Consider the following 144,179-nt stretch of genomic DNA (forward strand, 5'->3'; position numbering starts at 1 on the left):
TTAAAATACACCTTTGAACAATATATCCTATTTATACCCTTCACCACTACTGTGGTACAGGGTATAATAAGTTTGTGCATTTGTATGTAACGCCAAGAAAGAAAAGTATGGGACCCATCGTTTAGTATACCGATCGTCTTAGATTTAAATTCTGAGTCGATGTAATTTTGTGTGCAAAGTACAGCTCGCAGTTTAAGTCTAATCATCCTCAAATTTGGCACAGAGTTTTACATTGGCTCAAAGACAATCGCTATTGATTTTGGAACATCGGTTCAGATTTAGATAAAGCTGCCATATATATTTATCACCGATCTGGTCATAATTGACGTATTTAGAAGTATTTTAGGACTATAAAGAGGTGTGCCGAAAACGGTGAGTATCGGTTCATATTTTAGTATAGCTCCCATAAGACCGATCTTCCGGTTTAACTCCTTGGGTTTTCATCCGATTTGCCTGAAATTATAGTATTATTTTAGACTCACAAAATCGTGTATCGGATTTAGTTTTTTTCAGTACATTTGGTTAGACCGATCTCACTTCTTGAGGGTATAGAAAGCGTACTGATCATGAAAATTTTTACTACTCGTAATCATTTAAATAATCAAATCAAGGCGTTGTTTTATCATTTTCATGCACACATACAAGAGATGTTAATGATTCCTCTAAAACTCAAATACCAGAATTTGATATAGTCTTCATAGGTAAAATCTTTACATTTATCTTCGGGATGTGTACTGATTGAACTGCTTTGCTTGGGAGAATATATATCATCAAACTCCCCTGAAATTTGAAAGGAAACTATATTTGATTCATGGTGGTGGGTATTTAAGATTCTGCCCGGCCGAACTTACTGCTGTATATACTTGTTAAATATAAGTCAAGCTTTTGATAAAGTTTGGCATCAAGGTCTGTTAGCAAAACTGTGCAACAATCTTCCAATAGACCTATATGAAATTTTAAATTCATATATTACAAATCGACATTTCAGAGTAAAAATAGAGGATACATATTCTAAACTACAACCAAAATTCAGGCCGCATAGAAGTGCGGCCAAATAACCTGGAGGCAAGTATTGCTTCCTTTGCCACTTCAAAGCTTAGTAATGCTATATCCAACATATAAAGGTGGATTGATAAATTGGGGTTGACCATTCATACGACATTAATGAATAAACTGATTTCACATAGGTCATTGTATTTAACCCTTATACTACGTTGGGGTCATTTGATGACCCATGTCGAATTTTTCATCACCGCATTTCTTACTGTTCGAATATAATTAAAAATGTCTATCACTCAGTGCATGAATTGGTGACATATGCTAATTTCATGCTGAGTAGTAAGAACTTTTAATTATAATCCAACAGTAAAAAATTCGGTGAGGAAAAATACGTAGTATAAGGGTTAACGTAGTATAAGGGTTAAACAGTAATTTGATACCATTTGCAAATACCGCAAAATATTTGGACATGACCCTTGACGCTAAAATAATATGAAAAAAACAACATAGCGACCAAACTTAAATTTCTAATAAAAGAAATCTTTGGTGGAGGATATGTGAGCTTCGACCTGGTCTTGTTTTTTTCTTTTTTGATAAATTTTAAAGTTGAAATGAACCATTCATATTTTCACAAGATTTCAGGAAAACAGATGAAAATTCGCACATCATGAATAATTACATCAAAATTTGGATGTGATGAGATGATACCCATTCCTCTTTACCTTCGAATAAAACATTATTTTATGGCACGGAATGGATACTTATTTACTATTGCATTCATTAAGAACATAAATAAAAAATTGATCTTAACTTGCCAAAAAAAATGCTCCTAAAAACAACATCATTCGCACATCATAGAGTAGAATTGATTTTAAAACACAAGAAGTCCCATAGTTTTCCCAAAATACACAGATTATTAGTACTGTCATTCGAAAAGTTTATATTGAATGTGTTGTCAGATAATCCACATGTATGTTGGGGGATTTTCGAAGAAAAGGTAAACAATGGGCATCACACATAGGGATACCATGCAACTCGCAAATCCGCACAAGGTGACTGAATCACTTACCAATTAAATAATGACAAATCATTAAAAATGGGGAAGTGCACAATCAGTAGACTGAGCAGTTTAAAGGTAATGCCAAAGAGGCTACTACCCGAAGTACATATTAAAAACTAAGTTTACATGGATCCTAAAATGTTTAACATAATCTTTATACCCTTCACCACTACTGTGAGATTGTGCATGTGTATGTAACGCAAAGAAGTCGTAGATCCATCGTTTAGTACACGCACAGAAAAAACATGTTTGGACATGGTTGCCGCATCCATTTAATGCTTATTTAGAGTATGTAATTGTCGCGAAAACCATGTATTTTGTCTTTGTAAAAATAATTTTCGAGCGGAGAAAAATATATGTTGGCAATAAGCATTTAAATGGTTCTCAAATGACGCAAACATGTTCTATTATTTAAATGATAGAATTTGAGACCATTGTATGGTCAGGAAAATCATGTACCTGACCATTCAATTTTTTTTTTACTTTTTTGCAGAGAAAAAAGTATTTTTATAGTTTACGTATAGACATGTCACAACCATTACATGGTCATAAAGACCATGTACATTGTTTTCGTGACCATTTAATTTTTTAATTTTTTTGCAGCGACAAGAATTTTATAAAAACATTTAGCAGGTACACACGATTTTCATTTTGCGCGTCAGTCGTGTGTTGATTGTTTCTTGGAATGGACGCAGAATACGGAATTATTGTGTTTTGTGTTAATTTATTTATTCAGAAATTGCACGTGGTTTTATGTGAATACAAAAAAGGAAAGTGTAATTGAAACAAATGTACCTGGTTTTTGTTCTGCATTTTGACATATGGTATAATTTATTTTTATTTGCAGTTATATGATGTCTGTGTTTGTACATTTGATGGGCACGAAGTAAATATGGAATGATTACTTATTGTTGAAATTGAACCAAACTAGAGTGTGTAAAAATATGTGATGTTTGCTTGCACGACATTATAAATACAAATAAACAATGAATTAGTTTATAAATAAATAAAAACAAATAAATAAAGTTGATTTTGTGTTTTCTTTTCTCAAGTGGCGTCCTTTTTTCGACGACGAAAAAAGTTTTTTCATAAAAATCAAAACATTTTAGGTTGTGACCATGTTCTTTTAACTAGAAGAAAAACATTTTTGACGAATAACATAACATTTTAGATCGTGACCATTGTCTTTTAATGGAAACAAAATTCTTTTTATCAATATAATAACATTTTAGATGAGGACAATTGTATTTTTCTTACAACCATGTTCACTGAGCCAACATGGTTGCAGGTTAAAATGTTACATGGTCGCCGCAAAAATTGCTGCTATCATATTATTTTGCTCTTCGAATATGATTGTGACAATCATGTTTCTTCTCTGCGTGTATACCGATCGTCTTGGAATTGAATTCCGAGTCTGTATTTGTAATTTTGTGTGCAAAGTACAGCTCGCAGTTTAAGTCCGGTCGTCCTCAAATTTGGCATAGAGTTTTACTTTGGCTCAAAGGTTCAGATTTAGATATAACTCCCATATATATCTTTCGTCCGATTTACACTTATATGGCACCCAAAGCCAGAGATTTCCTCTGATGTGCTTCAAATTTTGCACAAATAGTACCTTTAATAGTACCGTTAAATGTGCCAAATTTGGTTGAAATCGGATCAGATTTAGATATAGCTCCCATATATATCTTTCGTCCGATTTAGACTCATATGACCACAGAGCCCAAAGTTATTCTCTCATTGACGTGAAATTTTGCATAGATATCAGAATATTATTCCAACTATGCATGTCAAATTTGGTCAAAATCGGTTCAGATTTAGATATAGCTACCATATATATATATGTACGCCGGAGTTGGGGAAATATGGTATAATGTTTCATATTTTAGACCCATTTCCAATGAGAGTTTCCTCCAATTAATTCGATAGTTTCCACAGAGAATATATTGAATATGCTATTTTAGTGTGTCAAGTTTGTTCTAATTTGGTTCAGATTTAGATAAAGCCTCCATATATTTGTTCTTCCGGTCTATACACATATGACCAAAATATCCACATTTTACACAAAACTCTGTGTTGATTTCCCCATATCGTAGTCTTATCCTACCCACTGTATTACTAGATTTTCCACAGAACGATCGAGTTTGAAATAAAGCTCCGACTTGTGGAAATATCGCCCGGCTTGGCCAAATAATATATCACAATTGACGAAATATCTTGGCGAGATCATTGGTTAGATCCTTGTAAAATCACCCACTGCTAAGTAGCAAACATTGTAAATATTGCTCAAATTGCTCTATATCTCGAATACATCTTTTACATTCTGTACAATTGCATTAAAATTGCTAGAGCTTTATATTTCGCATATTTTTTGACATATTTAATTTTTATTAACATTGTGTTTCATCCCAGGGCGTTTAAATTTAAATCTACACGGACGAAAAAGACTATTTTTCATACGTTTGGGTGTAAAAATTATATGTTTGGAACTCAAATTTTTAACACAATATTTTTAAGTGCAAGCATATATTGTTCATAAACTAGCATAACATGTTTGGGACATATATGTTAATATGTTAGAACATATTTTATTTGGGACATAAACTGTTTGCAAATATAATATGCTTAGATGCAAACATATATTAATTTAGAAATAACCTATAAACATATATGTCTTTAGAAAGAGAGACCTAGAAAAAATGCTCAAGTAAAATAATGGAAATAACCAATTGGCGCCTTAAAAATATATCCACACAAAGAAAATTTCATTAAAATTTTTTTCTACCAGTGTATGCCCTAAGGTGAAACATAATATATTTGAACAATACAAACAATATTTGGTTGGACCAATCCTGAAAATATATATGCTTGAAGCAAACTGTGTTTGGGGTATATGTTACAGATAGTGATGGTGTAGATATATTGTAGAAGTACAAAAAATTGTCTCCAAATCGGTTAAGATAAAATATTTGTATATGGGAATATAAACCTTCATAATAACTTCCAACTAATTTGAAGGAGTTGGGATGGTAACACAAATTTTGGTCTACATTGTGGTGAAGGGTATAATATAGTCGGCCTCGCCCGACTATATTATTTTGCACAAACTCATATAAACCGACCTCCCGATTTGGGGCATGGGGTGATAAAAACAGTAGTTTTTATCCAATTTGCCTGAAATTGGAAATCTAGGTATTGTAGAACCATAAAAACGTGCGCCGAAAATGGTGAGTATCGGTGTTGTTAGTATAGCCCCCTATAGACCGATCTCCGGATTTTAATTTTTGGGCTTGTAGAAACCGTAGTTGATGTCCAATTTGCCTGAGATTTTATTGTTGGAGATCCTAGAAACCGTAGTTTTTATGCAATTTGCCTGAAATTTGAAATCTAGAGAATTTTAGGACCATAAATAGGTTTGTCGGACCATAAATAGGAGCCACCGTGTTGCAATGGTTAGCATGCCCGCCTTGCATACACAAGATCCTGGGTTCAATTCCTGCTTCGACCGAACACCAAAAAGTTTGTCAGCGGTGGATTTTCCCACCTCAGTAATGCTGGTGACATTTCTGAGGGTTTTAAAAAGCTTCTCTAAGTGGTTTCACTGCAATGTGGAACGCCGTTCGGACTCGGCTATAAAAAGGAGGTCCCTTGTCATGGAGCATAACATGGAATCGGGCAGCACTCAGTGATAAGAGAGAAGTTCACCAATGTCACCAATTACTGAATAGTTTAAATGAGCCTGATACATGGGGCTGCCACCTAACCTAACCTAGGTGTGTCGAAAATGAGGTGTATCGGTCCATGTTTTGGTATATCCCCCATATAGACCGATCTCCTGAGTTTACTTTTTGGGCTTATAGAAACCATATTTTTAAAATAAATACTGACCACAAAACCCTGTATCGGATTTAGTTTTGGTAAGGCCACACATATACCGATTTCACTTCTTGAGTGTATAGAAGGCGCACTGATCCTGAAAATTGTTTGAAACTGAATGTACAATTTACTGATTTTACTTGTTGTAATCATTTTAATAATGGGGGTAAAAATCTTCAGATTTTAGATTTCAAATCAAGGCGTCTTTTCATCATATTTCTTGCACACTTACACGAGATGTTTATGATTCCCCAAAAACTCAACCAAAAATGGTTCTTATAAACCCAGAATCTGATCTACTCATCATAGGTAGAATATTTAAATTTCTCTTCGGGAAGCGTACTGGTTGAACTGATCTGCTTGGGAGAATATCTGTCATAAAAACCACAGAAATTATACATATTATCAAGTAACCCGCTACGCCACCGTGGTGCAATGGTTAGCATGCCCGCCTTGCATACACAAGGTCGTGGATTCGATTCCTGCTTCGACCGAACACCAAAAAGTTTTTCAACGGTGGATTATCCCACCTCAGTAATGCTGGTGACATTTCTGAGGGGTTTAAAAAGCTTCTCTAAGTGGTTTCACTGCAATGTGGAACGCCGTTTGGACTCGGCTATAAAAAGGAGGTCCCTTGTCATTGAGCATAACATGGAATCGGACAGCACTCAGTGATAGCAGAGAAGTTCACCAATGTGGTATCACAATGGACTGAATAGTCTAAGTGAGCCTGATATATCGGGCTGCCACCTAACCTAACCTAATCCGCTACGACTAAGAGGAAGGCGGAAATTATTATATTTTATTCATGGTGGTGGGTATTTAACACTTTCGACCCCGAATTTTTATATATGTCACTAAAAAAATGTTTATACTCTTAATCATGTTTAAGTCATTTAAGAAGCGTCTAGAAAAAATTTCGGGTCGCCACGCCCATTCGTTTGGGCTGTGGAAAATGTTGCCTGTTGGCAACTTTGGGCAATTGTGTCTATAAAATGGTTTGTTTGGTTTGGATTTTTTACATTTTTTGTTACTATTACAGTAAATATATCACTTATGCTCACGCGCATTCACGAAGAAATATTTGTACTCACGTACGCCATGTGGGAAGGAATTCACGTTCACACAAATTCACGAAATAAAAAGATATACTCGCGCACACTCACGCACGAACAAAGTTTATGCCTCACGTTTTTGCATGATTCACCACATTTTTCGTAATTCACAACAAATCTCGTGACTCAGGAAAATTTTCGAAACACGACAATTGGCGTGATTCACGACAAATCTCATGACTCGCTGCAGTTACTGATCAGTAAGTAACATTCATAACTCACGACGGAACCCTTAGCAAAATTCAAATATGTTTCACAATCAAACAACGAACGCTATTGAAATCTTAAGCGTGATAAAATCCGTGAAGGTGATTAAAATCGGTAAGCTTGAATCGTGAACGGGAATTTGTTCGTGAGTGGGATTTTTTTCTATCTCTGTCTTAATGTGAATGTGAATTTTATCGTGAACGTCAATTTTATCGTGAGCGTGATTTCGGAGAAATTTTACTCACGCAAATCACGAACACAATTAGATTTTTGCTCACGCACGACAAGTTTTTGTTTAGTCCCGTTCACGCACATTCACGAGATTTAGTTAAAATTTCATTCGCGGCTTTGCGTGATTCACGAAAATGTTTTGTTTTTTTTTTCTGAACCCATGCCAGTTTAACTGGCGGTCTAAAAAACCAAAGTATAGTAAAGCGTCAATATTCGTGTTAAGCCACCAGTATGTTGCCAAAAAGGCTGATCTATAGCTTCTACTTTTTACGATTCCTTTCAAATTCCTCCTCAGCACTGCAGATATGTCTTCCACATCATTGCCGCATTCCTCGTCACTGGGACATCCCAATCGAAGTTCAAAATTTGTTTAATATTATAGGTTTTCAAACCTTTTCTCTAGGTCTCATGTCCAAAAATATGTAATTTTACTACCACAATTGTCCAAAGTTACCCACAGGCAATATTTCAATTTTAAATATTTCTCACTTGTTGTTTTTTTTTGCAATTCTAAGATTTGACTTCCACAAATATTTTATTTGATATGTACTACAACAGATTTAATAAAAACTTTCAATACTTTTGTTCTAATTTTCGAAAAAATCTCATTTATAAAAACCGTTTTCCAAATTCGCAAATATTTTTTCTTGAGGCACGTGCGTACTAAAAATTGTGCTAATTGACAAAATTGTGCTAATTGACAACCAAATTTTTTACTCAATTTGAAGAAAACACTTGTAGATTTCGATACCGTTACAGTTTTATGAACAAAAACAAACATAACGTTGACAGTGAGTCTCAAAACACAAAAAGTTGCCCACAGGCAACTTTAGGGTCGAAAGGGTTAAGATTCGGCCCGGCCTAACTTACTGCTGTGTATACTTGTTTTTTTTTTTTCATAGTTGTTGTGTCTATGTTATGCTTATGCGTATTATGGAAAATTAATAATATAATCCATTTGTAAAGACAGCAGTTTTGGATTTTCCTATCCACTATTGGAGAAAATAAATCTACAAAATCCAAAAAGGTCCATATATAGGTTTAAACCAGAACTCATTCTGCCTCAATCAGATTTATTTTAAGAATTTACTCAAACAAAATATTTTATGTGGGAGGGTATATAATATGATAAACTTCACATGAAGTATATATACACGCAGAAAAAAAAACTGATTGTCACGATCATATTCGATGAGCAAAATAATATGATAGGAGCTATTTTTGCGACGACCGTGTAACATTTTTATCTGCAACCATGACGGCCTAGTGATCATAGTGCTAAGAAAAATAACATTGTCCTCATCGAAAATGTTACGGTACTCTTAACAATTAAAAGAAAATGGTCACGATCTAAAATGTTATGGTATTCGTCTAAAATAATAACATCTAAACCAGCCTAACGATTTCATTGGGCAAATTGAATTAGTAAACATAGACATTTGTGGGGTATCATTGAAATAGGGTTGGGAAATAAACCGTTTTTCCCTACATAAGAAAATTAAGTGGTACATGTTTTTGGGAGCTTTATCCCAATCATAACAGAAAAGCCTGCTATTAGAAGCTATAGTTGATTTTACAACTACAAAACTAATAACCCACTACACAGAAAAAATTATCACCAAAATATTTCCAATTAAAAAGTTGATTGACGTGAAAAAAAAAACATTTTAATTAAAAAATTAATTGATACAATTAACTTATTAATCAAGATAGAAACATTAAGTCAATGATTGAAATTTTTAAATTTGTAAAGGTAATGATAATGGTAATCATTCCATATTCACATGGGGCCCTCATAAAATGTACAAACGTAAAACCTTGAAGTTTTTATAAAATTCTTGTCGCTGCAAACAAGTCGAAAAATTAAAGGATCGCGAATAAAATGTACATGGTCTTTGTAACCATGTAATGGTTGTAGACATATCTATATGTAAACGAATAAAAATGCATTTTCGCTGCAAAAAAGTAAAACAAAAAATGAATGATAACGTAAAACTGGTACATGTTTTTCCCGACCATGTAATGATTGCAAATTCTGTCATTTAAATAATATAACATTTTTGTCCAATTATACAATTATTTTTCGAGCTTTATGGACAGATATAGATTAAGGAACATGGTTAATAGAGCCATTGAAAAGAAAACGCCAGATACAAATCTATACACGCCTGGACTGTACATGTTTCGGTTCGGGCGAATGAACCTTTCCACAGCCTTTAGTATAGATCTGGCTTGGAGAGATAACTCAATTTTGGGCCCTTTATACTAACTCCTTATTCCAGTTTCTGTAAATTGTCACATGTTGTAGTTGACTGTAGAAACAATAAGGGCCAGTTTCTCAATGTCTTGTTATTATTTATCGTGTCGATAAAACAGCTGATCCCATACAAAAAATTTACTAACCGGAGGTCTATCCACCGGTTAAAATTAATCGGAGGATGAGAAACTGGCCATAAGCATTGTTCGACTGTTCACCACTTAGGTGAATTCTAACAAATTAGCTTTCTAAAAATAAATTTCATGTTGTTGCATTACTATGTAACAAAACGAAATAAAAATAAGATTAAGGGACTTACATGAATATATGAAAAGATGATGAAAAGATGATGTACAGTGGGAGAAAAGATGATTCAATTTGTAAGAGGAAATTTCCCAAATGTTTTCTCCATAAGGAGTTAGCATAAAGGGCGCAAAATTGAGTTATCTCTCCCAGCCAGATCTATACTAAAGGCTGTGGAAAGGTTCATTCGCCCGAACCGAAACATGTACAGTCCAGGCGTGTATAGATTTGTATCTGGCGTTTTCTTTTCAATGGCTCTATTAACCATGTTCCTTAATCTATATCTGTACATAAAGCTCGAAAAATAATTGTATAATTAGACATTTTTGTCACATTTAAGGATCTTTTAAATGCAATATGCACAAATAAATTTGAGTTTTGGGTATTTGATTCTAGGAAACAAATATTAATTTATTCGTTTTTTTTTCATCTTTTTTCTTCACGTGCTCTCAAAGTTTACAAGTTCAGACTCGACTTCAAGTAGAAATTATGCTATATTTCAAGTAAAAACGTCTTTAAACTTTGTAGAGAAGATACAAAAAGTCAACAAATTTATAAAAAGATTTGGCAAACATACACACAAATTTTTATCTGATTCAATCGCGAAATTAATCGATCCAATTAATTTTTTAATTGAAATGTTTTCAATCACGAAAATGATAGTATCAATCACAGTTTCAATTGGACATAAAAATACACTTGATTAAAAAGTTAATTGATTTCATGTGCAAATTTCAATTGATTCAATCAAAAACTTAATTGACGTTGATTGCAAAACTCAATAAAGTTTTTAATCTAAAACTTAACTGTTTTCAATTACTTTCTTTAGTGACTTTGTGTTTTTACACTGAAAAAACAGTGAACCCACTAGGAAGAAAACTTTTGGTTAATTTAAAAAAAAATTGAATATTTTTTTAGAAAATTTTAACTAAACAGTATTACAAACGCTGGACTCACGCCGATATCAAAAATTTGTATATATTTTTCGACAAATTCAAGAAAATTTATTAGACATAATTAATTTCTTTCACTTGTTAAAGAAAATTTTGTAGTTTCAAGGAAAAAATTGGAGTTCAAAATTGCAACAATGTATTTAGTGACATACGAAGTTCATGATGGGAGCACTTGTGGGAAAAGTTAAAAATTTAAAGAAATAATGAACTATTTTGTGAGAAATGCGAATTTAGTAAATCTTTATGCTTAATTTGTGTATAATTTTTTCCCGTTTTTTAGTTAATTTAACTAACGTACGCAAAAAATTATTAGAGTAAAGGAAACTTTCTCCAAACATAATAATTCCATGAACTAAAGTAAAGTTAAATTGGCTTTAGTGAAATAGAGAGTTCACTTTTTTTTGAGTGTAGTTTGATTAAAAGATTGATTATTTGAAATATATTTTTAATTAAACATCAAACAAATGTCATCACCTTTTTAACTGGCTTAGTCTTCCGAGCTTGTTTAAAAAGTTAATTTATCGATTATTTTTTTTAATTACAAATTGAAAAAATTTCAATTATTGTCTTTATTAACTTAATGTTTCTATCTTGATTAAAAAGTTAATTGTATAAATTAATTTACTAATTGAAAAAAATCAACTTCAGTCAACTTTTTAATTGGAAATATTTTGGTGATATTTTTTTCTGTGTACTTTTCTTCTGTTTGTTAAGCTACTCAATGCATAATTTTAAGCTGAAACTTTCATGGCATTTGTTGGCAGAGTCCTCTGGTGCTTCAGTCTTGCTTTGACAAAATCTGTCTTCTTCTGGCCTTTGATAAGGTTTGTATGCCAATAACACCGCATTTAAAAGATAATACCGTTCATGCTTTATTCAACACAAATAGTACTAACATGTAGATTTAACAGATGGCGCTGATCGTATCCAAGCAAATTCTAGACAAACACCAAACATTTGTTCCATTGTGACTCTCCACTACTAGAGGGCTCTCCTCTAGCCATAACATCTTCGATTTTCTATTATTTGAAACAGATAACACAGGTCATTTAAATGTTTCGTCAATTACATTTATACCGCTTTCGCAACGTAAATCCAGTATATACCCCCAGCGCAAGTTTCGTTTGGTTACCGATAAAACAGTCGACTGTATATTTCGTAAAGCCCAGCATGCAATTTTAGCAGAAAATGTAATAATCGACATTGATTGCTCACAAATGAATCGGAGGCAAAAATAATCATGCATGTCCATATGGGTAGCTCCTTCGAAAATTCCTGTTCAATACCAATAAGGCAGGTTTGCTATGGTTTCTTATGGGCACTTTATACGGTCGGATAATCCTTGCGACACAACACGTTGCGGCGACAAATCCGTTAGTATACGGTCATGTTCGCGTGTTGCGGGGACGTGTTGGCATAAAATCAAAACAACTTTGATTTTTTTTGGTTGGGAGGCACAAGTCTTTACGTGTAAGGGGATGTTCGCTAAACCATTATCAAAAACAAATTTAATTTCATAATATAAACAAGAATATCTGCAATGAAATTAATGATGGATAGCAAATTCTGCATGGGAATTTAAGAAATAACAGGTTAGCTGATAAGTCCCTCGGTCTGACACATAACATATATAAATCTAAACCAGAATTGTGGCCAAAACGTAGAAAAATTCCACTTCCATTTAATGGAAAACTAGGCGACAAGTATTTTGAGTCAGATAGAATCATGAGTGTATATTTCAAAAGTTGGTATTTGAGGAGACGTGATGTTATTGAAGAGGTAATAAGTGCTGATGGGACACCAGATTCGGAATACCAATCCTCGTTATAGGGTCTCCATCAATGACCACTACTCACCGGCAGCTGGTAAACTTAGTGCTTATCGAGGCCTTTTGAACGAGGGTTTGATTTCGAAATACAAGATTTTCAATGCAGATAAGTCTTTGTGTATAATGTGGATGGATTCGTAATAGTAACTCGCCTGTTTCTTCAAATTATTGCGATTATTTACAACTGTGAAGTTGTGAATTCCTTTGTATTGTATTTTATTATATTAAATTTGTACTTTGGAAATATGAAATCCTAGTTCTATGATGTATAGCAATTACATTGTGCCAAGATAGTTGTACCGGTACATTTGGTTCCCCACCATACTGTGGTGTTTAATATCCTATGTCGATTAGCCCTAACTTGGGCCTAATTGTTAATAGCGGATGTTCTGCATCATTACATAGACAATTATTCTGTTAGGCCCTCTTATAAGAATTCTATGTTTGATGATTTTAAAGCAGTATTCGGGGTTCAAAATTTGATTCCATTGGTATCTCTGAAACTTGGCTAAATGAAAATATGTCGAATTGTGCTGTTGAGTTACCTGTCTATAGGTGTATTCGGAATGATCGGTCTAGTTCTCGCAGGCAAAAAATTTGGAAGTTCCTCTAAAGGCACATCTTTAAAAGCACTTCCAAAAATGTTCTACCAAAGATGTTCTGTATATTAACTGCACAGGAAGTTCATTTGAGTCATTTTTTTATAAATTGGCTTTTTTTATATTTTTAATGGAAAATTAAAAATTTTTTGTTTCAAATAGGTTAAAAACAGATTAAGAATTAATTAAATGATACAAATTATTTAAATTATCCCGAAAAAATGTTAAATCCATTCTAGAAAACTTGCACGTTCTTGAAAATATTTGATGCCAAACGTTCCACACGGATGAAAAAGACTGTTTTTCATATGTTTGGCTATAAACATTATATGTTTGGAACACAAATTTTTAAACACAATATTTTTGAGTGCAAGCATATAATGTTCATAAACTAGCATAACATGTTTGGGACATATATGTTAATATGTTAGAACATATTATGTTTGGGACATAAAATGTTTGTAAATATAATATGCTTGGATGCAAACATATATTAATTTAGAAATATCCTATAAACATATATGTGTTTAGTAGCTTGGAGCGCTATTTAATAGGGAGCGATATTGAATTAAGTTGGCGGTTGTTGCTTGTTATTACAAAATTAACATTTTATTTTTCCTTGGGCAATTGATCAGCTACTTCTTTGATCCTTACAAACTGTGTGGTCCGCTGTTCGAATCCCCGTCCGGCAAAAGGTAAAATTAAAATAAAAAGAAATCATAAAATTGAATAATTTCTTCTACAATGTTTGTATTACAGAAAAAGGTGCTAAGAACTAAAAAATCTCGTGGAAGTGAGAAAGATGTCGGGGAATATACAATTGGGCAGAAACAAAATTTTGAGCTTTCAGGTCTAAAACCTATGTTGTTAGCACCTATATTACCTGTTTATTTTCATAATTCATTATGATTGTAAATATATAAATAAATAAATAAAATTTTGAGCACAATATTGTTTGGGAATTTTTTTTTAAGCATATACTATTTTTGGGTGCAAAATGCTTCCAAACATATTATATGTTCACATAATAACATATTGTTTTTTGCAAGACAACATTATTGAATTTGGATGCAAAAATACAAAATGTTTGGAACTTAGACTACCCAAACATATATTGTTTAGACGGGATTGGAAGAGATCAAACATATAAATGTTTGGGCAATACCCAAAAATGTATATGCTTGAAGCAAAATATGTTTGGGAGTATATGTTACAGAAGCGATTTTTTGTGAGGGTGTAGATTTCCAATAAATCAGCAGTAGGTTAAATTTAAAGTTTGCAGATTTATATTTTTTCTTTGCCGTTGTAGGCTTTAAGCATAAAAAGGTGTATTAAGGGACTCGGCAAGTTTAATTTTAGTAGCAATTCCTTTCCAAAATTCCCACACATTGAAATCGTATATTAAAATTTGAACCAATCAGAGACAAAAATAATGTCAAAGCAATATAATATTTATATTGTTATATTGATGATTGGAAATACTTTTCACGTCACGATTTTCTTTTTGCGCGCGAGTCGTGTATTGATTGTTTCTTGGAATGAAATGGAGAATACGGAATTACTGTGTTTTGTGTTAATTTATTTCTTCAGAAGTGGCACGTGGTTTTATGTGAACAAAAAACGGAAAGTGTAATTGAAAAAAATGTACCTGTTTTTTGTTCTGCATTTTGATATATGGTATAATTTATTTTTAAGTTACATGGTGTCTGCGTTGGTACATTTGATGGGCACGATGTAAATATGGAATAATTACTTATTGTTGAAATTGAAATAAAATAGAGTGTGTAAAAATATATGATGTTTGCTTGAACGGCATTATAAATACAAATAAACAATGAATTAGTTTATAAATAAATAAAAGCAAATAAATACAGTTAATTTTTTGTTTTCTTTTCTCAAGTGGCGTCCTTTTTTCGACGACGAAAAAAGTTTTTTTTTTCAGAAAGATCAAAACATTTTAGGTTGTGACCATGTTCTTTTCACTGGAAGAAAAACATTTTTGACGAATACCATAACATTTTAGATCGTGACCATTGTCTTTTGATGGAAATAAAATTCTTTTTATCAATATAATAACATTTTAGATGAGGACAATTTTATTTTTCTTAGAACCACGTTCACTGAGCCAACATGGTTGCAGGTGAAAATGTTACATGGTCGCCGCAAAAATAGCTCCTATCATATTATTTTGCTCTTCGAATATGATTGTGACAATTATGTTTCTTCTCTGCGTGAAGGTAATATGTATGCACAGATTTCGAATGTAGCAGACAAAATGTCGGATTTGATTAAATAAATAATTGAATCAATTAACATATTAATTGAATACCTTTCGAAATTCAATTAAATGTTTAATTGAATAAAATTTCGGTGATATTTTCTTGTGTAGACAAGAAATCGGTATTACTGGTTTTATGGTATACTGGAAAATCCCCTTATTTCGTTCCTGCGAAGAAAATCAACATTCTATTTATACAAAGATGGTTGCATTAAGTACCCTTAGCATTCTACATATAAAGCACTTTCAAGTTGATTTAAAAGCCAAAAAAACAAATGTTGCATATGCCAAGAATAGCAAATTTATTTTTGGTAAGCCGTTAGATAATCTTATCTGCATCACAAACTCAAAATAACAAAGATAGCGTATACAAAAACATTTTAAAAATAGTTTTGCATTGATATTCAATACAAAAGTGTTTGGATCGTATTATGAAAAGCTCCAGCACAAGGTGGAACGAAAGTTTTGACCAATCAGCCTATTCGTTTGCCCCAGTTGTTGCTGCCAATATAAACAAAATAGATGAAGGGAAAACTCACAAAAATAAAATGTATACATAAATAAATAAAAATTAATAAATTATAATATAATAAATACATAAATAAAATACTTCCTAACAAAAAGGATTTTTTTGGTTTCGATTGTTATGCTGGTATGATAGCATTTTTTATTTATTTATTTATTTATAGTTGATACTAAATTTATAGTAAATATAATATTAGTATAAAGATATAAAAAATGCATTGGCAACTGAGGCCATCAGCTATGATAGCATTTTTATGAGCTATGTTATGTTACTATTTGAATAATTTAGTCATTAAAACATTAAATATTGTGTAGGAATGTGATTCGGGATATCCGGGTAAAAGCCCGACTATATCTAAAAGTTTGTCTGAAGGAGTAAAAGTAGTCTTGGGCAAAATCGTTCACCGTTGTAATTCGGAACTGTGTAGTTCCATCTCGTTTTAATAATTCGTACCGGTTTCAATATTTACCATCACTGTCATCTACCACCATCAGAGGAACTAGAGTCTTTATATCGTTCATTCGTTCCATTTAGCTCCTTTGAATAGCCAATCATTCAACTGTTGAGTTTCTTTCACAAGTTAACAACATTTATTCATAGGCAAATAGTAGAAGAAGCACGTTTGTCGTAAGAAGAAAAAATATTGGATTAATATTCCGCATTCGATGTAACAGGTTGGCTGATAAGTCCCCGGTCTGACACATAGATGGCGTCGCTAGTAATAAATGCATATTATTTTTATATAGTACCAACCTTCAAATGATTCGTTTCAAAATTTGACGTCTGTAAGTCAATTAGTTTGTGAGATAGAGCGTCGTTTGTGAAGCAATTTTTGTTACTGTGAAAAAAATGGAAAAAAAGGAATTTCGTGTTTTGATAAAATACTGTTTTCTGAAGGGAAAAAAATACGGTGGAAGCAAAAACTTGGCTTGATAATGAGTTTCCGGGCAGTGGACGCCCGAAAGAGGTGGTTACCGACGAAAACATCAAAAAATCCACAAAATGATTTTGAATGACCGTAAAATGAAGTTGATCGAGATAGCAGAGGCCTTTAAAGATATCAAAGGAACGTGTTTGTCATATCATTCATCAATATTTGGATATGCGGAAGCTCTGTGCAAAATGGGTGCCGCGCGAGCTCACATTTGACCAACAACAACAACGTGTTGATGATTCTGAGCGGTGTTTGCAGCTGTTAACTCGTAATACTCTTGCAATTTTCCATCGACAGTCGGCTGAGTGGACAGCGACCGGTGAACCGTCTCCGAAGCGAGGAAAGACTCAAAAGTCCGCTGGCAAAGTAATGGCCTCTGTTTTTTGGGATGCGCATGGAATAATTTTTATCGATTATCTTGAGAAGGGAAAAATCATCAATAGTGACTATTATATGGCGTTATTGGAGCGTTTGAAGGTCGAAATCGCGGCAAAACAGCCCCATATGAAGAAGAAAAAAGTGTTTTTCCACCAAGACAACGCACCGTGCCACAAGTCATTGAGAACGATGGCAAAAAATCATGAATTGGGCTTCGAATTGCTTCCCCACCCACCGTAATGAGATGAAGAGGTGATCGCCGAAACTGAGGCCTATTTTGAGGCAAAACCGAAGGAGTACTACCAAAATGAAATAAAAAAATGGAAGGTCGTTATAATCGTTGAATCGCTCTTGAACTATGTTAAATAATAAAAACGAATTTTGACAAAAAAATGTGTTTTTCTTTGTTAGACTGGGGACTTATCAGCCAAACTGTTATTTTAGCCTTTTTAATAAATGTAGTTTAAAGGCTTCGTTATTAGTATCAAAGAAATTAAATTTTTTAATTTATTTTCTCTCTAAACAACTGAATAAGATATTAAATAAGAAAAGGAACCGATCGTACCATTTGGTAAACCATTCATTCGAAATAATTCGTTCCGGAACGACACAAGACTATGGATAGTTAGCGTGAGGCGTTTGCTATATTAAAACATTCCCCCATGTTCCGGATTACTAATTCGCAAAACGCAAAATTTTTAACTGGTAATAAATTTTGAACCATTTCATATTTTGCCAAAAAATTTCTTCCATTTAATTTCATTATCCATAAGAACAGTATGTAAAAATTTCGTATTACTAGCGATTGAGGAAAATTTTGCGTTTTGCGAATTCGTAAACCATAACAGGGGGGATTACAATTAACCCCCATAAATAAATAACTCCCGAACGAGGACAAAATTTAGGTGACCATGGGTGTCCACTTTTGAGATGTTTCACTGTATTAGAGCTCAACGCTCTTTTTCACAGTACTCAGCCCCAGGAAATTTTGAAATTTGCGACTCAAAATTTTTAAATGTGTGAACAAGGAGAAATTTTCCAAAATTTGTATGAAGATGGGCACAGGCATTGTCATTTATACACTCAACAAAATGTGAACCCAGTAACAATTTACTTGTTTCAACCAAAACCAACTTAATTCAAACTTTACGTAATTTAATTACACAAATAAGCACACTTTTGTACTTAATATGAGTACAACTAAGAATTTGCATACTTAAAATTTTAAGTGCGAATTCAGGCTAAAAATAAGAAGTCTACTTTTCTTTGGGTGTTTATATACGGCTAAGTAAAAAATAGTTTCAAGAACACTTTCATCAAACAAATGTAGCAATCTGTCTCTGAGATGTCACCTTATTATTACATCATGACGTCATGTTGCTACAATTAAAGTAGTGAATGGTGTCTCAATATAGTCCTGCAACAAAATAAACCATGTTAAAATGACCAATAAATTAAAAAAAAAAAATAATTTATGATGAAAATCGATGTTAAATTTCTATATTAGGACAGCGATAAGAATAATCTAATCCTCAGCTTAACAAGCGATAAAGTATGCAAAAATATATCTGTTATGGAAGTGTTTTCGTGTTTTTTTATTTGGGTTAAAACTGCTATGGTCAATATTCAAATACAAGATCAAGTGATTTGAGTGCAAGTTAACGAAATTATCTAATCGTTGTTTAACAAATACACTCAGAGTAATATTTGCCCTTGAAATATTAGTTTATTATTCCACTACGAGGGCAGTTCGAAAACTTCTTAGCCTAGCACAAAAAGCGCGGTATAAACAGAAAAAAGTTAAGTGTTTTGGAAACTTCCACCTCTGTTATGAAGACATGTTAAATTTTGTTTCGATATGACAACTCCTTCATATAGAAACAGGTGTTCAAAAAAGACGCATCCGCAATTTTTTTACAATGGAAAAAATAGAAATGCGTGCTGTCATTAAATATTTACATAAAAAAGGTTTATCGCGACAAGAAATTCATAATAATATGGTGAATGTGTGTGTTAGGTGAAAGTGCTCCTTCATATGCAACAGTAAAAAATTGGGTTGCTGAATTTAAACGTGGTCGTACAAGCATTGAAGATGAACCACATAGTGGACGTCCAAAAACAGCAACAACAATAGAAATTGTAGCCAAAGTGCATGATATGGTATTAAATCATCGACGAATAAATGTGCGTGAAATTGCTAATATCATGGGTATCTCAAATGATCGAGTCCATTTAATTTTGCATGAAGAACTACAGATGAAAAAGCAGTCGATCAAAAACGCATAAGAATGAACATTTCTCAAGCTTGTTTGGATCGTTTTAAGCGAAATAAAATGGAATTTAAGAGTCGTTTCATAACTGTTGATGGATCCACCACTATACTCCAGAGACAAAAGAACAATCCAAACAATGGACTGAAGCTGGAGGAAGTGCCCCAAAGAAGGCAAAAACAATTCAATCGGCTGATAAGGTTATGGCCAGGGCTGTGGAGTCGGAGCCGGAGTCGGAGTCTGAAGATTTTGCTGGAGTCGGAGTCGCAGAAATTTTGCTCGACTCCGACGAAACAAACTTTGAAAAACACTTCCTATCATTGTAACTAAAGAAATATTTCGACAAATTGGATTCCATTAGGTTTTTTTATCGAACAACGAAAAACGAATGGATTTCAGACCATTATTTATATGGTGAAATTTAAAAAGTAGGTTTTACTAGAATATGGGCTGAATTAATCAATTGTATTGTCCATTTTTAACATATTAAAATATCGATTTTTGATCCTATATGTACTCTTGATAAAGGTACAATTGTAAGGTAATATAGTGGTGGATCCATGTCTTATTGGTTATGGCAACGGTTTTTTGGGACTTCAAAGGTATTTTATTGATTGACTATCTGCAAAAGGGTAAAACAATAAATTCAGAGTACTATTGCAACCTTTTGGATCAATTAAATGTACAAATTCGAGAAAAACGTCCTGGCTTACAACACAAAAAAATAATTTTTCATCAAGACAATGCACCAGCGCACAAGAGTGTTTTAACAATGGCTAAAATCAACGAATTAAAATATGAGTTGCTTGACCACCCACCTTATTCTCCTGATTTAGGTCCCGGGGACTTTTACTTGTTCCCAAATCTAACAAAAATCCTTGCTGGCAAGCGTTGTACCTCAAATGAAGATGCAATTACAGTTGTAAACCACTATTTTGAAGACCTTGAGGAAAACTATTTTAATCAAGGGATAGAATTGATAGAAAAGCGTTGGACTAAGTGTATTGAAGTTTCAGGAGATTGTATTGAAAAATAAAAATATTTTTGAAAAACTAACTATTCTCTTTCATTGATAGGCTAAGAAGTTTCCGAACCGCCTTCGTATTTCCAATTGCCATGTAATGTTATCAACTGCCAAATTTGCAACTTCTACCTTACAGTTTTAATAAGTTGCTGCTTAACAATGTTGTCCTCCTACCTACAAATAAAAAATCATAAACCAATTTTTTTCACAAAAGGTTAGCGTCACTGAATGTTACCTGACAATTGAAGATTCCAAAATGAAGACGAATGAATTTATTTATGCACAATCACGCACATTGATAGACTTATTTTTTGTTATTTATTTATGTTCAATAATTTTCAAAAAAAAAAAAAACAAGTAAGGAATGTCTAAAGTCGGGCGGGGCCGACTATATTATACCCTGCACCACTTTATAGATCTCAATTTTCGATACCATATCACATCCGTCAAATGTGTTGGGTGCTATATATAAAGGTTTGTCCCAAATACATACATTTAAATATCACTCGATTTGGACAGAATGTGATAGACTTTTACAAAATCTATACACTCAAAATTTAAGTTGGCTAATGCACTAGGGTGGAACACAATTTTAGTAAAAAATATGGGAAACATTTAAATCTGAAGCGATTTTAAGGAAACTTCGCAAAAATTTATTTATGATTTATCGCTCGATATATATGTATTAGAAGTTTAGGAAAATTAGAGTCATTTTGACAGCTTTTCGACTAAGCAGTGGCGATTTAACAAGGAAAATGTTGGTATTTTGACCATTTTTGTCGAAATCAGAAAAACATATATATGGGAGCTTTATCTAAATCTGAACCGATTTCAACCAAATTTGGCACACATGACTATATTACTAATTGTACTCCTTGTGCAAAATTTCAAGCTAATCGGAATAAAACTCTGGCTTCTGGGTCCATATAAGCGCATATAGGGGAAAGATATATATGGGAGCTATGTCTAAATCTGAATCGATTTCAACCAAATTTGGACTTAAATTGCGACCTAGACTTTGATCACAAAAATGTGTTCACAGACAGACAGACGGACGGACGGACATGGTTATATCGACTCAGGGACCCACCCTGAGCTTTAGTGCCAACGACACCATGTGTCTATCTAGTCTCCTTCTGCACCCTCACAAAAAATCGCTTCTGCAACATATACTCCCAAACATATTTTGCTTCAAGCTTATACATTTTTGGGTATTGCCCAAACATTTATATGTTTGATCTCTACCAATATATAATATGTTTGAAAGCATATTGGTCTAAACAATATATGTTTGGGTAGTCTAAGTTCCAAACATTTTGTATTTTTGCATCCAAATTCAATAATGTTGTCTTCCAAAAAACAATATGTTATTATGTGAACATATAATATGTTTGGAAGCATTTTGCACCCAAAAATATTATATGCTTAAAAAAAATTCTCCCAAACAATATTATGCTCAAAATTTTATTTATTTATTTATTTATATATTTACAATCATAATGAATTATGAAAATAAACAGGTAATATAGGTGCTAACAACATAGGTTTTCGACCTGAATGCTCAAAATTTTTCTGTAATACAAACATTGTAGAAGAAATTATTCAATTGTATGATTTTTTTATTTTAATTTTACCTTTTGCCGGACGGGGATTCGAACAGCGGACCACACAGTTTGTAAGGATCAAAGAAGTAGCTGATCAATTGCCCAAGGAAAAATAAAAAAATGTTAATTTTGTAATAACAAGCAACAACCACCAACTTAATTCAATATCGCTCCCTGTTAAATAGCGCTCCAAGCTACTAAACACATATATGTTTATAGGCTATTTCTAAATTAATATATGTTTGCATCCAAGCATATTATATTTACAAACATTGTATGTCCCAAACATAATATGTTCTAACATATTAACATATATGTCCCAAACATGTTATGCTAGTTTATGAACATTATATGCTTGCACTCAAAAATATTGTGTTTAAAAATTTGTGTTCCAAACATATAATGTTTATAGCCAAACATATGAAAAACAGTCTTTTTCAACTGTGTGGTGTTACAAACATATGCACTAACTTATAATACCCTGTTCCACAGTGTGGCGCAGGGTATAAAAAGTGATTTTCTACAGATATTGTCAAAAGCGACTTTAAAATCTACAAAGAAATCCTATGTTTTTGGCGTTGTTTGAATATCAGGTTCACGATTGATGCTAAATTGTGTATGTTATCAACCGTTGAATAACCTTTCCGAACGCCCGCTTGACATTCTGTTATAATTTTGTGGTACTCTGCCCAGTGCGATATTCTCTCATTTAAAATTCCCATCATAATTTTAGCTAAACAGTTCATGAAATCTATATCTCTATAATTTTGTGGCTGTGAAATGTCTCCTTTCTTGTGTATAGGAAATATAATAGTTTTTCGAATTTATTGTCCATTTCTCCAGTATTTAAGATTGTGTTGTACCGCCTTAGCAATTGTGCGTGAAAACTGGTGGTCCCATAGACTATATGCTCGTATGGTATGTGATTATAACCTGGTGCTTTATTCATTTTTAATTTATCAATTCCGAAAGGCTTAAATCGCTATCCAGTATGGGGTCAGTTCGAAAGTTAGGCGCATAACTGATTTCTACTATTCTACTTGTAGGGTTTAGAAGGCTTTCGAAATAATTTTCGAAGTTGGTAGTTGATATGTTGGAGCTAATTTGAAATGTTTGTTTTTTTTTTATTTCTTTGGCAACTGTCCACCACTGCACTATGGGCGAAATCATGATTTTAGCGGCAAAAAATAATTTTAGAAAAAATGGTCTGGCCACGCCCCCTTTTTAGAGTAATGGCTATAAATACCTCGTAAAATGGTGTTATTTGTTTTTGCATCCTTCAGAAAAGCTCTTGACTAGGCAAACAAAAATGTCGAAAAAATTAAAATTTTTTCACCGATTTTTTCGGTTTTCTTACTATAGCTCATGAACTATTGCAAATTTTACCAATAATCAAAGTAAGAAATGTAGTTCACACAAAGTTCATATGATTACTCCTTAACAAAAATTTTTGCAATTTTAGTTGTTTTTTTACAACGTTTTGTTTACAACATTTCGAGTAACTTGATGATTGTTTTTAATTATGGTATGTGTAGGTTCTTGTAAACAACAAATACATGAGCCAGAGCTATCCATAGCTCAGAGATACATGTGAAGTATATGGTGCACTCTGAATCCTTACGAGCGGTACCTGCTCGATCTTTTTTCAACACTTGTTTCGGGCCTCAGATTAATTTTCTGCAAGGAAATCTACAGTTACTACTGAAACCATGTTTCTTTGAGATAAATATACTAATATTTTGTATATTGTGGCAGACATCGGAACCACTCATATATTGTGAAAAATATTTCACTATTTTTAATGCAATGACAACGAGACTTTTGAGTACCATTTTCAAATTCCGAGGAGAAAGCAATTAAGATTGAATGTAAATGTTTTAAAAGCCAATACTAACACCAGTAAAAGATGCTAAAAGGTCCTTGCCGGAAAATGCTCTTCTCTCCTTCGTGCAAGAAATGGTTTTCATCACCGTTTCTACTGCCATTCGATTTCGGCTTTTCCTACATGAAGACCCAAAACTTTTTCTTTTAATTTCGATTTTTTTTTATTCCAAGACTACGCCTGCAAACGACTTATTCATATCTCAAACCCTCAGACTTCAATATGTAATTTCTATAATATAATTCGAATCTCTCTTATTTGCCAACAAAAACTCAAAGATTTCAAATTTTTTTAAACCTGAGTGTTTCTGAAAAAATCTCTCATTTATACATTATCAGTCAAAAGCAGACAGTTTTGCCATGACATAAAACTGGAGATTTCCACAAACAATCACATGTAAAAATGACACTTCAAAACATTATTAGTTTTACTTCACGAAAAACGATAAAACTCTTCAACATTTCACAAAAAAGTACACTCAAAAAACCATCAAAATAACTACGAAATACAAACATTTAGCAAATTCTATTTGTATGTAGTTAAACTACTCTCATTGAGTATTAGAACTCATACTTACATATTTTTTTATAAAAAAAAAATTTATTTAAAAAACTGTTTTTAATTTTAAGAAAATTGCGCTGCTTTGCGCAATATTAACGTCTGTTTGTGCATAAACAGGGTTGCCAACAGTAACAATTTATTTTGATTTTTTCTAGAAAATATTAAAAATTCATAGTTGAAAATTTGAAGTTTTGCCGCTAAAATCGCGATTTCAGCAATAGTGCACTGCTTGGAATCGCACACGTTATTTATTTTTCCCGAGAAGCCGTTCTTGGTATTCTTTTTACTTAGACCTACAAATCGCTTTGTAATTTTTGAAAGTGCTTATATACTCTTCTTTCGAGTCTGTTGTGTTAGCCCGTTTATATTTTTCAGCAGTTCAAACATTTTGTTTCTAACGTTAAAGCATTATAAAATATACCATTTCTGTTTAGGTTCAAAGGGCGTTTTGTATAACTTTTGTTTCTTAGACGAGAGTCTGTAATAAGCTTAGCAAAATCGTCCAGGGTGGCTTCCAGTCTCTCGGATAACATGTTCGACATATTTTCGTAAAGTTTTTTTTTTATATATTTCTTTATCCGCATCTTGTAGATCATGTAACTGTAACAAATAAAAATAAATGATACAATATAGAAAAAATGTGGGAAAAGAAAACAAGCACATCTTTCCATTATGCTTCCCTTCTTTTATGTTCACATGCCATTTATGAATAAATAAATTAACACAAAACACAGTAATTCAGCATTCTCCGTCTATTCTAAGCAACAGTCAACACTAGACTGAAAAAATGTACATGGTTTTTTGACCATGTACTGGTTCTAAACATATCCAGCAAAAACTAGGTAACCACATCTCATTAGAATTTGCATTACCAGGAGTAAAGAAGTCATTACACATTTGCATTACATTGCGATAAGTTATAATGACTAACTTGTAATGACAATAATAAATACTTCTCGGTAATTTTCGAATTGTTATTCTCAAAATGTTATGCATTTGGCTGTTAATGATTTAATAAAATAGAATAAATGATGGTTACCATTTGGTATAATTATTCACATAATTGAGCATTTACTTTAAAAAACTCAAAAATAATATGTAATGTAACGGTAGTTCTGAGGATTTTTCCGTTAAGGAATATTCTTCACGAATATTTCATAATAATTATGTTTTAAATTAATGACATTAGCATATTATGTTTTAAATAAATGCTTTATTACACCTCATTCACATTACACTTTCAAGATCGACTTTAACTAGATTTCAACTGTCATTTGCCTTATAAAAAAGGGATTTAAAATCCACCTTTTGTAGATTTCGAACCTAATATGGTCTATTAGGTTTGTTATAACGTATAACACGAATCAGACTCCCTTAAACAACCCACTTTTATTTATATTTTGTGTGAACTTAATTTAATGTAATCTTATTTAGATGATTTGTTACATTTTTGATTATTTCTACAATATTCGTTTCTGTTCAAGTTGTGTTCATGGTTAGGTTAGTTAACGTTTTCCAGGTCAGCCAGTAATCTAAAGCTATATGCTCCTAAAATTCGCTTACGCCTTACACAAAAAGCAGGACACTCACACAAGAGGTGTTTAACTGATTCCTTTTCCTCCATGTCATGACAGCTTATACAATAGTCATTATACTTCACACCTATAGTTTTTGCAAATTCGCCTATCAGGCAGCGACCCGTTATAGCAGATATCAGGAGTGCTATCTGACGCCTTGAGAACACTAGCATATCTAATGTGCGGTTTAAGTTTAAATGGGGCCATATTTGCTTGGTGTCGTTACAACTCTTGCAATTTTCCCATCGAATATTGGCCATCATAACAGCCTTCTCACGCAGTAAGAGCTTGCAGGTGGCCAGAGGCATACCAACAGATTCTAGTTCCCCTGGAATATGTAAGGTAGTTCCTAGCCTTGCTAACACATCTGCTTCGCAGTTCCCCGGTATGTTCCTATGGCCAGGCACCCATATTAGGTGAATATTGTACTGCTCAGCCATCTCGTTGAGAGATTTGCGGCAGTCTATGGCCGTTTTCGAGTTAAGGAACACAGAGTCCAAGGATTTTATTGCAGGTTGACTGTCTGAGTATATATTAATGCCAATATTTGTTGGAACATTACTTCTCAGCCAATTCACCACCTCTCTTATTGCCAATATTTCAGCCTGAAAAACACTACAGTGATTAGGTAATCTTTTCGCTATTCGAATTTCCAGATCTATAGAATAAACTCCGAACCCCACTTGTCCATTCAATTTGGAGCCATCAGTATAGAAATCTATATATCTTTTATTCCCCGGGGTCTGTGTACACCACGCCTCACTGTTGGGAATTAGAGTTTCAAACTTTTTGTCGAAAAGTGGACTCGCCAAAGTGTAATCCACTACGTTAGGCACATCTGGCATTACTTTGAGGACCGAACTATGACCGTACATTTTGTCCGACCACAGTGATAGCTCGCGCAACCGCACAGCCGTTGTTGCAGCTGACTGTTTGGCCAAAATGTCTAAAGGCAATAGATGCAGCATGACATTAAGGGAATTTGTTCCTGTCTTGCTGAATGCGCCTGAAATACACAAACACGCCATACGCTGAACTTTATCTAAACCAGTCGGTTTCTGAAGTGCCGGCCACCAGACTACAACACCATATAGCATTATAGGTCTAACCACTGCCGTGTATAGCCAATGCACAATTTTTGGTCTTAGTCCCCACTTTTTCCCTATTGCCTTTTTGCACGAGTGGCTTTTCTCGCCCTCTCTTCAATATTAAGCCTAAAATTCAGCTTCCTGTCCAAAATAACGCCAAGGTATTTTGCACACTCACCAAAGGGAATTTCAGTTCAGTAAGGAAATGGGCCTAACCGTGGGAGTTTTGCGATCTTTGCAGTACATGACTAGTGCTGTCTTTGCAGGATTTACACCAAGACCATTATCTTTCGCCCATTTTTCAGTCATCCGGAGAGCTCTCTGTATAATATCTCTGATTGTGGATGGGAATTTTCCCCTCACTGCTAGCGCCACATCATCTGCGTATGCCACCACTTTTATCCTTTCTTTTTCTAGGGAAACCAGAAGGTTGTTTATAGCAACATTCCAAAGAAGAGGTGATAGAACTCCTCCTTGGGGAGTGCCTCTGTTCACATACCTTTGTATGTTTGCTTGTCCTAGTGTGGCTGAAATGCGTCTCTTCCTTAGAAGTTCGTCTAACAGCCTAAGTATACCTGGATCAACATTCAGAGTTGTCAGTCCATTTAATATCGAGCTCGGATGGACATTATTGAACGCCCCTTCGATGTCTAGAAACGCCACGATTGTGTATTCTTTGACAGATAGTGAGCTTTCAATAAAGCTGACTAGTTCATGCAATGCGGTCTCAGTCGAAAGTTGTGTTCATATTACAGTATTACTCGCTATATTTTCATCCATTGTAATCGGCTAGAGAAGTCAATATTTTCGAGATTTGGTTGCCTGAGACAATAAGTGGCTATTTTGCAAACCTTGGTATATCTACGAATAAGTGATTACATATTAGGTGATTAATTGCTTTAAAAGCACTACTTACTTCATGGCCAAAGGTATGCCCGCATGAAATGGATATCAGTTTTGACTATGCGCCTGGTAAATTAATTATATTTATTTTTTATTTCCTGGTAGATCAACGAATAAATAAATATGCAGTCTTAGAACAGTAGAGATAAAATTCAAAACGCGTACTAAATTATTCTTGTAATAAAATGTACATTTGGTGCAAGCATATAAACTAGTATAACTCTTTTGGGAAATAACCTAACCTAATATGTTAGAACATATTATGTTTGTGAAATTGTATTTTCTTAAATATAATGTCTCTGGATGCAAACATATATTAATTTGGAAAACATGTATGTTATTCTACCGAAACTTGCTAATTTGACTGATATTTATTGTTGCGTCAACTACCCTTAAATGTGTTATACCAATCAAAATAATTTTTATCACTACAGTTCCTAGAAGTTGGGGGACCATAAATTTTCTGTAGCAACATACAATCCAAAATGGCATTGTATTGTTTTGTTCTACCAACTATATATTGGTTTGCTGATATGTTTTGAGAAATCGAAAGCAGTTGCTACAAAATCTTAAAAAAAAAATTGTATTAAAATATAGATTGACACAATCTATAATTTAATGGGGGAGCCTTTCATTACTTCATTAACAGTTGTACGGACTGTAACACAATTGGTATATCCATACAAAGTGATGCAACCACAATTTTGATATTGTAATGATCGAATTGCAAACAATCTTTCCCTGTATGTATATAAATCCAAATTGTGTACCATATATAAACAAATGTGGTGTGGTATTCAAATGAATTACAAACATGTGTTTCTATTTGTGGTCAAATACAAGTATTTTTAGGGCAATTTAATAGAAGTACAGCACTGTTTACAAACTGAACGCTAAGCCTTGGATCTGTACTTGATGTAAGGATTCTTATAATCTGTGATTTTTATACACTCCACCATAGAATTAAGGGACATTAACTTTGTCATTGCGTTTGAAGCATATCGAAATACTGGTTTCACCTCATAACGTATATATAGTTTGGGTCGTGGTGAAATTCTGAGTCGATCTAAGCATGTCCGTCCGTCCGTCCGTCTGTTGAAATCACGCTAACTTCCGAACGAAACAAGCTATGAAACTTGGCACAAGTAGTTGTTATCGATGTAGGTCGGACGGTATTGAAAATGGGCCATATCGGTCCACTTTTACGTATAGCCCCCATATAAAGGGACCCTCAGATTTGGCTTGTGGAGCCTCTAACAGAAGCATATTTCATCCGATCCGGCTGAAATTTGGTATATGGTGTTGGTATATGGTCTCTAACAACCATGCAAAAATTGGTTCACATCGGTCCATGATTATATATAGCCCCCATATAAACCGATCCCCAGATTTGGCTTGTGGAGCCTCAAAGAGAAGCAAATTTCATCCGATCCGGCTGAAATTTGGTACATGATGTTGGTATATGGTCTCTAATAACCATGCAAAAATTGGTCCACATCGGTCCATAATTATATATAGCCCCCATATAAACCGATCCCCCGATTTGGCTTGCGGAGCCTCAAAGAGAAACAAATTTCATCCGATCCGGCTGAAATTTGGTACATGATGTTGGTATATGGTGTCTAACAACCATGCAAAAATTGATCCACATCGGCCCATAATTATATATAGCGCCCATATAAACCGATCCCCAGATTTGGGTTGCGGAGCCTCAAATAGAAGCAAATTTCATCCGATCCACCTGAAATTTGGTACATGATATTGGTATATGGTCTCTAACAACCATGTAAAAATTGGTCCACTTCGGTTCATAATTATATATAGCCCCATATAAACCGATCCCCAGATTTGGCTTGCGAAGTCTCCAAGAGAAGCAAATTTCATCCAATCCGGTTGTAATTTGGAACATGGTGTTAGTATATGATCTTTAACAACCGTGCCAGAATTAGTCCATATCGGTCCATAATTATATATAGCCCCCATATAAAACATTCTCCAGATTTGACCTCCGGAGCCTCTTGGAGGAGCAAAATTCATCCGATCCGGTTCAAATTAGGAACGTGGTGTTAGTATATGGTCGCTAACAACCATACCAAAATTGGTCCAATCACACAAAAATTGGTCCATATCGGTTCATAATCATGGTTGCCACTCGAGCCAAAAATAATCTACCAAGATTTTATTTCTATAGAAAATTTTGTCAAAAGTTTATTTCTATAGAAAATTTTGTTAAAATTTTATTTCTGTAGAAATTTTTGTCAAAATTTTCTTTCTATAGAAAATTTTGTCAAAATTTTTATTTCTATAGAAAATTTTGTGAAAATTTTATTTCTATAGAAAATTTTGTTAAAATTTTTTTCTGTACAAAATTTTGTCAAACTTTTATGTCTAATTTGTCAAACTGAATTATATACGTATTGGATCGATCTTTTTTGATTTAATATATACCACGTACGGACTTACATACAATTTAGAAGATGGTATTAGGAGGTTTTAAGATACCTTGCCATCGGCAAGCGTTACCGCAACTTAAGTAATTCGATTATGGATGGCAGTGTTTAGAAGAAGTTTCTACGCAATCTATGATGGGGGGTACATAAGCTTCGGCCTGGCCGAACTTACGGCCGTATATACTTGTATTTCTTTAAATTTATCTTCGGGAAGCGTACTGGTTGAACAGGACTGAATAGGAGAATATCTGTCATAACCCTCCCCCCACCCCTGAAATTTTCAAAGGACACTATTATAGTTGATTCATGGTGGTGGGCATTTAAGATTCGGCCCGGCCGAACTTACTGCTGTATATTCTTGTTTTGAGTTAATATATACCACGTATGGACTTACATACAATTTAGAAGATGGTGTTAGGAGGTTTTAAGATACCTTGCCATCGGCAAGCGTTACCGCAACTTAAGTAATTCGATTGTGGATGGCAGTGTTTAGATGAAGTTTCTACGCAATCCATGATGGAGGGTACATAAGCTTCGGCCTGGCCGAACTTACGGCCGTATATACTTGTTATACACTCCACCATAGAATGAGGGGACATTAACTTTGTCATTGCGTTTGAAGCATATCGAAATACTGGTTTCACCTCATAACGTATATATATTTTGGGTCGCGGTGAAATTTGTCCGTCCGTCTGTTAAAATCCCGCTAACTTCCGAACGAAACAAACTATCGACTTGAAACGCGGCAAAAGTAGTTTTTGGATGATATTGCGATATCGTACTATTTGTAGGTATAGCCACATCCGATCCGGTTGATATTTGGTAACAAATATGCAAAACGTGGTCTATATCGGTTCATTATTATATATAGTCCACATATCGTTCCCCTATAGACTGCAAGGTGGTTGGATGGACAGCCGTTTCGGAATTTCCACATTTCTCATCGGCATCCTCTACTTGCAGCAAAACTATCAACCAGTTATCAGAATATATTGGGGTAATTCACTAAACACAAAGTAAATTAATTTTGTCAACTTATATGGAAAACAATAAATGAAAGTTCTGTTGTTCGAGCTTGAGATCTAGATGGTTTTATTTGTTTGTTAGTTATTATTGTTAACAAGTACGTAAAGTAGAAAGTCGGGCGGGGCCGACTATATCATACCCTAAACCACCATTACAGAATTAGTTATCATAAGCATTTGTGGGGTAACATATAGGTCTGGGAGATAAACCGCAGTTGCATATTTAAGAAAATTAACCCCCATTTTCATGAAGCTCCGTTAGTGCTCCGTTAACTAACGAACTTTTAAGCCGTTTTATGGACATAGCTGCCATCTTGCCTAAAGGGTGATTTGTTAAGAGCTTGATAACTTTTTTTTTAAAAAAAACGCATAAAATTTGCAAAATCTCATCGGTTCTTTATTTGAAACGTTAGATTGGTCCATGACATTTACTTTTTGAAGATAATTTCATTTAAATGTTGACCGCGGCTGCGTCTTAGGTGGTCCATTCGGAAAGTCCAATTTTGGGCAACTTTTTCGAGCATTTCGGCCGGAATAGCCCGAATTTCTTCGGAAATGTTGTCTTCCAAAGCTGGAATAGTTGCTGGCTTATTTCTGTAGACTTTAGACTTGACGTAGCCCCACAAAAAATAGTCTAAAGGCGTCAAATCGCATGATCTTGGTGGCCAACTTACCGGTCCATTTCTTGAGATGAATTGTTCTCCGAAGTTTTCCCTCAAAATGGCCATAGAATCGCGAGCTGTGTGGCATGTAGCGCCATCTTGTTGAAACCACATGTCAACCAAGTTCAGTTCTTCCATTTTTGGCAACAAAAAGTTTGTTAGCATCGAACGATAGCGATCGCCATTCACCGTAACGTTGCGTCCAACAGCATCTTTGAAAAAATACGGTCCAATGATTCCACCAGCGTACAAACCACACCAAACAGTGCATTTTTCGGGATGCATGGGCAGTTCTTGAACGGCTTCTGGTTGCTCTTCACTCCAAATGCGGCAATTTTGCTTATTTACGTAGCCATTCAACCAGAAATGAGCCTCATCGCTGAACAAAATTTGTCGATAAACACATTTCGAACCGAACACTGATTTTGGTAATAAAATTCAATGATTTGCAAGCGTTGCTCGTTAGTAAGTCTATTCATGATGAAATGTCAAAGCATACTGAGCATCTTTCTCTTTGACACCATGTCTGAAATCCCACGTGATCTGTCAAATACTAATGCATGAAAATCCTAACCTCAAAAGAATCACCCTTTATATATTCCATATGCCAGTTAGGAACTTAACTGTCGAAAATTTTTCAGTTAAAGTTAATCGGAAAGAAGATATTTGCAATTTACTTCTGTTAACTGGGAGTTAAAGCCTAACGGAGCTATATGAAAATGGCCGTAAGGGGTACATGTCTATGGGTGCTTTGTGTCAATTTGACTATAGCTCATAGTCAATGTTGCCAGGGAAAATGTTCGGTTTACCCTACAAGGACAAAAAAAATCCCTACTTTCCTATACATTCCCAAACAATTTTCCTTATTATATTTTTCGTTAAATTTAAGAAATTTTACAAAACAAAAATAGTTCTAAGTACTTTATTATCATAAAACATGAATATGCAACGTATATAACTTAGAATATAAATTTGTATTACGACCACGGTTGCCACAGTTGGTAGAATTCTACCCAAATTAGTAATCTTGTTTGTTAAATCCTTATAAAAATAAAATTTTGGAAAAAGTTTCTATAAACAAATTTTTGTGATAAATTTTTCTGTGAAAATGTCCTACGTTGTGGCCCTACGTCCCTACAAGACGCTAAATATTAGAAAAACCCTACATATAGGGAATTTCCCCTACTTCTAGCAACACTGGCTGTGTTCATATTGCAGCTACGGAGTTAGTATGCCACTAATATTGAGCCCATTATTAAAAAAGAGAAAATCGTTAAATTAGTATGGGTAATAAATACAAATTTGTAAAAATCGAGCAATATTCTTATGTAAGAGCTACAAGTACGTATAAGTACGATCGGCTAGTATATCGAAATTTGAAATTTGAGTAACATTGGTTAATAAATAAGAGTACTATGGCCAAATTTGGGGAAATCGAGCGATGCATATATATGGAAGCTATATCAAAATCTGAACCAATTTGCATAATATTTTGCTGGTTGATTAACACCACAAAAGGTTACCTTGTGCAAGATTTGAGTAAGATCAGTTGAGAAATGAGGCATGTATGGTCAAACATAAGGTTATTAGGGGCGAATTTTTCAAAATCGGGTGATACATATATGGGAGCTATATCTACATCTGAACCGATTGCGATGAAATTTTGCACATATAGTTAGTACTATAGAGGACTGGATCTAGCCAACTTTTAGTAAGATCGGTTAATAAATAAGGGTAATAAGTACAAATTTGTAAAAATCGAGCAATATTCTTATGTAAGAGCTACAAGTACGTATAAGTACGATCGGCTAGTATATCGAAATTTGAAATTTGAGTAACATTGGTTAATAAATAAGAGTACTATGGCCAAATTTGCGAAAATCGAGCGATGCATATATATGGAAGATATATCAAAATCTGAACCAATTTGCATAATATTTTGCTGGTTGATTAACACCACAAAAGGTTACCTTGTGCAAGATTTGAGTAAGATCAGTTGAGAAATGAGGCCTGTATGGTCAAACATAAGGTTATTAGGGGCGAATTTTTCAAAATCGGGCTATACATATATATGGGAGCTATATCTAAATCTGAACCGATTTCGATGATTTTTTACACATATAGTAGACTACATTTAGCCAAATTTGGGTAAGATCGGTTGATAAATAAGGGGTTTTATGGCCAAATTTAGAAAAATCGGGCGGTACATATATATGGGAGCTATAGCTAAATCTGAACCGATTTCGATGATTTTTTGCACACATAGTTAGTGCTATAGAAGATTAGATTTAGCCAACTTTGAGTAAGATCGGTTGATAAATAAAGGTTTTGTGGCCAAATTTGGGAAAATCGGGCGATACATATATATGAGAGCTATATCTAAATCTGAACCGATTTGGATGAAATTTTGCAGACTTGAAGGGAGATGGAAAAGATTACCTTTTGCCAAATTTGGTGACGATCCGTTTGAAAAAACGCGCAACGTGACCCCATTTGTCGAAATCGGGCGATACATATATATGGGAGCTATATCTAAATTTGATCCGATTTCTTCCAAATTCAATAGCGTTCGTCCTTGTGCCCAAAAAACTCCCTGTACCAAATTTCATCAAAATCGGTTAATAATTACGACCGGAATCCTGTGAACAACAAATACATGGACAGACGGACGGACACCAAGCGCTAGATCGACTCAGGAGGTGATTCTGAGTCGATCGGTATATATTTTATGGGGTCTAAAATCAATATTTCTGGTAGGCACATTTTTTGGCCGATCAAACTTATTATACCCTGACCACTATGTGGTTTAGGGTATAAAAATGTACTTAAGGTTAGGATAGGTGGCAGCCCGATGTATGAGGTTCACTTAGTCCATTGTGATACCACATTTATGAGCTTCTCTCTTATCACTGCAGCACGATTCTATGTTAAGCTCAATGACAAGAGACTCCTTTTTATAGCCGAGTCCGAACGGCGTTCCACATTGCAGTGAAACCACTTAGAGAAGCTTTTTAAACCCCTCAGAAATGTCACCAGCATTACTGAGGTGGGATAATCCACCGCTGAAAAACTTTTTGGTGTTCGGTCGAAGCAGGAATCGAACCCACGATCTTGTGTATGCGAGGCGGGCATGCTAACCATTGCACCATGGTGGCTCCCTACTCAGTGTTAGAATAAGATTGGAACACTATAGTATACACTACTAATGTAATTTATTATAATAAATTTATTACAGATCAATACTTCCTGGAGAAGCAATTAAAATCGCGGAATTACTGTATTCGTTTGGACGATGCAATACAAATGAAATGTTTATTCGGCCCGATTACGGTCATATCACAAATAACCAACCGAATGTACGAACAGCTGACTATATTTTGTTGCTCTATTATTTATTTGTTGTTTACTACAGCAAATTAATTCATATCTTCAACCCACCCCACCCATATCGTAGCTTGTTCTACAAGTCAACAGCTGTTGCGTGAGACCCAGTATCTCGATAAAAAAAACACCACCAACAAAACATAGCAAATGAGAGCTTGAGAAGAGGGAGAGAAATGTCTAGAAATCCAAATACGAACAGTGTTGCCGCACACCATTCAATAAACGTTATTAAAATTGCAAAAATAGTCAAAGGCGATGGAATTCCATTTCATATTAGTTTTACGTTACTGTGGGCACATTACAAATTTAATTAGAATGTTCATATGGCTAAGAAGACAATTATAGCCATATAAATGGGACACCCAGGGGTTAATTTAAACGTATCTTTTGTGTGTTTATAAATTAAAACTTTCCTCTTTGTAATTATGCATGTAAATATTAATGCCCATATTCATAATAATTTACTGACAGTTTATCGAAGGGATTTGTATGGTAATAGTAGGTTTAAAGTTTACGTTAACTTTTATGAATATGTGGGTAAGAATACAAAGTGAAGTCTACATCAGCTTTTCAGTCACTCAGTAAACACAGCATGAGCATTTTTCAAATTCAACACCTTTTAAGTTTGAGTGTAATCATAATTTTCAACATAAATCCAACATGATTTTAAACGTCTTACCCTCAATACATTTTTGTTTGTTCAAATGTTTGCGAATTACTTCCAAAACGCCAAAATGTTGATGAAATCTTTGAAAATGATTGCAGAAAGCTTTGAAACTGAAAAAAAAATCAATGCTACATTTTACAACTTCGTTGTCAATTGGAAGAAATAAAAATATGGACAATTTTGGACAATTAACTGAAATTGCACAAAATTAAAATTTTTGGTGGCCACATTCTTGGAGGCAATACGAAGCTGACCGATGAAAAATTTATGTTGACTTATCGACAAGAGAAAGTTTTCAGAAAACTTTCAAGGTGCAACCAATAGAATTGGTAGAAACTTGATCTTTTTCATATCAATAACTTCTATATGAAAACGTGCATTACATGTCAGTTTAACTTAGAACCCATCATCACCCAGCAAAGAAGCGTCGCCAAAAAGTAGTGAAAAAGCTCTTTATGGGTCCGGAAGTTGTGCAAAATTGGCGCAGAAGCGATGAATTCTATATGGGCTTGTCATAGGAAGGAAGTTCACCATTTCAACATGCTTCATTTCATAAGATGTGATCCGAATTCAATGTTTTTAATGTAGTGATATTTTACCAAATAAATAATTTTTATAATATTTAATACATTCTAATTTTTAATGCATTCTGTAGCGTTCGACATCAAATATTTTTAAAAATTCACAATGTTCCTAGAATGGATTTAGCATTATTTCAAGAAAATTTAAATAATTTGTAATTCTTACTCTGTTTTTAACAGATTTGAAGCAAAGAAAGTTAAAATTACCCATTAAAAATATGAAAAAGCCAGCCATAAAAACAATGTAATTTAAAGAACTTCCTGTGTAGTTAAAATAAAGAACATTTTTTTGCTGGTATAAATTTTGTTCGTATAAAAGTAAGAAAAAATATTTTTTACAATTGGCACTAATTTAATTAAAAAATTAATTAAATAAATTATCAACACTTTCATGTATTCTTTTTTGACATATTATATAATAAAAATAGTCGTTGGTATAATTTATACATTAATTAAAATGTTATATTTTTAGCTTTTGAAATTTGATTAAAAGGTAATTGTATCAGCTTTTTTTTGGATTCACGTTTTCAGAGTCAATCAACTTTTTAACTGGAAATCTTATGGTAACATGGTAACAAAAACCGAACATGATGACCATTTATAGATCATCTTGGAGTTTCACCCTTATCAAAAAAAAAAAATTGACGTTGCTATATTAACACATTAAAACTAATCTTTCACATGTGGACAAATTTTAAGCGACAGTATGTGTACACTTGGGGGCCACCGTGGTGCAATGGTTAGCATGCCTGCCTTGTATATAAAGGTTGTGGGTTCGATTCCTGCTTCGACCGAACAGCAAAAAGTTTTTCAGCGGTGGATTATCCCACCTCAGTAATGCTGGTGACATTTGTGAATGTTTCAAAGCTTCTCGAAGTGGCTTCACTGCAATGTGCACAGAAAAAATTTCACAAAAATTTTCCAATTAACATTTTAATTGAGTTTTAAAAAAATATTCAATTAAAAATTTAATTGAATCAACAAATTTTTTAATTGAAACAAAAATCAATCACAAAAATTAATAGTATCAATTTAATTAATTTTTTAATTGACCTTCAATTATTTTTTTAATTGATACTATCATTTCTGTGATTGAAGACATTTCAATTAAAAAATTAATTGGATCAATTAATTTCGTGATTGAATCAGAAAAATTTTTGTTTGTGTGTGTAACGCCGTTCGCACTCGGCTTTAGCTACAAAATTAATTAATTGAATTCACAGTGGCTTTAGTGAATTGACCGAAATTATACTGATAACTAGTTGATAGATATTGATGAGGAATGTGGCAAAAAAAAAATCCAATTTAATTTAAAAATTTCCGAATTGAAGTAATGTTTAACTACAAAACCAAACGTAGTACCAGCCTTATGGTGGAAATCATCCAAACTGAAATAAGCAAGTATGTGAATGCTCTCCTATTGTCAGCAACGTTTTTGCTTTCGTAGCTGCATTTTCTGTTATGCCCACTAATAAAAATCCTTGAGTACGAATGTGGTTAAGAACTTTACCAAATTTGATCAAAAGAAGAAAATAATTGGTTGGGTTCAAAGTCAAAAATTAGAAGTTTATAAAAAATAAGAGGTCTGCACATGAGTACTATTTTACTCACGGTAGGAATATCCGTACTCATGCTCGAAAAACTTTTAATGAATCACATTCACGCACACTCATTGGTAAAACATTATTTTTCACGCATACTCACTTGATTATCTTAACACAGAATTGAGTCGTAGGTTACGTTTAAAATTTACTTTAGCAGAGTTCGTAGATGCGAATAATGGTATGGTCACGCTAGGCAAATATTTGACCAAAATGAGTATCAAACTGTCCGGATTCATTTACGAAATATCTAACAGTTTTTGAAAAATACTCTTATCAATGTTATATGAAAATGAATTCTTTTTTGATTTCTGTCAAAATTTGCCCAGTGTGACAGTACCGAAAGAGTTTAAACATGTGTGACGACGAGAATAATGTGGAAATCGTTATTATACCCCATTCACATTACACTTCCACAATTAACTTTACCCAGATTTCAAATGTCATTTGCCTTATAAAAAAGGGATTTCAAATCTACGATTACACTGAAAAAGCAGTGAACCCACCAGGAAGAAACATTTTGGATAATTTTAGAAAATTTAGATTATTTTTAGAAAATTTTAACTTAGTATTGTACTGGCAACGCTGACATCACGCCTATATCACAAAAATAAGTAAATATTTTTCGACTAATTCAAGAAAAATTTGAGTTCAATACGAAGTTTAAGATGGGTGCATTAGTAGTACAATTTACAAACTTAAAGAAATAATGTACTATTTTGTGAGAAGTACGAATTTAGTAAATCTTTATGCTTCTTTTGTGTATAATTTTTCCCGTTTTTTAGTTCATTTAACTAACGTACGCAAAAAATTATTACAGTAAAGGAAACTTTCTCCAAACATAATAATTCCATGAACTAAAATAAAGTTAAATTGGCTTTAGTGAAATAGAGGGTTCACTTTTATTTTGAGCCTAATGTGTATGGGCTATTAAATATAAGTCAAAAAAGGTTTACTTGGATTTTGATCTTCCTTTAAGGATTTTGGTATTATTCGAGCAAAAAATGCTACTTCTTTTAAATAAAGACATTTTTTACGGAGCCTTTTAGCTTTAACTTATCGCATTTTCATTCTGTTTTTGCGATATATTAGCAAAACTATTGAAAGATTTTTCAAATTAAAACAGATACTTCAAAGTAAAAAAATTTCCTTAATTTCGAAAACAAACATTTTAAGGCAAAAATGCAAATGCTGGCTTGGCAACCCAGCATTTAGCTTAATGGCTCTTATCACTCTCTGCTACATATGCTATGGCATTGGCCGTTAAATGGCATATTTTAAAAAGAGTTTTAATAACGCAAAGAGCCAGTGTTGAGACCAGTAGTTGAAGAGACGCGCACGTTGTAATAACACGCATTACGGTTTTTTTTAGGTTTTGTTAAATCCAGTCAACCAGTCAGTCACTTGACTTTTCTGTTTGGAGTATTCTCTTTCGGCACCGAATCAATTCAGAGTGTGAGTGTTTTTTGTTTTTGTTGTGTCAATTGTAAAGACAAATTGAAGGCAAACAACCAAATTCGGCGACACAGCAAAAATTCACACATAATAATTTGATGCCACTATTTAATGTTGCTCATAATCGAAAACAAATCGCCAAACAATTAAAAACTAATCTTGGCAAATAAATGCTCTGAAATAGTGAGCAACTAACCGCCACTTTGTGACCGTTGTAAAAGAAAGCTAAAAAGTGACCCATAAACAGTTTGCAGCTGTTTGTTTATTATCGCTTGCCATCAGCGTACACAAAACTTGACACTAAACTCTTTCAATAGCTGTGTCATTCATTACACGGTGGTTTATTTTAGTCATTAAATGGTTAAAATTGTGTTTTGAAATTTGGTGTTATTGTAGGCATCGTTATCGATTATTTTCATTTTATAGTTTTTTTATCTTCGAACGAGTAAACTTGAGAAGCAAAAACAAACAAAAAATAAATCCACGAAATCCATTCGTTCAGAGTGACCAATTAATCCTTTGCTTAATTTATACATTCCAACAGGCAATATCAATCAGGTGTTGATTATCAAATTTACACAGGCCGCACCATCTCACGCAACTACGGTAAAGCATTAACAACCATTCAAAGAATATTGCGAAGCATTCACATAAAGAACGTAGCATCGACAACACAATCGTAGCAAACAATTTTGAAAATGTCAACATTACCAGAACTCACCGAAAGCCAGAAGGAAACACTTGCCACTGTAAGTATGAATCAATTCATAAAAAATTTCATGGAAATTTCCACGATTGGCATATTAACGTAGACATATAGGGAAAACTAAATTTAGTTATTTTGTCTTAAAATTTGATTGCTTATATTTGATTACATATTAGAGGTTAATTAAAAACACTTTCAATTTTTTATACCCTGCACGACTTTGACAACAGCAGCTCATCGTTGCTTTGTGCAATATACACTTAGAAAAATATTGATCATATAAATGATTGTGTAATATATTAGGACACCCAATTTACACAATAGGTTAAAGTAGCAGCCCGATTAAGTTTCAGGTTCACTTAGACTAATCAGTCCATTGTGATATAATTTACACAATATTAAAGACGAATTTCTTTAAAATAAGAAAACATGTTTGATTTACCTCCATTTTTAAGGAGCTCCATTAATGCTACGTTAGCTAACGAACTTTTAAACCGTACTACACGCAAAAAAATAATTCTTTCCTCCCAAACGAAATTTTAGACAAACAAAGTTCGTTTCTCATTTGCTTTTCGCTGTAAGGAAGTGTATTTGGAAGAAAAGTATATGCTTTTTGTGATAAACGTTTATTCTTTTCCACGATTTCATAAAGACAAACTCAAAAATAAATAAAAAAAACATTGTTTTCTTGCTAATTGCATTTTCCCTTACATCTTTCTCACATCCACGATGTTTTTAAGTTCTTAACACCTTTTCCTGCAATACCAACAATGTAGAAGAAATTATACGATTTTATAAATTTTTAATTTTTTTTTTTACCTTTCGCCTGGACGCAGAATCGAACCGCGGACCATGCACTTTGTAAGCCAACACACTAACCACTGAGCTATGTACCTGTTATGGACATCAATAGATAAATATCCATATAAGTTATATTTATATAGCATAGCTTGCGGCGCCCACGAACCAAATAAACAAAGTTTATTTAACAGAAACAAACATTTAGTTTGACACCGTGGAGCAGTGGTTGCTACGTCCGACTTGCATGCCAAGGGTCGTGGGTTCGATCACTGCTTCGACCAAAGTTTTTTTATTTTTGTTTTTTTTTTTTTTTAACATATATTCCAGATATGTTCTGAAGATTCCGAAAAAATGTTCAACATTACATTGTAGTACATTAAATTTTGAACTGTAAAATGTGTCTTATTAAAGACCTAAAGTCAGAAAAGAACAGTGTTTGATATAAACGAAATGGACTGTGTTGTTGTTTCCAAAATAACTTTTTTTATTGAAAAAATAAAAATTTTGTAACAAACGAATTTTTTTGGCGATAAAAGTTTAAAATTTTCGGAGCAATTCAAAAAACCCTAACAAAAGAAAAACGTTTTCGGTACACGTTTTCCAAACGTTTTTTTTCTTTGCGTGTATGGACATATCTGTCATATTCCATATGCCACTTAGGAACCTAACTGCTGACAATTTTTAAGTTAGTCAACCGCACTGAAAAAAATATTGAGCTAATATGGAAGATTATGCAACTTAAATTTTAGGACTCAAAATTTACACAATTCTAAGGACAAAATTCTTTAAAACAATGACATTTTAATTAAAAGAAAGTTTACAATTCTTGCTTCAAAAATTTTTTTCATTATATTTAGGACACAAATCTTGAAATTTTGCGTCCCTCTGCTGAAGTTGTAGATCTTTGACGTACGGCAAATTTACCTTAAAATAAAGAAAAATATTTTTAAGTTAAAGAAATCGTCTTTAACTCAACTGACATATTGAATTTTTAAATTTAAGATAAAAACGCTTCAAATATAGGCTAAGACTTATTTTAAGGATTTGCATCTTTGGTTTAAAGTTGTTTTAGCATTAAGAAAACTTTGAAGTACCTGGCATAATTTGGATTTTGAAATTGGAATTTGTTTGTACATAAATACCTTTATTAATATATCGCAAAAAGAAAATAAAAACTCGATGAATCAGATCAGTGTCCACTTTTAATTTATTTGATCAGGGAGGTCCGTAAAAAATGTCTTTATTTTAAAGAAGCCGCATCTTTGGCTCGGAATCAATACCAAAATCCTTAAGGGAAGGTCAAAATCTTTGGATGCAAGTAAACTTTTTTTTTGAGTGCGGAAAGAAGATATGTATATGCAATTTTCTTTCTGTTAAGAGGTAGTTAAAGTCTAATGAAAATGGCCGTTAATGAAATAATCTTTAAAGTAACTGAGATATTAAATCTCTGTATTCAAGAAAAAAAGCTTCAAATAAGACATATTTGAGGATTTTCCTCCATCTTTGGTTATTTTTTCTTATAATTAAGAAAACATTTTTGTACTTTGGAGTATAGGTTATAATTTTGATTTGTAAAGTGACATTTACACTCAAGAAACAGTGAACCCACCATGAAGAAATAATTGTTTTAATTTTAGAAAATATGGGTTAATTTAAAAAATTTCCACTAAACTGTATTACAAACGAAGATGTCATGGCGATTTTACAAAAATAAGTAATTATTTTTCGAAAAATTCAAGAATATTTATTAGAAATATTTTTTTGTTTCACTTGTTAAAGAAAATTTCATAGTTTAGGTGGGTATTAAGTTCGAGTTTATCCGCTAAAATCTAAAATAAAACTGTAAAAGCAGAATACTATCATAACTTTTTTGGAAAATTTTATTATAACTTGGTGGGGAATGATCCAAAGCAACAATTGAAAAAGTTTATTTTCTTTATAATTGATTATTAAAGAAAAGTAACCGTGAAAAATTGATGCTTTTGGGCGACAATGCGTTCTTAATAACGGGAAAATTGGAGTTCAAAATTGCAAAAATGTCTTTTGTAATACTGTTTAATTAAAATTGTATAAAAATAATCTAATAATTTTCTAAAAGTAACCAAAATTTTTCTTCCTGGTGGGTTCAGGTGTTTTTTCTGCGTACATTGAAATAAAATCATGAGGCCAACGATTTCTTGTCCTTAAAATACGAATGCGTTTTTTGCTTATCAGCTTGTGAAATTGTACGCGACCTAAAATTTCGTTAGCATAAATAGCATTGCATTTCTTATGGGAAGGGAAATTTTCGCAAGAGGTGCATACCGGCCTTTAGCATACTTTTCCTTGTCCAAAAGTCGATAAACTTTTCAATGAAGTGGTTTTGTCCTTATAGTTAAGTGATTCGATTTAAAAATTGGAATTTTAACATGAAAGAAATGTTGTTTGTCTAAGGTCAACTTAGCTTTAATATTGTGAAAAATTCTCCAAAATTAATGAAATTATCTTTAACTCTGTTGTCTACAAAGCAAAAAGGTATTCAAAAATAGGATATGTTTTGTTTTTTCTTTATTTTAATGACGTTTTTTACTTGAAATATAGCATAATTCCTATTTGAAGTCGAGTCTGAAGTATGATATTTAAGTTGGCGTAAACACGCTTTTAAAGGACTTTGATAGCATATGAAGAAAAAAGCAGAAAAAAAAATTACAAATTTAAAATTTGTTTCCTAGCATCAAGTACGCAAAACTTAAATTCAAAAGAGAACTGTATCTTGAATGTATCCATAACTCAATTGTCCGCTCGGTTGGCTCAGAATCAATGAAAAATTAGTCTAAAAACAAAATGTTTGGAACCTGGCAAGCTTTTTTTCAGTGCACCCAAAGAATAAAGACTTCCTCCGGAACGAAATTTTAGATAAAGGAAATTTCTCTATTAAAAAATAGTTTCTTTAAAATCTAATAAATACGAAATTGTGGAAAGCGTTGCAAAGATTATCTTTTAATTATCTTTAGCGTCAAAAGAAAACTTCGTTTGTCTAACATTTCGTTCCTCCGAAAAGAAAACACATAGGCCTTTTCTATCCCACAATTCCTCTCAGTATTGTCTCCGATGATATTCAACGAAAAATTTGACTAATGAACATCGTTTGGAGATGGTTGTATGAATACTACGAATTGCAATTAAAACTAATAATAGTATACTCATAGAAAAAAGTCTGCTAAAAACAGCAGTCGATGTTTGCTGTTATATTTTTGTACCGTAGGGCCTAATGAACAACAATTTATAAAATGTTTCGGTTATAAATGTTTCCTCAAAGCATATTTAAGAACCAAAAGTAGTTTTTGGTATATTTTTGCACAGTAATATACTTACAAGCTCCTAAATACGATCAGCAAACATTTTGTTTGCTGTTAGCCTCAATCCGATAAATATTCAGATTTTTGGTCAAATACTATAGATATTCATAAAATATTGTTTTAATTATGTTAGGATAGCTCCTAAGTTGAAATTTTTATTTGTTTTAGCCAAAATAAAACATGTTTCAGCAAACAGTGACTGCTGTCCCTTTTTCAGCAGACTTTCTGCTGTTTCTTTTCTGCTGTCCCTACTAACAAATTTCTTTTGGTGTATTTTTAAAATTATGGAATAGGAATCCAAAGTCAGGTATACAATTTTAGACGATAATTCTCCTCTCTAGTGGACTTTAAAAATTATATGACTTTAAAAAATTATTGTGAGAAAATAACTCGATTTGTGTAGATTTTGAAGAAATATTTGAATAGATTTTCGACTTTTTAAAAAATTGAAAAAGACGACTCCGACTTTTACGATTATTAAAAAGTCGGTATTTTACCTCACGACTTACGACTTTTCGTAAATTTTTAGCATATAAATCTGAGTACTATGTTCAGTTTTCAAGCTGAAAACTAGCTTATTTTCACGGTTATTTTTTTTTATCAATTAATTTAGAAATATTAAATGGTTCGCGATTAATGCATTGGATCTTTTCAATCCATAATTTGACAAGATATGATAAAAATATAATGGTCTTCATATATATATTTTTGAGTTTAGCCGCTAAAATCGTCATTTTTTCACGATTACTTTTCTTTAATAATCCATTTTAAGGAATACAAAATTTGTGAAAATTTGCTTTGGGCTATTCCCCATCAAGTTATAATAAAATTTGCAACAAATATGCATAATTATATGCCTTTTTACTGATTTAGTTTTCATTTTAGCGTACTTAGTACTCACCTTAAGGAGCTAAATTACATTCCTCTTTCAACTCAAATTCGACTTTTTGAGTTTTTTGTTTAAGTTCGATCATTAGCGTAGCTAGACAATTTTCCTAGGGGGGGCTATAGCCCCCCTAGCTAAAACTTTGTAGACTGAACTTATAGGTTCAACTAATGTTTTATTTCATAAAATTGAATAAAAAATAGACATCAAAATAACTCGAGAATCAATTTATAATAAAGCAACTAAAAGTACCCTATGGGAAATTGGTGCAAATTGCCACTGACGGACCTATCACAGAACTGTTACCTGTGCTCCAGTTAGTTGCAATTTTCACATTTAGTGAAATAAAATTATCAGAATAACCTTTTGTTCGACATATTTCAAAAAATTTTTTTTCATTTCGGGTTCAATTAGGAGCCCAAATTGAAAGAGATTTCTAAGAGTTTGTCCGAGACTGGTTCCTGAGGACCTGTTTATGGGTTGCTCCTGCTAAATTGTCCCAGGACGTGTCCTTTGGGGTGAGTCCAAGACGCGTCCTAAAATGTAAGTTTACTCCGTCAATGACAAATCCATGTTAAGGTGGACGGTCCCTTCCATACGTTTTGATCAGAATTGGGACTGGTCCATACACACAAGGGACTAGTCCTGTACCAGTTCTGTGGTTGATCCATTTCCCGTAGGGTAGTTCCACACATATCCCAGCAAAAAATTGGGAGTTGTTCTAAAGGCACAACTTTAAAAGCACTTTCAAAAATGTCCTCACAAAGAAGTTAACTATTTTAACTACACAGGAAGTTTTTTTACTTCATTTTTTATATTTTAATGCGTAATTTTTTGTTTTCTTTTTTTCAAATAGTTTAAAAAAAAAAGAGTAAGAATAAATAAAATGTTACAAATTATTGAAATTTTGCCTCAAAAATGCTAAATCCATTATAGAAAAATCGATAATATTTGAAATAAACGTTTCAAACAAGCGTTAGAATGCATTAAAAATCATAAAAAAGTATTAAAATTATTTATTTGGGAAAATATCACAAAATTTTTAATTCACATTCAAAACACTGAATTCAGATCACACCTTAAGAAGTGATGCAAATTCATTGCAACGGTCGTTGAAACGGTGGACATTCGTTCTATGACAAGTTCATATTACATTCATCGCTTCTCCGCCAATTTTGTACCACTTCCAGACCCAAAAAGAACATTTTCACTTCTTTTTTGGCGACGCTTTTTTGCAGCATTATTAAGATATTAATTTATGAAAGAATAGTTTTAATATCAATTACTATTTTTTATTCAACTAAATCATAAGTTCAACCACAGTTTTATTTCATAAATATCAGACTTCTACCACAACCCAAGTAATTCGATTGTGCATGAAAGTCTTTAGTGGAGCTTTGTGCGTTGTACGAGTATATACTTGTTTAATTTTTATAAAAATGTATAATCGTAAATAGGTTTTCAAATCCTGGGGGGTCTAAGCCCCCTCCCCAGAGGCCTTCCTACGCTTATGAGTTCGATTGGTCGATTTTGGTCTCCATAAAAGTTCACAGGTCGATTAGTCCATGTCCTACACTCAAAAAAGCGAACCCTCATGTCAAGGAATTATGTTTGGAAAAAGTATCTTCGAACTCTAATAATTATTCGCATACGTTAGTTTAATAAACTAACAAACGGGGAAATTATACACAAATGAAGCATAGTTCATTATATCTTTAACGCCCATTTTCATGAAGCTCCGTTAGTGCTCCGTTAACTAACGAATTTTTAAACCGTATTATGGACATAGCTGCCATCTAGCGTATATACTCCATATGCCAGTTAGGATCTTAACTGTCAAAAAAATTTTCAGTAAAAGTTAACCGGAGAGAAGATATTTGGAATTTACTTTCTGTTAACTGGCAGTTAAAGTCTAACGGAGCTACATGAAAATGACCGTAAATTTATAAATTTAAACGTCCTATGATACTAGAGACATGTTTGTAATTTTGAACACCAATTTTTTTCCTTCAAACTACAAAATTTTCTTTAACAAGTGAAAAAAATAAAATAACATCTAATAAATTTTCTTGAATTTGTCAAAAATAATTACTTATGTGTGAAATCGGCGTGATGTCTTTGTAATACCGTTTAGTTCAAAACTTTTAAAAATAATCTAAATGTTCCAAAATTAACCAAAATTTCCCTTCTTGGTGGATTCACTGTTTGTAACATATTTACAAATAAATAAGCAAAAATATTTTCAGTGGACGTATTTACGTTCCATTTAACCATAAGTTGGCTACACTAGAAGTGGATTATGATTTATGGATGAGTAATTTACAAAGTACAACAGTTGTAATATTGAGTCAGTGTAATGGATTATCCAAGGGTCATATTACAATACATGATAATTGACTTACACCACTGTTACAATTATAAATAACATACGTACAAAAGATCAAAAGTGCAAAACTAACCAACATAGAGCCATACATATGTGATATAAATGCTTTCATATAAATTAGTATTTACGTTACAATACATTGTATTAATGCTACACTCAAAGAAAATGGTTGCTTCAACTTAAAAATTTCGACTTTTATGTGACCAATTTCACATCCATTTTGGATCCAAATGATTCACAGGGAAAAGATCACCAAATTTTTTTTCCATTTCGATTGAATTTTAAAAACTGGTCAATTAAAAATTGAATTGATTACACAAATTTTTTGAGTAGAAAAAAAAATCACTAACATTAATTTTTTAGTTTGATCAATTAATTTTTTAATAAACGTTGGTGTTATATGCTATCGTTTCTGTGATTGAAGAAATTTCAATCAACCCTGCCAGCATTTCAAAGTTCCATTTCATCCTCATCGTTACCACAGACTCGTAGGTGACACTACAACAACAATCGCCAACTGTGATGGGGGAAGCGTATGAAAAAGTATGAAATGTACATGAAACACCAAGCGCAACTACACGCTCACAAAAAATCGCTTCTGTAACATATACTCCCAAACATATTTTGCTTCAAGCATATATATTTTTGGGTATTGCCCAAACATTTATATGTTTGATCTCTTTCAATATATAATATGTTTGAAAGCATATTGGTCTAAACAATATATGTTTGGGTAGTCTAAGTTCCAAACATTTTGTATTTTTGCATCCAAATTCAATAATGTTGTCTTCCAAAAAACAATATGTTATTATGTGAACATATAATATGTTTGGAAGCATTTTGCACCCAAAAATATTATATGCTTAAAAAAATTCTCCCAAACAATATTGTGCTCAAAATTTTACTTATTTATTTATATATTTACAATCATAATGAATTATGAAAATAAACAGGTAATATAGGTGCTAGCAACATAGGTTTTCGACCTGAATGCTCAAAATTTTATTTCTGCCTAATTGTATATTCCCCCACATCTTTCTCACTTCCACGAGATTTTTTAGTTATTAGCACCTTTTTCTGTAATACAAACATTTTAGAAGAAATTATTCAATTTTATGATTTTTTTATTTTAATTTTACCTTTTGCCGGACGGGGATTCGAACAGCGGACCACACAGTTTGTAAGGATCAAAGAAGTAGCTGATCAATTGCCCAAGGAAAAATAAAATGTTAATTTTGTAATAACAAGCAACAACCACCAACTTAATTCAATATCGCTTCCTGTTAAATAACGCTCCAAGCTACTAAACACATATATGTTTATAGGCTATTTCTAAATTAATATATGTTTGCATTCAAGCATATTATATTTACAAACATTTTATGTCCCAAACATAATATGTTCTAACATATTAACATATATGTCCCAAACATGTTATGCTAGTTTATGAACATTATATGCTTGCACTCAAAAATATTGTGTTTAAAAATTTTGTTCCAAACATATAATATTTATAGTCAAACATATGAAAAACAGTCTTTTTCTTTCTTATAATTTATTTAAATAAAATCGATAATGAAGTGCTGGAAACATAGTTATTTCACTTAAAATTGTAAATGAAATAAAGTGATTGTTTTTCAGATATACGCTGCCTCCATCGAGAATAAAAACAAGTATATACAGCAGTAAATTCGGCCGGGCCGAATTTTATATACCCGCCACCATGAATCAAGTATAATAGTTTACTATGAAAACTCTTCGTCGTAGTGGGTTACTTGATAATATATAGAATTGTAGGGGGTTTGATGACAAATCTTCTCCCAAACGATTCAAAAGTAAATAATAGAGAAGGTTCAGTGGTTAAGACTAGAAGTGCCCATATGTAATAGGTACTTTTAGTTAAATGTGGTATCACAATGGACTGAATAGTCTAAGTGAGCCTGAAATTTAATCGGGCTGCCACTTTAACCTAACTTATCCTAACCTTCTCCCAAACGAGCCAGCTCTCGAAGACAAACTTTAAAGATTCTACCTATGAAGTCCACATAAGATTCTGGATTTATGAGAACCAATTTTGTTTGAGTTTTAGAGAAAATATAAACATATCGTGTATATGTTGAAATCACGCCTTGATTTAAAATCTGTAGATTTTTCCGGATTTATTTAAATACGATGAGTAAAAACTGGAACTTTTACTTTCAGTTTGAAGCAATTTTCATGATCAGTGCGCCTGCTATACCCTGAAAGAAGTGTTTTCTTTTTTGAGAAACATAATTTTAGACAGGCAAAGTTTTCTTTTGACACAAATTTTAGAGACAATCTTTGAATAAACAAAAACACTTTATAAGAAAAAGAAATTTCGTTTGTCTAAAATTTTATTATAGATTACAAATTTCCAGCAAATCGGATAAAAACTACGGATTCTAGAAGCCCAAGAAATAAAGCCGGGAAATCGGTGTATATGGGGGCTATACCAAAACATGGACCGATAGGCACCATTTGCTACTCACATATTTCTGATCTTAAAATACCTCCAGATTTTCAATTTCAAACAAATCGGCCAGAAAATATAGTCTCTAGACGCCCAAGAAGTAAAAATCGAGAGATCAGTCTATATGGGGGTTATACCAAAAAATGGACCGATATACCTCAATATCGGCACTCTTATTTGTGGTCTAAAATACCTCTAGATTTCGAATTTCAGCAAATCATGTAATAAATACAGTTTATTGTAGCACAAGAATTTCAGGCAAATCGGATGGTAAATATAGTTTCTAGAAGCCCTAAAAGCAAAATCGGGAGATCGGTCTATATGGGGGCTATACTAAAACATGGACCGATACGGACCTTTTTCGACACACCTCTTTATGGTCCCAAAATACCCCTAGATTTCCAATTTCAGGCAAACCTAGACCCCAAATCGGGAGGTCGGTTTATATGGGGACTATATCAAAACTTGGACCGATATAGCCCATCTTCGAACTTGACCTGCCTGCAAACAAAAAACTAATCTGTGCCAAATTTCGGGACGATAGCGCCATTATTGAAGGCTGTAGCGTGATTACAACAGACAGACGGACATGCTTATATCGTCTTAGAATTTCTCCCTGATCAAGAATATATATACTTTATATAGTCGGAAATCGACATTTCGATGTGTTACAAACGGAATGACAAACTTATTATACCTCCGTCACCATTTTATGGTGGTGGGTATAAAAACTGGCTAATAGACGCTGCACCATGTAACTTGTCACTTGTAAATCAACATCATTCTATTATTAATGAAAAAATTATGTTAAATGTGTTGTGATAGTGGTATAAATGTTATATTTATAAGAATTTATAAATGTTTGATCAAATTAATAACCATCTAAACCATCATGTTTTACTTGACCACAATGATTCTTTTACAACTATCTTAAAATGCACTTTTTCTGATTGTTTGAAGGGGCTCTTATTGGCGTCGTTCTAAATTTATTAAAAAAGGCACCTAATAATTGCACTCATGCGATACTTTTTTGTAGTAGCTTGACGTGGTACAACTTCTCAATAGTGGCGGCGCTTTTCCGACGAGTTTTGGATGTCGTATACGATCGACGTGGTGGGGATTCTCAGAAGCGCCGTCAAATTCAAAAAAATTTGGCAGGGAATGATTGATTGGATTAGAAATTAAACGATTTTTGTATGTCATATTATTATTATTTCGACAATTTATATTAATATTTCTTTATTTATTGTTAAAGACAATATCTTCATTTTGCCGGAAATTCGATTGGATTACTTTGATAGATCGAATGCGGTTTATAGTTGAGTTACATATTAAAACCTTGTTTACCCCCGTCACTTTCCTTACTTTCATGTGGTCAAGACATAATTCTATTAAAACCTTTTAGAACATGTAATTGCCTTCTATTTCTATTCACATATCATAAATGTTGTAAGTAGCCATTACCACTAAAATGCCAAGAGTCCAACGTCTAACAGTTTTGCATGTCACTTCAGTGAAAGCAGCACTATATAGATGACAAGCTGTAGCTATCGATGGAATGAATGAATACACATTTCCAAGTATTGTAAATAGATCTTAGTATCGTGTGTCAATCTAATTTTAATGAAATTGTATTTGCAAGTCATTGATTGAATTACTCGACCAAGGCAGTAAAACAAGCAAATCATTTGTATACATATTTAGAATCCCTGTTAACAAATGGTCTTTAATTAAATGCAGATGCTTTGATGATGTTATAGCAAAATCTTTTTAACTGCTAATTACATATTGTGTATAATTAATTAACATGAAATAGAAAAACAAAAACTTGAAACCAACTCAATACCTGTTTTATAATCTAAACGAGTATTTTACCTCACTGAGGGCTAACTGGTTCTATATTTAATTTTAAAATAAGTTCCCAGCAAATGGAAGTTCTTTTGGACAAAAGTGAAATAATACATTTTCACCCTCAAAAAATCGCATCTGTAACATATGGTATATTTCCAAACACATTCTGCTTCAAGCACACATATATATTTTTCGGAATTTGTTCAAACAAATAAGTGTTTGCCCTGTGAAAACAGATTTCGTTTTGCCCTAATTTTAAAGCCCCAAATACTTAATACCTTTGCTTATTTTTTAAATAAAACTTTTTATAAGCTGGTAATTAAAATGTCGAATTGGTCATAGCCCAACTAGTCTAAAGTTTAGACTTAAACATTTAAAAATATTGGGGTTCCTCGTCCAAATGCCAGACACATACCAAAATGAATGCAAGCATATTTATCCACAACAAAATATGTCCCTCAACTAGAGCACCATTTTCTCACATTTGATTTTCTCACTGTGTTATGCTATAGTCTTTCGTTATCTATCTCCGTTCCGTCTTTATCTTTTTTATTTATTCTCTCTGGTTCTCTGATGTTTCTAAATATATACATGTTTCTACAACATTACTAAATTAATATGTGTTTGCATCCAGTGACAATATATTTAAGAAAATACAATGTCCCAAGCATTATATGTTCTAACATATGAACATATATGTCACAAACATGTTATACTAGTTGATAAATATTATATTCTTGCACTAAAAATGTATGTTCCAAACCTATAATTTTTGAAAGTTGTCCCATGTCATCCTGCGGACAAATATATTCGCAGGAAATTACTTTGGAACTTATATGAATATCTTAATTATCGACTAATTTCATACTTACTTTCATTTCAAAATATGTTGTTTTAAGGCTGAGTTACATATCATGCGTTAATACATGCGTTGATGGAAGGATTGACATTTTTCAGTTTGAAGCACTCTAACAATACTGTTGTTTTCAAAGAGAAATTTCAACTCTTCAATCAACGGACGCATTAACGCAAAGTATGTAACTCAACTATTAAGGTATAACTACATACCATGCGTTCAATGCGTACAACGCGTCCGATGATTGAAGAGTTGAAATTTCTCTTTGAAATCAAAAGCTCGAATAGTCTGCCGCAAACAGAAAAAAATCAACCCTTCAATCAATGCACGGATTAACGCATGGTGTGTAATTCAACCTTTAGACTGTGTCATTTAGTTATCTGTTAATCATCTCCAAATAATTTGAAAATAAATATGGTTTTCACACACCTCATTGAAAATGTTGCACACTCCAAAAGATTTTATCTGAATCCAAGAAAAAGTGAAGCCAACATGAAAAATGTTCATTTATTTTAGAAAATGTTAACTAAAATATTTTGCTAATGATGTAAATAAGTTAATACTTTTGAAGAAAATTTTATCAAAAGTACACTCAAAAAAGTTTACTTGGATCCAAAGATTTTGACCTTCCTTTAAGGATTTTGGTATTGATTCAGAGCCAAAGATGTGGCTTCATTAAAATAAATAAATTTTTAGCGACCTATCTGGCTTTAAATCTAGGACCAATAAAATTAAAATTAGTATATAGATCTCATTTATCAAATTTTCATTCTCTTTTCGCGGTTTATTAATAAAAATACTCACGTACAAATAAATGTCATTTTTAAAAATCCAAATTATAACGAATACTTCAAAGTAAAAACTGTTTTCTTAATTCCAAAAAAAAACTTTAAACCAAAGACGATAAATCCTCAAAATCAGTCTTATCCTATATTTGAAGCGTTTTTATCTTAAATCTAAAGTTTCAATATTTCAGTTAATTTAAGGACAATTTCTTTAAATCAAAAATGTGTTTATTTACTTTAAGGAAAATTAGCCTTAGTTCAAAGACATGCGACTTTAACGAAGGGACGCAAATTTACAAAATTTGAATGAAAATTAAATGAAAAAAATGTTTGAAGCAAATATTATAAACTTTATTTTAATTAAAATATCATTATTTTAAAGAAATTTGTCCTTAATATTTTGTAAATTTCGTATCCTAAAATTTAGGTTGCGAAATCTTTAATATCACGTAAATATTTTTTTCAGTGTAATAAATTTTTTCTCTTGGTTAAGAAAATTTCATATTGTGAAGGAAAAATGGAGTTCAAAATTGTTGAAATGTCTTTAGCGCTATACCAAGTTTAACGCCGACACAATTGAAGTAAAATTTAATAATTTTAGAAAATTACACAAGATTCGGACTGGTCGGTGATTGTTCTTTGCATTCCAATGCAGTTTGTGATCGCTTCGTAATGTCTGCAATTACTTTCCCTACCCTCCGGTCATCAGTGGATATGTACAGTTTACATTGGAAGAAGAGTTTTCCGAGGAACGAAGTTTTCCATTTGACGCTAAAAAAATTCTAAAAAAGCCCTTACCGGGCTTCACACGAAGAAATAATGCATTTATTTTACGAATAGTGTTCATAAAACTTTTACAATGATGAAATTCATAAATTGTATGAACAAATTTCCTAAATTAAAAAATAATGATTTATAATTAATAATTTATAAATGAAACTACTATATAATATACGTGTACATCATATTTATGGAAAAGATCATGCATTAAATATAACTTTTCCCATTTTTCCTTTTTTCTTTTGCATTTTGCATCATAAAACGTCAGCATTTATGAACCCACTTATTAAAAAACTAATTAAAGTCGAACATGCAAAGAGTATAATTTTGTAGAATTTTATATATTTTAATATAGTTTTATTCCATCACTCTCTAAACTTTTCCAGTAACAAGTAATCTTCCGATAACCACGGAGACTCAAACCTAGCTGAGAAAACAAAATGCAAACATTTCAAATTTCACACCGAGTTGAGATGTTTTAGTTTGACGGCCGCCATGGAAATTCGAAATTCCCATTTACTCTAAATTCAAATATACGCACCGTTTGTTCAAATAAATACCGCGATCGCAAAGGGAAAACATGTTTTATGTTATTTTTACATCCCTATGTTCTTTAAAGCCTTTGTTTATTCGTTTTTTTCTATGAAATCTATTTCAATAATTTGACATATATTTTGAAAAGAATATGTTCAGTCTGAGCATATTCCAAATTAGGGGCGTTTACATTATAAAATTGACGTATTTTGAAGGAAAACTTGTGTGTTTGCAACTTGATTTTTTTGTATGAGGAAAACGACTCGTTTTGAAATGCTTAGAAAGGAAAAACATTTCAAACCCCAAAACATGCTTGGTGAGAACGACTTATTATTGTGTATGTACGTACCCTAAGAGAAAACCAGTATTTTTGGATGTTCTGGTTTACGAATTCGCAAAACGCAAAATTTTCCATTTTCAATAACTTTTGAACCATTCCATGTTTTGTCATTAAATTCGTTCCAATTAAATTTCTTATCAATAAGAACTATTTATACAAATTTCGTATTATTTATCATTATGGTTCAGAAAATAGAGGTTGAGATAAATTTTGCATTTTGCGAATTCGTAAACCAGAACAGGGGGGATTATGTAAAGTGTGAATGCATGAATTTTATGAAGGAATCCTTGTGCATTATTAAAAAATCCATAATTTAATAACAAGTATTTACGAAAAACTATATTACAAAACGTACATACATTTTATAAAAGTGTTCATATATATTTAAAAATGTCAAAAATTTATGTACAAATTCATATTTTATTTATTTTTTTTTGTTTTTTTTTTGTGTTGTCATAAATTCTGGTTCTTGTTCTTAAAGAAAATACTTTATGACACACGGAGATATATATTAAACGGAAACAAGGTTTCAATATAATCGTCTAAGGGTATGGTCACACTAGGCAAATATTTGAAATATTTGGATAAAGGGTGATCGGTGAAATCGTTTATTTAAAAAATCAAATTAAATTTCTTTTTCAAGTTCAATTAGTATAAAATTCAGGAAAAATATTCAGTTAGGCTTTCGCTTTTCCAAATCCGAATTGCCGGGCCTCACGCTTACACCTGCCATCAGGTTTTGTAAAGCCACCTTGTCCACCTTCTTCGCCGCAGAAAGCCAGTTTGCCTTGAACTGCTGCTCGTCCTTAGCAGTTTTTTTGGTCTTCTTTAGGTTCCGCTTGACAATAGCCCAGTATTTCTCAATTGGGCGGAGCTCTGGCGTGTTGGGAGAGTTCTTGTCCTTGGGAACCACCTGCACGTTGTTGGCGGCGTACCACTCCATGGCCTTTTTACCGTAATGGCAAGATACCACATCCGGCCAAAACAGTACGGAACAACCGTGTTTCTTCAGGAAAGGCAGCAGACGTTTATTCAAACACTCTTTCACGTAAATTTCTTGGTTAACAGTCCCGGAAGCTATGAAAATGCTGCTTTTCAAGCCACAGGTTCAGATGGCTTGCCAAACCAGATATTTCTTTGCGAAATTTGTCAGTTTTATGTGCTTGAAAATATCTGCTACCTTTCCCCTTCCTTTTGCCGTATAAAACTCCTGTCCCGGAAGCTGCTTGTAGTCGGCTTTGACGTAGGTTTCGTCGTCCATTACCACGCAGTCAAACTTCGTCAGCATCGTCGTGTACAGCCTCCGGGATCGCGCTTTGGCCGTCGTATTTTGTTTATCATCGCGATTTGGAGTCACTACCTTCTTGTAAGTCGATAGTCCGGCTCGTTTTTTGGCTCGATGCACGGTTGTAGACGATACACCCAGCTTATTTGCGGCATCTCGGAGAGAGAGGTTAGGGTTTCGCTTGAAACTACCGTCAACTCTCCTTGTCGTCTCAGCGGCTTCCGGTTTTCGATTTCCCCCAGATCCAGACTTCCTGGCTGTCGACAAACGTTCCCCAAACACTTTGATTTGTAACGGTTGATTTGGCAACTTTTAGCGATTTTGCCAGCTTTGCGTGCGAGTAGCTCGGATTTTCGCGATGCGCGATCAAAATTTTGATACGCTGCTCTTCTTGCTTGGACGGCATTTTGACAACTGAAGAGTGAATTCCAAAATCAAAATAGGAGCAACATTCTACACACACACACCTTCAAAATGAGGGATGTTCAGGTTTTTTTAAATGCAAAATTGAAAGAAATACGTCAAGTTTATATTGACCAAATTTTGACCTATCATCCTTTAAAGTGTTGGGGAAAATACTCTTAGCATTAGGGTATATAATACCCAATACGAGCTAAAAATGTTTGCTGGATTGACTGTTGTGACGATTTCCTTTTTGATTTCTGTCAAATATTTGCCCAGTGTGACCATACCGTAATGGACAACACAATGGCATTCGTTCAAAACTTAGAAAATAAAATGCAAAAGATTCCGAAATGTGGATATTGATATGGCGATTTATATTATAGGCAGATTAAGCTCAATAAATATACAATGTATACATATATATATATACAGAAAATACATTACCGATGTTGTATGGGCATTGTAGATAATTTTTTGTGTCATTATTTTTATTATAACTTCTATTATTTTTGCTCATCCGTTTAATTGGGATGCTAATCACCCATATGAAAAATTTGACTATGGGTGTGATATTGAAAGTCGTAGCATTGCTTGACACTGTGTCGATTCAAGTTCTGGTCCAGAACAAAGTTTTTGCATTAGAGAAATGCTCTTTTATGCTACGCAAAAATGACTTTCATAGTTGAAGGATATGGAATCTTCTATTCTATATGATCAAAAAGCATTGTGGCCATTTTATCATTCTTACAGCTAAATTTCGCATTTATATTTTGTATTTAGCCGCAAAAATCATTTGGCATTAAACATTTTGTAATTATTAATTTAGCATTTTTAGTAATATTTATTTTTATAAAAAAACAAGATTTTTTATCCAACATCATTTTTTACAACTTTGAAGAATTTTTAAAATCGAAGGATGATAAAGTTAGTTTCCCATTATTTAGAGCTTATTTGTTATGGTATATCAGCATAGACAACGATTGCAAGCAAGTTTTCTAAATCATAAAAATACACACAAAGAAAACATTCTTTGCAACGAAACGGTATTAAATATTGCCTTTAAATGGAAATAAATCCCAAGTGATGATAGCAAAACAAAATCCTCGTTTAACTAAAATGTTTTTACTCAGTGTACAAAATTTCTTTCAGTGTACAAAATTTGTTTTTTTTTTACAATCAAACCACTTAGAGAAGCTTTGAATCACTCAGAAATTTCACCACACTCCGAGTCGAAATTTCAGAAAAAAAAACCCTTTTTTACAAGCATATAAATTAAATATTTCACTACTTTTCACTACTTTATTGGCGACGCTTTTTTTGCTGGGATATGATAAGCCGGTGGCTAAAATTCTCGAAATTGACCTTGAACTACATTTGTTCATGCGAATTTGATTTGACTTGATTTAAGGTTAACACTTCTTATCAATTATGCTGTATGAAAAACTCTCTGAATGAATATAATGAAAAAATTAAATTTTATTTTCTTTTCATAAAAAATTCGACGATAAAGTATTAAGTTTTCCGGTAAAATTATTATCGTCCCCCATTTAACTTAATGTGATTTTTTAATGTAGTTAATTTGTTTGCGGAAGTTAATATTGTAGCACAACTGAATTGTATTCCGTATTTATGTACACGTGTAAATCGACATATATAATGAATTATTTATTACTAGCCAAGTAATAGAATAATAAGCGGTTCCAACAAAATTATAAAAATATTTTCAAAATTCTGCACACATATGCCTCTCCATAATTCAATCGCTGTGTGTTTTGCTATAGCTAATTTTGTGGTATCTATTCTGTTTGACCATCGTTAAAAAATATCTAAGACAAGACCTCGATATTGAAAATAAAACCGAAATTACAAAAAAAAAAAAAAACAAAAAGATCGCATTTAAGTTTTACCCAGACACGTTATATGCCAAATATCAAAGATGTTTGGGATTGACTTGAGTCTAAACAAAAACATAAATAAAAATAAACAAAGCCCTAGACTATTTGCCATGAAAATTATACACTTCTCACCACTTGCATAAACACAAAAGAGTAACTTGTAAATCTCATCATTTACATACTCGCAAAAAGTTTACCAAACATTTTCACCGAAAAAAGACATCGAACATTTCTAAGGTAAATTTAACTCAATTTTGAGCACAAATCTTCTTAACAATGGTTTTCGAAAATTTCTAATTTTATTTTAAATAGGAAAGTTAAAAAATAACGAATATGAGAAATTATTCTATGCTTTAATTATTTTTTCTTACTTATATTATATATAAACTAAAAAAGATAAAAAAATATATACAAATGAAAACAAAATAGTTAAAAATTTGTAAATTTTAGCAATATTACCCTAATTTTATTTTCGAATTTGAAGTTTCTTATAAGTTTTCTGTAAATTTCACTTTCGTTTTAAGTGTGTTTTTTTAATAATAATCCTAAATGTGACTTTACAAAATATTATGAAACAATTTCATTAAAAAGAAGAAATTGTATTTAAAAAATAATGTTTATGTTCTTTTAATTTAATTCAAGACATTTTTTAAATATGTGTCTTTAAAATGAAAAAATAACTTTTGCTTTAAAAAAAAAAAAAAAACTTAAACTACTTTAGTTAAATTAACTATTATACACAAATGAAGTATAAAGATTTACTAAATTCTTACTTCTCACAAAATAGTTCATTATTCCTTTAAATTTGTAAATTTTACTACAAATGCGCCCATCTTGATCTTCATATGGAACTAAAAACATTCTTGCAATTTTGAACTTCAATTTTTGCTTTCAAACTACACAATTTTCTTTAACATGTGAAAACAATTAATTATGTGTAATAAGTTTTCTTGAATTTGTCGAAAAATATTTACTTATTTTTGTGATATCGGCGTGATGTTAGCTTTTCTAATACGGTTTAGTTAAAATTTTCCAAAAATTATCTAAATTTTCTAAAATTAAGCGAAATTTTTCTTCCTCGTATGTTTACTGTTTTTTGTTTTTCAGTGTATTTTTACCATTCCTTCTATAAACTGTGCGTAAATTTGTTAGAATATGAATAATACAAAAAAAAAAAAAATTAACCGATATACGGAATATATTATTATTTTTTTTTTAATTTAAACTCTTGTTTCAGTGTATCTTTGAAGTAAGGCAATTTTTTATGTGAATGTGTGTACTATGTTCGGTTTTCGAGTTGAAAATCACTTTATTTTCGCGATTACTTTTCCTGAAATAATCAAAATTATAAATGAAAACAAACATATTCCCGTAAAGTCATGTCGTAATCTGTACACTCAAAAAAAAGTGAACTCTCTATTTCACTAAAGCCAATTTAATTTTATTTTAGTTCATGGAGTTATTATGTTTGGAGAAAGTTTAATCTACTCTAATAATTTTTTGTGTACGTTAGTTTAATTAACTAAAACCGAGGAAAAAAATATACACAAATGAAGGATAAAGATTAACTAAATTCGTGTCTTCCACAAAATAGTTTAATATTTCTTTAAATTTGTAAATTTTACTACAAATGCGTTCATCATGAACTTCGTATGTCACTAAAGACATTCTTGCAATTTTTAACTCCAAGTTTTTCCTTCAAACTAAAAAATTTTCATTAACAAGTGAAAAAACTTAGTTATGTCTAATAAATTTTCTTGAATTTATCGAAAAATATTTACTTATTTTTATGACATCGGCGTGATGCCAACGTTTGTAATACTGTTTAGTTAAAATTTTCTAAAAATATTCAAAATTTTCTAAAATTAACCAAAATTTTCATCCTGGTGGGTTCACTGTTTTTTCAGTGTAGGAACAAGAAATTGCTCATCAATTAAGTTAATTTATTTTCTTTCTATTCAACTGTTTTAAAAAAGTAAATTTCAACTCGAAAAGCGAACATAGTACTTTCTAAAGAACAAAATTTAGATAAAAAGCCACAAAAGTTTTACTTTGAAGTGCCTGTTAAAATTTTTGATTCTTTTTATCTGTCATTTACCTCAAAAACTAGGTAAGTATTTGAGGTTAAAAAAACTGCTTGCCAAGAGAATTTGTGCCATACCGCCAACAGTACCGTATGCATGGAAATAATGCCTTACCATCAGATTTTCATGGTATTATCACATGGCCCACACTATTGTTGTTTATTTCTCGCGACCTAAAGCGTTTGTACAAATCGCATCCACACTTACAATTTAGCTCATGGTAATGCTGAAGAGAAGTAATTTCCTCAAGGGACATGCACTTTTACTCCGAAATTTACTTGGTAATGAGAGTTTTGCTGGATATATAATCGTGAATAGCTTTGTTAGGATGGATACCTCACAAATAAAATGGAAATTTATATATGAGACCTGTAACAGGTTGGCTGATAAGTCCCCGGTCTAACAAAGAAAAACACAATTTACTGTCAAAATAGTTCCCTTCAAGAGCGATACAACAATTATAACGACCTTCCAATTTTTTGATACCATTTTGGTAGTACTCCTTCGGTTTTGCCTCACCTCTTCATTGCAGCCAAATTTTTTCCCTGCGAGCATCCTTTTGAAGTCTGAGAACAAGAAAAAGTCGCTGGGGGTCAGATCTGGAGAATACGGTGGGTGGGGAAGCAATTCGAAGCCCAATTCATGAATTTTTGCCATCGTTCTCAATGACTTGTGGCACGGTGCGTTGTCTTGGTGGAACAACACTTTTTTCTTCTTCATATGGGACCTTTTTGCAGCGATTTCGACCTTCAAACGCTCCAATAACGCTATATAATAGTCACTATTAATGGTTTTTCCCTTCTCAAGATAATCGATAAAAATTATTCCATGCGCATCCCAAAAAACAGAGGCCATTACTTTGCCAGCGGACATTTGAGCCTTTCCACGCTTCGGAGACGGTTCACCGGTCGCTGTCCACTCAGCCGACTGTCGATTGGACTCGGGAGTGTAGTGATGGAGCCATGTTTCATTTATTGTCACATATCGACGGAAAAACTCGGGTGTATTACGAGTTAACAGCTGCAAACACCGCTGAGAATCATCAACACGTTGTTGTTTTTGGTCAAATGTGAGCTCGCGCGGCACCCATTTTGCACAGAGCTTCCGCATATCCAAATATTGATGAATTATATGACCAACACGTTCCTTTGATACCTTTAAGGTCTCTGCTATCTCGATCAACTTCATTTCACGGTCGTTCAAAATTGGATTTGTGGATTTTTTTGATGTTTTCGTAGGTAACCATCTCTTTCGGGCGTCCACTGCGTTCACCGTCCTCCGTGCTCATTTCACCACGCTTGAATTTTGAATACCAATCAATTATTGTTGATTTCCCTGGGGCAGAGTCCGGAAACTCATTATCAAGCCAAGTTTTTGCTTCCACCGTATTTTTTCCCTTCAGAAACCTTCCTTGTTTTCCATTTTTTCACAATAACAAAAGTTGCTTCACAAAAGACGCTCTATCTCACAAACTAATTGACTTAGAGACGTAAAATTTTGACACGAATCATTTGAAGGTTGGTACTATATAAAAATAATATGCATTTAATACAATACCTAAATACCTAAATCTAAAGTTGGATTCATCCTCCAAACATATTTGTTTTAAAGGAGTCATGTCTTTAGATCGGAATAATTTTTTTTTCTGTGGGTTTGTTGACCGACTTTTGGCCATAAAAGTCGATGTTGACGTTTTCTTATCTTCAAACATTTTGCTACATATTATTACAATTTTTAAGCGAGCCTATTGGACAAGAAAACCGAGGGTATTGATACTATTAAGATATTTAATCGATTTAATTTAAGTCATTTATAGCAAAACCTTGTTTTTGAATGAAATCGAAAGTTGATGTTGACTTTTGAAAAAGTCGACGTTTTGATTACATCCCTATCGCATGTGTACTTTTCCAATTTATGTAGAGTGTAGCGAATATTAATCGCTATGCTATACAAATAGACAATGGTTTTACCCGTATATTCATTCATTCATGTAGCGCTTGAAACTCAGTAAAACCCATTTCTTGTTTTGGTGGAAGTGTTCTAACCCAGACAAGGTTATGAATAATTCAATAGCCCATTATCTAAGGTGACTGCGCTAATGGGGGGGGGGGGTGTTCTCTATAAGCATTTTGTGTAAATTTGGAGTTCCATATGAGATTTCGTAATGTTCATTTCTACTTTGGACTATGGCGATAATATCTGCTCTTGTATTCACACCGATCAATGGGTCGATTGGTTGGCTCATTAAAAATAAACTGGCATTTTATTTTAGCTTTGTTTTAGTTTGTGTGTCCTCATTGCATTGGCTTCGTGTCTTTCTTTGAAGTTTACTAATTCTGAAAGTTAAGTTTTGGAAACAAAATTTTCTGGTTAATGCGATTTTTTTGTTTCCGTTTGATTAATTTCTTACGTGTAGAAAAAAATCAGTTTTAGTTCACTTAATGCACCGAAAGAAGAGTGGAGAGCAAATTTTTAGACAAACGAAGTTTTCATTTATTTACTTTTAAGGAAAACAATTTAAAACAAAAGGAGTATTTTTTCTTTGTGTGTGTACTATGCAGTTGAGGAAAATAGTTAACAACAACAAGTATATAAAGCAGTAACAAGTATATAAAGCAGTAAGTTCGGCCGGGCCGAATTTTAAATAAATACCCACCACCATGAATCAAATATTATAGTTTCCTGTGAATACTTCAGGGGGATTTGGTGACAAGCAGATCAGTTCAACCAGTACACTACCCGAAGATAAATTCAAAGATTTTACCTGTGAAGACTAGATCAGATTCTGGATTTATAAGAACCATATTTGTTCTAGTTTTAGAGGAATCATAAACATCGTGTGCAAGTGTGCAAGAAAACGATGAAATAACGTCTTGATTTAAAATCTAACATCTGTAGATTTTTACCCCCATTATTTAAATGATTACCAGAAGTAAAATCTGGAAACTATAATTCAGTTTCAAGCAATTTTCATTATCAGTGCACATGGACCGATATTCACCATTTTCGGCACACCTCTTTATGTGCTTTTAGCACCAAATTTAGTGCTTTTTGATTTCTAAAAAGCACCAAATTGCCTTTTTATTGCTTTCTGGCATTTTTATACCCTCCACCATAGGATGGGGGTATATTAACTTTGTCATTCCGTTTGTAACACATCGAAATATTGCTCTAAGACCCCATAAAGTATGGAATTCTGAGTCGATCTGAGCATGTCCGTCCGTCCGTCTGTTGAAATCACGCTAACTTCCGAACGAATCAAGCTATCGACTTGAAACTTGGCACAAGTAGTTGTTATTGATATAGGTCGGATGGTATTGCAAAGGGGCCATATCGGTCCACATTTACCTATAGCCCCCATATAAACGGACCCCCAAATTTGGCTTTCGGAGCCTCTAAGAGAAGCAAATTTCATCCGATCCAGCTGAAATTTGGTATATGGTGTTAGTATATGGTCTCTAATGACCATGCAAAAATTGGTCCACATCGGTCCATAATTATATATAGCCCCCATATATACCGATTACCAGATTTGTCCCCCGGAGCCTCTTGGAAGACCAAAATTCATCTGATTCAGTTGAAATTTGGTACATGGTGTCAATATATGGCCTGAAACACCCATGCAAAAATTGGTCGAAATCGGTCAATAATTATATATAGGCCGATCCCCAAATTTGACCTCCGGAGCCCCCTTGGAAGAGCAAAATTCATCCGATTTGGTTAAAATTTGGTACGTGATGTTAGTATATGGTCTCTAACAACCATGTAAAAATTGGTCCACATCGGTCCATAATTATATATAGCCTCCATATAAACCGATACCCAGATTTGACCTCCGGTGCCTTTTGGAGAAGCAAAATTCATCCGATCTGCTTGAAATTTGGGACGTGGTGATCGTATATGATATTTAACAACCATGCCAAAAGTGGTCCATATCAGTCCATAATCATATATAACCCCATATAAACCGATCCCGAGATTTGGTTTGGAGCCTCTTGGAGGAGCAAATTTCATCCGAGTCAGTTGAAATTTGGTACATTGTGCTAGTATATGGCCGTTAATAACCATGCCTAACTAGGTCCATATCAGTTATATATAGCCCTCAAATAAATCGATCCACAATCACACAAAAATTGGTCCATATCAAGTTCATAATTCTATATAGCCCCCATATAAGCGACCCTCATATTTCAATTCTGGGTCTCTACGTAACGGGCAAAAGTCCATATCTATTCGTAATTATTTGTAGACTTACCTATACATACCTTTTTTGTCTAGTATATACCACGTATGGACTAACTCTTAATTTAGAAAACGATGTTAAGAAGTTTTAAGATACAACAACCCAAGTAGTTCGATTGTTGATGACAGTTTTTCGTAGAAGTTTCTACGCAATCTGTGGTGGAGGGTACATAAGATTCGGCCTGGCCGAACTTACGGCCGTATATACTTGTTATTTAGTGCTTTTGGTGCTTTTTTATTTTGAACAATATTAAGTTTAATTTATACAAAAATTAGGATTAGTCTTTCAAGAGCTTAAGAAACTCAACATTATTGCCAAATATAGAATTTGATTGTTATGAAGGTGGTATTGATTATTTGTAATTAATATTGTTATTGAGGGTATTCTGTAGAAAAGTCTAGCGACGAGTGCTGAATTTTGGAACTTGATAAAGATGGCATTAAAAACGTTTGTATTAAATTCACAAAAGCACACACAACTGAAATAAGCAATAGACTCCTTCCATATATTAATATTTTGAAAGTTGAAAGACATTACTGATCAAACTGAGTTGGATGAAAGCATTAAAACTGATCAAGGTGTATACTTGAATAGCGGTTCATAACTTCATAAAATTATAAAATTCAATACACAAACGTTCTTTAATACATCTTCGTAAGATTTTTTTTAGTAGAGCATTTTCGGTTTTGGTTGGAAATGGTATGTTAGAATTTATAATATATTTTTGGTGCTTTTTGGCCTTGGGAAGTTGGCAACACTGGGGTCAAAATATTCCAAAAGTTTTTCCTTTCTGGTGCAATTGGGATCAGCAAAATAATACCGGTTCATAAGGGTTTGTCCAAGACTGGTTAATGAGGACCTGTCTAGTCCTACTAAGTTCTCCCAGGTCATGTCCTTTGGAATGAGTCCAAGCTGTGTCCTACAGTGTAAATTTACCCTATCAATGACAAACCCATGTTAAAGTAGCCTATCCCATCTATACGTTTCGACCAGGACTGGGACTGATCCAATCACATCAGGGAGTAGCCCTGTATTGGTTCTGGGGTAGATCCATTTCCCGTAGCGGAGCTGCCGCTCTATCTAACATAACTTTACCTAGTTACCCGGCCATTGAATATGTGTTTCCAAACAACATGGAATCTAAATATCTTGGGAATGCCGTACTATGTGGACATTTCCGAAGGACTTAAGCCACTCTCGCGATCGTGAAATTTTGCTGACTTTTTGTTGTTTATTTCCTTAAGATTAAAAGCGTTTTCGTTAAATCGAACGTAAATTTTGTTCACACCTTCGTTATTTAGAATACTCAATGTTAAGAATTTGGACGTTCGTTAAATTGGATTTTCGCTAAATGGGATATTCGTTAAACAGAGCTTCGACTGTATTTGCAAAAGTTTAACCGTTTCTTTGTTTTGTATGATATACAAATTTTAGCTGAAATATAAAAATTACCTAAGTTGAAATGCATTCCAAAATGCTTTCAAAAATGCAATCCAGAATATATGGTTTTCCATAGAACTATGGAAAATTTTTACTACACGACTTCAAGACGTATCATACTTACTTATAGTAAAATTAAAACTTTTTGTAACAAAAGAATTGTTTTGAGTAAAACCAAAACCAAAATATGCAAAAAATTAAATTAGATTTGCGAAAGCATTTTCTAATCGTTTTGTTTTTTGGTGTGTACTAATCCCTATTTTCATTAAGATCCGCTAGAGAAACATTAGCCAACGAACTTGCCACCTATACAAATGATATGTTAAATTTATTGTTAACGATGCGTTAAAATCTACCAAAACTACATGAAATCGCTGCCAAGTCCAGCAATTCTTCCCAGTTTCAATACAAAATTTTTGGTGCTAACCATTGATCCATGATGGCCAACTAAGGGTATACTTCTGTTAAAGCTTCTATACATCGGTGCGTGGGCTCCGAAAACTATGCTTTATAAATATAACTGCTTGACAGTATGTGTTGATTTTGCGCTGATGGCTATAACGATAATTATCTGTTGATGACGTAGCCCAGTGGATAGTGTGTTGGCTTACAAACTTCGATTCTCCGTTCACGACTAAAACACCTCGTGGATATCAGAAAGATATCGGGGAAAATGCAATTAGCCAGAAAAGATTTTTTTTAGTTTTTAGTCTTTATGAAATTATTTTTACATACTGTAAAAGAATCAACGTTTACCACTAAACGTATATGCTTTTCTTGCAAACAAACTTCCTTATAGCGAAAAGTAAATGGGAAACGATATTTATTTGTCTAAAATTTCGTTTGAATTATTTTTTTGCGTGAACACACAAAAAAGTGAAATATGTCATGGGAAAAATGAATTAGCTCGTGTGAAAAATTTCTGACACTTTTGGATTCTTAATTACCATTTACGAAATGCATTCTTCTCGAAAAGCAAAAATTAACTAAAAAAAGAAAAAATCTTAGGCGCCAGATCATTTTCATTTTAACCACGCTATAGTTCATTCTTACTATTTTTGAGAAGTGTACGAAGGATTTCTTCTGCTTTAGTTAGCATTGAACTTATTTGTATGTCGTTGAAATTGTACCGGTATAAAATGTTTGAGAAATACTTGGAATAGAAATTCGCTTATCTGGGGAAAATTTCTTACAAAATTTTAAAAATAAACTTAAACAAATTATTTTTTTGCAATCAATATTAGTTAATTTTAGAATCAGTTTTACAAATGACTTTTTTTTTTGGTGGCTCATTCGCATGGCTCATTTGCAATACTATCCGACGTATTGCAAATGACCCATATCTATATAAACCGACCTCCATATTTGGTTTGCGGAGCCGCCTGGAGTAGAAAATTTCTTCTGAGCCGGTGGAAATTTGATATGTGATGTTTATGTATTCGCTCCATCCGGTTGGAAATCGGAACGTGATGTCAATATATGCGTTCCAACAACCATGCAAAAATTGGTCCATATCGATCTATATTTATATATAGTCCCCATATGAACCGATCCCGGATTTTACTTCCGGAGCCTCCGGGAAGAGCAAATTTCATCCGATCGCGTTTGAAAGTCAGTAATCCCTCGATTTACGTCGCCACGGTTTACGTTGTTCCGATGTACGTCGTCAACCTAACCTAACCTAACTTCGATTTACGTCGCCATTCGTTTTACGTCGTCGATTTTTTACCAACTTTATCTGAAACGCCTTCCATAAGTGAACTAAGTACCAACGGTGATGACATCGAAACATTTATTTCTGAAATTCTTACTGAAAATTCGTTAAATTCTGATTGATATTGCATATATATAGCGCAACTGTCGAAGTCGCAATGTTTTTTATATGTATACAACGTAACGGGTTTTCATTTGTTTATGAACTTAATTTTTAAGATACATACATACCCAGCAAAAAAAGCGTCGCCAAAAAAGTAATGCAAATGTTCTTTTTGGATCCGGAAGTGGTGCAAAATTGACGCAGAAGCGATGAATTTGACATGGGCTTGTCATAGGATGAAAGTTCTCCATTTCACCAGCCGTTGCACTGAATTCTCATCACTTCTTTAGGTGTTATCCGAATTCAATGTTTTGGATGTAAATTAAAAAATTTTGTGATATTTTGTCAAATAAATAATTTTTATAATTTTTTATAATTTTTAATGGATTCTAACGCTTGTCGGAAACGTTTGTTTTCAAATATTTTCAAAAATTTACAAGTTTTTCAAATTGGATTTAGCATTTTTTCGACAAAATATAAATGATTTGTAAAAAAAACAAGTTTTACAAGTTATACAAGTTATTAAAAATTGAATTAAAAGAACTTCCTGGGTAGTTAAAATAAAGAACATCAATGGGAAGTGCTTTTAAAGTTGTGCCTTTGGAAGAACTTCCAATTTTTTTTGCTGGGTAATTAAATTGACTTAGGATTAATTAAGAGCAATTTTTAATTCGGTTTACGTCGTTTCGATTAACGTCGTCAAATTCCGGAACCAATCACGACGTAAATCGAGGGATTACTGTATTACATTTAGTGGCACAAAAGCTGTTGGGAAGAAATCAAATAATCCAACAGCAGTACCTATCTATTCCATTTGACCTCAGACAATTAATGACAAGTGTACACCCAGAGAAGGAATATGGTCACCTCAAACATGTTTTAAGAGCAAAATGTTATGTTTGGACGGGGAACACGTAACATGTTTGTCGCAACCATGTTATGTTCTCGAAAATTATGTACCTCGACAATCCGCAATCAAGTATATGTTTTCCGAGAAAAGAACATGATTGCGACAAAAATGTTCCTTGTTCACCGTCCAAAAATTACATTTTGCTCTTGAAACATTTTTGAGGTGATCATGTTCCTTCTCTGCGTGTAGTAACCATGAACAAACCTTCCGAAAATTCATTCATATAGCACTGACAACTCCAATGAAACTAAATCTTCTAGTTTTGGTGGAATTCTAAGCAAAACAAGGTCATAAATAATAGAGTTGCGCATTATTTGGGAGTTTTCTTAGGAGATCTCATAATCAACTTTGGACTATGGTCATAGTAGCTGCACTAACGTTCACAGCAACGGATGAACAAGCGATTCGATTTTAGTTTAGGGGGGGCAAATAAAAAAAACGAAACTAGCATAGTCTGTCTATTTCTTAACTTTGTTTTCTTTTGTATAGACTCTTGTATTAGAGTTAATGAATTTAATCGAAATTGGCGCAACAAATTCATAGCTTATTTTTTATTTTTTTTTTGTGTTTATTTTCTTTTCGTTTGGCTTGCTGTAGTTTCTTGTGCTTTCTATTACGGCAAGCTTTGGTAACAAAAATTATTTCAAAATCCAATCGCAAAAAATTGCATTTATTTTGCAAAATGTTATGTTTGACCTCTTTTGGATTGTTTTTTAAAATAAAACCTTTAGTGTCGAATGCTAAATATTCATTGGGTTTTAGTTTTTGCCAAATTTCTTTCTTTTCTTGGGAAACATGATTCAGTTAAGTTACCAAAGATTGAGCCATGACCATCCCATCAGTGAAAGTCTTTAGTCGGTTCGTCTGATTAATAAATTTACAAATTACGTTTGTCATTTGTTTTGATTGATTAGTTAGTGTTGCAAAATGAATATCTACAAGTTGTTTTTTCATATTACGTATCCAAGAGCCATCATCAAAATATATGTTAGGAATAAATAAAAACTATTAATAGTTTATGGGTCTGGCAAATATGTAATTATGTAGATAAAAGATCGGTCCATCCATCCGTTCCATCCTAAACATGGATTTTTTTTTGTAAATTTAGTGAAATCGAATCGAAATCGAATTATTGGTTTTGATAATCTCTCCTGTAATTATTTTATTTTTTATATTGAATGACCGTCACCGTAAACTTTGACATATCCCTTAATAAAATGGCAAATCAGTTTTATATTCACCTAAAATTGCTCTTTATATAGCGAATTTACAAACACAAATCAAATTTTCCTCTCAACTGAAATGTCAGGCCAAAGCAGTGCTGTCAAGTTTAGAAATTCCTCCTAAAGTTAGAGGGTTTTCCATGTTTCGAAGATTTTTACAGGTACATTTACTAGGGGGATTTTAAAGGTAATAAAAAATTTTATATTTTTTTTTCGCAATTACATAATTTCAAAGATATAATCCTAAGATCCAATAAATGTTTAACAAACTAACAAATAAAATTTGACTTTCTTCAATGACATACGATTTTAACGGATGGACGCAAATTTCAAAAATTTAGGATACGGATCTTTGAATTTGCTCTTCCAAGAGCCTCCGCAACCAAATCTGGGGTCGGTTTACATGGGGGCTATACGTAAATGTAGTCCGATATGCCCCATTTGCAATACCATCCGGCCTACATCAATAACAACTACTTATACAAAGTTTCAGATCGGCAGCTTGTTTTGTTCGGAAGTGAGTTTGATTTCAACAGAACTTCACCACGACCCAGAATATATAAACTTTATGGGGTCTGAGACCAATATTCACAAGCGTCCCAGCAAAAAAATTTGGAAGTTCTTCTCAAGGCACAACTTTCAAAGAACTTCCAAAAATGCCCTCCCAAAGATGTTCTTTATTTTAACTGCACAGGAAGTTCAATTGAGTCAATTTTCGCTTATTTCATATTTTTTATGGGAATTTTTTTTTTGTTTCAAATAGGTTAAAAACAGATTAAGAATTAATAAAATGGTACAAATTATTTAAATTTAGCCGAAAAAAATGGTAAATGCTTTCTAGGAAAATTGCGAATTTTTGAAAATATTTGATGACAAACATCCCAGACAAGCGTTATAGCGTCACCAAAAAGAAATGAAAATGTTCTTTTTGGATCCGGAAGTGGTGCAAAATTGGCGGAGAAGCGATGAATGTAATATGAACTTGTAATAGGACGAATGTCCACCGTTTCAACAATCGTTGCAATGAATTTGCATCACTTCTTAAGGTGCGATCCGAATTCAGTGTATTGAATGTGAATTGAAAAATTTTATGATATTTTCCCACACCCAGAGAAGGAATATGATCACCTCAAACCTGTTTTAAGAGCAAAATGTTATGTTTGGACGGGGAACATGTAACATGTTTGTCGCAACCATGTTATGTTCTCGAAAATTATGTACATGATTTCGGCAATCTAGTATATGTTTTCCGAGAAAAATAATATCTTGCTCTTGAAACATGTTCGAGGTGATCATGTTCCTTCTCTGCGTGCAAATAAATAATTTTTATATTTTTTATGATTTTTAATGCATTTTCCCTCGAATATTTTCAAAATATATCGATTTTTCTATAATGGATTTAGTATTTTTGTGGCAAAATTTGAATGATTTGTACCATTTTATTTATTCTTACTCTTTTCTTAAACTACACGCTCACAAAAAATCGCTTCTGTAACATATACTCCCAAACATATTTTGCTTCAAGCATATACATTCTTGGGTATTGCCCAAACATTTATATGTTTGATCTCTTCCAATATATAATATGTTTGAAAGCATATTAGTCTAAACAATATATGTTTGGGTAGTCTAAGTTCCAAACATTTTGTATTTTTGCATCCAAATTCAATAATGTTGTCTTCCAAAAAACAATATGTTATTATGTGAACATATAATATGTTTGGAAGCATTTTGCACCCAAAAATATTATATGCTTAAAAAAATTCTCCCAAACAATATAGTGCTCAAAATTTTATTTATTTATTTATATATTTACAATCATAACGAATTATGAAAATAAACAGGTAATATAGGTGCTAACAACATAGGTTTTCGACCTGAATGCTCAAAATTTTGTTTCTGCCCAATTGTATATTCCCCCACATCTTTCTCACTTCCACGAGATTTTTTAGTTCTTAGCACCTTTTTCTGTAATACAAACATTGTAGAAGAAATTATTCAATTGTATGATTTTTTTTATTTTAATTTTACCTTTTGCCGGACGGGGATTTGAACAGCGGACCACACAGTTTGTAAGGATCAAAGAAGTAGCTGATCAATTGCCCAAGGAAAAATAAAATGTTAATTTTGTAATAACAAGCAACAACCACCAACTTAATTCAATATCGCTCCCTGTTAAATAGCGCTCCAAGCTACTAAACACATATATGTTTATAGGCTATTTCTAAATTAATATATGTTTGCATCCAAGCATATTATATTTACAAACATTTTATGTCCCAAACATAATATGTTCTAACATATTAACATATATGTCCCAAACATGTTATGCTAGTTTATGAACATTGTATGCTTGCACTCAAAAATATTGTGTTTAAAAATTTGTGTTCCAAACATATAATGTTTATAGCCAAACATATGAAAAACAGTCTTTTTCATCCGTGTAGTGTCTTTCTCAATTGTAGCTATGCATAATCATATTTGGCCTGTCCTTGGCTTTTCGATTATGAAATAAAGATATATGAAATGAAATGAAATGAAATTTTGGATTGGCCGGAGTCGGAGTCGAGCAACATTTTTGCGACTCCGACTCCAGCAAAATATTCAGACTCCGACTCCACAGCCCTGATATCAATGTTCTGGGCCTTAAGTCTAAAGAATCGAAGGAAATAAAAGTTTCGGGACGATCGGAATTTACTTCATTCCAATGTGCTTATTTTAAAATAGTTTAGATTTATTATGCAAGCTCTTGTGATTTGATTTTCTGCGCTACCTCCTCATTTAGGTATTGAGCAATTTTGCGTATTTATTATTCTTTAAGTAGACGAAACAATTATTGTAGCATATATATATATATATTTTTAATAATTACCAATAATATACATTTTCAACAAAATGTATTTTTGTATTCATTTCAGTTCCGCAACAATGTCAGTGATGTACTCGGTGGAGGTGAGGAATATGACGATTACTTCCTTCTTCGCTGGCTTCGAGGTATGTATAGAGCTATATAAAATATTTAAACATTAAGGCGGGTCACATAATCTGGCTCCCTGGTGTTTTTTCATTTAAAATTAATATTGCAAATAAAATATGTCGAATATATTAAATGATGGTTAGGTTAGGTGGCAGCCCGATGTATCAGGCTCACTTAGACTATTCAGTCCATTGTGATACCACTAAAGGTATCATTAGGCAAATATTTTTCCAAAATGAGCACTTTCGAAATATCTGAATATCGCTTCTTTTTCCATTTCTGTCAAATATTTGCCCAATCGCATAAATGGGATTAACTTAATTTCAATAATTTTTTAATTCGTTTCGGTGGTTGTTGTTATTGTTTTTGGGATTGAAGAATTTCAATTACTATAAGAATTATTAGATCAATAAACAAAGAGATTGTAATCGGAACCAACTTTTTCAAAATTTGGAAAAAAATCGTCTTTTCAAATTTTCCAACATTGAAACCCTTATTATAACCTGAGAGGGTTAAGAGAAATTACCGCAATTCCATATCAACTGCCAATAGTTGGTTTTATAGGGGCTATTAATGCAGTCATCGAACGAAATATCAACAACAGAGCGTAAAAATGAAATCACTTGATTCTGAATCATCGATGCATAGAAGGATTGCCTATATTACGATGTAATTATATTAGTATATGTTAGGGTGGATCGGACTAATAGTACTGTTTGTGATATTGTCGTATTATGACTATCGTTGCCACAGTTGGTAGAATTCTACCAAAAATGGTAGATTTTTTACCGTTTGGTAGATTGGTAGAATTCTTGATATTTTGGTAGATATTTGGTAGATATTCTTCTCCAACTAAGATGTACTTCAATTTTTATGGGAATACAATTTTGACAAAATTTTCTATAGAGATATTTCTTTTTTCTATAGAAATAAGATTATGACAAAATTTTCTATAGAAATAAGATTTTGACAAAATATTCTATAGAAATAAAATTTTGACAAAATTTTCTATAGAAAGAAAATTTTGACAAAATTTTCTATAAAAATAAAATTTTGACAAAATTTTCTATAGAAATAAAATTTTGACAAAATTTCCTATAGAAATAAAACATTGACAAAATTTTCTATAGAAATAAAATTTTGACAAAATTTTCTATAGAAATAAAATTTTGACAAAATTTTCTATAGAAATAAAATTTTGACAAAATTTTCTATAGAAATAAAATGTTGACAAAATTTTCTATAGAAATAAAATTTTGACAAAAAACTTTGTACACCGTCCATATGTACCCTTATATAAGATTCGACCTGGACGAACTTACGACCGTATATATACGGGTTGTTACATTTTTATGGTTTTTATATATCGTCAACACCAATCGTTAATATTACGATTGGCGTTCTTTCTTTTAGTTCATCAATACCTGTAACTCTAAAAACTATGTTTAAAAAAAAATCGTACAACCTTAACATAAGACTCTTCTACAACGATTAAACTCAAAATCCATATCCAAGATGGCGATTTATCAATGGTATGCGTAAACACTCGCTAATCGATTTTTGTTTTCTTTTCAGCCAGAAAATGGGACTTGGAGGCCGCAGAGAAAATGCTCCGCAATGTCAGTATCATCCAAATCGATACAATACCCAGTGCATTGTCGTTTATCTATATTTGTTTTTTTATTCATTTTGTAGGCAGTGAAAAATCGCATCTCAGTCAATATTGAGAGTTTGGAGAAATGGGAGGCACCCGAAGCACTTAGAAAATATTTACCCTATGGTATTATAGGCCACGACAATGATGGAGCACCCAGTAAGTTGTGACATTTGAAAGTGATTTTCTTAAATTGGACTAATTAATTTCTTATGTTTCTTACAGTAATCGTCTGTCCCTTTTATCAGTTTGACATCTATGGCATGTTGCATTGTGTGACCCGATTCGATTTTATTCGTTATGTAATCAAAATTTTGGAGGGTGTCATGAAGGATGGCTATGAACAAAGTAAAATTCATGGAGTAAAAGCTCGTCAAGTGGTGGTCCTTTTTGATGTGGCTGATTTCAATATGACACAATATGCTTGGCGTCCTGCTGTTGAATTGATTATTGCCATGATCAAGGAGTATGAGCAAAATTACCCAGAAATTTTAAAGATGTGCTATATTATTAATGGTAAGTTGGCAATTCATGGGGCAATAATAAAAATTCGAAGTAGGTAATTTTCTTCAGAATTAAATTTTTTCTCTGTGTGTAAAATTCTTTGGAAATATTCATAGACTCTGATGGTTTGGAAATCGAGACGAATAACCCTCTCTCAATGTTGGCCAAAATCTTCCGAAGAAAAATAAAAAACTCAACCTCTCGTAAAATAGGGAATCTGAAATAGCTACTTGTCAACTTGATTTTACGACTATGTCGATTTGAGTCTGTAAAAGTGGTGCCTTATACTGTATGACCGATCGATCGCATTCTTTATACCAAGCAAACAAGCAATTGCTATTAAATGAAAATCCTGTTTACTTTCACAAAATCAATGATTTCCACACCCTCAAAAAAAATCGCTTCTTTAACATATGTTCCAAACATATTTTGCAGGAAGCACATATATTATTGCATACTGCCGAAACATTAATATGTTTGTTTTATGTGAACATATTATATGTTTGGAAGCATTTTGAGCCAAAAATATTATATGCTTGGAAGAATTTTTCCCAAACACGATTGTGCTCATTCCCTAACATACTCGTAATTTTCACTTCCACGAAATTTTTTAGTTATTGGAACCTTTCTCTGTAATACAAATAATGTTGAAGAAATTATTCACTTTTATAAATTTTTTTAAATTTTACCTTTCGCCTGCACGGAGAATCGAACCGAGGACCATACAGTTTGTAAGCCAAAACACTATCCACTGGGCTACGTAGCTGTTATAGTCACCAGTAGATAATTATCGTTTTAAGTTACATTTATATAGCATAGTTTGCAGCGCCCACGAGCCCATGCAAACATAACATTATTTAACAGAAACATACATTTGTTTGCCACGTGGAGCAGTGGTTAGCATGTCTGCCTTGCATGCAAAGGGTCGTGGGTTCAATCCCTGCTCCGACCGAACATTTTTTTTTTGTTTTTTTTTTTTTTTAATTTACACATTTATATTTATACTATATTAATTTTTTTTAAATGAAACTTCGAAATGTGTGTTATTAAAGATTTATAGTCAGTAACAGTGCTTGATATAAACGAAATTGACTGATTTTTGGATAAAATATTATTTTTTATTGCAAAAATAACAATCTTGTAATAAAAAACTGTTTTTGTACAAAACTTTAAAATTTGGAAGGAATTCAAAAACTAACAAAAGAAGAACGTGGAGTCGAGTATAAACATACATACATAATTTTATAATATAAACATAAATTTATTTAGGAGTGAACAGTTTTTTACTAGCATTTAACACCATCGCTCTAAAATTCCTTTTATTTTTCTTTAATAATTCATTTTAAAGAAAATAAACTTTTTAAATTGTTTTAGCTGTAAAACTCGAACATAATGCCCGCTTTTATATTTGATGGTGTCCGTCAACTCCTCGTGGACTACTTTTTAATAAAGAGGAACTAAAGTTTGTTTTTTTACATTTTACTGTGTAATTTTTCACTATTTCCTCCTTATTTCATTTTACTGTCCCAACTCTAAAAAGAGTATAGTGCCCTTTCGTTATTTTTATGAAGACCCCTGATTTCTTTTAACGAACCAAGAAAAAAATTGTGCCCATAATGCCAAAATGATAAACAAAACACATGTCCACACATACATAAAATGCTGCTCTCAAGGCGAAAACATAAGCTGTTTGTTTTTCAAATGTCTATTCTCTTGGTTCAGAATGTATATTCTCTTTATTCAAATTAAATAATATTTAGACTTAAACATATCAAATTTTTGGCCTTATCATAAAACAGTTTTCCGAAACAACATACAAGCGGTTTCACAGAAATTGTTCTCTTTTGACTCTTTTGCTGTGTTATATTGATATCTTTCGTCAACTCTCCCGGTTTCCATCTCTATTTCTCTCTATACTCTCTCTGTCGCTTTGAATAAAATATCACAACATATGTATGTTTAGTCGAAATTTGTAAATTTATATATGTTTGTATTCACACATATGATTTTTATGAAACATTGATGCCCCAAACATAATATATTCTAACATATTAACATAGATGTCCCAAACATTTAGTGTTAGTTTAGGAACATTACATGTTCGCACTTAAATATATTGTGGTTTAAAATCGTGCCCGAAACACATTTTGTTTATATCGGAACATATGAAAAACATATTTTTCTAACAGTGCACATTCTAGAATTGCAAATACAATTATAAGTTCATATATAATTATATATAATGTTGTTGATACACAGTAGCTGTTTTCTCCCCTGGTAGGCTTTCCTTCAATATTCACACAGATAATATTTTGTAACAGTTTGTATTTCTGGTTTCTCATAATTTGGCCCAAATATGATGTTTTTGGTCTCTTTATGGTATTCAGTAGTTCTTTTTATACCCTCCATCATAGGATGGGGGAGCCACCGTGGTGCAATGGTTAGCATGCCCGCCTTGCATACACAAGGTCGTGGGTTCGATTCCTGCTACGACCGAACACCAAAAAGTTTTTCAGCGGTGGATTATCCCACCTCAGTAATGCTGGTGACATTTCTGAGGGTTTCAAAGCTTCTCTAAGTGGTTTCACTAGAATGTGGAACGCCGTTCGGACTCGGCTATAAAAAGGAGGTCCCTTGTCATTGAGTTTAACATGGAATCGGGCAGCACTCAGTGATAAGAGAGAAGTTCACCACTGTGGTATCACAATGGACTGAATAGTCTAAGTGAGCCTGATACATCGGGCTGCCACATAACCTAACCTAACCTAACCTAACCTAGGATGGGGGTATATTAACTTTGTCATTCCGTTTGTAACACATCGAAATATTGCTCTAAGACCCCATAAAGTATATATATTCTGGGTCGTGGTGAAATTCTGAGTCGATCTAAGCATGTCCGTCCGTCCGTCCGTCCGTCTGTTGAAATCACGCCAACTTCCGAACGAAACAAGCTATCGACTTGAAACTTGGCACAAGTAGTTGTTATCGATGTAGGTCGGATGGTATTGAAAATGGGCCATATCGGTCCACTTTTACGTATAGCCCCCATATAAAGGGACCCTCAGATTTGGCTTGTGGAGCCTCTAACAGAAGCATATTTCATCCGATCCGGCTGAAATTTGGTACATGGTGTTGGTATATGGTCTCTAACAACCATGCAAAAATTGGTCCACATCGGTCCATAATTATATATAGCCCCCATATAAACCGATCTCCAGATTTGGCTTGCGGAGCCTAAAAGAGAAGCAAATTTCATCCGATCGGGCTGAAATTTGGTTCGTGGTGTTGGTATATGGTCTCTAACAACCGTGCAAAAATTAGTCCATATCGGTCCTTAATTATATATAGCCCCCATATAAACCGATCCCCAGATTTGGCTTGTGGAGCCTCAAAGAGAAGCAAATTTCATCCGATCCGGCTGAAATTTGGTACATGATGTTGGTATATGGTCTCTAACAACCATGCAAAAATTCGTCCACATCGGTCCATAATTATATATAGCCCCCATATAAACCGATCCCCCGATTTGGCTTGCGGAGCCTCAAAGAGGAGCAAATTGCATCCGATCCGCCTGAAATTTGGTACATGGTATTGGTATATGGTCTCTAACAACCGTGCAAAAACTGATCCACATCGGCCCATAATTATATATAGCGCCCATATAAACCGATCCCCAGATTTGGGTTGCGGAGCCTCAAATAGAAGCAAATTTCATCCGATCCGCCTGAAATTTGATACATGTTATTGGTATATGGTCTCTAACAACCATGCAAAAATTGGTCCAGATCGGTTCATAATTATATATAGCCCCATATAAACCGATCCCCAGATTTGGCTTGCGAAGTCTCCAAGAGATGCAAATTTCATCCAATCCGGTTGTAATTTGGAACATGGTGTTAGTATATGATCTTTAACAACCGTGCCAGAATTAGTCCATATCGGTCCATAATTATATATAGCCCCCATATAAAACATTCTCCAGATTTGACCTCCGGAGCCTCTTGGAGAAGCAAAATTCATCCGATCCGGTTCAAATTAGGAACGTGGTGTTAGTATATGGTCGCTAACAACCATACCAAAATTGGTCCAATCACACAAAAATTGGTCCATATCGGTTTATAATCATGGTTGCCACTAGAGCCAAAAATAATCTACCAACATTTTATTTCTATAGAAAATTTTGTCAAAATTTTAGTTCTAGAGAAAATTTTGTTAAAATTTTATTCGGTTCATAATAAAATTTTTATCATTGTCAAAATTTTATTTCTATAGAAAATTTTGTTCAAATTTTTTTCGGTTCATAATCATGGTTGCCACTCGAGCCAAAAATAATCTACCAAGATTTTATTTCTATAGAAAATTTTGTCAAAAGTTTATTTCTATAGACAATTTTGTTAAATTTTATTTCTGTAGAAATTTTTGTAAAAATGTTCTTTCCATAGAAAATTTTGTCAAAATTTTTATTTCTATAGAAAATTTTGTGAAAATTTTATTTCTATAGAAAATTTTGTTAAAATTTTATTTCTGTAGAAAATTTTGTCAAAATTTTATGTCTACTTTGTCAAACTGAATTATATACGTATTGGATCGATCTTTTTTGATTTAATATATACCACGTATGGACTTACATACAATTTAGAAGATGGTGTTAGGAGGTTTTAAGATACCTTGCCATCGGTAAGCGTTACCGCAACTTAAGTAATTCGATTGTGGATGGCAGTGTTTAGATGAAGTTTCTACGCAATCCATGATGGAGGGTACATAAGCTTCGGCCTGGCCGAACTTACGGCCGTATATACTTGTTCTTTTATAATTGCCTTAGGTTAGGTGGCAGCCCGATGTATCGGGCTCACTTAGACTATTCAGTCCATTGTGATACCAAAGTGGTGAACTTCTCTCTTATCACTGAGTGCTGCCCGATTCCATGTTAATGACAAGGGACCTCCTTTTTATAGCCGAGTCCGAACGGCGTTCCACATTACAGTGAAACCACTTAGAGAAGCTTTGAAACCCTTAGAAATGTCACCAGCATTACTGAGGTTATCGCCTTAGAACTTCATTATTTGATATGAAATGTGTCCATGATATTTTAAGAATGCGTCGGTAAGTCCACATCTCAAAGGCTTTGTGTATTTTCATATCTACAGACTTCACAAAATAGGACAGAGGTCCACAAAATAGGACAAACCACACATATGTCTTCATATAACGATTTTTTTACATTTACATCATGTCTGGTAAAAACTTTTTTACATTTAAGGTAGGAATCCCTTGCCATATTTCTTTGCCGCGTTATTTCTTTAGAGTTGTCCCATTCGTCGTTGACTATAGCTCCAAGATATTAAAAAGTCTTAACTCTTTCCACGTTAATTTCATTTTTTTTAATGTTACTGAATTACGTGTCCGCTGTTTAATGATTATCATGTATTTTGTTTTGTTCTGTTTTTGTTTTTTTATATATTAATGTTTGGGCCGTAGTTTTCGCTGCATGTGGTCAGTCTATTTACAAGTTCTTGAAATGGATACACTCATGGGGAAAAAAGTCTGCAAAAGCAAGAGTTTTCCGTAAACCAGGGCTTAAACAGAGAAAGTTAGCTGCTTTTGCTTTTACAGAAAATTGTTTCTGTAGTTTCTTAGAGTGTCTATGATGCTCAAAAAATTTTCTAAAACAACCCAGCAAAAAAAGCGTCGCCAAAAAAAGTAATGAAAATGTTCTTTTTGGATCCGGAAGTGGTACAAAATTGACGCAGAAGCGATGAATTTAACATGGGCTTGTCATAGGACGGAAGTCCTCCATTTCAACAGCCGCTGCACTGAATTTGCATCACTTCTTTAGGTGTGATCCGAATTCAATGTTTTGGATGTAAATTAAAAATTTGTGTGATATTTTGTCAAATAAATAATTTTTATAAATTTTTTATGATTTTTATGGATTCTAATGCTTGTCGGAAACGTTTTACCTCAAATATTTTCAAAAATGCACAATTTTTTCAGATTGGATTTAGCATTTTTTTCGACAAAATTTAAATGATTTGTACCATTTTATGTGTTCTTACTCTGTTTTTAAACAATTTCAAACAAAAAAAGTTAAAATTACCCATTAAAAATATGAAAAAAGCAAGTTATAAAAATTGAATTAAAAGAACTTCCTGGGTAGTTAAAATAAAGAACATCATTGGGAGTGTATCTTCTGGAAGTGCTTTTAAAGTTGTGCCTTTGGAAGAACTTCCAATTTTTTTTTGCTGGGAACCAAAAGTTGGCTGAAAAAGGGAAAGCAGTCACTGTTTGCTGAAATAGAAAAACAAAAAAGATGATATAATGGCCATTGTACAACAATAAATACAAAATATAAAGAACATGTCTTATATTTCCCAAGAATGTGAATATTTTTTAAATTACGCAAATAAAATGTTTGCTGATCGCATTTAGGAGCTTTTAAGGATATTTTGGCCCCTTGAACATTCTTTGAGTAACATTAAAAACAAAACAAAATATTTACGATTCGTTTTGTGCTAGACCATTAATTACAAAAAGCAGACACCTACGAGTACTTTTGTTTTTAGCAGACTTTTTTCTTTAAGTGTGCATTTATAGAATTTTATGGTGTTATTGAAAAGATTAAAATGCGGTGCGAAAATGTGGGAAAGACTGGTGTTTACATTTCCACATCCTTATTACTTTCCTTCTTTTTTTTTTACAATCTAATCATTCCAATTACTAGATTATTTTTATAAACTCGATCTTCCATGGTTGAAAATGACCTTTAATATTTTTTTCTCCATCTCTTTTAGCACCCAAAGTATTCTATTTCGCCTTCAATTTCGTTAAAAAATTCCTTGATGAATATACAATGAGTAAAATCAGCATCAACAAATTGGGCTCTGATAAATGGAAAGAAGCTGCCTTCTCTCATATTGATCCTAATATTTTACCCAAAGCGTTTGGTGGCAACCTCACGGAGAATGGAGACGGAAGATGTCCTAGCAAGGTAAAGACAAGTTTTTTTTATAAAATATACAACTGAAAATTACTTTAACCTTTTTACAGGTGGTCTGGGGCGGTAAGGTTCCTAAGGAATTATATTTGGAGCAAAAGGACGACGATGATAAAAATTTCATTGAGGCCATTGTCAATAAGGGGAATAAATTGAAACTAGAATTTGATGTTGGTGACAAGAAGGAAAACGAAGAGGACAAATTGTTGTCTTGGGATTTCCGTACCATTGATTACGATATTAAATTCGGTATCCTAAGTGTTGACAAGGCCTCGGGGGAAAGGCGCAGTGAGGTACCCTTGACCAAAGTATATTCAAATGAAATGAATGAAGTGGGTTTCATTACCACACGCCCCAATACAAAATGTAAGTGCTAAAATATTTTCTTTTCCCACAGCCACTAAGCTAATACCAATAATTTTTCTCTCATTTACAGATACTGTTGTTTTTGACAACTCCGGTAGTTATTTGCGTAGCAAGAAATTACGTTATTGGGTATCACTAATATCGGAAAACGATGACCTCACCGACCTCAAATCGACCATTGGACAAACCGAAGTTGTTGCCACCAATGGCAATTGAAGTAGATAGCACAAAGCTTGTACACTCTAATCTTAGTTACTAAGAATGAATTACATGCGTCAGTCCCATGATGATAATGATGACGATGGATAGGATCAAACAAGGATCTGTTATGCTAGTGAACCAAACATTCCAAAACGGGTTTCCAATATAAGTAGCAAATTATGTACACTATATAGCAAGTAAGGGAGCATACACGAGAGTCTGCCTATCCATCCCCCACAAATTGTATTTTTAGTCTAATGTAAAACCATGTATGTAGAATATCTTTCTTTTTTTTGGTATTTCCCAATTGTATTATATGTAAAATAATGTTAGTTGTTCGGATCTTTTACGAGTTTATATTGTCGTAATCAATTGTATCCTTCCGCGAGAACTGCAAAAATAATATAAAGAAATGTGATACTTATCAATCCTTGCTCTTTTCTTTTTTTTTTTAATAATATGTTCTTTTTTATTTTATTTCTCAGTTTTCTGTGTGTGTTTTGTGGTTTTCTTTTTTGTTATTTGTAAATACCTTATAATTATGATTACATTTAGATAAATGTGTGTTTTTTTGTTTTGTTTTGTTTTTTTTTCTTCCTCTTTTCTTTAAACTTAAACTAATTGTTTGTTTCTCTGTGTGTATGTAAATAAATTGAAATTTGTTGAAATGATAACAACGTTGTGCCATGATTTCATATGGGGAAAATAGTTAAATACAAAGTCCTTTTTTAATGACTTTACGATCCTTAGCTAAATTCTATATAAAAATAGACGAACTGTTCGTCCACACAGTTCGTCTTTTCACAACGAATACGCGTTTGGCGAAATATCCATGTGTATGTGTGTGGTGATTTTTTTATCAGCCGCCAGTGCTGCTTCATACATTTAAATTCGCTGCGGAGTTGCGGCGCTTTCGCCTTCATCACTGCGGACCTGGATTCTGGGGCATTTGTTGATATCCAGGCCCCACTTGGGGCGGACCAACTGGACCTCCCATCTGTTGCATGGGTGAGTGCATAATGGGGTTCGGACTAGAACCAACCATAGGACCAACTGGAGGACCAATCGACTGAAAATAGAAACCGTGAGAATATCATTAATATATTAGGAATTGAGTTCAGAATCATAGAATCGACTACCCAAGCATTGGTGAAATGCTTATATTCAATACGCTTTACAAAATTTTTTTCAAAGAATTAGATTAGAATTCAAGTTGAGAAATTGTTGGGAAAATCGCGTTCTCAGCAAAAAACAGACATTACCCTCAACAGTAGAGTTCAATACGTTAGCAACAATTTCTCAACATATTAGCAACAACTTTTCAAACTAAATCTCATTTTAATGCTTCAAACCTATTGGAAATTTTGTTGAAAGCAAGCAATTTGCAACGCCATTTGATTTAATGTTGAAGATGGGAATCACTATCAAATTGATATGGCGTTACCTATGAAAAATGCTCATCCTTGTGTTTGTTGGGTTTCTTAAAGTTTGGAAAAGTTGATTTTCGACTATTTAAAAATTTGGTAAAGTTGACTTTTCGACTTTTTTTAATATTTAAGATGCGGTTAATTATACACCATTATTTGTTCGAGTTCTAATGCATTAATGGTAGACCCAAACACTTTACGTGTATAGGACTTTTTTAAAATTTGCAAATGTTGACTAAACGACTTTTCAACTTATTTAAAATTTGAATTTTTCAAAATATGGACGACGACTTTTTAAAATACTTGCTATTGGGCCTGTTAATTTTAAAGCATGGTTCTTTCGAGGTGCAGTGCATTAGTGGTAGAGCTAGACACCGGGATCCTATTCCACTTAACAAACCACGGCACAGGCCTGCAATCAGTGCGGGAGATAACTGAGTACGTTAAATGATAGGTTAGGTTAGGTGGCAGCCCGATGTATCAGGCTCACTTAGACTATTCAATCCATTGTGATACCACATTGGTGAACTTCTCTCTTATCACTGAGTGCTGCCCGATTGCATGTTAAGCTCAAGGGACCTCCTTTTTATAGCCGAGTCCAAATGGCGTTCCACATTGCAGTGAAACCACTTAGAGAAGTTTTGAAACCCTCAGAAATGTCACCAGCATTACTGAGGTGGGATAATCCACCGCTGAAAAACTTTTTGGTGTTCGGTCGAAGCAAGAATCGAACCCACGACCTTGTGTATGCAAGGCGGGCATGCTAACCATTGCACCACGGTGGCTCCTACGTTAAATGATGAAATGAATGAAAATACTATGGGATAACCCAAACAAGAAAACACTTTAAAAGTGAATCGCTACGCGCTTTTAAGGAAATTGGCATTAAGCAAATGGGCATTACTTCAAATTAGAGGTGTGCACGTGAGTAATATTTTACTCACGCTCACGCACACTCACGACGGAAAAATCTTACTCACGCACACTCACGCACGATATTGTTTGGTAGGACTCACGCTCACGCACACTCACGAAAAGATAATTTGTACTCACGCACGAAAATGTCGTGACTCACGAAAAATACCGTGATTCACGAAAAATATCGTGACTCACGAAAAATGTCGTGACTCACGAAGAATTTTTTGAGTAATTTACCTTAGCGACGCGTCTGAAAACATGAGCATTATTAAAATCGAGAGCGTTATTACACTCTCAACATCCCAGGTGTCACTAAAATTGTAAATGAATTTAACTCTTAAGCGTTTTATGTTGGTGAGCAGGATTATTTTCGTGAGCGTAAATCTTTACTCACGCACACTCACGAAGATAATATTTTCGTGACTCACGCTCACGCACGACATTTTGGTTTGTTAATCACGCTCACGCACACTCACGCCGTTGCCATGAGCGTGACTCACGACAATTTCGTGTCACGTGCACACCTCTACTTCAAATCCTTCTTTTTCCAAAAACTACTAGTAAAAATACTAACAGGGAACATCGTTTTTGTACGAGCCACATTTTGTCACTAGGTATGGTGACAAAAATGCAAAAATGCAAATGAAGAAAACAATTCCAACCGATGGAAATATGATGACCGCCGCCTGGAGCAGATTAATTTTATGCTGAATTGACAAATAAGGGAGGCCTAATTTGCACTGCTCGGGAAATTGTATTTTTTCTGTTGCAGCATTACTGGGCCAGGTGTTCAAAGTTGATTATACCGGGTTGAAAATGAAATTGCCTTTTCCCCAATGTGTTTTATTAAACGCCGTATCGAAGATAAAGGATATAATTACCGGATTACTATCTTTTGAGTACATATGCCTCATTGGGGTTGTTTGTAGGACCGTTCCATGAAACACAAATCAGAACATAACGATTTTTGAATCGCTTGGAATGGAGATGTTCTCGAAATCAAAAATATGTGAAGGATTTGTGAAGGGTTTGCCTCGTAAAAGTAGGTTTATGAACATGGTTTTTGGGTATACTTCATTTCAAATGCTCTAGTTTAATTTGTAAATGTTAGTTTAACACATACCTGATTCGGTGGTGGCACATCGTTGGGCAACTGAAGATTCATCAATAAATCTCTTACAGCTGGAAACAATGAACACTGTCCATGGGGAACACCATACTCGGAGAAACGCCTTAACAGCGTGCTCGCCGCAATAGCAGCCGGCGATTGTACTTGTTCTCGTTTCTCTGCCAATTGCGTCAAATTCGAACTAAGGTCGTACACCATTGGGAGAACCAACGAAGGACTATCCTTCCATTCTTTGCCATTGTATGGTATTCGGGTAATTTGTAACTGTAATTGTCGAAAGGTGAAAAAATGAGCTGGGAACATGTTCGGTTGATGCTAACTTACGAAAAATAAAATTTTCAAACGCACTATAAGCACGCCAGGACTTCCGATGGGTACAATAGGTGCTGCGGAGGGTGGGACCCTTGTGCAAAATTGAACAGTCCATTTAAATTGATCTCCACCCAAATCTGGCTTCATTTCCAAACGCATTATCTGTACAAAATCTTTAAGAACTTGTGTCGCACAGCTTAAGACCCGACAAAAACTATGCAATGAATTGGGACGATAGGGTGGCGCAGCCACTCTTGTATCGAAAAATTGCTCAAGTACTAAGAGATCTTCAGGACTTAGTTGAAAGGGCTGTTTCCCATCAGGGGTGGGTTGTGGTGGTAACGGAGCAATTTTCAAGTGCAACGATTGCATATGGACTTGATTTAAAATCACCTGACACTGTAAGCTGTCCACTTTGAACAACACCACACCGGGTTCATTAGAGTTCAGCACTTGTATAGTATCATCGTTCTGTATATTACGATGTAATTGACGTCTCATATAAACACAACCGAGGAAACGTTCTAATGGACTAATATCTGGGGTGGCTCCTATCTCTTTACAAGGATGGGTGCTAGGGCGACATAGTAGGTCGAGTTTCTCATGTGTCAATATGGTCGGTATGGCTCCAGCCCATGAACGATTGGCCTGTGGCATGCGATTCATGGCTTGTGCATTGCCCGTACTACCACCGCCAGCATTGGGGGCTGTATTAGAAGATTGACTTGATTTATGATCGGGACTTTGTCCAGGTCTTGGTGATGGCCGCGGCATACTTGGTGAACCTGGCCAATTGCTATTGGCGGGCGACATTGCAGCAAAGGGTGAATCTTGATGGCCTTGCATGTACATATTGGGTCCTGGACTATGTACCATATGTGGACTTGGTTGTGGATTTAATGGAGAAGAAGGCATCAAGCCGCTCGGCGATGGGTGAGGCATATGAGGTCCTGGTGGTGATGTCAAGTTATAATTTGGATGATTTTGTCCACCTCCAGCTCCTGTTGAAGAGCCGCCCGGATGTGGGCTAGCTGGGGTATGGGGATTTGAGCTTGAGGGCGGTGTATGTGGTGCTGGAAATCGCAATCCACTATCTCTTGGAGATTGGGGGCCTCTCATTCCAGCACTGAGGAAAGGTGATGATCCTCCAGTTCCTCCCCCAGGAACACTACCGGGTCCGCCAAAGTTATCTTCTATTCCCATTGGTGAAGGAGGATTGTCGTCTTCACTTTGTGATCGGCCGCGATAAACAGCGTTCTCGTCAACGTATTTCGAGAGAAATCCCTTAAGGAGTATAATTAGAACATTAATATAGCCATACAGCTTACACCCAAAAAAATATGACAAACCTTTAATCCCTGGATGGGAGTAAATTCGTCTATAAGATTACGATCAAAACGACTAAAGGCACCATCTCGTATCGACACTAAACGACCCGATCTAAAACGAATCTCCAAGCAATACATAGCCTGATATGCCAATCGTATTAAGCAGGGTGATTGAGGTAAAATACAAAAGGACAAAACTGGAACAAGTGGACGCTGGAATTAAATATAGAAAAAGGTATTTAGGGAAACTCGTACACTTTTTTATTCCAGAGAAACTAATTACTGGTATTCCCAAATGTGGAATTATTGGCAGTTTTGCTATTGACGATAGGGGATTGTAGGTCTCATGCAAAATGCACACCATCTGGGCCAAATTGTGTTGACTGTTCAGATGCGTAGTTAATTGATTGCGCATTATAGAGTGCGAATTCGCCGTTGTAATTCCACCCATAAATATCAAACGAAATCCGTGAGATTGGGCGGACCAATATATGTTACAAATCACTTCTTTCTTGGGGCCATAACCCAACAACAAATTTATATAGTTATACGAATTTATACTGATCATATCCGATATATTTAACCGTTCTGAAATAGAAAAGATGTAAAGCTGAACTGGACATTCAAATGTTCAAAAGATCGTCACTCACTGTTTTTAATGTGCTCCGAAAATGTGTATGCCAAAGTATAAAGATAAACTATCTTCGACCAGTCTTTTAAAAGATCTTCCACTGTCTTTGAGAAGTCATGGTTTATTTGTTCATATGTTAGATATACGGTTCTCCGATTCCCCTGCTCCTTAGCATGGGTACTTTGCAGAGGAGTACTGAAGAATACAAATTCGACAACCCATACTCGAATTTGATTGTTTTTATTCATTTGAGAACGAATGGAAATGGAGAGAAGGCGTTTCATTAAGTCCTTCCAGACATGCTCTTCAATGGTGGGTATATTGGGAATATGAGATTGTTGCTGTAAATGAGATATATAGTAAATCTTGGTTAAATTGTATGTTCATTTGACTTACTTTTTGATCTTCACCAGCATGACCTGGTTTGGGTAGTGCCAAAATTTTCAATACCAAAGAGGTAGCATTGGATTCCACCTGTAAACCACTGTGCGGTATGTTATGTTTTGTCAATGCTTGGGCCAAATTTAAAAATGGTATCTTTTCGTCACACATTGCCACGACATGAGCTAACTCTGGTATGAAGTAAGCGGGATATATGGTTTTTGCTTGCTTGGCCGCTGGTGCCCCATGTTCATTAACGGACTTTCTTTTATGGGGAGGTGTATCTGTGAAAACAAAGAGGTAGGATTTTATGCAATAACAAAGAAAATCATCTTAACCAACCATCAACATCAGTTCCTGGTCCGTGTGTGGACACAAAAGTATCAAATTCGATTAGTTTCAATAATTTCGTGTAAACTCTTGGCACTTCGGCATTAGCTGTGTTCCCCACTGCTGGCTGATTGGGTGGTGCTTGCGCCGGCACTGGTTGCTTCGAAGACTCCTCTGTGGTCGATTCATTTTCTTTTGTTTGGAAAGCGACAAAACCTAAATGGAATGTATATTCCATTTCATTGGGCGTATGGGGTTTCTCCTTCAGCTGGACAACCTGAAAATAGACCAATTATGTAGATCTTTTTAAAGGTAGGTGCCTTAATAGGAAACTTACCAAAATAACGCTGGGATGGCGATGCAGTTTTACAAAAATTTTGTGCCTACCAGCTTGCAGCAAAGGATTGTCGGGGGCCTTCAGAAATGGTAATGTTTCAGTGGCTGTGGCAGGTAAGTGCTGTAAGGTCTTTTCACAACGTCTGTGTGTTATCCAATATCTTAGCTCGGACATTATATGTGGCAATTTGTTACGATCACCATTGAGACATGCCTGCATTTCTGGAATGATGGGACAATCCAAATGTTTGGGCACATGACAGCGCAACATGCCGGTGTGAGTGTCTATAGTTATGTGTATTTGTTCAGCACGTAGGCAAGGTGTCAGTACCGGCACTGTTAGTATTGCAGGCGTTCCCTGTAGATTAACTAGAAGAGACGGTGGAAAAATGAGTAAAAGAAACTCCATTTGATGTTAAAATTTCGAAGACATTTACACTCACAGTCAACATCTTTGAGGAATGCTTGGAACTCCAATTTCAAATCAGACAAACGGGAAACAGATCGTATATAGACTGTGTGTACAATTAGTCTTTCCATAGAAAGATGATCGGAGCGTACTGCACGATCGGCAACTTCGGCTGATTCTTTGGCTCCCAATGACGGTATATGCACAACGGCTAAGGGACGTCCAATTTCATTGGGATCTGATTGTACTGTCAAACGGTAACCTAGTTCAGATTTTGGATCTTTGCTTGTAAGCTCACGCCAATACGATACGGTAATCTTAACTCCCGGTATATACTCCTCGACTTGTATATTGTCGTCCAAACGCTCATAGCTAAGGCGCAATGTTTGTGTGTACAAGACTTCAAGTTGAAGCGATTGGCAGAAATAATGCAGACAATTGTAAACTTCGCTAAGAGCATTTGGATTTTCCACAAGACGAGCTTGTATTAGCTGATGAATATAATTAACCTGGAGAGGATGTACCAAAGCTTTGCCATCTGTAAATATGAAAATCAATTTAAATATGAAATCAATTTAAATTTAATAAAAAACAAGTATATACGGCCGTAAGTTCGGCCAGGCCGAAGCTTATGTACCCTCCATCATGGATTGCGTAGAAACTTCTTCTAAACACTGCCATCCACAATCGAATTACTTAAGTTGCGGTAACGCTTGCCGATGGCAAGGTATCTTAAAACCTCCTAACACCATCTTCTAAATTGTACGTGGTAAGATCGATCGATCCATACGTGGTAAGATCGATCGATCCAATACGTATATAATTCAGTTTGACAAAGTAGACGTAAAATTTTGACAAAATTTTCTACAGAAATAAAATTTTAACAAAATTTTCTATAGAAATAAAATTTTCACAAAATTTTCTATAGAAATAAAAATTTTGACAAAATTTTCTATAAAAAGAAAATTTTGACAAAAATTTCTACAGAAATAAAATTTTAACAAAATGTTCTATAGAAATAAACTTTTGACAAAATTTTCTATAGAAATAAAATCTTGGTAGATTATTTTTGGCTCGAGTGGCAACCATGATTATGAACAAAATAAAATTTGAACAAAATTTTTTATAGAAATAAAATTTTGACAATGATGAAAATTTTATTATGAACCGAATAAAATTTTAACAAAATTTTCTCTAGAAATAAAATTTTGACAAAATTTTCTATAGAAATAAAATGTTGACAAAATTTTCTATAGAAATAAAATGTTGACAAAATTTTCATTTGCATTGCCTGTCACCCAAGTCAGACTATGGCAAGTGTGATTAAAAGCGATCATGCTGTGTCGTCTATGAAATGGTTCGTTAATAGTGATACTGTATAAAGAGTTCGCTATTTTCGTCTAGTCCATACTAACATCGAATGGTGCATCACTGACATACCGATTGCACTATTAATGGTCTAAAACGTTTTTTCCCTTACCCTATGTGGTTCTTTCTATCTCTGAGCTCGTGACAAATAACAGGTCCATGGGCGGATGACTTAAAAATGCTTTGAGAAATATTTGGTAACTTGTAATCAAAATTAAGAGTCTTAGACGCTGACTTTCACTGCTGGTTGCTGGACTGAAGAATTGATTCTAGCGATGAAAAGTTTAACACTAACGCGCGTTTTTGCTTTAAATGTTTTCAAAAATGTTTCTCTCGATGCCCTATAAATATTTTTGGTTTTTCGAAGTAAATGCAAATATTCAACGAAATCTTAGGAGTGACGAGGTAGAACTTCGGAAAAAACGGCATTTTTAGCCGATTACGTAGTCGGTAAGTATAGGGGTTATGTTAGGGCGAGTTTTTAAGTTTTGCATGTCAGTCCATTAGTTAACACGGCGACCACATTCAGTGCTGGACTACAGCTACCCTGTTTTTACGGGAATTTCATTATGCCAATGGACTGACGCTGAGATTTGGTTCTCCATGAATTGGTACTTCGCTTTCTTTGCTGTGTCCACTTATGTCTTCTTTGGACATGCCTGATCTACCTGCCTTTTTGTATTCGTATATATTCGTTAAATTTAGAAATAGCATCCATATATTATTTTTCTTTCTTTCTTTCTTTCTTTCGTTCGTTCTTTCTTTGTTGACAGTAATATATAAAGCCTTCAAGGCCGATAACAATATTACAAACTTAATTATCAATAGTCTATGATACAAATTCAAAACATAATTTTATTTATATTTGCAATAGAATAATAACGATAGCGGCTCACCAGCCATATATATTAGCGTTAACTATTTAAGTAGTATAAAAATATTAATTTTTGCCCTAGCAGTAGCGCCAGTATAAAGCGACGAAATGACATGGGCAAATCTTAATAATTTCCATGTGAAGCAAAGTGATCAATGAGCTTATTTCTGAACACAATGTTAGAAAATGAAAAGTTGCATAACTCCAGTGGAAGATTGTTCCAAGCTCGCATGGTTCGCACCAAAAAAGATCACTCATAGAGTTGTGTTACCATATGAGGAAGTACTAATTGTGGGTTACGAGTAATTCTTGTAAAAATAAACTGTTCCCTCAACAGTGGAGGAAGATTAGACTTTATAATTTTATAAAAACATAGTAAAATACGTAATTCAGAAAATCTTCGAGAGGGAAACCCCAGAAATTGAAAAGCATGTTGCGAAATGTGGTCGAATCTACGCAGTCCATAAATATATCTCACAATCATATGAAAGCTTCGTCCCAGTCTCTACAAATTCGAACTAGGCGCTCCAGAATAAACCTCAATTGCATAATAAATTTGGGACATCATCAGAGAAGATGCGACATTTTTTCGAACATGACAGAGCAAATGGGTACTTAAAGAACGTAGTCTACGGAGAGTAACGACAATGTTAGATACTATGGATTTAATGTGGCTACCAAAGTCCAGTCTAGGATCGAGTACAACTCCCAGACACTTGATCAGGTCAACTATTTCTACCCTGGTATCGTCAAAAATTATATCACGATCAGAACGATTTACGCGGATTTGCCCAAAACACATGGCCTTGCTTTCACGTGCATTAATTTCAAGACCATTTGAATTCAACCACTGACTAATATCCCCTAAGACAGTATTAACTAATGAAACCAAAGCATTGGTAGAGAGAGGACAACTTCCTTCGAATACAACAAACGATCGATCTTATGTGACAATTTACGTCTAATCAAAAGTACAAAAGAAAAAAGTCTACTAACAAGGTCGTTCAAAATATATAATTGAGTATCTACATCAGAAGTAGTATATATACCATCAGTATCATAAGATGTCAAGCAATCCATTAGACTGTCCCAATCGATTCGATTATAATCGTGGTATTGCACAAAACTATCGGAGTTAGAAGGTATAGATGCAGAAGACCCGTAAATTAGGGCGTGGTGGGAAATAAAAGCACATTGTACCTGAGACGAATAGCTGAGTTTATGTGGTTCACTTAATAATGTAAAGTCGATGAGTGAACAAGAGTTATGTGCCACATCGTCCTAGCAAGTCCTAAACGAGTGCATATCGATCTAACTTTATTAGTTTGGGTAACATAAAACTGGTTACGATTAAAGTCGCCGACTCCTATAATATCAGAGTAATACGTGAATAAATCATCGTAAACTGAGGCAAATGTCTCCATGTCACCATGGGGTAAATATGCAACCCCAAAGAGAACTCTTGAAGGACCGCACATAACCTCTATAAAGATTGTTTCACATATACGGTACGTATCAGACCGGAAAACAATTTTATGCTTCAGATTCTTTGAAATATAAATGGCTAACCCTCCACCTATAAATGAGGGACGATCGTTCCGAACCAGGGGGCTAATCACGGCATTCGATATCGAATTCGTAATCGTATCGAAAAAATTGTCGATACGATTAAAAATTTGGATCACGGCATTCGATCGAAATTTGATGCAATTTCTCAAGCGTTGCCAACAGCAAAAAACGAAGCAGAGCAAAATGAAATGACAAAACTAATGGTGTTTTCTTTTCCGAAAAAAGTGCTTTGCCTTCATTTTGTCTGTACAGAATGCGCATTTTTAAAATGTTACCAGCAACCTAAAAAAATGCTATCATTTCAGCGGGCAGAAAAGAATTCAAAGAAGGAAACAGGGCAATGGCAGCACTCTCGTTTGTTGGCAGTGCTGAAAATGCCCGTAATTTGCCTCTATGCGTGGCGCTATTTTCACAACAGAATTCGAAGCCTTTTCGCACTTTTGCCTGTTTTTTTAGAAAAGAACCTAAAGAGTACATTTTCCGGGCAAAATGCAAAAAAAGTGTGCATTTTTTACAAGAAAAGAAAACGCCATAAGTTAGCGTCACAAAATACAATGTAGAAAAAAAAACATGTTTTTGGAGGTTTCAAAATAAAAAGTAAATTGTATTGCATTATATCTTATGGACCCATATCTCTTTTTACATTCCTCCAAATTCCTTCCTAATTGGAGGATGAGATGAATATAAAATAATCCGGCGACAAATAAGGAATAAAAGTGCACATTGTTATTGGTGTAAGTACATGGGTTTGAAATGGTGTGCACTGTTAGAAAGTCACCTTTTGTAGGCTCAATGGACGATTTCGGCTGACGAAGGAAGCGTTCAAATGGAAAATAATTTTTGGTGGCATGTCAACGTCAATTTTATCACTTTACAATTGTCTGCCGTCTTAAAACTTTTTGCGAGTGGGAGACTTCATAATTCACTATTCTTACAAGGTGGTCCAGAAGCGTTATGTTGTCACGGAATGGTACGGTATTTGGTCGATCACAATCTCTTGAATATCGATCTAGCATGTGCGCTTTATATATGGTTCTTTGCCAAGCTAGAATGCTCGCTGCGAACACTACTATGACCAATTTTTGTTTAACTTTTATTGGAATTGCATTGGTCCTAAATATTAAAAATATGTTCATTATATGTAAATTTACTACAAACTAGCAACAATTCGAACTAAAACTAATATATTTACTATTCCTATATGGCGAAAACAATGTAAAAAACATGTGAAAAATGTTTTACGATTGCAATTTACCAATCGAAAAAATTGTCGATCAAAAAAACTCGATATCGACTCCCGTGATCCGAAAAATTTAGATTTCGATCAAAAGTTCTCGATATCGAATGCCGTGATTAGCCCCCAGATTGTATCCACTAATCTGGACAGATTTATTAGAAACTGATGTCTTTAAACATGATTTTTCGTTTTCAATACTCCTTTTTTCGTCTTCAATGACCCAATAATGATTGGGTCATCGCAGAGCATCATTACCTCACCACCAAAACCAATGTAGTTGTTAACCCTCTAATGCCCAAACCCGCCTTTAGGCGGGCTTCTTTAAATCAGGAAGCTTTTAGTAAAACATACCTTAGGATAACATAAAATTTTTTTGTTTCGATTTCTTGATTTTGTATCGTTAACATTGAATATTTAATCTGCTGGCAAAAACTTGGGGCATTAGAGGGTTAAAGGTGGATAATTCTGACATGGTTTTTATAAGAGATTTTTACCACTGCTGTCGAACCGGTATGGATTAGAGCTCGACCGACGCATCGGCTTCGGCATTCGGCCAAATGTCGATAATCGGCAACGAATCGGCCTTCGGCGTTAAGATGTCAATTAACCGAATCCGAAGCTTTTTGAATAATTCATTTCATATCGAATTTTCCAGGTGTTGAACTTGACTAAGTAAAAACACCCAGTACATATAAAACGTAAAAAACTTATAAAAAATCTTTTTTTGTCATTATAATATCAAACTACTGAACTGAATTACCTTTTATTATTTATTTATGCATTTGTTGAAAAAACAATATTCTAATATTGAACTAAAACACACCAAATTAATTTAATTACAAATTTGAAGAAAATAATCGGCTACGGCCGATTATTGCTTTTTTTGCCGAACATAGGTTTCGGCCAAAAAATCCGCTTCGGTCGAGCTCTAGTATGGATTACTTTAGATTCCGTTTACAATGAAAATTTTAAAATTACTGTGCTAACGCAAGGATCACGAAAGTATTTTCCCATGGTTAATTGTGGGTACATTAAAAAAGATCTTATTCTATAAATTCATTCATTCCTATTTTGGTATTTCACAGGCACAAGCATTTTTGCTAATTTTTCCCGACTATATAACGTATTGATTTTTTTACCTCCTGTTTCTTTATCTTCCACCAAAACATCAATATCCAGTAGACGCCAAGGAACAGTTGGACTATCTCCCATCACCGTTAAAGACACCTTAAACTCGTGCTTCACCTCGAAGGTAACACGGCCGTTTCGAATCTGTGAAAAGTTAGGATTTATTCCATTAATCATGTATATCTATCCTATGAGTCGTCATAACAAACCTTAAACTCCCTCAGTTGGGGCATTAGTTTTCCCGTCACTAAACGGTGTTGTATTACTTGATTTAGCCTCAATAATGTTTGCCGTTTTTCTTGCACAGTTATGGGATCTGGTGGTACTATACGTTCTCTGATACATGTGGGTAGGCGATTGTAAGTACCCTTCGTTAAAACTTCTACCGCTGCAGGTATGTGAAAATTGGGTAGACAAGCCCTTACTAGTGTCTCACGGGACATACGGGCCAACATGTCAGCTGTTTCCACAAATAACATATTTTGTTTGTCCAAGAAGCTCATGATATTCTGAAACAAAATTGAGTATCAATATTTGCCAAATTCTTTAATTAGAGACTTTTTTCTATTTACAGCAGATTTGTCAACTTTGGATACGGAGTTAGCCCACTTCACCAAGGCGATAAGGCGTATAAACAGCTGACGTGTTCGAGCTGCAAAATTGTAAATTTCTATTTTGCGTTCCATGTCTGACTTTCGGGGTAGCCTGTAAAAAGGGAAGTTTTATACATTCCGCATCAGTCAATGTAGACACTGGTGCTTATGTTTAGCACAAAAGGAGCACATGACAACACTCTCCTGCTGCCTTCATTTGTACTTACAATTCTGCTAAAACGGTCAGGTCATGATAGGTTCTCTGTATGATGAAGTCTATGAGGACAGCCAAGGATATTGTATTCATACGAGGACTTCCTTCCGTTCCTTGCGGCAAGTAGCCCGCTAGTCCTTGCTCCAGTGGCTGTGGTGCCATCATGAAGATAGATTATCACAGCTATATGAGAATCTCTGTCTGTATTTTGATAGATTGAGTAAAATGCGTTGCAAAATGTCCCTCGTAGTCACATTTATTTTATATAATATCGACTATTTGCGAAAAAATTAAGAAGTAATGCGACATGGAAATGTTGAAACACTACGAGTTAGCCGATAATTTCCTTCTTCTTCTTCTTTATTGCGATAACACGCACAAAAATTTGCCTCCCCTTGTTGTCATCAGAATTGATAACTACTGCTTTTATCGATAATTCCGATTACCGATTTTGCAATTGTGCTACTTTACTTTATGGTCGTGTATCACTTAAAGAATGCTTATATTCAACGCGCTTCCAAATGTGTTGTCAAACGACTACGCTAAAATTCAAGTTGAGAAAATGTTTTTCTCAAAACAAAAAACAAAGCCATCAACAGAAAAGTAATCGTCAAACATAGTTATTACGCTTAAAATTGTGAAAAGTAAATTGGTGAACAATTTTTGACTTTCCAAATGGAATAAAGTGATAGTTTTTCAAATCTTTTTCCAGACACGCTGCCTCCATTGGAAATAAAAGTACTGGCTGATAGACCCCTACCAACATTTTTGGAATTTGGGGACTCTTTTGAGAATCCCCACTACGTCGAAAACAATCATATACGACATCAAAAACTCGTCGGAAAAGCGCCGTCACTATTGAGAAGTTGTACCACGCCAAGTTACTACAAAAATGTTTCGCATGAGTGCAATTATTAGGTGCCTTTATAGATCAATTTAGAACGACGCCAATAAGGGACCCTCCAAACAATCAGAAAAAGTGCATTTTAAGATAGTTGTAAAAGAATCATTGTGGTCGAGTAAAACACGTTTGTTTAGATATTTATTAATTTGATTAAACATTTACAAATTCTTAAAAATATAACATTTATACCACTATCACATTACATTTAACATAATTTTTGGCATTAATGATGATGTTGAGTTACAAGTAGCGAGTTACATGTTGCTGCGTCTATCAACCAGTGTTTTTATTCCATGGAGGCAGCGTGTCTGTAAAATATCTGAAAAACAATCACTTTATTCCATTTGGAAAATCACCAAATTGTTCACCAATATACCTTTCACAATTTTAAGCGTATAATCTATGTTTTCAGAACTTTATTTTCGTTTTTATTTAATTAAAATACAACAAGCTGGTTGCGCTTGGCGTTTCACAAAAAAATGGCTTTTTTTAACAGTAGGGATGGCAAATTACTTGCATGTACTTTTTGATGTACCTTTTCATGATGGTTGAAGTGACATTTACGAGTCTGTGGTAACGATGAGGTTGAAATGGAACTTTGAAATGCTGGCATGGAACAAGTGAAAAAATTTAATTATGTCTAATACATTTTCTTGAATTTGTCGAATAATATTTACTTAGTTTTTTGATATCGGCGTGATGCCAGCGTTTGTAATACTGTTTAGTTAAAATTTTCTAAAAATATTAAAAATTTCCTAAAATTAATCGAAAGTTTTCTTTCCTGGTGGGTTTACTGTTTTTTCAGTGTTTGTTCGATTTTCGGGTTGAAAACCACTTTATTTTCGCGATTACTTATTCCTGTAAAGTCTTGTCGAAATCTAGAGGACCAAGAAACTGCGCACCAATTGAATTAATTTATATGCTTTATATTGAACTGTTTTAATAAAGTAACCACAAAAATTTCAACGTGAAATGCGAACTTAGTACTTACCTTAACTTTTTATTGTTTAAAAATATTTTTCCAGCTCCCAAAAAATGGGGCATTAGGGAGTTAACATATAAAAACTCGCTTTTGTATGGGAAAGGCGATTTCAAATTTCAAAAAAGAGAGATTTCGATAATAGTGTGAATATAGGATTAATTTGCATTTTTATACCCTCCACCATAGGATGGGGGTATATTAACTTTGTCATTCCGTTTGTAACACATCGAAATATTGCTCTAAGACCCCATATATTCTGGGTCGTGGTGAAATTCTGAGTCGATCTGAGCATGTCCGTCCGTCTGTTGAAGTCACGCTAACTTCCGAACGAAACAAGCTATCGACTTGAAACTTGGCACAAGTAGTTGTTATTGATGTAGGTCGGATGGTATTGCAAATGGGCCATATCGGTCCACTTTTACGTATAGCCCCCATATAAACGGACCCCCAAATTTGGCTTGCCGATCCTCTAAGAGAAGCAAATTTCATCCGAACCGGCTGAAATTTTGTACATGGTATTAGTATATGGTCTCTAACAACCATGCAAAAATTGGTCCACATCGGTCCATAATTATATATAGCCCCCATATGAACCGACCCCCCCCCATTTGGCTTGCCGAGCCTCGAAGAGAAGCAAATTTCGTCCGATCCGGCATAAAATTTGGTACATTCGATCCGGCTGAAATTTGGTGTTGGTATATGGTCTCTAACAACCATGCAAAAATTGGTTCACATTTGTCCATAATTATTATAGCCCCTATATAAACCGAGACACAGATTTGGCTTGCGGAGCCTCTAAGAGAAGCAAATTGCATCCGATCCGGTTGAAATTAGGTACATGGTGCCAGCATACGATCTCCAACAACCATGCAAAAATTGGTCCACATCGGTCCATAATTATATATAGCCCCCATATAAACCGATCCCCAGATTTGACCTCCGGAGCCCCTTGGAAGAGCAAAATTCATCCGATTCGGTTGAAATTTGGTACGTGATGTTAGTATATGATATTTAACAACCATGCCAGAAGTGGTCCATATCAGTCCATAATCATATATAGCCCCCATATAAACCGATCCCGAGATTTGGTTTTGGAGCCACTTGGAGGAGCAAATTTCATCAGAGTCAGTTGAAATTTGTTACATTGTGCTAGTATATGGCCGCTAACAACCATGTCTAACTAGGTCCATATCGGTATATACACGCTCACAAAAAATCGCTTCTGTAACATATACTCCCAAACATATTTTGCTTCAAGCATATACATTTTTGGCTATTGCCCAAACATTTATATGTTTGATCTCTCCCAATATATAATATGTTTGAAAGCATATTGGTCTAAACAATATATGTTTGGGTAGTCAATTTCCAAACATTTTGTATTTTTGCATCCAAATTCAATAATGTTGTCTTCCAAAAAACAATATGTTATTATGTGAACATATAATATGTTTGGAAGCATTTTGCATCCAAAAATATTATATGCTTAAAAAAATTCTCCCAAACAGTATTGTGCTCAAAATTTTATTTATTTAATTATATATTTACAATCTTCATTATGATTATGAAAATAAACAGGTAATATAGGTGCTAACAACATAGGTTTTCGACCTGAATGCTCAAAATTTTGTTTCTGCCCAATTGTATATTCCCCCACATCTTTCTCACTTCCACGAGATTTTTTAGTTCTTAGCACCTTTTTCTGTAATACAAACATTGTAGAAGAAATTATTCAATTGTATGATTTTTTATTTTAATTTTACCTTTTGCCGGACGGGGATTCGAACAGCGGACCACACAGTTTGTAAGGATCAAAGAAGTAGCTGATCAATTGCCCAAGGAAAAATAAAATGTTAATTTTGTAATAACAAGCAACAACCACCAACTTAATTGAATATCGCTCCCTGTTAAATAGCGCTCCAAGCTACTAAACACATATATGTTTAAAGGCTATTTCTAAATTAATATATGTTTGCATCCAAGCATATTATATTTAAAAACATTTTATGTCCCAAACATAATATGTTCTAACATATTAACATATATGTCCCAAACATGTTATGCTAGTTTATGAACATTATATGCTTGCACTCAAAAATATTGTGTTTAAAAATGTGTGTTCCAAACATATAATGTTTATAGCCAAACATATGAAAAACAGTCTTTTTCATCCGTGTATCAGCCAGTGCCTTTATTCCCAATTGAGGCAGCGTGTCTGGAAAAATATTTGAAAAACTATCACTTTATTCCATTTGGAAAGTCAAAAATTGTTCACCAATATACCTTTCACAATTTCAAGCGAAATAACTATGTTTTCAGCACTTCACTATCATTATACCCTTCACCACTACTGTGGTACAGGGTATAAAAGTTTGTGCATTTGTATATAACGCCAAGAAGGAGTAATCATAGACCAACCTTTTAGTATACGGATCGGCTTAGAATTAAATTCTGAGTCGATTTAGCGATGTCCGTCTGTCCGTCTGTCTGTCTGTCTGTCTGTCTGTCTGTTGATGTATTTTTGTGTGCAAAGTACAGCTCGCAGTTTTAGTCCGATTGTCCTAAAATTTGGTATAGGGTCCTGTTTCGGCTCAAAGACGATCCCTATTGATTTTGGAAAAAATCGGTTCAGATTTAGATATAGCTGCCATATATATTTTTCACCGATCTGGTCATAACTGGCGTGTATATCAACCGATCTTCTTCAAATTCCGTACATCCGAATATTTTATGAGTCTCGAAAAACTTGCAAAATATCAGCAAAATCGGTTCAGATTTAGATATAGCTCCTATATATAGCTTTCGCCCGATTTACACTCATTTGCCCACAGAGGCCAATTTTTTGCTCCGATTTAGTTGAAATTTTGCATAGGGCGTAGAATTAGCGTTGTAACTATGCGTGCCAAATTTGCTTGAAATCGGTTCAGATTTGGATATATCTCCCATATAAAGCTTTCGCCCGATTTACAGTCATATGACCACAGAGGCCAATTTTTAACTCCGATTTAGTTGAAATTTTGCACAGGGAGTAGAATTAGCATTGTAGCTATGCGTGCCAAATTTGGTTGAAATCGGTTCAGATTTAGATATAGCTCCCATATATATGTTTTTCTGATTTCGACAAAAATGGTCAAAATACCAACATTTTCCTTGTAAAATCGCCACTGCTTAGTCGAAAAGTTGTAAAAATGACTCTAATTTTCCTAAACTTCTAATACATATATATCGAGCGATAAATCATAAATAAACTTTTGCGAAGTTTCCTTAAAATTGCTTCAGATTTAAACGTTTCCCATATTTTTTTTACTAACATTGTGTTCCACCCTAGTGCATTAGCCGACTTAAATTTTGAGTCTATAGATTTTGTTGAAGTCTATCAAATTCTTCCAGATCGAGTGATATTTAAATGTATGTATTTGGGACAAACCTTTATATATATATAGCCCCCAACACATTTGACGGATGTGATATGGTATCGAAAATTTAGATCTACAAAGTGGTGCAGGGTATAATATAGTCGGCCCGCCCGACTTTAGGCTTTCCTTACTGGTTTTTATTTAAATAAATTATAAGAAGCTAGTTGTGCTTGGTGTTTCACAAAATATAAAATGGCTCTTGTAACAATAGTGGTGGCAAAATACTTTCATGCGAATAGTGATGGAAAAATACTATCACAGTTGGCGATTGTTGCAGTGTCACTTACGAGTCTGTGGTAGCGATGAGGATGAAATGGAACTTTGAAATGCTGGCAGGGATATAGCCCACATAACTATAAGCGACCCCAATATTTCAATTCTGGCTCTCTACGTACCGTGCAAAAGTCCATATCGATTCGTAATTATTTGTAGACGATGTTAAGAAGTTTTAAGACAACACAACCCAATTAATTCGATTGTGGATCCGTCCTATGACAAGCCCATGTTAAATTCATCGCTTCCGCGCCAAATTTGCACTACTTCCGAATCCAAAAAGAACATTTTCACTACCTTTTTGGAGACGCTTTTTTTGCTGGGTAATTCATAAATGACTGATTTACGAGTGAAAAGGTTGACAGGGCACGTGTGTGTGTGGGCAAACAATCGAGCCACTAGTTGCGTATGTATATGTAATTATTTTGTAAAACATGTCGATGTTGTTAATACTATTTCTTAGAAATAAACGCAAAATGTACCAAAATGACTGTTCAATCGAAATATATTGTCAACACTAGGGCTGTTTTCTTTTAGCACTGGATGCAACATTTGTTCTATCCAGAACATCGTTGTACTGGTGTTCTATCCAGAACATCTCAACAGTGCGAGTCGCGTCGGTGTTGCCAGATTGCATTTTGATAAAGTGACAATTTTTAGATTCACAATAGAAATTTGTTGTGATAAATTTATCGAATAATATGAAATTCAAAGTGGGACACTTTCATAAATAATCGCAGCAGTAAGTATTTATTACTTTTTGAGCATTTCATACATTAAAAATATAAGATTTCACTTGTGTTCTGTAATTGCTTTTAAACAGCTGATGACAGTGTTGCATATTTTTTGGAGATGGCCTGGATAAATGAGTACTCTGTTTTCTTTTAGTCCGTGACGCTTAGGGTATCCAGCGCTAAAAGAGAACAGCCCTACTATCATTTTTCAGCGCGAAAGAATGATTGATGAAAATCTTTTTCGTGACAACAAACATAGTTAGCCCGTGACGCTTAGGGTATCCAGTGCTAAAAGACAACAGCCCTACTATCATTTTTCAGCGCGAAAGAATGATTGACGAAAATCTTTTTCGTGACAACAAACATAGTACCCACCTTTATGGGTGCTTATCGCCGTTTACTCAATATTTATTATATTTTTGTGTAGCCAATAGTACTTACGTCACACACACAAAATTCTGGAACTACAGAAGGGTAGGGGAACGACTATCCATGGAGGGCCATGGAAATCATGACTGGGCATCTGGATTGAGGGCACAAATGTACCTAATGTGTATGTAGAGCGTGTTGTGAGAAGAAGGAGACCCGGGACATCTACCTATGTCAATGTACTGTTTTCACTAGATATAGAGGCCATTATATCGCGGATGAGGAGATTTGGTATCTGTCTTAGCCAGGAACGGTTCTTGAAAGCTCGTTCAATGCCAACGCCTATAACAAATGTGTATAGGGTGACTGATATGTATTGCAACCCACTTCAGGTTGCGGTCATTTATAAACCGCTCGTCTGGTAACTGAACGATTTATTCTAGTGATATATCATTATTGTTATTGCTTACAAGCTTACAAAAGCATTTTGATCTATTCATTAGTCGTGATGGAATTCAAGCGTGATAGTGTGACTGCTTTAGAGTTTGCTCTATCGTTAGAGTTCTCCACGGTTTAATTATTTTACCACTGATCGTTACCGCAATACTGTTAGTGTTGCATCGCGTGAAAGTGATTGAAAAAAATATAACAACACCAGAAATGATCGAACCACTGAAAACCCTATTTGATCGAAATCCACGTGGCAGTGGTAGAAAACTTGGTCCTGAAAAATGAGCAGAATATTGAATAATGAGCTTGGACTAAGGACATTGAAGTTCCAAAAACTTCAAGAACTCACCAATGCACAAAATAATAAGTTAGCCACTTTCGCTTGCACGAAAGTGGCTAATTGGTTCTCTGCGATAAGAAGCCATTCCAATGTGAGCAGTTTGTGAACAAACATATTGATCGGGTTTATTTGCCAAAGTCAGCTGAAATAGTAAACTTTCGATTGGCCACCAGATTTAAATCGCCGCCTAGGGTGTGAGCCGTCGTATATTAGGTGTAGACTATTCAGTCCATTGTGATATCACAAGTGATGAACTTCTCTCTCATGATTGTGAGTGCTGTCAGATTGTGTATTTAGCGCAATGGCAAGGGTCCTTCTTTTTATAGCCGAGTCGGAACAGTGTTAGCATTTAGGTTAGGTTAGGTTAGGTTAGGTATAGTGGCAGCTCGATGTATCAGACTCACATTGAAAACATTTAGAGAAGTATTAATACATTCAGAAATATCACCAGCAATACTGAAGAAAAGTTTTTGGTGATAACTGTGTAATCGACCACATCAGTATCGATGTCGTCGAACATAAATTAAGGAGTGGTCAACATCTGGGATATGTCTCTAAAAGTTGAACATTGCGTATTCAACTTTTAGAGACATATCCCAGGTGAGAGAAAATTATGTTGATATCTTTATCCATTCAAAAGGTACAGAATTATTTCCGAAGAAAGCGATTTGTAACCATAGTGCGCCGCCGATAAAATTGGGACAGCTTTATTCTCTGCTGGTGACATTTCTCAACGCTTCTCTTAGTGGTTTCACCGCAATGTAAAATGCCGTTCGGACTCGGCTATAAAAAGGAGGTCCCTTTGAGGTCATTGAGCTTAACATAGAATCGGGCAGCATTCATTGATAATAGACAAATTTACAACTTGTGTTATCACCAGGGCTGTAGAGTCGGAGCCGGAGTCGGAGTCTGAAGATTTTGCTGGAGTCGGAGTCGTAAACATTTTGCTCGACTGCGACTCCGGCGAAACAAAATTTGAAAAACACTTCACTTTGTAACTAAAGAAATATTTCGACACATTAGATTCCATTAGGGTTTTTAATCGAATAACGAAGTACTGGATTTCAGGCCATTCAAAGTGTATTTATATTAGAGGTGTGTGCGTGACTGAAATTTCACTCACACTCACGCACATTCACGAAGAAAAATATTTATTCACGCACGCTCACGCACGATACGTGTGGTAGCCAATTCCACTCACGCACATTCACGAAATGAAAACCAGTACTCACGCACGCTCACGCACGAACTACTTTTAAAGACTCACGTTCACGCATGATTCACGACAAATTCACGAGACTCACGATACTTTCCAAAGGAAATCAGCAAAGGTAACAAAATTCAAAAATAGAATACAGTGCGAGAGATAAATTAATTTCAGTTAACATAAGAGTGTGAATTAAATCTTGATTATTTTCGTGAGCGTGATTTTGCAGGAATTTTATTCACGCACATTCACGAACCGATTTTATTTCTCACGCACGACATATTTATTTTAGTCCCATTCACGCACATTCACGAGATTTGGGATTTTGTTCACGATTCACGTGATTCACGCATGTCACGAGAATTTCGTGTAACGCGCACAACGCTAATTTATATGGGTGAAATTTCACGATGATATAAATAGTAGGTTTTACTAGAATATGGGCTAAATTGATCAATTGTATCGTCCATTTTTAACATATTAAAATACAGATTTATGACCCTATATATACTCTTGATAAAGGTAAAATTTTAAGCCAATATAGTAGTAGAACCTAACGTTATTTTTTCTGGCAGGCATGTTGAGTTCGAAGATGGGTCATACCGGATAATTTTGTGATATAGCACTTACATACAAACCCATTTTCCGATTTGTTTTACGAAAATTTTCCCAGTCTAAAATTTTCATAAGATTTGTTAGAAATTTTGAATTTAGAGTTGATTTGAGATCCATAAACAAATGCGGAAAATTCCCGTATTTATATATATTTTTTAACATCTAAATTTTCTGTCTGATTAGTCCGACATTTTGATGTTTGTGTATTTTTCTTTTTTATATATATTTATTTTTTATATAATGTCCATATATACCAATACCAGGATTTTACTTCTTAAACTTCTGGAAGCTTAATTATTTTTTAAAATTTTGTGTTTTTATAACTTCATATTCTGGAGATTGTTATCTACCCATATTTCGATGTGGTCTCTATATAGCCTTGTGTCGTATTTTATTTTATTGGCCCGAAATTAAAATGTAGGGTTCTTTACACCCCTAAAATGCTGAGATTTGTCGTCGTTTGAGTCGTATCAAAAATTATCGTTCTTTTGTCATATAAACACATATGGCAAAATAGAATACTTAAATCGGTCTATTTTTGGAACACTACACCTTAAAATTACAATTCGAATACTGTTAAAAAGAGGTTTAGGTTCACCACCTGAAGTCGACTCCGGAGTCGGAGTCGAGGCTAATAAGAAATGCTGGAGTCGGAGTCGAGCAAAATTGACTCGACTCCACAGCCCTGGTTATCACAATGGACTGAATAGTCTGTCGGTCTGCCTACTTAACTGGCCTAATCTTCATGCCATGGGTTTTCATAGGAAAGATACTAGGCTTATTAGTCTTTAAATATTGTTAATTAGCAAATTTACAAAGTGTATCAGAATTAAACCACTATATTATTTGATTAAATTAAATTTCAAGCTTCTATATTTATCGGAATGATTCAAAATTATGGGCTCGTTGCTTACCTCTTATGGTTGAAATTGCCTAGAAATATGGACGAATATCAAGGGTGTTCTTTTAACGAATTCACGAAGTTGAAGTGATATTATCCAATGGAATCATACGATTAACTTCAAAATATTAAGAAAATGAACAAACATTAAAGATAATAAATAAATATTGTCGAGTTTTTACGATGATCATTTCCAGGAAAACCAAAGCGATAAACGTCCCTATGGATGTGTATTACCTCTCGCTCTATTCATTCCCTAATGAATATTGGGCCAAAGAGTGTGAGATATTCTGTTGTTGTGGCGGCATGTTGTATTTACAATAAAATTAAATAAGAATAGAGAAACAGGGAACAAATAGCGCAAATATCAATCAACCGAACCATAAATATCGCCTGACTTCGATACGTATGTTACACCAAATGCACTTGAAGTAGTCAGTCCCAGTGTGACCTTATATTCTGTGCTACTGAAATAAATGGTTGCTGAAATGTAGCAGCATCTATGTAAATATATATATGGGCATAAACGTGTGCTCTTGGAGTTCCAACTTCACATAAAACACCTAGTTAAACAAGTTCATAAGAATATACACGCACAAATAAAATATTCATAACTACACTGAAAGAACGGTCCCCTTTCTCCTTAATTATATTTTAGATACACCGAGAAAAGGTGTCTTCTAAACTAAAGGCAAAAATGTTAATCAATTTAGTTTAGCCATTTTATTTCCATTAAGGTAAATTTTTGTGTGAAATAAAAAAAAAATTACTTGTTTCAGTAAAAAAATCTCAAACTGAAAGCAGATAGGAATAGTTCATTAACTAGAATAAGGCATGGCATTTTACTAATCCTGTTTTCTTCGCTGGGTATAAGAATTTACTATTGAAAAAGAAAATTTTATTCACTTGTTATCAGTATTCGTAAAAATAAACAAAAACCGAACTAAACCCAAGTTTCCTCAAATTTAGTAAAATTTCCTATAAAATGATAATTCTGACTTCCTTTATTATAGAAAGCTTATCATATATACGAATAATACTTGGCATAGAAAAATATTTTAGCTCATTCGTACTAAGAAGTAGTCAATCCTTTCAAAACTTAAGGAAACACACTTGTTAGAATATAGGAAATTGTCCTATATTTCTATTATCTACCTGTAATCGATACCTGTCATCGATGTAATCGATATGTTGGCGCGTGGGTTGTTGTTTTAGATGGAATCGTGTTGTTATGATATACGGGGAGATAGTTAAAAAATAATTTAGTAAAATAATATACTAAATAACAAATAAAATATATAAAATATTTGTTATTTTAAATTAGTGAGAAAATAGCAGTAGAATAACAACCCCTTAATTCGTCTTCAATTATCAGATAATATTCAGTGACGCTAACCTTTTGTGAAAAAATTGGTTTATGATTTTTTATATTTGTGGGTATTGAAATTGTAAAAGGAGGACAAAATCGTTAGGCAGCAGCTTATTAAAAGTGAAAGGTACAAGAAGAAGAAAAATGCGGTTTACAGTTGATAATATTACATGGAAATTGGAAATAGTGGAATAACAAACCAATATTTCAAGGCCAGTCGATGCTGTCGATTTTAAATAAGTATATTTAATATATTAATAAAACATGTATTTTATAGAAGAAACAAGTATATACGGCCGTAAGTTCGGCCAGGCCGAATCTTATGTACCCTTAACCATGGATTGCGTAGAAACTTCTACGAAAGACTGTCATCCACAATCGAATTACTTGGGTTGTGGTATCTTAAAACTTCTTAACATCGTTTTCTAAATTGTGAGTTAGTCCATACGTGGTAGAGAGCCAGAATTGAAATACGGGGGTCGCTTATATGGCTATATACAATTATGAACTTGATATGGACCAATTGTTTGTGATTGGGGATCGGTTTATATGGGGGCTATATATAACTATAGACCGATATGGACCTAGTTAGGCATGGTTGTTAACGGCCATATACTAGCAGAATGTATCAAATTTCAACTGACTCGGATGAAATTTGCTCCTCCAAGAGGCTCGGTTTATATGGGGGCTATATATGATTATGGACTGATATGGACCACTTTTGGTACCACCACGTACCAAATTTCAACCAGATCGGATGAATTTTGCTTCTCCAAAAGGCACCGGAGGTCAAATCTGGGGATTGGTTTATATGGGGGCTATATATAATTATGGACCGATTTCGACCCATTTTTGCGTGAGTGTTGAGGTCATATATTAACACCACGTATCAAATTTCAACTGAATCAGATGAATTTTGGTCTTCCAAGAGGCTCCGCAGGTCAAATCTGGTGATCGGTTTATATGGGGGCTATATATAATTATGGACCGATATGGACCATTTTTTGCATGGTCATTAGAGACCATATACTAACACCATGTACCAAATTTCAGTCGGTTCGGATGAAATTTGCTTCTCTTAGAGGCTTCGCAAGCCAAATCGGGGGATCGGTTTATATGGGGGCTATATATAATTATGGATCGATGTGGACCAATTTTTGCATGGTTGTTAGAGATCATATGCTGACACCATGTACCAAATTTCAGCCTGATCGGATGAAATTTGCTTCTCTTAGAGTCCCCGCAAGCCAAATTTGGGGTTCCGTTTATATGGGGGCTATACGTAAAAGTGGACCGATATGGCCCATTTGCAATACCATCCGACCTACATCAATAACAACTACTTGTGCCAAGTTTCAAGTCGATAGCTTGTTTCGTTCGGAAGTTAGCGCGATTTCAACAGACGGACAGACAGACGGACGGACGGACGGACATGCTCAGATCGACTCAGAATTTCACCACGACCCAGAATATATATACTTTATGGGGTCTTAGAGCAATATTTCGTGTGTTACAAACGGAATGACAAAGGTTATATACCCCCATCCTATGGTGGAGGGTATAAAAATTGCTTATATGAATAAACAAATTGTATTTAAAAACGAAGGTAATGCGCTTTACAGACTATCAGTTAAAAATAATTGTTGTATCGTCTACCATCAAAAAAGTGTCTCTGGAGCAATGAAAATGTTCTTGTTAGTTTCAGAAGTGGTGCAAAATCGAATCAGAAGCAATGAAGTTTACATGGAGTTGTTATACGGAGGAAGTAATCTTTTTGAGCATCCGCTGAATTTATTTCTCATTTGTATCTTCAGTAGTGATGTGATAAGAAGAATCTTTTTGGAATCAAAACTTTTTATTTATATTTATATTTCCATTTCTGTTTCTATGTAAAGATGTTGCGAAAAATAATGGCATATATTTTGTCATAAATGTCAAGTCTGCCAAGCAACGAATCGAAAAACTGGTTTATGATTTTCTTATATTTCTAGGGACTGAAATTGCAAAAGGAGGACAACAAAATAAGATTTACAATTTCAATAAAGCTATTCCATATATGAATTCAATTCAATTACATTTTTTATTCTGTAGTATAGTGGTACATAAATATAGGAAAATATTCACTAATATATAGAATGCATTCTTCCCAATTTCTACGAAAATCACATCGTTCAAACAAAAAAATAATGTCTTTGGCGCCATACGAAGTTCAACTTTCTTAAAAATATAACATGATTTCGGAAATCAGATACATAATTTCCGAGAAAAGAACATGATTTCGACAAACATGCTACATGTTTTCTGTGAAAAAGTATCATTTTGCTCTTGGAACATGGTTGAGGTAATCATATTCCTTCTCTGCGTGTATTGACACCTGTTTATGGTTAAACAAATATCGACCCGCCCTAATATGGTGGCAAGCAAACATCCGTCATCGCAAACATCTATAGTAGAAGGATATTTATAGACCTCAATGAAGTGCCACGAATGCAATGCTAGTTTATGTTCCACAACACAGACTCACCCTTTGAAATATCAAAACATTGTGCATTACATCTTCCGTTGAAAATCATAAAATGTCTTACTGTTTATGTAGTTATTTTGAAAAACAAAAAATAAAATAAAAATATATCCTCATAGTGGAGTTTGATATTGAGTTTTGGTCTTTTATGTGTGTTACATTAGAAGAAACGATCCGGGAGTGAGAATAAAGGAACCTGGAATACATCAATCAGTTCTAGCCCATGCGATTTGATGGTATATGGTTACTACAATCCCCCCACACAACGATTTCGCTATAAATAAAGTATAAAGATTTTTTCAAAACAATATAATCGGCTTCACCAGGTTTATATTTGCAAAAGTATAAACTTTTTTTGTCAAAGTTGTCTCATTAAATCTTTGTTTATGGTGCCCGTTGCCACGTTTGGCTTAACCCTTTAGACCCTAAAGTTGCCTTAGGGCAACGCTGACTTACTGTCAGCGTTGTTTTTGTTCGCACGTGCCTCAAGAAAAAAAATATTTGCGAATTTGGAAAACGGTTTTTATAAATATGACATTTTTTCAAAAATTACAACAAACGTATTGAAAGTTTTTATTAAATCTGTTGTAGTACATATCAAATAAAATATTTATGGAAGTCAAATCTTAGAATTGCAAAAAAAACAACAAGTGAGAAATTTTTAAAATTGAAAGGTTGCCCACAGGCAATTGTGGTAGTAAAATTGAATATTTTTGGATATGGGACCTAGAGAAAAAAGGTTTGAAAAACAATGATATTAAACAAATTTTGAACTTCGATTGGGATGTCCCAGTGACGAGGAATGTGGCAATGATGTGCAAGACATATCTGCAGTGCTGAGGAGGAATTTGAAAGGAATCGTAAAAAGGGAAGAAGCCAAAGATATCTGCCTTCTTTGCAACATACTGGTGGATTAGCACGAATATTGTCGCTTTACTATACTTTGGTTTTTTAGACCGCCCGTTAAACTGGCATGGGTTCAGAACAAAAAGAAAACAAAACATTTTCGTGAATCACGCATGATTCACGCGAAGCTGTGAATGAAATTTAAATTAAATCTCGTGAATGTGCGTGAACGGGACTAAACAAAAATGTGTCGTGCATGAGCAAAAATCAAATTGTGTTCGTGATTGACGTGAGTAAAATTTCTCCGAAATCACGCTCACGATTAAAATTCACGTTCACGATCCAATTCACGCTCACGATAAAATTCACATTCACGTTAAGACAGAGAGAGAAAAAAAAATCACACTCACAAACAAATTCACGTTCACGATTCAAGCTCACCGATTTTAATCACCTTCACGGATTTTATCACTTTTAAAATTTCAATAGCGTCAGTTGTTTGATTGTGAATGATATTTGAATTTTACTAATGGTTCCGTCGTCAGTTGTGAATATAACTTACTGATCAGTAACTGCAGCGAGTCATGAGATTTGTCGTGAATCACGCCAATTCTCGTGTTCCGAAAATTTTCCTGAGTCACGAGATTTGTGAAAATTGTGGTGAATCGTGCAGGAACGTGAGGCATAAACTTTGTTCGTGCGTGAGTGTGCGCGAGTATAACTCTTCAGTTCGTGAATTTGCATGAACGTGAATTCCTACCCACATTCCGTGCGTGAGTATAAATATTTCTTCGTGAATACGCGTGAGCGTAAGTGAAATTTCCCTCACGCACACATCTAAGTAAACATCTATGTAATAACAACAAAAAATGTAAAAAAACCCATAAAACATAATACGTCTATAATTACAAAACAAAACATTTTATTGCCACAATTGCCCAAAGTTGCCCAAAGTTGCCCACAGTCAACATTCTCTACCGTCCAAATGAATGGGCGTTGCGACCCGAAATTGTGGCTAGACGCTTCTTAAATGACTTAAAAATTATTAAGAGTATAAATTTTTTTTAGCGATATCTATAAAAATTCGGGGTCGAAAGGGTTAACGAACTTTGTTTAGCCTTAAAATAACGACTTAGTTGGTCTAGAAATTCAGAAAAGAAATCATTTTTTGCATGCATATCTTCAGTTTGGTCTATAATTTAACCATGAATTGTTTTACAAACGAACAACACTTGCAAGAATAGTCATGGGTTGGTGGCATAAATGTACTGTACTTTTTCACAGATGATGCGAATCGCAATGTAACTGTGAATGGTGAGCGTGAGATGCCACACATCACGTATAACAATGGGGTTATTGAAAGGTGAGGTCGGTTGCAATAACGTAAACAAATTAGTTGCAATAACGTAAACGAATGATCATAAACTAGTTTGATTAGTCGTTTACGTTATTGCCAACGATTCATCATTTAGTGTACACCAAAAAGCGCAACTAAACTCTTACTGCTGCCGAAGTATTTTTTTCTGGGATCAATATTTGCACCACTAATATTCAACGCAACCGACGACTGTCTGTGTTTGTTAGTATGAGTATTGGTCTCTCGAAAACAACGTAGTAAAACAAGCACTCAAACTGGTTACCTCATATCTAAGCATTTTGGTATTCTCTTATTTGGTACTCTCCCAATTCTCTTAAAGTGATTGCCCGTATTGGGGATTTTTCCCCAACTCGGGGATATTTTTTCGTGGATGGGGACAAGCTTTTTGAGTTGGGGACTTGGAGATTTTTGTGGGGAATTCTGGTCAGCATATTATGGTTTATATGAAATACTTTACTTCTACATGCTTAAAGAAGTACAGAGAATCTTCAAAATATGAAAAGAATTCTATTCCAACAGCTACTTTACAATTTACTTTGTTTCTAAGAAATTGTTTACTATTGTGAAATTATTTCGTAAGGACTTGTGTTGGCCCCTCATCTGTATATATCACTGATTTGGAAAATATATATCAAACCTATATAATAGAGTTCATATCGGGGCAACAACGCCTTGTGATCGATCGCCCAATTTTATTTCTTAGCTATTCAGAATTAAGTTTTGATTGATAACTACACATGTTGACCCAAATCCTATTTTTATTTCTCGAGCATTTAGAAGATGATTTACATAAGACACAAATTCGATGACTCTTTACACCAATAATTAATTCTGATGAGGGATTGTATCAGATAATATTTTGAGCACCCGTCTCATTTTTTGGATTTTGAAATCTTAATCTTATTGTAACTAGCAGACTGGTATAACAAAAAATGGCATATTTTTACAATTTTTAGATTATGAAGGATTTTTTACAGCAGAGCCTACTCCTTTTTTCAAACAACTTGCCAAAAACTGTATTGGGGATTTTTGTGGGGAATTTTAAATTAAATTGGGGATTTTTGGGTATGAAAGCGTCTTATTTTGGGGACAAGAGCCCGAAAAATACTGACAGCACCGATTCCAATTGCTGCTAGTTGTTGTTACGACCAAACTCGTTTTTTGTTAACCGTACATTGTTGCGATGCCGATTGGTTTAACACTGCAAACGAAAATTGGTGTATACACGCACAGAAAAACCATGTTTAGACATTATTGCAGCATCCATTTAATGCTTATCTAGAGCATGTAATTGCCGCGAAAACCATGTATTTTGTTTTTGTAAAAATAGTTTTCTGGCGGAGAAAAATGTATGGTGGCAATAAGTATTTGATTGTTTCTCAAATACCGCAAACATGTTCTATCATTTAAATATTCAATGGCCATTCAATTTTTTTTTTACTTTTTTACAGGCAAAAAAGTATTTTTATAGGTTAAGTATAGTCATGCCTAAAACCTTTACATGGCCATAGAGACCATTTACATTTTTTTCGTGACCATTTAATTTTTTAACTTTTTTGCAGCGAAAATAATTTTATAAAAACGTTGAGCAGGTACACACGATTTCCATTTTGCGTGTCAGTCGTGTGTTGATTGTTTCTTGGAATGGACGGAGAATACGGATTTACTGTGTTTTTTGTTAATTTATTTATTCAGAAGTGGTACGTGGTTTTATGCGAAGACAAAAAAGGAAAGTGTAATTGAAAAAAATTACCTGTTTTTTGTTCTGCATTTTGCTATATGGATCATTTATTTTTATTTGCAGTTACATGATGTCTGCATTTGTACATTTGATGGGCACGATGTAAATATGGACTAATTACTAATTGTTGAAATTGAAATAAAATAGAGTGTGTAAAAATATATGATGTTTGCTTGAACGGCATTATAAATACAAATAAAATGGATTAGTTTATAAATAAATAAAAACAAATAAATAAAGTTAGTTTTGTGTTTTCTTTTCTCAAGTGGCGTCCTTTTTTCGACGACGAAAAAAGTTTTTTCATAAAGATCAAAACATTTTAGGTTGTGACCATGTTCTTTTACCTGGAAGAAAAACATTTTTGACGAATACCATAAAATTTTAAAAGGTGACCATTGTCTTTTCATTCAAACAAAATTGTTTTCATCAATATAATAACATTTTAGATGAGGACAATTATATTTTTCTTAGAACCATGTTACATGGTCACCGCAAAAATAGCTCCTATCATATTATTTTGCTCTTCGAATATGATTGTGTCAATCATGTTTCTTCTCTGTGTGTAGTACACCCAGAAAAAAGTCACCCCTTCTTTAAGATAAAATGAATTCATTGTGAAGAAAGTTGAATCCGGCAAATGTGGTGGGTGCTATATATAAAGGTTTTTGTCCCAAATACATACACTTAAATCTGACTCCATCTGAACAAAATTTATAATCTATAGACTTAAAATTTAAGTCGGCTAATGCCCTGTGATGGTACACTATATGGGAAACATTTTAATCTGAACCAATTTGAGGCAACTTCGCAATAGTGTATTTATGATTTATCGGTCGATAGATATGTATTAGAAATAAAGGAAAATTTGAGTGACTTTTTCAAGTTTTCGACTTAGCAGTGGCGATTTTATAAGGAAAATGTGGGTATTTTGGCCATTTTTGCCCAAACCGGAAAAACATTATATGGAAGCTATATAGAAATCTGAACCGATTTCAACCAAATTGTACATGCATACTTAGTATTTTAATTCTACTCCCTGTGCAAAATTTCACGTAAATCGGACTACAACTTTGACCTCTGTGGTCATATGACGGAAAATCGGGCGAAAGATATATATGGGAGCTATATCTAAATCTGAACCGATTTCAATAAAATTTAGCACATTTGACTACAGTACTAATTGTACTCCTAGTGCAAAATTTCAACCAAATTGGGCTAAAACTTTGCCCATATAAGTCCATATCGGGCGAAAGATATATATGAGAGCTATATCTCAATCTGAACCGATTTCAATCAAATTTGGCACACCTGACTATATTACTTATTGTTCACCTGGTGCAAAATTTCAAACAAATCTGGCTTCTGGGGCCATTTAAGTCCATATTGGACGAAAGATATATACGAGTATGGGAGCTATATCTAAATCTTAACCGATAGATCGACTCAGGGACCCACCCTGAGCATTATTACCAAAGACACCCTGTGTCTATCTCGTCTCCTTGTGGGTGTTGCAAACATATGCCCTAACTTATAATACCCTGTGTGTGGCGCAGGGTATAATTATACACAAAGGAAGCATAAAGATGACGTGTCACCCAAATTTCCGAATTTCTTAAAATTTGTAAATTTTACCAATAATGCGCCCATCATGAATTTCGTATGGCACTAAAGATATTATTGCAATTTTTAACTCCAATTTTTTCCTTCAAACTTCGACATTTTCTTTAATAAGTGAAAAATAATAATTTTGTCTAATAAATTTTCTTGAATTTGTCGAAAATTATTTACTTATATTTGTAAAATCGGAGTGACATTTGCGTTTTTGATACAGTTTAGTTAAAAATTTCTGAAGTTCATCAAATTTTTCGAAAATCAATTAAAATTTTCTTTCCTGGTGGGTGCACTGTGTGTTCGTGTACCTACCTGAAAATGGTCCCTTTGTTAGTCCTAAGTATTAATACGAAGAGGATCATTCTTCAAAATAAATGAATAACACCATATAAAATTTGTATCTCTGTCTCGTGGACAAGTTTATAAATATCTGCAGTTAATGTGTGAATGGTATTGGTAGGAGTCTCACTCATACAAATGTTGAGGTTTTTCTTGAAACGGAATGGAAATGCTGCAGCTCCACTTTAGTGCTTCCATTTTTAATTTCCTGTTTGCCCTCTCGTAAGAGATTGGTCGTTAGTCGGTGTCGGGAGTTTTTGTTTATCTTTTGGGGTTATTTGGAAAACATAAAATAATACAATGATTCATTCATTTCATTTCTACCGAAGGGCGCGTGCCACTTGAAACATTAGAGGCTTCCATGGAGGAAATCAAAGATTCGATTAATGCCATCAATCTCGGGGTGTAGTGTAATCAACCACATCGATACGCAATGCATATACGCAATTCAATTCAATATTAACCATTTTCAGAGGAATTTATGTCGAGAGTATCATAATCGTCTGCTGAATAAACTTTTTGTTTGGAGTCGAAAATCCATTGTAGAGCATAAAATATTTTATTTATTTTTAATTTTTTCTTTAATTTAATCTATTTTTGAATTTCTTCGATTTATCGTAGATTAGTAAAAACGCTGGGCACGTCAATCAAATTCACTCAAATGAGTGGTTCCAAAATTCAATTCACTACACCGAAAGAATTTTCTTCGTAAAAAGAGCGAAAATTTTCGTTAAAAGTTCGAAATTTGTTATTGTTTTACAATCAAAGAAACTTTTCATTAAAAGTACGAAATATTTCGTTCTTTTTACGAAGAAAAATTCTTACAAATTTTCGTAGTTTGTAAGAAATAACTTCGTACTTTTTACCAAAGTTTTTCATATTTTTAATGAAATTTTTACGTACTTTTAACGAAGCAATTTCATACTTTTTGTGAAAAAGGTTCGGTTTTTAAGTTGACATCAAAACAACAAATGTGAGTGAAGTACAAACCAACAATAAAAAACAAACACGAATGAAATAAGAGGAAGTACGCTCAAATAAATCCATCCAACCATTTTGCAGTCTATAGGGCTTTGCCCAAATAAATTTGACAAACATTATTTTCCTCTGTTGCACACAAAAATTTTTTTTCTGATTCAATCACGAAATTAATCGATCCAATTAATTTTTTAATTGGAATGTCTTCAATCACAGAAATGATAGTATCAATTAAAAAATTAATTGAAGGTCAGTTAAAAAATTAATTGATACAATTAATTTTTGTGATTGATTTTTGTTTCAATTAAAAAATTAGTTGAATCAATTAAATTTTTAATTGAAAATTTTTAAAAACTCAATTAAAATTTTAATTGGAAAAATGTTCGTGAAATTTTTTTCTGTGTGGTTAAGCTACTCTTGTAGTTTAGTCAACGCAATGGTTTTTAAGCTGAGATCAAAACAAGAAATATGAGTGAAGTACAAACCAACAATAAACAAGTATATAGGCCGTAAGTTCGGCCAGGCCGAAGCTTATGTACCCTCCACCATGGATTGCGTAGAAACTTCTACTGAAGACGGTCATCCACACTCGAATTACTTGGGTTGCGGTAACAATTGCCGATCGCAAGGTATCTTAAAACTTCCTAACACCGTAATATATACCACATAGTCCATACGTGGTATATATTAAACTAAAAAGGCAGATTAAATACGTATATGATTAAGTTTAAAGTTTCTATAGAAATAAAATTTTGACAAAATAAGATTTTGACAACATTTTCTAAAGAAGTAAAATTTGGAAAAAATTTTCTATAGAAATAAAATTCTGACAAAATTTTCTATAGAAATAAAATTTTGACAAAATTTTCTATAGAAATAATATTTTGACAATGTTTTCTATAAAAATAAATATTTGGTAGATTATTATTGGCTCGAGCGGCAACCATGATTATGAACCGATAAGGACCAATTTTTGTGTGATTGGGGATCGGCTATATATAACTATAGACCGATATGGACCAATTTTGGCATGGCTTATACTAACACCACGTTGGAAATTTCAACCGGATCGGATGAATTTTGCTCTTCTAAGAGGCTCCGGAGATCAAATCTGGGGAACGGTTTATATGGGGGCTATATATAATTATGGACCGATATGGACCAATTTTTGCATGGTCATTAGAGAACATATACCAACACCATGTACCAAATTTCAGCCCGATCGGATGAAATTTGCTTCTCTTAGAGGCCTCGCAAGCCAAATTTGGGGGTCCGTTTATATGGGGGCTATACGTAAAAGTGGACCGATATGTACCAATTTTTGCATGGTTGTTAGAGACAATATACTAACACCATGTACCAAATTTCAGCCGAATCGGATGAAATTTGCTTCTCTTAGAGCAATCGCAAGCCAAATTTGGGGGTCCGTTTATATGGGGGCTATACGTAAAAGTGGACCGATATGGACCAGTTTTTGCATGGTTGTTAGAGATCATATACTGACACCATGCACCAAATTTCAGCCGGATCGGATGAAATTTGCTCCTCTTAGAGCAATCGCAAGCCAAATTTGGGGGTCCGTTTGTATGGGGGCTATACGTGAAAGTGGACGGATATGGCCCATTTGCAATACCATCCGACCTACATCAATAACAACTACTTGTGCCAAGTTTCAAGTCGATAGCTTGTTTCGTTCGGAAATTAGCGTGAATTTAACAGACGGACGGACGGACGGACGGACATGCTCAGATCGACTCAGAATTTCACCACGACCCAGAATATATATACTTTATGGGGTCTTAGAGCAATATTTCGATGTGTTACAAACGGAATGACAAAGTTAATGGTGGAGGGTATAATAACTTTTAGTTTTGTTGCTTCACTTTTATTCATAGCATGCTGTCATCCAAATGAGAAGTAGCATACACACAAAAAAATATTTTTTGTCTTCAATCACGAAATTAATTGATCCAATTAATTTTTAATTGAAATGTCTTCAATCACATAAATGATAGTATCAATTAAAAAATTAATTGAAAGTCAGTTAAAAAATTAATTGATACTATTAATTTTTGTTATTGATTTCTGTTTCAATTAAAAAGTTTGTTGAATCAATTAAATTTTTAATTGAATATTTTTTAAAACTCAATTAAGACTTTAATTGGAAAAATTTTTGTGAACATTTTTTCTGTATAGAGATGCATTAAAAAATAAAGGAATACGCTCAAGCACATTATAAAAGACAATTATTTGTCGCGAACGGAAAATTTTCAAATTCAATGAAACTTCTTCGTTATTTCAAAGAAAATGTTTTGTACTTTTTATGAAGAAATTTTAATGCAGAATATTTCGTAAAATATTCATAAGTTCGTAAAAACTTCTTCACAAAAGTCATGAAATTTGAAGAAAATTTCGTTAAAAGTACGAACTTTTTGCTTTAATGTAGAATACTTCGTAGACCTTTCGTATATTCGTAAAATGTTCTTGGTAAAATTTACGAAAATGAATGAACATTTCGTTGTTTTAATGAAGAATTCACAAAGAATAGTTAATGAAGAATTCATCATAAAATTAACAAAGAGAATTCTTTCGGTGTAGAATGTCACCCGGGATAAATCCCGCCCGAAATCCCGGGTTTTTCGCGACGGGATTAATTCCGAATCCCGGTATTTTTTATTTTGAATCCCGGGATTTTTCGGGACCCCAAAAAAACTAATCCCAATTTGTTAAATATGTGTTTTTTATGCATTATTTATTAATAAATTGGAGTCTTCATTCAGTGCAATTGGCCCTTAGACTTCATACCCGACAAATTGAGTTAATAAACTTTTATGGTACATCATGAGTAAGAATTTACTATACATGAAGTATACTATATACAGTACAATTTCATCCGAAACCGAAGTAAACGATAAGGTCCTATATTAAAAAATTAGTTCATACACGCAAAAAAATAATAATTTGCTCCCAAATGAAATTTTAGACAAACACAGTTCGTTTCTAACTCAAAAAAAATCTTTTCTGGCTAATTTCATTGTCCCTCACATCTTTCTCACTTCCACGAGGTTTTTTTGTTCTTAGCACCTTTTTCTGTAATACAAACAATGTGGAAGAAATTATTCGATTTTATATTTTTTTTTAATTTTACCTTTCGTCTGGGCTGAGCTATGTAGCTGTTATTGTCATCAATAGACAATTATCCATATAAGTTATATTTATATAGCATATCTTGCGGCACCTACGAGTCGATTAAACAAACTTTATTTAACAAAAACATACATTTAGTTGGGCACCGTGTAGCAGTGGTTGCTACGTCCGCCTTGCATGCCAAGGGTGTTGGGTTCGATCCCAAAAAGTTTTTTTTGTTTTACATATATTGCAGATATGTTCGGAAAATTCCGAAAAGATGTTCAACATTACGTACTACTGTATTAAATTTTTACTATGAGCTGTAAAATGTGTCTTATTAAGGACTTAAAGTCAGAAAAGAACAGTGCTTGATATAAACGAAATAGACTGTGATTTTGGAACAAAATATATTTTTTTATTGCAAACATAAACATTTTGTTACTAACAAAAGGAACAACTTTTCGATACACATTTTCCAAGCGTTTTTTTTTTATGCTTACAAATAGTGTGTTACCACGTATGAACGATATCGTAACATTGTGTTCACATACCAGAAAACTTTCTCAATTGAGCAATTCGCAAAGTCCAAAATCTGCGTTGTTCTAATGGTACGATTGTGACATGTCCAGTTTTTCCAAAAATAAACAGGCGATCATTTGCTTGGAAATAGAGGTGTGCGCGTGACACGAAATTGACTTGACACGCGTGAAGCAATTCTCGTGAATGTGCGTGAATGGGACTGAAACAAATTTGTCGTGCGTGAAAAATAAAATCGGTTCGTGAATAAAATTTCTGCAAAATTACGCTCACGAATAAAATCAAGATTTAATTCTTACTCGTCTGTTAACTGATATTAATTTAGCTGTTTGTTGTTTAGCTGAAATTAATTTAGCTATTCATGAATTTTGTTACTCATTGCTCGTTCCCGGTTGGAAAATATCGTGAGTATCGTGAATTTGTCGTGAGTCACGTGAATTGTCGTGAATCGTGCGTGAGCGTGAGTCGTCGGGCTAATACGCATAAATCCTGTAACGATATCATAAACGTGGGAGCCACCGTGGTGCAATGGTTAGCATGCCCGACTTGCATACACAAGGTCGTGAGTTCGATTCCTGCTTCGACCGAACACCAAAAAGTTTTTCAGCGGTGGATTATCCCACCTCAGTAATGCTGGTGACATTTCTGAGGGTTTCAAAGCTTCTCTAAGTGGTTTCACTGCAATGTGGAACGCCGTTCGGACTCGGCTATAAAAAGGAGGTCCCTTGTCATTGAGCTTAACATGGAATCGGGCAGCACTCAGTGATAAGAGAGAAGTTCACCACTGTGGTATCACAATGGACTGAATAGTCTAAGTGAGCCTGATACTTCGGGCTGCCACCTAACCTAACCTATCATAAACGTGTTTCGAAACACAGCGATCATATTTTTGGGGCATTTCGTTCGAACAAATGTCACGAGCCTTTATTGAGTGATTGACAAATTGAGTGGGATCCAACGTGAACAATGTTTTTAAAATAAAGAACATCTTTGGGAGGACATTTATGGAAGTGCTTTTAGAACAACTTCCAATTTTTTTGCTTGGTGGTTTAAAGATTTTTTGGAATTAAGAAAACTCATTTTACTTTGAAGTATCTGTTAAAATATGGATTTTGAAACGGAAATATGTTAGTACATGAATACACTTATTAATATATCGCAAAAGAGAATAAAAATTTGATGAATGGATCGGAAAGGGAAGATCAAAATCTCTTGATTCAAGTAAATTTTTTTGAGTGTAGTTAATTGAATCTGCGCCAATTTGTATCACAGTGAGCCTAAAATATCGGGCTCGACTAAACTTTACCTAACATAACCTATCGATAAAAGAATAAAAGTAGACTATGTTGAGAAATAATTCCTAATTTTTCAATGTCTTATTTGCTGAAGGGTATTTGTCACAAATGAAGTACGAGTAATGAACCCATATTGTCCCACCTCCCATCTTAAGAGTGGTAGTCATTAAAGATCTTTCCACAGTGTTAGTAATACATGCCTGTTTCCAACAACCAGAATGTTCGGTTAATTGGAAATAGATGGTCGATTACTTCTTTGTTTTCGCTGGCCTATTTCTGACCACCTATGTCTTTGTTTTCTTTAATGCCATTTTCATTTTCTTTGCTTGAATTGAAATGCTTTTGTCAATTTTAATGAGTTTTGCACAGAAAATACCCAGTGGCTGAAAGAATCCCCCTCCCAGAAAAATAAACAAAAGAGGAGAAAAAACCACCTCAGTTATCGCCAAAAAATAAGGAAACTGTGAAACATTTTTCATATTGACGACGAGGGCGACGTACATTTTTAGGCAAGCAAACTGATGGACCGTCGAGTACACGGGCAATTATTGGAAATACGCCGAGTTGGTTTGAAAATCTGTACACATCGAAGATTCAAGTGCTCTTAAGTGCACACATATACACATTTGCCTATTTACGAATATGTGGTAAATCGGTCTGTGTGTGTATATTTTTGTTTTTTTTTTTACGTACCTACGCAAAGTTGTTGTTCATGAAATTTTTTCAAATTTTTAAAAATAAATTGCAGTCTCTTACTTGGAATGTTATGAACTACAGTGAAATAGTGCACAATGATTGCACTCTTCTTATACTCCATGGTGTAGCAACCAACACACTTTCGTTTTACTACCTCATGCAAGTACCAATCGATGGCCGTGTTACTCTGAGGTCGGTGCCATGTGGGTACTTTTTGGTTTATTGCCTGCATGAACCAAATATCTAGGACTGTGTAAATGGTTGAACGTTGTTGACTTCTCTATGGACTTATTGGAATAGGAAAAGATTGCAGGAGGTCAATGAATTGTGATGCACACTGGGAAATGTGATTCAAAAATGTTGACAAATACAGTACAGACATATGTAATTCTCCATGGATAGTTAGTGTTCAAATGTTTGCTACCAAAGATGTGTTCTGGGTCACAAGTCTCAGTCTCACTTAGACTATTCAGTCAATTTGGATGGGGTGACACACATCAGAGCTGTTGTAGACTCCCATTTACATCTCCCTTGAGGTGAGATGTAAACAAATGTACAGTAATCGCATGTAATTTTATGGGGGTTTGAATACAAATAAGCAACAGCTTCTTAAACTATAAATTGTTTTATCAGAAATTAAAAAAAAGTCAACGAAAATTGCATATGTCAATTTATCTTTACTTTAGTTCATGAAGTTGACTGCAACAAATTATTGGTAGTCAATATTTTCCAAATTTTTCTGGCGACGGGAACTCACATAGGAAAATAAGTTTTACACAAATATTTCAAAATAAAGAGTGGTTAAATTGTAAGGGCCGATGTTGAATGTGAACCACACCTAAACGCCAAGTTTTTTCCGAATTTTATTTGACATTTCTCTATTTCAGACTTACTCAATTTGAACCATGGAGAGATACACAATCCAACTACGTGTTAAATGGTTTCAAGAAATGGCAATAGTGGATGATCAATTTTCGAAGAAAATCATCTTCAGTGATGAGGCACATTTTCACCTCAGTGCCGCATTTGGGCGAATGAGAATCCAAGAGTGATTGTCGAAAAACCAATGCACCCACAAAGAGTGACTGTTTGGTGCGGTTTATGGGCTGGCGGCATCATCGGGTCGTATTTTTTCCAAAATGAGGCCGGTCAGGCAGTTACTGTGAATGGTGTTCGCTATCGTGAGATGATAACGAACTTTTTATGGCCCGAATTGGAAGGTATGGATGTGGACGATATGTGGTTTCAGCAGGACGGTTCCACTTGCCACACAGCTAACGAAACAATGGCTCTTTTGCGCAACAAATTCAATGGCCGTGTTATCTCACGCAATGGCGATGTCAATTGGCCGCCAAGATCATGGACTTTTTTTCTTTGGGGTTATTTGAAAGAAAAGGTGTACGTCGATAAGCCAGCAACAATTCAAGAGCTAAAGGATGAAATAACTCGGCACATTAACGGCATATTCAAAATCAACATCGGCCCTTTAAATTTTAACCACCCTTTATATAATAATTTTCCAAAATGAATAAATTTTGAATTTAGTATGACCCTAAACATTAATTTATTTTTGTAACGTAGTCTGCTACTTCAAAATCATTTTGGAAGCTGTTCTAAACTGTAAAACTGTAAAAACACTTTCAAAAATTTATTTCAATTAAAATTTTTATAACTCGCTTTTTCATATTTTTAATGGATAATTTTAACATTTTGGTTTCAAATAGATTGAAAACAGATTAAGAATTAATAAAATTATTTAAATTTTGTCGAAAAATATTCTAAATCCATTCCATGCATTAAAAAGTATAAAAAATATTTATTTTGTAAAATATCACAAAATATTTTAATTCAAATCCAAAACACTGAATTCGGATAACACCATAAGAAGTGATGTAAAATCAGTGCAGCGACTGTTGAAATGGTGGACATCCGTCCTATGACAAGCCCATGTCTTCGACAATTTTGCACCACTTGCATATCTAAAATGAACATTTTCACTACTTTTTTGCGACACTTTTTTGCTGGGATGTTTAATAATTTTTAAAATTATTAACTCAATTGTATCAAGTCGCCACTGGTAATGTTGTTGGTAAAATATTTTAAAATGATTCTACATTCCCTTTCGTGATGGTTCTCTGTAGTTTTGGTTCCACACCCAGAGAATGATCATGATAACCCCAAACTTGTGTTAAGAGCACATTGATACTCTTTCACGGCGAACATTTGTTGCACAAATGTTGTTTTCTCGGCAACATTACATGCTTGCCGAATTTATATACATGTTTTCATAGAAATGACAAACATGTTACATGTTCTCCGCGAAAAAATAGTCCAAGTGTTATAATATTCTTTAAGAACTTTTTAGTATTCGAAATTCAGTATTTCGATATTCATTCCATGCAAACTCTATCTTTGTTGGGAAAAAATACGTCCAGCTGCACTGGACAAATATTCGCTGATCACTCTTGTCGGTGGACCGCTTAAATATTTTATTGCCGCTGCTCTTAAATGTTGAAAAGAGAACTCATCCAATATTCATATATTCATTTATTCATTCAGCTATGGTAAGCCAGCTTGAAGATAAATTCATTAGTACAATAAGTTTATAATTATTTTAACGTAAAACAAAAAATGCGGACCAGAAAAAAATTAAGTAAGGATAAAAAACTGGATAAAATGAACAAAATAGATAGACTCAACTTCTTTAAAATGTGACAATTACGACCAGAAAAAAAGAAGTTGAGAAGAAAAAAAACTGGTGTACGTTGGCATAATAACGGGATTGTAACAAACGGGAACAAAAATGTAAGCTGGTGACAGGAACATTCGAATCCATCAGATTATAGGAATTGGTGAGACAACAATCAGGAAACAGTAAATCAGGAAGCTGTAAATTGAAGAGACAAATAGAACGGTAGAGGCAGGAACAATTTGCTGACAGATGATATAGGTTAGCAGGAACAAGTTGGAAGGCAGGAACAGTGATGCGATCAGAACAGGAGAGAATTTTACTGGAACAGTTCTCGAGACAGCCTATTTTCCAGGGTACGGGGTAAAGACTTAGGTAGAATTATAACGAAGTTCCATGGCAAAGCTTAAAGTGGTGTACGATGCTGGACGACGTGTATCAAAACTCGTTTAACAATATGAATCGGATCAGATAAATCAAATACGTTGCTAAATTCATTGTAATGTCTACAGAGGCGGTAAAAGGAACTGTGTTCCTCGTAATTATTTCTAACGACGGGTAGTTTCAATGGAATGTATTGTCGCGTAACACTTGAAGGAACATTAATGTCAAGTTTACTAATCAATTGCTGTGAGTTGATTTCACCTTTCAGGAGTCTACTAATAAAAATTACATCAAACACTAAACGTCTTCGCTCCAGAGTCGGTAAATCTATCAATTTCAAGCGATTTACATAAGGAGATCCAGAGGATCAGTCCAACCTAAACCACGTAACGCAAAAAGTAGAAATCTCTTCTGAACCGATTCAACTCTATCAACATAACATTGATAACTGGGAGACCAAACGACAGACGCATATTCCAGGATCGGACGGACAAGTGAGGTATAGATACGTTTCGAAAGGTAAGGATCATTAAATTCCCTCGACCATCTCTTAATGAAACCCAGTGTGGACATAGCCCTGGAGACAATTGACTCAACATGAGAATCAAACTTCAGTCTGCGATCAAATAACACACCTAAATCATTAAATATTTGAACGTCTTCCAATTTAACGTTGTCAATATAATATTCCGTCAATAAAGCATTGGACCGAAAGAAGGTCATCTTCTTGCATTTGCCGAAATTGAGACACATTCCATTAATGTCACACCAGCGAACAACCAGATCCAGATCTCCCTGTAAACGACAAGAGTCAACCGTCGTACTAATGGACGAAAATAATTTCACATCATCCGCATACATCAATATATGTTACAGTAACGTAGCGTTGTAGGCTCCGTAATATATGAATATATTTCTTTCTCTAATACTGTTTTTTACACTACACCATAGACCCTATATTATATAGATGATCCACTTGTCTCCGGGAAAAAATGTGTCAGCTCCAAAAATTAATTTTCTGACATTTCGTTTTGATTTTTTCGTAAAGAGTCAGTTCCAAACATAAATTTTCCCGGCATTTGCTTTTGTGTTGTTCATAAAGAGCAATGCTGCTCAAAATTAAATTTCGTATTTTCGCGGTTTTGGTCACAATTTTTTGTGCAAACATGAGCTTTTTGAGGTTTTAATTTATTTATAAATCTTCTGGTGCATCATAAACGTTCTTATTTTATGTAAAATTGGCAAACTACAAAAAGTAAAACGAAAGAGAATGTAAGCGTGCTTTTCTTCGTTTATTCTTAATCTTCGGAACTGTCAAACATCGTTTGACACGGATGAACCATCTATATAATATAGGGTCTATGCTCTACACTTCCATACAAAAGCTAGATTTCAAATGTCCAAAAAAGAGATGTAGCCTACGCCCAGAGAAGGAATATGATCACCTAAAACATATTTCAAGAGTAAAATGTTATGTTTAGACGGTAACATGATTCAAAAAGTTGGACAAGGGGGAGATTCTCTTCCCCGACCACATCGAAAAATCACGTACCCTATATTCATTTCATAACATCCGTATTAATTCTAAGTAAAATTAAAAAATTTAAATTTTTCACTATTCCAAAGGTGAGTTTTCCTTCTCCCACCAGATATCGAAAAATCATGTACACAGTATTATTTGAATAACCTTCTTCTGTAAATTTCGCGTAAAGAGGGGAAATTCAGTTTGAAAAGCCTGTATAGAAAATGTTGTTCTTTGGTTAGAGATTTTTGATTTCTTCGAAAATTTCAAATTTGTATCAACAAAAAAGTTTTTTTGTTAGAAAATTTTTATTTTTCCAATAAAAAAATATTTTTTTTCTGACTTATTTAATAAGACATTTTTGACATATGTAATATAGTAGTATGTACGAGGGCGGTTCGGAATCTTCTTAGCCTACCAATGAAAGAGAATAGTTAGTTTTTCAAAAATATTTTTATTTTCCAATATAATCTCCTGAAACTTCAATACACTTCTAGCAATTCTATCCCTTGATTAAAACAGTTTTCCTCAAGGTCTTCAAAATAGTGGGTTACAACTGTAATTGCATCTTCAACAAACACTTTGAAATAATGAGTTTTTTTATTTAACATTTTTTCTGGTTTGTATTCACCTCTGGCACCAATGAACCAGAGTTGTTCCTTCTTCTTGACTGGGTCACTAATATTGTCACCGACACTGACTAAGTTTACTGGCGAGAATGATCGTCTCTATGGCGTCTAGCCCTTTTATATGGCCCAACCTGACGCTCCAGATATTTCCCTCAATTTTGTTCGCGTCATGTTTGTTTTTATTTACTTCCCTATGTATTATCACCTACCAACAATTTTCGTGTTTACCCTCCATTTTCCTTTACAACAGGTCCATTAGCCTTTACTCGCATACGACTCTCTAACTTGGCACCACTTTGTCAACCATGCCCGAATACCTGTCAACCTTCACATTTTATTTCCTGTTCGGTCGGCCACACCACTGCCGTGGAACCAAAAAAAAAAAAAAAATAATATAAATTCTCCAAAAATTAAGCCAATTATAAATAATATAATTTAATCATTAACCATTATTACCCTCGCTCGAGGCAAAGGCATATCTGGTGCCGCGTCTAGCACCCAAGACAAGGTGGCTCTAATATGCCATCCTCACTGGGCCCTCTAACTGTCAGTCTGCAGCAGCTGTCCTCCATCTACGCCCCAGGACTCCATGCTGTGGGATGGTGTCTTAGTCCACTTGCCATGCAACAAAGGTTGCAATAGTACTCTGAATTTATTGTTTTACCCTTTTGCAGATAGTCAATCAATAAAATACGTTTGAAGTCCCAAAAAACCGTTGCCATAACCTTACCAGCCGACTGAATTGTTTTTGCCTTCTTTGGGGCACTTCCTCCAGCTTCAGTCCATTATTTGGATTGTTCTTTTGTCTCTGGAGTATAGTGGTTGATCCCTGTCTCATCAACAGTTATGAAACGACGCTTAAAAGCCATTTTATTTCGCTTAAAACGATCCAAACAAGCTTGAGAAATGTTCATTCTTATGCGTTTTTGATCGACTGTTAACAAATGCGGCACCCATCTTTCAGAACGCTTTTTCATCTGTAGTTCTTCATGCAAAATTAAATGGACTCTATCATTTGAGATGCCCATGATATTAGCAATTTCACGCACTTTTATTCGTCGATCATTTAATACCATATCATGCACTTTGGCTATAATTTCTGTTGTTGTTGCTGTTTTTGGACGTCCACTACGTGGTTCATCTTCAACGCTTGTACGACCACGTTTAAATTCAGAAACCCAATTTTTTACTGTTGCATAGGGAGCCACCGTGGTGCAATGGCTAGCATGCCCGCCTTGCATACACAAGGTCGTGGGTTCGATTCCTGCTGCGACCGAACACCAAAAAAGTTTTTCAGCGGTGGATTATCCCACCTCAGTTATGTATAATAAGTGGTTTCAGTGCAATGTGGAACGCCGTTCGGACTCGGCTATAAAAAGGACGTCCCTTGTCATTGAGCTTGACATGGAATCGGACAGCACTCGGTGATAAGAGAGAAGTTCACCATTGTGGTATCACAATGGACTGAATAGTCTAAGTGAGCCTGATACATCGGGCTGCCAACTAATCTAACCTAACCTAAAATCCAAACAAACTTCCTTACAGCGAAAACAAATGGGATACGATATTTGTTTGTCTAAAATTTCGTTCGAGAGAAAAGAATTATTTTTTTGCGTGCCTTCAAGCACATTGAGGAAATTTTTTACAAGTTTCAAAATGTCGGGCATGGGAAATGTCTCCGTCCTCATATCAACTTAAAGTGGGTTACTCTGATATAGTTTGAAGTTATAAAAGTTGGATTAGTTTTTCATTCAAGTAACGAAGTTAAGTTAAATTAAATTTTATTAAATTATAATTAATATAAAATTTAATGATTGTTTTCTAAATGGCAGTTCAAATGTACATGATTGGGCCCTTTTGGGTTTAGGTCCAATAATATAATTTTACTATAGAGAGGGAATTTCTACCAATTCTGAGAGAAATAAACAACAGAAACAATTTCGAGTGATGCTTACACTGTTAGAAAAATATGTTTTTCATATGTTCCGATATAAACAAAATGTGTTTCGGGCACAATTTTTAAACACAATATATTTAAGTGCAAACATGTAATGTTCCTAAACTAAACACATATGTTAATATGTTAGAATATATTATGTTTGGGGCATGAATGTTTTATAAAAATAATATGTGTGAATGTAAACATATATAAATTTACAAATTTCGAGTAAACATATATATGTTGTGATATTTTATTCAGAGAGCGACAGAGAGAGAGAGAGAGAGAGCGATTATAGAGAAAAAAATAGAGATGGAAACCGGGAGGGTTGACCAAAGATATCAACATAACAGAGCGAGAGAATCAAAAGAGAGCAATTTCTGAGAAACCTCTTGTATGTTGTTTCGGAAAACTGTTTTATGATAAGCCCAAAAAATTTGATATGCTTATTTCTAAATATTATTTAATTTGAATAAAGAGAATGGACATTCGGAACCAAGAGAATAGACATTTGAAAAAAAGCATGTGTTTTCGCCTTGAGAGCAGCATTTTATGTATGTGTGGACATGTGTTTTGTTTATCATTTTGGCATTATGGGAACAATTTTTTTCTTGGTGCGTTAAAAGAAATCAGGGGTCTTCATAAAAATAGCGAAAGGGCACTATACTCTTTTTAGAGTTGGGACAGTAAAATGACAGGACAGTAAAGTTGACGGACACCTTCAAATATAAAAGCGGGCATTAAGTTCGAGTTTTGCAGCTAAATAAAAGCCATTATAGACCGATGGTGTTAAATGCTAGTAAATAACTGTTCATGCCTAAATAAATTTATGTTTATATTATAAAATTATTTATGTATGTTACTACTCGACTCCACGTTCTTCTTTTGTTAGAGTTTTTGAATTCCTTCCAAATTTTAAAGTTTTGTACCAAAAACAGTTTTTTGTTAGAAAATTGTTATTTTTGCAATAAAAAATAATATTTTATCCAAAAATCAGTCAATTTCGTTTATATCAAGCACTGTTAATGACTATAAATCTTTAATAACCCACATTTTGAAGTTTCATTATAAAAATTTTATATAGTATAAATATAAATGTGTAAATTAAAAAAAAAAGTGTTCGGTCGGAGCAGGGATTGAACCCACGACCCTTTGCATTCAAGGCAGACATGCTAACCACTACTCCACGTGGCAAACAAATGTATGTTTCTGTTAAATAATGTTATGTTTGCATGGGCTCGTGGGCGCTGAAAACTATGCTATATAAATGTGACTTATAACGATAATTGTCTATTGGTGACTATAACAGCTACGTAACCCAGTGGTAGTGTGTTGGCTTACAAATTGCATGGTTCCCGGTTCTATTCTCCGTCCAGGCGAATGGTAAAATTTAAAAAAAAATATAAAAAGTTGTATAATTTCTTCAACATTATTTGTATTACAGAAAAAGGTGCCAAGAACTAAAAATTTCGTGGAAGTGAAAATTATGTGAGGGAATGAGCACAATCTTCTTGAGGAGAAAATTCTTCCAAGCATATAATATTTTTGGGCTCAAAATGCTTCCAAAAATATAATATGTTCACATAAAACAACCATAATAATGTTTCGGCAATATCCAATAATATATGTGCTTCCTGCAAAATATGTTTGGAACATATGTGAGAGAAGCGTTTTTTTTTTGAGGGTGTATGATTACTACCCAGCAAAAAAAAATTGGAAGTTGTTCCACAAACATTTCTTTTAAAGCCCATCCCAGAATCCCCCATCGAGTTTTTTCAACTTCCGATGCAGTTCTTTTGGACAAGTCCACAAACATTTCTTCTAAAGCGCATAGTGGGATCCCCCAATGATTTTTTTCCATTTCCGATTCAGTCCTTTTAGACAAGTGCACAAACATTTCTTCTAAAGCGCATCTTGGGATCCCCCAATGATTTTTTTCTACTTCCGATGCAGTCCTTGTGGACAAGTATTACAAAGAACGCATTCAGGCTATTTTAAGTGGAAATTTTGGACAATTAAATTTTACAAAAAAATAGAAAACTAATAAAAAAACTAAAAAAATAGAAAATTAATAAAAAAATAATTTAAAAAAAAATAAATTTAATCCCCGCTGGGATTTGAACCTGTGCCGTTTGACTTTTTCGCTTCCATGGAAATTCTTTTGAGAAGGTTTTTTGTTGATTTTTAATGGAAAAAATATATTTATACGAAAATATATGCCGAAAATAAAAAATAAAAACGATGCATGACATAAAATATAATTTTTTAGAAAATTATTTAATAAAAAAATTGCCGCTGGTGAGATTTGAACCTGCGTTTCTTATTTTTTCGTTCATACTAATAAAGAACATCTCGAGAAGCAATTAGAATCTTATTCCTTGGATGCTATGATCGTAATCATATCACAAACATTTGAATTGACCTTTCGACGCTTTATGTTCAATGGCGTTTGTGGCTGAGTGTGCTAAGGCATTCTGTTATGGTGCCAGCAAACCCAGGTTCAACCCCTGGTCGGAGCGAAAAAGTTTTTCAAATTGTAAAAATTAGATAATAGGAAAATAATTGTGCAATAAAACATATGGATGAAAAAAAAAGTGAAATTGGTTGAAAAAAATTTGTTTTTTTTTTCGCTTTTTAAATTTCTTCATTCAAATTAACTTCCAGGGCACAACTTCTAAAGCAATGCAAAGGATCCTTTGGCAAGCCCATGTAAAATTTATTGGAGATGAACCAAGTTTGCACTACTTGCGGATCACAGATTGGGGATCCAAACTACTTTTTTGATTATTGATTGCTGTTGCTTCGTTTGTTGTATTTCCATCAGCAGTGAATTATTAAACAAGTGAATTATTAAAAAACAGCAGAGCTCGACCGAAGCGGGTTTTTGCCGTAGCCGATGTTCGGCAAAAAAGTAATAATCGGCCGAAGTCGATTATTTTCCTCAAATTTGTAATTATTTTGTATTAAATTTGTGTCATAATTTTTGGGGTTTTCATTTGATTCTATGGTTGATGTTAGGTTGTTGACTCTTTTTTACGGGATTATTAAGTCTGGTTTGTCACCCCTTTTAAGAAGTTATTTTGTTTTTACAAAGTAGGAACCCGCAGGTTCTAATCCCTAATATGCACAGAGTCAGTGTTATGAGCGATCATTTTTAGTGAGGGTTGCTCGTTTGTGGAATCGACTGCCACTATTTTTACGTAATTTTTCTTTTTTTTAAAGGTTATTTAAAAATAAGCTTATTGGTCACATTAACAGTGGACAATTACTACTGATTGGGCAATGTATTTTAATGAATTTTATTGATTTCGTTAATATTACGGCTGGGGAGCCGTGACTACTTCTATATATACTGCTATATCTAATAATAGATTTATTATAAAAATCATATTTTATTATTGTAATTATACATATCAACTATTGATAACTTGTTTGTAATATAGTTTATTGGCCCGTTGGGCTTATTATATTACTGTGTTAAATAAATGAAATGAAATGAAATTAAAGAAATTTGGTGTGTTTTAGTTAAATATTAGCATAATTTTTTTCAACAAGAGCATAAAAAAAGACTATGAAAGGTTATTAAGTCCATGTCTTATAATATTCTTTTAAAAAGGACTTTATAGTATTCAAAATTTAATAGTTTGATATTATAATGACAAAAAAGGATTTTTCCGATTAAACGGCCTCTTGACACCGAAGGTAGATTCGTGGCCGATTATCGATTTTTGGCGGAATGCTGAAGCCGGTGCTTCGGTGTATTTCCTAAAGTTTTGAAAGGATTGAATACTTCTTAGTACGAGTGAACTAAACTATTTTTCTATGCTAAGTTGTATTTATATATTGTAAGCTGTTACCAAATTTGAGGAAAATTGGTTTTAGTTAGGTTTTTATTTATTTTTATGAATACTACAATATCAGTGAATAAACATTTCCTTATTAGATATACATTCTTACATTCCGAGAAGAAATTGGCGTTAGTAAAATTCCATACCATATTGTCGTTTATGAACTATTTCTAAATGCTTTCAGTTTAGGAAATTTAAATTAAACAAAAATTTGTTAAAAATAATATTCGAAGTAAACATTTTGCGTTACTTAAATCAACCAGAGTCTTATATTTCGAAGAATAAAAAACAGAAGGTTTTTTTTTTATCAAACAAACATTTTTCAAAATGGAGGCATAAAAAGATGCCTTTCTCACATGTATATAGGAAAATGAAGCACCCTCTATGTTGCCAGTCAATTTCATGTAAAATTTAGTGAATTACTTAAAACAGACCTTCACCTCCCGAACCTACATCAAAACGTGGACAACGTTGCTCTTTTGATAGAGATTTTTGAATTTCTTCGGAAATTTCAAAGTTTTTGTTACAAAATTTTTATTTTTGCAATAAACAAAAAATAATTTTTGTTCCAAAATCACAGTACATTTCGTTTATATCAAGCACTGTTCTTTTCTGACTTTAAGTCTTTGATAGGACTCATTTTGAAGTTTCATAGTAAAAATTTAATATTGTAATATGTAATACCGAACATTTTATCGAAATCTTACGAACATTATTGGAATATATGTAAAATGCGTTATTTCCGTTTCCAAATGTTGTATTTAGAGTCAAATAAACATATGTTTCTGTTAAAAAAAAGTTTCTTTACATTGGTTCGTGGATGTTTAAAACTATGCTCTATAAATATAACTGTTTGACTGTATGGGTTGCTTGACTTCAATGGCTTTAGCTATAATTGTCTCTTGATGACAATAACAGTTACATAGTTCATAGTGTGTTGGCTTACATACTGTATGGTCCGCGCTTCCATTCCCCGACCAGTCGAAAGGCTAAATTTAAAATCCAAACAAACATTCTTACAGCGAAAACAAATGGGAAACGATATTTGTTTGTCTAAAATTTCGTTTGAGAAGAAATAATTAATTGTTTGCGTTCAACCTAAACCTTCATTCAAGGAAATCGAGAAACTTTTCCCGTCTACTTATCAACTTTTACTTTAAGTAGGTTACTCTGATATAGTTTAAAATTATAAAGATTTGATTAGTGTTTGTTCCAAGTAAAAAAAATGTTTACTTAGTAAGTAACTACACATTTTTTTATTAAATTATAATTAATATAAAATTTAATGATTATTTTGTAACTGGCAGGTCAAATGAACATGATTGGGCGCTTTTGGGTTTAGCTCCAATAATAATTTTTTTGTCTTACTATCAGAGAGGGAATTTCTAGCAATTCCGAGGGAAATAAACAACAGAAACAATTCCGTGTGATGCTTGTGATTACTGCCTTCATGATCATTGATCGCTGGAGCTCTGTTTGTTGTACTTCCATCAGCAGTAGAGGATTAAATACAAATCTCACCAACACATATGCGTCCTAGAGTGTTTAGTGCATCCACAGTCAATAAAATCACGCATTGATAGACGCATATCCACAGTACACGCAAAAAAATAATTCTTTCCTCCCAAACGAAATTTTAGACAAACAAAGTTCGTTTCTCATTTGCTTTTCGTTGAAAGGAAGTGTATTTGGAAGAAAAGTATATACTTTTTGTGATAAACGTTTATTCTTTTCCAGGATGTAAAAGCAATTTCAAAAAGACTAACTCAAAAAAAATTTTTTCTGGCTAATTGCATTTTCCCTCACATCTTTCTCACTTCCACGAAGTTTTTTAGTTCTTAGCACCTTTTTCTGTAATACAAACAATGTAGAAGAAATTATACGATTTTATAAATTTTTAATTTTTTTTTACCTTTCGCCTGGACTGAGAATCGAACCGCGGACCATGCAATTTGTAAGGCAGCACACTATCCACTGAGCTACGTAGCTGTTATTGTCATCAATAGCTAATTATCCATATAAGTTATATTAATATAGCATAGCTTGCGGCGCCCACGAGCCGATTAAACAAAGTTTATTTAACAGAAAAATACATTTAGTTTGGGACCGTGGAGCAGTGGTTGCTACGTCGGACTTGCATGCCAAGGGTCGTGGGTTCGATCCCTGCTTCGACCAGTTTTTTTTTTTTTTTTTTTTTTTACATATATTCCAGTTATGGTCGGAAGATTCCGAAAAAATTTTCAACATTACATTCTACTATATTAAATTTTTACTATGAACTGTAAAATGTGTCTTATTAAAGACCTAAAGTCAGAAAAGAACAGTGTTTGATATAAACGAAATGGACTGTGTTGTTGGTTCAAAAATAACTCTTTTTATTGAAAAAATAAAAATTGTGTAACAAACGATTTTTTTTGGTGATAAAAGTGTATACTTTTCGAAGCAATTCAAAAAACTCTAACAAAAGAAAAACGTTTTCGGTACACGTTTTCCAAACGTTTTTTTTCTTTGCGTGTAGCTGGCACCCATACACAGTGGCCACAACATTGCTAGGAGTGAACGATGTTGGCGGCTAACGACTGACGCGACATTGCCCTGAACTTTACATTAACAACACCAACAACATAGCCCCCTCCACAAGTGTAAACGACAAAGAGCGGATACATTTTTTTAAAGAAGCCAGGACCAAAAATAGATTCATTACTCAAAGACTACGATGGATTGTGTGGCAATGCAACAAGTCCATATTCACCGGGAATGTGTGAATGTGATCCACTGTATAAAATTGAATCATGAACGCATTTCATTCCATATATACAGTTTTAGGCGGTGACGGTGTATGGAGGCATTAACCTATCCATCCATCCGACCATACATCCATCATGAAGGAATATACACGAATAGACACTAAATCAAGAGGGGGGCTAAACGGATGTTATGGAAGAGGTAAACATTGAACCCTGTGTGTATCTTTTAATGAAGTGCTAAATTATAATCCTTGGCGTGCTAGTACATGTACCATTATTTGAAAAATAAACTCAAATATTTCTGCCCCCACCTTTATGTATTTAGAATGCAGTGACAAATGATCCTGAGACAAGTGGCCCTGCATTTAATATGTGATTGAAAATAGAGGTAGAGATCCCACGTAAGAATACTGTCAATATTGTCAACTTAAACAAGTATACCCTCCACAATGGATTGCGTACAATATTCTAACAGGTTGGCTGATAAGTCCCCGGTCTGACACATAGATGGCGTCGCTAGTATTAAATGTATATTATTTTTATATAGTACCTACCTTCAAATGATTCGTGTCAAAATTTGACGTCTGTAAGTCAATTAGTTTGTGAGATAGAGCGTCTTTTGTGAAGCAACTTTTGTCATTGTGAAAAAAAATAGAAAAAAAAGGAATTTCGTGTTTTGATAAAATACTGTTTTCTGAAGTGAAAAAATACGGTGGAAGCAAAAACTTGGCTTGATAATGAATTTCCGGACTCTACTCCAGGGAAATCAACAATAATTGATTGGTATGCAAAATTCAAGCGTGGTGAAATGAGCACGGAGGACGGTGAACGCAGTGGACGCCCAAAAGAGGTGGTTACCGACGAAAACATCAAAAAAATCCACAAAATGATTTTGAATGACCGTAAAATGAAGTTGATCGAGATAGCAGAGGCCTTTAAAGATATCAAAGGAACGTGTTGGTCATATCATTAATCAATATTTGGATATGCGGAAGCTCTGTGCAAAATTGGTGCCGCGCGAGCTCACATTTGACCAAAAACAACAACGTGTTGATGATTCTGAGCGGTATTTGCAGCTGTTAACTCGTAATACACCCGAGTTTTTCCGTCGATATGTGACAATGGATGAAACATGGCTCCATCACTAAACTCCTGAGTCCAATCGACAGTCGGCTGAGTGGACAGCGACCGGTGAACCGTCTCCGAAGCGTGGAAAGACTCAAAAGTCCGCTGGCAAAGTAATGGCCTCTGTTTTTTTGGGATGCGCATGGAATAATTTTTATCGATTATCTTGAGAAGGGAAAAACCATCAACAGTGACTATTATATGGCGTCATTGGAGCGTTTGAAGGTCGAAATCGCGACAAAACGGCCCCATATGAAGAAGAAAAAAGTGTTGTTCCATCAAGACAACGCACCGTGCCACAAGTTATTGAGAACGATGGCAAAAATTCATGAATTGGGCTTCGAATTGTTTCCCCACCCACCGTATTCTCCAGATCTGGCCCCCAGCGACTTTTTCTTGTTCTCAGACCTCAAAAGGATGCTCGCAGGGAAAAAATTTGGCTGCAATGAAGAGGTGATCGCCGAAACTGAGGCCTATTTTGAGGCTAAACCGAAGGAGTACTACCAAAATTGTATCAAAAAATTGGAAGGTCGTTATAATCGTTGTATCGCTCTTGAAGGGAACTATGTTGAATAATAAAAACGAATTTTGACAAAAAAATGTGTTTTTCTTTGTTAGACCGGGGACTTATCAGCCAACCTGTTATTGTGTCAGCCCAACTTGGCATCCGAAAGATGCCAATAAATTTTCAATGGGCTCTCCGAAAAAGAAACAAAACACTTCCTATGATTTTTTGTTTTGAACCCAGCTTCTTCAATTCCATTAAAGGTTTTACCCTATAAGTGTAGTTTTTTATATTTAATTAAAAAATTTATTATCTCAGTTAATTCAAAGATTATATCCCTAAATAATTTTTTTTTACATTAAGGAAAATGGATGTCCTAATATAATGAACAATAATTTAAAGCAAAGATTATGACCTTTCAATTCATTTTTTTTATTGAAAAGAAATTTGTCCTTAACATTGTGTAGATGGAGTGTAATGCAGAGTTTGGACACTCGTAATAAAGCTTTCAATGAGAATCAAAACGTCGATATTCCGATTTTTTTCAAAAGAATCCCTAATACATTTTTGATAAGTTATCATACAAAAATTAGGAAAGCCGTAGAAAATCAGTAATCAAATCAAAATTTCGAAACATAATACCAGGAGATCAGTGAACGTCCTTCGAACGCTCGTAAAATGAAAATAGGAGTTCGGTCTCCATGTATATACACGCTCACAAAAAATCGCTTCTGTAACATATACTCCCAAACATATTTTGCTTCAAGCAAAATATGTTTTTGGTATTGCCCAAACATTTATATGTTTGATCTCTTCCAATATATAATATGTTTGAAAGCATATTGGTCTAAACAATATATGTTTGGGTAGTCTAAGTTCCAAACATTTTGTATTTTTGCATCCAAATTCAATAATGTTGTCTTCCAAAAAACAATATGTTATTATGTGAACATATAATATGTTTGGAAGCATTTTGCACCCAAAAATATTATATGCTTAAAAAAAATTCTCCCAAACAATATTGTGCTCAAAATTTTATTTATTTATTTATATATTTACAATCATAATGAATTATGAAAATAAACAGGTAATATAGGTGCTAACAACATAGGTTTTCGACCTGAATGCTCAAAATTTTGTTTCTGCCCAATTGTATATTCCCCGACATCTTTCTCACTTCCACGAGATTTTTTAGTTCTTAGCACCTATTTCTGTAATACAAACATTGTAGAAGAAATTATTCAATTTTATGATTTGTTTTATTTTAATTCTACCTTTTGCCGGACGGGGATTCGAACAGCGGACCACACAGTTTGTAAGGATCAAAGAAGTAGCTGATCAATTACCCAAGGGAAAATAAAATGTTAATTTTGTAATAACAAGCAACAACCACCAACTTAATTCAATATCGCTCCCTGTTAAATAGCGCTCCAAGCTACTAAACACATATATGTTTATAGGCTATTTCTAAATTAATAAATGTTTGCATCCAAGCATATTATATTTACAAACATTTTATGTCCCAAACATAATATGTTCTAACATATTAATATATAAGTCCCAAACATGTTATGCTAGTTTATGAACATTATATGCTTGCACTCAAAAATATTGTGTTTAAAAATTTGTGTTCCAAACATATAATGTTTATAGCCAAACATATGAAAAACAGTCTGTTTCATCCGTGTACGAACGAAAATTTACTTCTAAGTATTCAAGTAATAAAATTGGATTGTAAAGGGTGATTTGTTAAGAGCTTGATAACTTTTTTTTAAAAAAAAACGCATAAAATTTGCAAAATCTCATCGGTTCTTTATTTGAAACGTTAGATTGGTCCATGACATTTACTTTTTGAAGATAATTTCATTTAAATGTTGACCGCGGCTGCGTCTTAGGTGGTCCATTCGGAAAGTCCAATTTTGGGCAACTTTTTCGAGCATTTCGGCCGGAATAGCCCGAATTTCTTCGGAAATGTTGTCTTCCAAAGCTGGAATAGTTGCTGGCTTATTTCTGTAGACTTTAGACTTGACGTAGCCCCACAAAAAATAGTCTAAAGGCGTCAAATCGCATGATCTTGGTGGCCAACTTACCGGTCCATTTCTTGAGATGAATTGTTCTCCGAAGTTTTCCCTCAAAATGGCCATAGAATCGCGAGCTGTGTGGCATGTAGCGCCATCTTGTTGAAACCACATGTCAACCAAGTTCAGTTCTTCCATTTTTGGCAACAAAAAGTTTGTTAGCATCGAACGATAGCGATCGCCATTCACCGTAACGTTGCGTCCAACAGCATCTTTGAAAAAATACGGTCCAATGATTCCACCAGCGTACAAACCACACCAAACAGTGCATTTTTCGGGATGCATGGGCAGTTCTTGAACGGCTTCTGGTTGCTCTTCACTCCAAATGCGGCAATTTTGCTTATTTACGTAGCCATTCAACCAGAAATGAGCCTCATTGCTGAACAAAATTTGTCGATAAAAAAGCGGATTTTCTGCCAACTTTTCTAGGGCCCATTCACTGAAAATTCGACGTTGTGGCTCGTTAGTAAGTCTATTCATGATGAAATGTCAAAGCATACTGAGCATCTTTCTCTTTGACACCATGTCTGAAATCCCACGTGATCTGTCAAATACTAATGCATGAAAATCCTAACCTCAAAAGAATCACCCTTTAGATCACTATGAATTTCTACAATTATGGGATATAGTGATGAACGCTGATGAGGTGGCAACATTTAGGCCCCATACCTCACACGGACGAAAAAGACTGTTTTTCATGTGTTTGGATGTAAAAATTATATGTTTGGAACTCAAAATTAACACAATATTTTTATGTGCAATCATATAATGTTTGGGACATATATGTTAATACGTTAAATATAATATGCTTATATTCAAACCACACAAAGAAAATATCATTAAATTTTTTTTACCAGTGTATGCCCTAATGTGAAACATAATATGTTTGAACAATACAAACAATATTTTGTTTGGACCAATCCTGAGAATATATATGCTTGAAGCAAAATATGTTTGGGGTATATGTTACAGAAGCGATTTTTTGAGGGTGCACGGAACGGTTTCACAATTGTAGAAAAATGTCTTAGCCAACTGGACTAAAATTATAAATTTGCTCTTGAGCCCCAAAATAATATCTTGTGTCCGCGTCTAGTCCAAATGCTCCTTTTGTATGCCGTGGAATAAAGAGCAGCAATGCTTATATTTTAAAATTTTGACAAATTGCTGTGCTTAGTTTTAATAAAATAGAAATAAAATGTGTTTCATGTAAACACTTGTTTTGGGCCTGATTTTTTATAATGGACATTTTTTCGAAAAATCTTCACGAAAATCTCCAAGTTTTTGGAAATTTTCCAACAAATCCCCAAGTCCTCAAATCAAAAATTTCGTCCCCATTTACGAAAAAATACTGGAACACCCTTTCAAATTAGAGTTGACTTTTCATTTTTAAAATACGAATTGCCGATTTTGGTCCCAGTCAAAAAAATGATTAGCCGATTTGACCGTCTTTTTGACCCAAAGCCTAGTCGATTTTCGACTTTTGTATCCCTAATACGTCCCTATCAATCGGATTGAATGTCACGAAATCTCTGCGGTTCTCAACAATTCTAATTTGGTGGCTATACCATACACTCTAATATTGCTATCATAAAGCATTCTTAGGAAGCATTAAATGACTACTTCAGCCTTTGTAAAAGTACCTTTTTTCTGTGTGTACAATAAATTCCAAATTTCTTAAAACAAAAAGAGAACTATTTCTATGCAATATACTCCTATTATTCTCCTTCTATGTTTTGGCACATGTCGCAGGCATCCGGCCCACAATGGCTTCTTCCTTTGTTAGTACATTTGGCGGGTGGCTATAAATTTTAAAAATGCATCTGCAGGCTTTAAAATCTCGACTTGTCGCGTTTCTTTGTAAAAATGACG

At 33.9% G+C, this 144,179-nt stretch overlaps 3 protein-coding genes and 3 long non-coding RNA genes across 6 annotated transcripts; 2 read left to right on the plus strand and 4 right to left on the minus strand.

The window, feature by feature from the left end:
- The first annotated feature begins 2,748 nt into the window (after positions 1-2,748).
- LOC142232859 (uncharacterized) lies at positions 2,749-3,084 on the plus strand. The gene is made up of 2 exons (XR_012721229.1): positions 2,749-2,850; positions 2,907-3,084. It is a non-coding gene; the product is annotated as an uncharacterized LOC142232859 (long non-coding RNA).
- Positions 3,085-40,118: 37,034 nt separating this feature from the next.
- On the plus strand, positions 40,119-84,457 carry LOC142236201 (SEC14-like protein 2). Its single transcript, XM_075307469.1, has 9 exons — positions 40,119-40,278; positions 40,823-41,027; positions 74,252-74,327; positions 75,886-75,929; positions 76,006-76,123; positions 76,190-76,480; positions 83,260-83,456; positions 83,516-83,828; positions 83,899-84,457. The coding sequence occupies exons 2-9, from the start codon at positions 40,977-40,979 to the stop codon at positions 84,042-84,044; spliced, it is 1,236 nt and encodes a 411-aa protein (XP_075163584.1). The 5' UTR covers positions 40,119-40,278; positions 40,823-40,976; the 3' UTR covers positions 84,045-84,457.
- Positions 73,114-74,309, minus strand: LOC142236202 (uncharacterized). The gene is made up of 3 exons (XR_012721937.1): positions 74,206-74,309; positions 73,365-73,424; positions 73,114-73,301 (listed from the first exon to the last, which is right to left on the minus strand). It is a non-coding gene; the product is annotated as an uncharacterized LOC142236202 (long non-coding RNA).
- Positions 84,458-84,466: 9 nt separating the features above from the next.
- Positions 84,467-98,560, minus strand: MED14 (mediator complex subunit 14). Its single transcript, XM_075307468.1, has 14 exons — positions 98,227-98,560; positions 97,979-98,111; positions 97,616-97,915; positions 97,418-97,550; positions 91,265-91,768; positions 90,823-91,190; positions 90,498-90,762; positions 90,171-90,439; positions 89,794-90,115; positions 89,427-89,731; positions 89,165-89,356; positions 87,828-89,099; positions 87,498-87,767; positions 84,467-85,098 (listed from the first exon to the last, which is right to left on the minus strand). The coding sequence occupies exons 1-14, from the start codon at positions 98,376-98,378 to the stop codon at positions 84,952-84,954; spliced, it is 4,632 nt and encodes a 1,543-aa protein (XP_075163583.1). The 5' UTR covers positions 98,379-98,560; the 3' UTR covers positions 84,467-84,951.
- A 662-nt stretch (positions 98,561-99,222) lies between these two features.
- On the minus strand, positions 99,223-99,717 carry LOC142236809 (uncharacterized). Its single transcript, XR_012722211.1, has 2 exons — positions 99,494-99,717; positions 99,223-99,436 (listed from the first exon to the last, which is right to left on the minus strand). It is a non-coding gene; the product is annotated as an uncharacterized LOC142236809 (long non-coding RNA).
- A 27,533-nt stretch (positions 99,718-127,250) lies between these two features.
- LOC142235647 (uncharacterized) lies at positions 127,251-128,778 on the minus strand. Its single transcript, XM_075306911.1, has 4 exons — positions 128,427-128,778; positions 128,018-128,244; positions 127,601-127,731; positions 127,251-127,347 (listed from the first exon to the last, which is right to left on the minus strand). Exons 1-4 carry the CDS (start codon positions 128,776-128,778, stop codon positions 127,251-127,253), a joined length of 807 nt encoding a protein of 268 aa, XP_075163026.1.
- Positions 128,779-144,179: the final 15,401 nt, after the last annotated feature.

Source organism: Haematobia irritans, chromosome 4 (genome assembly GCF_050003625.1).
Source record: "Haematobia irritans isolate KBUSLIRL chromosome 4, ASM5000362v1, whole genome shotgun sequence".
Classification (NCBI taxonomy): domain Eukaryota; kingdom Metazoa; phylum Arthropoda; class Insecta; order Diptera; family Muscidae; genus Haematobia; species Haematobia irritans.

Coding starts and splice junctions, on each gene's coding strand:
- LOC142236201 (XM_075307469.1), top strand. CDS start 40,977: ATGTCAACATTACCAGAACTCACCGAAAGCCAGAAGGAAACACTTGCC. Junction 41,028..74,251: donor AGAAGGAAACACTTGCCACT/GTAAGTATGAAT, acceptor TATTCATTTCAG/TTCCGCAACAATGTCAGTGA. Junction 76,481..83,259: donor GATGTGCTATATTATTAATG/GTAAGTTGGCAA, acceptor CATCTCTTTTAG/CACCCAAAGTATTCTATTTC.
- MED14 (XM_075307468.1), bottom strand. CDS start 98,378: ATGATGGCACCACAGCCACTGGAGCAAGGACTAGCGGGCTACTTGCCG. Junction 97,916..97,978: donor CCAAAGTTGACAAATCTGCT/GTAAATAGAAAA, acceptor ATTTTGTTTCAG/AATATCATGAGCTTCTTGGA. Junction 90,763..90,822: donor GCCATCCCAGCGTTATTTTG/GTAAGTTTCCTA, acceptor GTCTATTTTCAG/GTTGTCCAGCTGAAGGAGAA.
- LOC142235647 (XM_075306911.1), bottom strand. CDS start 128,778: ATGTATGCGGATGATGTGAAATTATTTTCGTCCATTAGTACGACGGTT. Junction 128,245..128,426: donor TGATCCTTACCTTTCGAAAC/GTATCTATACCT, acceptor TGAAATTGATAG/ATTTACCGACTCTGGAGCGA. Junction 127,732..128,017: donor ATTACAATGAATTTAGCAAC/GTATTTGATTTA, acceptor TTCAATTTACAG/CTTCCTGATTTACTGTTTCC.